The sequence below is a fragment of the Camelus bactrianus genome, chromosome 2 (genome assembly GCF_048773025.1).
Source record: "Camelus bactrianus isolate YW-2024 breed Bactrian camel chromosome 2, ASM4877302v1, whole genome shotgun sequence".
In the NCBI taxonomy this organism is placed as follows: domain Eukaryota; kingdom Metazoa; phylum Chordata; class Mammalia; order Artiodactyla; family Camelidae; genus Camelus; species Camelus bactrianus.
This window is the reverse complement of record NC_133540.1, coordinates 63,360,436-63,504,614: the sequence shown is the minus strand read 5'-3', so window position 1 is coordinate 63,504,614 and position 144,179 is coordinate 63,360,436. Positions and strand designations below refer to the sequence as shown.

The following is a 144,179-nucleotide window of genomic DNA, read 5'->3' as shown; positions in this document are numbered from 1 at the left end:
AAAGCAGCCAGTATGAGGCAAATGTTCAGCTTCTCTCATTAAAAAACAGGATTATGCAACAATATAGACTTTGCAAGAATATTGTTTTAAGAAGGAATTAAGCAGAATTTGTTTATCTACCTTATTTTCATACTAGAAATCCAGCCTGGAGGACTCAGGTCCTAGATGTCTCTGGATATGTGGAAGAAATATCCTGGCTTATCCAGAGATTGGAGTCTGACAGAGGGAGAGGAGAAAAGAAATAGAAGGAATGACTCTAGGAGGTAATTAATGCCATAGGGCTTCTGAATTCTGATTTCTACTGTTTAGTTTTGGTTTCCAAGAGGATGATGCAAGGCATAGGGAACTTAGATAAGTGAGTAGGAGGGAAAGAGCAGGGTCTTTTTACCTGCTTTCCCATTTGTAGGGTGACAATCCAACTTACCATTCAGAGTGCAACATTTTTTTTTAGAGTGAAGACATTCTAAAATCCACACTGAGGCGAATAGCAAAATCCAGGATTTTTTTCCCCCTTTGGACAATTGGTAGATATAGTTAATCTACTCTGTGCCAAGAAGGTGTGCATAACCAACCTTCTTCAGAGAATATGGTGTGGCGTGCTAGAGTGAGTGCCCAGATGACTCTTCTGTGTGTAATGCACCCTGAGTAAGAATCAGTCAGCCTGTCATCAGGAAGCTTCTGGTGAGTTTTGGTGACTCCACAGCAGAGACAGGTGAAAACTTCATCCGGAGGCTGGATGACGTAAATGGTAATCACCAAGGGCCAGTGGTCTATGAAGACAGCATAAGTCAACGAGCCTACTGTGATCCAGGGGCAGCCTGGATTATCAGAGGCCATTAGACTGTAGTGACCAGAAGACGGAGGACATTGCTCCAAGAAACAGGGTCCACATGAAATGAGGGGTGCCCTTGCTTGCTGTGGCACAAGGACACATAAGCCATATTCCTTCCCTTATATCCCTGGAGGTCAATTAGGAAGAGAAACAGGGGATGGGGTAGCTGTACGGGAGGTTAAATATTTTTATTAAATAAAATATTAATAGAGAGATGTGTGACCTCTTAAGTTATAGGGTAGGAGTAAATTTAAACTAGATATAAATTTATTTGAATTTGTATTTGTGGAAAGATTAGTTATAAATAAAATAAAGGAGCTATGTCTCTGCAAATCTAAGTTGTACTGAATTATGTGATCCTCCTTGCTACATTTAAATAATTATATATTTACTGATAGAGGCCAGAGATCCCTTCCCTATGTATTTCTTCTAAAAAACCTTAGTAATATTATCATTTTTTTTGAATCATTCCCTGGGATCAGTACTTCATATGACCTCTCTAATCTGAATAGTCCTAAGAGACAGTTATTATTTTATTTTATAGCTAAGTTAGTCAAGGCTAAAAGAAATCAGAGGGCTTGATCTAGTTCATCTAATTCATAAGTGATAGAGCTAGATTTACCCCAAGCTAAAATATTTACATTGCTTACATAGTACATTTCATTCTAAGCTTCTTTATTTTATCGCAAATATATTAACGATCAGTGCATTGGACTCTTGACTTTTCAATCTCTCTTCTATGTGGTTTTAAACCAAATTAGTAATTTGGTTAATTACTGAACTTTTCACAGGCTAATAATAAATTTTCTCAGCTAGATTTAAAATTTCTTTGTGTTTTCTTCTTGATTGTCCTATGTCTGTTTCTTGCATCACTGTCATCTTTATAATTTTCCATTCATTCAATAAGTGTTTATTGAGTACCTATTATATTTCAGGAGCTGTTTTAAGTTGAGATATATGAGTAAATGAAACTGATAATGATCCTTATCCCCTTGGAACTTTATTCTACTGGTGGGGACCAAAAATAAAATGAGTGAGTAAGTTGTAAGATATAGTAGAGGGTGATAATTGCAGCACACATAAATGTAATTCTGGGTACTTGGAGTTGGTAATGGGCATGGTTTGCTATTTTAGGGAGAGGATAAGAATAGGTCCATTGAGAAAATTCCATTTGAGAAGAGCATGAGGAAGTTACTTTGCACATGTCCAGAGGAAGAGCAGCTCATGTGGAACAAAACAGACAGTGCAAGTGCCCTGAGGTTGTGTGGCCAGAGGACAATAAGTAAGATAAAGTCAGAGAGAGATACAGCTGGGGGTGTTATGTGGAGAGATTTTATAGGAACTTGAAAAGTCATTGCAAGACATTTTAGAAGACTGCAATAAGACATCTGAATAATTTCATACTCTTTTTTAACACCTTGTAGGGCTATAAGCATGTACTTCTTTTTACGGGCAGATGACGACTTTACTCTTTAAATTTCTTTACCAGCAGATAGTGACATCAGGACACATTATGTTTACATTTTTGTTGAGGGACCATAATCTATCATAGATTATTCTATTAGAAAATTAGTGGTTTCTCTACCCAGAAAGTGATTTTTAGTTCCTACATTACTAAAAGTCACAGAGTTCTCCCTACCATCTTCGACTAGTTTGTGGGCATCAACTGTTTTTTAAAGCCACCATAAACCTCAAGATCAGGTGACACCATGGACACATAGGATTTCAAGAGTTGTTGTTCCTTTTCTTTTCTGTCTTCCTGCTCTTTATATTTTGCTCAGTGATTTGCAGGAAGGAGTTAAAAACAGCTGTAATCTTTTATCCACTAGACTAGACCCCAGAGTAAAAAGAGTAAAAATTATATTTAGTAGGAGGAAAGCCTTATCTTGACAATGCCATCAGCGTGATGTCCAGTCTAAGTATACCTGGCAAATAAACCTTGGAACCCTGGAAAATGTCCCCTAAGCTACGGAACCCTCTTGGGTATACCATGAAGATGTTTTATGATTGAATGCTCTCACTGTGTGAGGATGCTGTGAACCTTTCTTAGAAACCTCATCCATTCTTGGTCAGAAGGGCGGGTCTGACCCAACAAGGAAGAACTGGGGAGCCACCTTTGATGCCCCAGATCTTCCTCTTGTTTGTCTAATCCTTTAAATTGAAATTATTCACTAGAATGTAACACTGGTTAAAATCATCTCTGATTCATGTTAGTCTGAACTGAGAATTTAATCCTGTGCTAGTTCAGTGATAGAAAGTGAATCTTCAAAAATTATTACTTATAAGAAAGGACCAAATTTACCACAGGTTCATGGACTGTTGTTTGTAAACCCAGGGGAAGAAGCATCTCTGAATGATATTATTTTGGGGAAACTGGGCTCAAATATTCTGAGTGGAATCTAAAGATAAGTGGCATGTTAGTAAGAGGCAAGAAAAATTTTAAGCAAACTTGGAGTAAGAAACATGTTCTTTCAAATTTGATAGTTAGGAACTATTAGCTCCTTAAAGAAATTCTGCTATTGTTTGGTGCTTCTGAAATTCCTTTTCTAAGAATTGTTTCAGGAAATGTATCTTTAAAAATATTTCTGAATATAGCATATATTTATTCTTTTGGTGGTGTATTTCATTTTTAGGAGAAATTAGAAGCTACTTAGAAATGAGTGCTATGAATAAGGTAGATATTTGAGGATTTTTAAATGTGTAAATGTATAGTAATGTGACTTATTTTCTTGAATGGTTTATAAGTTAAATGTTTTGATAATTCTCAAAATGAAGTACAAGACTATCTGATCAAATAGCTTTATTGTAATAAATTATATTTTCCCAAGATGACTGCACTGTAGGGCAGTACTCATTTGGCTGTTTTTCTTCTGACCACCTACCCTGATCATCCTACTTAAGATACCTACTTTTATCATTTTATTTAAAATATGTTTTTGATCAAGAACTTCGTTCAGTGGATGTTTTCCCCTATGATATTGGTAATAATTGCTTTATGGAGACCAGAACTGTCTTTATATTATGTATTTTAGTTTTCTCCTAATATCAGTGGAATGGCTCAGAGCAAAAGAGTATAATTTTCCTAATATGCATAGGAAGGAATAATTGCTTTTTTTTATTAGCAGCCTAATTAAAATCTATTGCATTGTGTTTATCCACAAAAACCTACATTTTGCAAATGACTAATGATTACAAGAAATAACACTCTGTAGACTTTCTCCTATGTAAAACAAGGAATTTGCTTACTATGCTTTCTTTATCTATATCTGAGCACTATGATTTAGTTTCTGTTGAAGTGATATGATTTCTTTCCTAACAAAAAAGATGATAAATTTAGGAGTAACTTACAAAAAATTGAGATCAGCTAAATAGTCCTAAAAACTGAAAAGTACTTGTTCTGCTTCATGCTCTGTATGGTTATTGTATGTGCATTATGTGTCTGTGTATCTGTGCATATACATTGATATGACACACATTATTTTTAAAATAAAAATATTTCTAATAATATATGAATATCTCAAATATTATAAGGTAAAATAAATATTGGTGTGTGTATGTCATTTAGGATCCTCTGAGGACAAGACACTGAGAATTAGCAGTCTGAGAGGTTTAATGGATGGTAATGCCTGTGAGAGATAAAGAGGGGAGGAAACAGATTTGACAGCAGCAAAAGAAAAGGGGACTGGAGCAGGATTGGGTACGGGACTCTCAGACTGTGATGCACATATGACAAAGCCTTGAACAAACCAACAGGGAGGTGTAGACCAGAGATGCCTGATAGAAGAGTCTGGCATTTGGCAGAAATGATCATGTCCTAGTGCCCACACCATGCTCAGTTGTTAGCTATTATGGGCTGTTGGGGAAGAGGGTGACTACTACTCAAAAAGAGGTGGGTACTGAAAGCACTGATTTTTGGGAGCTGTCATAACTGCACTCCTTGTAGCTGAATGGCAAGTTCCTTTTTGAAGATAGATCCACAGCTGCCACAGCATGCATGATGTGTGTGCATACGTGCATGTGTGTGTGCGTGCATGCGTGTTTGCATGCGCATGTGTACACTATTATGGTCAAATTAGAGTAGACACAAGAAAGTCCTCTATCATTTAGAGTCTACAATTTTGTAAGACATTCTGATGTTACAACCCATATAAACAGGTTTAATAAACTTGCCTGTCTTACCTTGGAAAATTAATACACTCATTTTCCTTTTCATATTTGGTGTAGAAGGCACGAAGAAAGGAAACTGAGAGAGAGTTAGTAGTGGATTCTATGGAATGGTTGGTTTATCCTTGCTCAGAGGTAGGAAAATAGAAAGAAAGCCTCTGAAAGAAGAACTGGATTGTGATCTTTATTTCTCTGATCATTGACTTACCCACATCAGGTATACCTGACACATTAAATGGAATCAGAAAACAGCTCTACAAGAAACATTGGTAGCATGTATCACTAAAGTTTATTTTATTAATATTAAGTTATTTTTATTTTATTGGTATTTTAAGAAGAATTTAGTATGTTAAGAACTCTGTAGTACCAAGGATAGTATCAATGGTGGGTAAGTATAACAAAAAGGCAGATATATAGCTGGTAGAGAGTTTTATAAGTCAGAAATTCTTTTTAATTGATTTTCAAACACTGATGCTGATTTTTTTTTGTGCCTGAGGAAAAAGCAAAAGTCATATATAATACATTTTGACACAAAACACAGAAATATATTGGATTTATAGATTTTTTTCCTTCAGAGAAATTTTCATCTATGCTCTTTGTTCTTATCAAAGGGATGTTGATGTCATTTTACATATCATTTTTGAAAATGCATAGCTGTTGCCCAGTTAAATAGGTATTTCACATGACCTAAAGTGGTTTATGAACCTGTAATGTTCAGAACATCTTCTCAATCAACAGATACTTATGACTCAGACTTTGGAATGGCATTGTGTAGCATACATAAGACAAATAAGATAAGGCTTTTTACCTTTATGAACATCTAAAGTACTTGGAGAGGTAAGAAAAATGTACAAAATACAAAGAGATACTGACACAAGGCAATATATATTCAAGAATGTAACTAATTTTAACCACAGTAGTGATTTAGAGATGGATGAGTTGGTTGGGGTTGGTTATAGAAAACATATGGAGGAGGTTGACTTTAATCTGGACATTGGAAAATAGATAGATTTTGAATAGAAAAAGGAGAAACAGCAGAAATAGCTTAAGCATGATTGGAGACATCAATTGGCATCATTGTGTTATACAGACATTGTGCTAGAGAGACTGATCTGATTTGGATGAATGACTTATGCTGGGAATGAGAGGGGAAGTAATGTGCAATAATTTGACTCTGGAGCCCAGATTATAATGATCCTGGGGTTATATATGGCATAAAAGGCAATAAAGAATTATTGTAATAATAAAATGCAATCAGAGTGGGTTTCAGTATTAGCCCAGGCATAATTGTTGAGGTCTTCCTTTCTATTCCACCACTTCTCTGAGGATTTAACCCTTTGTTTGGGGAAGCTTATGAATGTTCTAGTCTGTTGAAAAAGGTTAGATCACAAGGGAGAATCTGGATGGGACTCAGCAAGCTCCTAGCTGTTGGAGAATATCATTTCTGCCGAGAGTTCTGTGAGAGACATGCAGACAAACCACTGTTGATGGAAGGTTCACACCAGGCAGCTACAAAGAGCACACCTAACAGGGCTCCTTGTCATAGAAATGGACAGGCTTGCCTTGGCTCCCTATACCTAACCTTTGTTACTAGTGCCAGACAATGCTTGGCAGGCTCGAGATGCAATTTCACTCCTCTCCCGGGAGTCCCTAGGTCTTGTCTTTGGCATCTCACTCCAAGCTCTGTAGACATCCTACAAGTTCCTATGCCATCGACTCCTCTTTCCTCCTGAGTCTGGTTGATTCTCATTTAGTCTTGCCTGAGTGGGATGGTCAGGATCACCCTATAGTCTTTTATGAATCTCTTTTTTATGCCATGAACGCTGTGCTCTGCTTTCTGAGCCTTCCTTTCTGGTTCTTGAGAGTTTTTAATTCCCTTAATACTCTTGGCTCCTACAAATCAAAAACACTGTTTGCTTTTTAAAAATATTTTTGATATGAGTTCAAGAGCTTGTTTGAAATTCAAAAAACAAGTACAAAAATTGAATATTGGCAGTTTCTTTTAATTTTTATTTTTGCTTCACAATTCTAATCTCCTTTATTCAAAGCAGATGCCTCTGACTGGCTGGAGAATTACACATAAGGAAATATGATCAAAAATAATATTTAAAGCTATTTTCTCACTATGTAATAATGATAGTAACATTTATTGCCCTCTTATTCTGTGCCAGAATCTGGGACAGTACACATGGATGATCTCATTTTGATTAAATAATTAAGGATTTGATTAATCAGTACAGTTTTAAGTGTTATATACCGTTACATATTTTACAAGGAAGGATAGTAGAACTCTGAGAAGTTAAATAACTAGTTAAGCTTGTGGAGCTAGTAAGTCAATGGTCAGGCTAAAGTTCAAACCCGGGAAGTCTACGCAGAGCCTGTACTTACTGGCTGTGCTCTCGAAATGTGTTCTGTATCAAGAAATTAACGTATTTACAGAAGTAGTTTTGGAAGATTAGTTTGGCATCTGCACAAGAGCCTAGAAAGAGGGTTATTGTTTTGAAGATTATTTTAGTCTTTCAATATGTCAAGTGCTATAGGCACAAATTCAAGTGAAGGTCCTAGATGTGTAGCCCCATGGACCAGGGAACTGTGAGCAACATGAAGACACAGAATTTAAGATTAGGAACTTTAGAAAGTGATAAGAAAATATAAAATATCCTCTAGAAGTGTTTTCCAAACTTCTTTAGCCACAAAATCATCTGGGACACATGTTATAAACAAAACATCCTGAGCCCAACCCAACCAGTCTCTCAGGAGCGGATTTTGCAAGGGAATCTCCTTTTCTAAATGAGGATGCCAGTGATTTCTGTGATCAGATAAACTGAACAAGACTTTATAGAATAAGCCTTTTAATTTTTTTCTCTATAGAAGCTATGCATTGCTTAATTATAGTGGCTTTTCTTAACTCACTCGCACAATTTACTTTTCTTATAATTGGTGCTTAATGTATAGAGTGGTTAACAAGTTAGGCCAAGACAGGTAAAGGCTTTCAGTTCCACTAGTAAATCATCCAGATATGTTGAGGTTTATGCCATTGCCTCATTTTCACAGCAGCACACTGTGTTGATTTTGTGCCATCAGACATGTGGCACTTTCAGCTCTTTAACAGTGTCTATAAGAATAATGATTTGGCATGAGGCATATTTTCACAGATTTCACAATACATCTGATTTATAAGGATACACATAATTTTTACAGAGGAAAATGTCTTGAGATATATAATTACCCAGGGGCATTAAATATAATAGCATACCAAGAATATCTAATCATATGGTAAAAAGATACCAAGAATATATCAACAATATCAAGTAAAAAGATTTGGAAAGTCTGGAGTAGGTCTTTAAAGAAATCTCTATTTTAATAGAATTAAGTAAGTAAGTAAGTCTGATGTGCACTCCATATTCAGAAGCACTATCCTAGACAGTGCTAGCTTCAAATTAAAGAAGAAAATGACCAAGCTAACATTTTAAATAATAACTTAAATTATGACTGAAAACTATACTGTTGTTGCCTAAATCAGGCAAAGCACCACCAAGACTCAGAAAAATGGAAACATATCAAGGCCAAGGAGGGTACTGACAAGTCTCTAGTTGTTTCCCCTATAGAGTTTGGTTTCTGAAATATTGAAGCATTTTATCTACATGTATTTAACTTAGAGAAGGCTTTTTTTCTAACTGAATATTTCTTTCCATGAAACTCATATCTTTTTTCTAACTGAGTATTTCTTTCCATGAAACTCATATCAAATAATCTTCATTATTTCTGATACCTCCCTTTTTACAGTGAATGAGTCTGTATAACTTTTCAAGGACCCTCTGAGAAATTCTAAAGACATTTTAAAAACAAAAGATATCCTGAAAGTTATTTTATTTCACTTTATATTTAGGATTCAATCTTAAGAAGGAAAAAAAATAAGTTGTCAGGAGATTTGAATAATTAAGATGGAAATGTGAATGATTGAGAAACATTTGATTACTCAGTTGAAAGTAACAATAAAACATTTAAAAATAAATGTAGGAAGCAACATGGTTATCAAGAACTGTAGCTCTTTCTTAAGTGAGGACGTTTTGTTTCCTTAAATGAACAAGGATGTAATAAAACTAAAAGAAAGCACAGAAAATTATTCTGGTAACACACAGAATCTTTGCCATCTAGACAGATTACACAGAAAAAAAAACCTTTATATTTTAGAGGAAAGCAGTAAACAGTAGACTTGGGACATAAAACCATAAAAAATTGAGCAAAATTTGATACGATTTTAACACATTTCTTTGCTTCTCAGACTCATTATTTATATATAGTAGAATCTGAGGAACATGAAATTCATTTTCTGCATTTATTCCACTTTCTGTATCCATCAGGTTTTCTTTTGTCTTTCTTTTCCACTCTGGAACAATCAGTCACTTTACTTTAGGACAGAGCTGTTCTCTTTTTTCCTTAACAAAACCACATCTTACTACTTTGCACATAAGATTGTGCCTCTCTGCCAAGAATGCTTATGGTAGAGTCTTATTCAAGTATATTAATTATAACTTTTAACCAAAGTGATTTCTATTTTACAGAGAAAACTCAGGGGATAGATAGTTGTCAACTGTCACAGACTAGCATTTTCAATGAGCAAGAGTGAATTGAAAACACATCAAACAACTTTCTGCAGACACAGACATTTCTTATACAACTTCTCAAAAAACTAAAAAATATAGCCTCTCTGTACAATATAACCATAAGAAGCAAAAGCACATGAACTTAAAACTGTGCTTAGTAATCATCTTTAGTATTCTGTCTTAGAAATGATCTCAGTGTCCAATTAATACCCATTAAGTATCTCAGCTTCATAGTAGTCCTAAGATCTTGCAAATTAATCTTCTAGCTTACATACTATAAAATATAATTACTGTTGAAACAAAAATTTTAGAATAATGAATCAATTTGGTTAAATGTCAATTTATATTTTTCAAAGCTTTACACAGTAAGTAGAAGTAACAGCAGCTTATTTGGTCACTACTTCTGTGTAAGTTTAGAAAGAACATGCTCAAATACACTAAAAATGAAAGCTCATATTATACTTTCTGCTGATAAATTAGATAAGACATAGCTATTTTTATTAAATAGAAATAATAGATGCCTTGTATGTGTTGTCTTTCAAGACAACCGGTGGTCGTCTCCATCGCTTTTTGGGAATATAAGACATTTGGTGTGGAATGAGAGGGTCAGGAAAGAATGATTGGTATTGTATTGCTGATTTAAGTTACACTGAGTTATCAAATGGTTAGGAAGCGATGGTAATAAAGTAATCTCATACACAAATATACTTTCTGGCTTCCTACTCAAGTATACATCATTTAGGCATATTGACAGAGATAAACAAAACCAAAACCAATATAGTGTGGGACTAACTCATAAATAAAATATGTCTATGGTATACTTTTTATGAATTCATTTTCTGTAACAAAAGATTCAGCTTTTTAAAAGAACAAAAGCTAAACAAACCCCCAAACACTCAGTACTTTAAATACAAGAGAATTTTAATATAGATAACCCTCTTGTGTGTGGTATTTCAGAATCCTGTGTTTCTATTGAACTTAGAAACATTTTTTTTCTCGTTATACATGGTTTGATGTCAACCCTTTAAGATACTGAGTATATCTCAGCAATGACCTTAGTTGCCATATGTGTGTTAATGATGTCAGAAGAGATCTTGAATATTCTTTTAGTCTGTCCTTTTGTGGGGAATTGGAGATGGAAAGCGTTTGATCATTTTATTTTATAATGTGTCTGAAAGTTATTGCACAATTAACTTTAATAAAATATTTTCAGCCTTGTCCTTAAACATTTCCTGAGGACATCAGTTAGAAATGTGCTCTAGGACTTCATAATGATCATACCCTAACCTGTCTAAATAGAGGTGGTTTTTATTTCCTTACCTAATATCTGATTTAGAATACATATGGAAAATAGGATTATGCTTTTCATAAAGTTTTCTCTTATAGACTTTTCTCTTTATGTAAAGTAAAAAATATTTAAGCAAAGAATAAGGTTTAGCATTTAAGGTATTCACTTACTATAAAGAGATAGAACCATGAAATCTTTTGAATGATAACCCACTCAAAAGATAATGTACTTTTATTGTATTGGATTGGGTATTGAGAGTTACCATATTTTAATCTCATCTAATCTTCAGCCTGTGTTCAAATTTCTGTTTGTCCTGAAAATGCTTTTTTTACTCAGTTTATTTGCACCAGAATTCAATCATATATCACATATTATATTGAGTTGTTATGTATCTTAGATTTCTGAATCTAAAATATTTTCTTTTTTTCTTCCAGTTTTATTGAGATATAATTGACATACAGCACTGAATAAGTTTAGGCAGTACAGCATAATGATTTGACTTATATCATGAAATGATTTTTACAAAAGGTTTATAGAACATCTGTCATCTTGTATAGATATAAAATTAAAGAAATAGAAAAAAAAATTTTTCCCTTGTAATGAGAACTCTTAGGATTTACTCTCTCTTAACAACTTTAATATATAACATACCCATCGTGTTAATAATATTTACCATGTTGTACATTACATTCCTAGTACCTTTTTGTCATATAACTAGAAGTTTGTACCTTTTGGTTACCTTCCTCCAGTTCTCCTCCCCGCAACCCCCTCCTCCCATAACCACAAATATTATCTCTTTTTCTATGAGTTTGTTTCATTTTGAAGTATAACTGACCTACAACACTATGCTAGTTCCTCTTGCACAACATAGTGATTTCTATACATTTCAAAATGATCACCATAAGTCTCTTACCATTTGTCACCATACAACAGTATTACATAATTATTGACTATATTCCCCCACACTGTACATTTCATACCTGTGATTCATTTATTTTGTAGTTGAAAGCTTGTACCTCTTAATCTCCCTCACCTATATCTCTCCTTCCTGCATTCCCCTCCACTCTGTCAATGACCTGTTCATTCTTTGTATTTATGACTGTTTTTGTTTAGTTATGTTTGTTCATTTGTTGTTTCTTAGATCCCAGTATGAGTGAAATTATACAGTATGTGTCTTTGTTTGACTTATTTCACCTAGCATAGTATCCTTTACTTCTATCCATGTTGTTGCAAATGTCAAGGTTTCATTCTTTTCCGTGGCTGAGTAGTACTCCATTGTATGTATACCACATCTTTATTCATTCATCTGTTGGTGGGCACTTAGGTTGCTTCCATATCTTGGCTATCATAAATAATGCTTCAGTTAGTATAGGGGTGCATATATCTTTTTGAATTAGAGTTTTTGTTTTCTTTGGATTAATACCCAGGAGTGGAATTAATGGATCATATGGTCATTTTAAATTTTTCTTGTAAGGGATCTTGTTTTCTATAGTGGTTGTGTCAATTTACAGTCCCACCAATCACTTGTCTTCACATCCTTGTCAACACTTGTCACTTTTTGTCTTTTGATAATAGCCATTCTGACAGGTTGAGGTGGTACCTCATTGTGGTTTTGATTTGCAATTTCCTGATGATTAGTGATGTTGATCAACTTTTCATATGCCTGTTGGCCATCTGTGTATCTTCTTTGGAAAAATGTATATTCAGGTCCTCTGCCCATTTTTAAGCAGATTACTTCTTGTTTTGATATTGAGTTGTGTCTCTTATGTACCAAATCAGCAAATTAAAGAGATACAAAATTATTTCACCTATGCTAGACTTTTTTTTTAATAACGAAAATAGTAACATACAGTGTCAACCTTACCCTCATTCCCTTCCCCTTCCTCTCTTTCAACAGGCAACAGTTCTTTTGAGTATTTTTAAAACATTCTCCTTCTCTTATGGAAGGAATGAAAACAACAGTTATCCATAATCCTATCATGTTTTCCTTTAATCATATTATAAGAAAATGTAAACATTTCTCTCCTTGTCCATCTAACTTAATGATTTCCAAATATCAATTTCAGAACTGTTCCTTCTAATATCTAAGGCCAATCTAATAGATTCTAAACAGAGGTTACAAATGCAAAGGCCCCCAGGTACCAGCAGGAGATTAGAGAGCCACCACATTAGAGTGGACATTCTGTCTGGATTGAGTTCATGTCCTGTTTATAGAAGGTAAATCCTCGCTACCATCTGGGAATGGCAACAAGTGACCGTCCAATATTAAGTAGTCTGATTTTTGAAAGAAAACACGGAAATGTTGGTATCTTTATTTCTAGTTGTTAAATTTCGTCTACTTACAATTTATAAAAGCACCTTTTGAGTTAAATTAAACTGGTCGGTAGGCCAGAGATAGCTCGTGGTCTGCCACTTTGCAGCTATAGTAAAATGGAGCAGCTGTAGCTATTTTTCTGATTGAGTGCACTCTCTTCTTCCCCTGCCCTGGATTCTCTTATTTTTTTAACCACATTTTTAGTTCAGGTCTGGGCTTCCTGTCTGAGAAGCCCTCTGTGACTTGGCCTCACTCTGCCATCCCAGCTTCAAGCCTGCTTCTCCCATTAAAGTTACTTACTTGCAGTCCACTGAACAGCGTTGGCATTGTTTTCCCCACAGTTTTGCTCCTGAAGTTGTGTCTACAGATGTGTCACATAGTGCAAAGAGACTGAATTTGGATTTAGATAAACCTGTGTTTTCATTCTAGCTCAGTCACATTCTCTTTTTGAGCTTCCAGATAGGATACTTAACCCCTCTGGATGCTAGAGTCCTGACTGTACAATAGTATTATCATTCTGAAGTCTCAATAAAATGATGTAATGAAATACCTAACAAAGTGCTTAACACATAATGCATGTGTAATAAAATATGCTCCTGCATCTGTAGATCCAAACTCTCATTTCTAATTATCTCACTCACGTTCTGTCTTCATCTTAATGTCTTCTCTCAAGTCCACTCCCTCCTCTCCTCTGAACTCCTGTAGAATTTATTTTCTCCATGGTATATTTGCCATCTTGAACAATTATGTAACTTCTGTGCCAACTTTTCACATACTTGTCATCACTCTAACCACAATGTAAACTTGTATGGACAGAGATAACAATAAACAATTTTGAGTTGCTTGGAATAGCCCACAGTCTTTTACACATTCTTAATGTCTAGATGCCAACTAGTTTCTCTAGGTTTTTAGAGCCTCCAAATTGTAGGATAGAAAGAAATCTTAGAGATTATTACTTCAATTGATCATTTTATAGATGAGGAAATTGGCTTCCTTGAAGTAGTTATCAGGGTGCCATGGATGGTGAGGGACAGAACTGGGGAACTGGAGTTAAACATGAAAAAATTTCAATTTGTCTACTCTTACAGTGTTCTTAGTGTGATAGCATTAGCTCTGCAGTGAAATATTTCACTCTAACTCTTCCTCTTACCAGCTATGTGAACTTATGCAAGTTATATAATATTTATGAGCTTTAATTTCTTAATTTCTCAAAAGGGGATGTTAAAACCTAAGAGTTCTTTGAGCATAAATGAAGTAATATATATGGATATGTAAAAAAAGGTAATTTTTAACCTTTTTATCATTTTTTATAAAAATGAGAACTTATTCACATTTTTTATCATCACCTTTGATGATACAAATTCTACTAATGTATTTATACGTTTGCTGACTCTGTCATTTCGGAAATTGGACAATGATGGTTGCCATCCTTTGTTTTAAGGACTGGATACTTTAAAACACAATTATTTTTCAACCTTTGGTTCTTCAGGTCAAAAAATTTCAGCTCACCTAATCTTTCTTAAGACGTAGGATTTTGAAACTCATATCTTTATAACTCTCCTGTAAACTTTCTTTATAATTTTTCCTCATTCTTTAATATGAAGTACATTATATATACATATATTTACTGCACATATTTTAAAAATTTACATATATGTACTATTCATTGTTTCTAAGAATGTTTACAGCTTTAGGTTTTTAAACTTACATAGTTATCAAAGGAATAAAGCCAACCACAAAATAAGGATTGATTCAAAAAGATACATACACCCTGCTATTACAGCAACATTATTTATAATAGCCAAGATACGGAAGCATCCTAAGTGCACATCACTAGATGAATGGATAAAGAAGATGCAGCATGTATATGAAATGGATTACAACTCACCCATAAGAAAGAAGGATATTTTGCCATTTGCAGCCCTTTATTCACTTTTTTTTCTCCAAAGTACACTATATTGTAAAGCAGGGTTATTGCACTCATTATTTCTATGTTCTAATTCATTGTTTATCATGACTGTTTTAACTATCTGTGAATCTGAGTTTTATTTTTTCAATTTTTTAAAATCTTTTATTTCTTCACAAGGAAAACAGAAAAGGACACTAAAACTGGGAGAAAATATTTGCAACAAAAAGATCAGAGAATAGATTTGGAATCTGAGTTTTTGAGTTGTAATTATTTGGATTTGTTATTATTATGCCATTTTGGTGGTTGTGTTATACCGTCTTGCTTAAGAAATATTAAGTAATCATTAGTCTGTATTCCCATTTTTAAAGTGTTACTAGTATAAACCTTTCTTGATACTCTGGAATACTGAAGATGCTTTCAGCCAAACATAAATAGATTTTCGGAAAGCCAGACTGAGCTGTACAAAAAAACACTCTGTGTCATTCAGAATAGAGAACTACTTAGTTCAGAAGTAGCTTTTATTGTCACATAAATATTGTCAAGTAAACAATTTATCAGTAACTTCAAGCATGTCCTTGCTGTGTAAAAGGCTGAGATTTTTGGGCTTCCTTCTCAGTGTTGTTCCCTTACGCTTTTTTTCTACTTGTCCCATTAATAATCCATAGCATTTAGTGCTGGCTATTAAAAACCTCAAAACATATTTTTTAAATAAATAAATCAATAAATGCATGATAGCCCCTAACAAGTTCTTCACTTCTCTCTCAACTCTGTCCTTTCTATTTTAGACATAAAGAATATTTACACATATTACTAATGTACAAAATGCTGTATTTTTCTGGTAAATGAACACATACTCTTAATTCTTTAGCCCTTTGAGATGCTTGAAAAAAAACATAGCTTTTCTGGTCTAGACTTTTGTGAAAAATGTGTATTAGCTGGACACCAAGAAATCTGGCATATTTTGAATGGAGAGTGCTCACAGAGAAGAAATGCCTCAAATCCCTAAAGCACTCGAAGTACTGTCATTAACTTGTGATTTCCTCGCAGAGGAAGGCAGAGGGAACAGCAGCATGGCATACAGAAAATAGAAATGGAGTGGACTGTTTTCATACAGAAAATAGAGATGGAGTAGACCAGCAAAGTCTAGGGAAGTCTGGAAATTAAAGTGATCAATTGGATGGATTTAGAGCATAATTTAAGGGCACAAGCTTTAGAATCAGAATGCCTGAACTTGTACTCTCTTTTACTACTTGCTAGCAATGTACTAGCTATGTGCAAACTTCTCCTGTTTTAATTTCTTGATCGATATGGTGGGAATAATAGTTCCTGCCTCATATAATTGTTGTAAGGATTAAGAAGGCACTTTATAAAGTACATAATAGAATACCTGGCACGTGCTACAGATTGTTATTTTTAAAGGAGCTATAAATCAGAGGATTCTCATGTTTGAGATTTGTAAGTCTTTTCTGGTGTACTCACATATATAGAGCAAGATAATTGGAAGCATCTTTGCATATAATTTTGTGAAATGAATGTATTTTTGATTATAGTTTTCAGGATCACATGGCTATCAAGTCTCAACTAAATTATTCTTACTTTCTTTCCTTTCTCCTCTCCTCCTTCCCTCTCCCTCTCTCCCTCCTTTCCACCCTTCCTATCTTCTTCTTTCCTTCCTGTCTTTTCTTCCTACCTTCCCCATTCCTTTTCCCCTTTCTTTCTGCTTTCTTCTCTTCCTTTCTACCAGTATTTACTACTTAACAAATGTGTTTCAGATCATCCTAGGTACTGACAATATTTTCTTTCTTCTATCTATCTATCTATCTATCTATCTATCTATCTATCTATCTATCTATCTATCTATTAAAAGGAAGTAGCTATTCCTAACTGAGTCATTAAAGGACTTCATGAAAGAAAAATGTTTAAACTGAGCCTTGATTTTGTGTTCTCCAGGTGGTTAGGTAGACTGCAGAGTGGAACGGGGAAAGAGAAAAAAGGTGGAAGGTGCAGAATTACAAGGGACAGAGGCATGAAATAACACAATGGTATTTATTGGTATGGTTAGAAAAAAATGACTTCATCGACAATTTTGGACATTATCACGATTATCATAATGTTTTCATTTGGGGAGTGATGTGATCATGTTCACCTTCTGGCAACATTATAAAAAATGGATTAGAAGTGGTGGGAAGATTTAAGGATATTACTGTAATATTTCCAATGAAATACTCTCTGGCTAGAAGTATTCAGCGTGATGAGAGTGAACAGGTACTAGAAAGGGAGAATAGGCAGGATTTGATAACCAGTTAAGCCTACAATAATTATATACCATTTCCTAGATTATGTTTGCCCATGGAAAGTCAAGAGCTGATTCCCATGTGCAAATACTTGACTGTCCTTGACTTGGGGGTGATTCAAGGTCTCTGCCTCCACATAGTACTGAATACCCCCGCTTCCCACATTGTTGCTGTAATCAGTATTACCAGCACCGCTGAGCTTCATTTCTGGCTTTAGCTGCTCTTGCCTCCTCCCTTGGTCTCATTTTTGTGGCTGTTCCTGCTGGTTCTAGTCCAATGTCATTATCGTTATTGCTGTTTTGCTGGCTCCATTGCTACTGTGGTTGTGAGCAACCCCAAGATTATCCAGGACTGCTGCCCCAATCATGTTTAAAGGATCCAGTTCATCTGCAGTTGGTATCATAGCTGACCCTGATCTTGTTTTACTATGAACATGGAATATAGAAAAAGTAATGTGCTTTTCAACCAGTAAAGTTGAGATTTCGTTTTTAGCTCTGCCACTTACTAATTCCGTGACACTTTGGGTAAGTTACTCAAACTCTAAGTCTTAGTTTCTTTATCCTTAAAAATAGGATAGTACTAATTATCATATAGGATTTTTCTGAGGACTCAATGACTACATGTAGTTAAACTTCCTAACATGCTGTTGGCATATAGTGTGGCATAGGTAATTACTTTTTTATTACTATCTTAATACTTTCATGGACATACTTGAGTTCCACTGCCACTTTCACTCTGTTCTGCCTACCAAAGCTGGCTGCAATTTTGTTTCCCCAAAGCTCTCATTTTCCCAAAGTTCTACTTGTGGATAACAGGTTAAAGAGATAATTTACACAACTCCAGCTAGAACAGTGTCTGCAACATATGGTTGCTTGATACATGTTAACCTCACTCCCATTACTGTTGCAGCACACTCTCATTGGGTTGCTTTTCCACAGATTCTGTCCTTTGGTGCTGTAATTCCTCTATTTGCGTTCTCTTGTGGAAGTCTGAATCTCAGTGTATAAATTCACCCTGTTATGTAACTCAAATGACCAAATAGTCATTGATTACAGTTGATTATAGTTAGTTATAAAGTGGAACACGATGGAAGCCAGACTGAGCAGAACTGTGGTTGGAGAAATTAAATGGATTATACCAGTTGAATCTTGAGGCAGCTGAAGTCAGTACACTAATCCAAAGAGAGTGGCAAGCTCAACTGAGATCTGGACATTTGTTCTAAGCATGAGGATTAATATGCAGCCATAGCGGATTCCCCAAATCAAGTAGGCATTGAAGTTTTGAGCCAATACTATACTCATAACAGAACCCTAGACTATGATAGCCAACATAGAAACTGCTTATGGGATATCCCTCTCTATTCCATGTGACTGACAGTTATTGAGAGGAAATATGGCCTTGGACACCCAAAAAGGCAAGAAGAGTTCAAGGAAAAGGTCATTCCTAATAAGGCATGACATAATGGTTAGGAGCATGGTCCGTGGGGCCAGATTACCTGGGTTCAAATCTTAGTTGTACTACTTATAGTGACTTTGGGAAACTTGTTTAACTTCTCTCTGATTAGATATCCTCGTCTGTGAGATAGGGATGGTAATGTTATCTACTTCATAACGTTGTGGCAAGAATTTAATAAGATTAATAAGTATTAAGTGCTGTGAAAAATGCCCTGCATATAGTTGACACTCAACAAATATTTGCTATATTATTATTACTTCCACTAGGTAGGGAAACCAAGATAAATAAGAGTCCCAAAGATGGATTCAGTAGATTCTTTAGGTGAAAGAAGAAGAAAATTCAGGAGAAATTTGCAGCCTGAAAAACAACTCAGGAGGACTTATGTGGCACAGTGACAATCACATTAAGTTAGTGGGGCTGAGGTTGTACAGTTGACCTTTGAGCAACATGGGTTTGAACTTAATGGGTCCATTTATACACATTTTTTTCCGATAAATATATTGGAGATTTGTGACAATTTGAAAAAGCTTGTAGTCAAATCATATAGCCTGGAAGTATTGAACAAATTGAGAAAATGTTAGGTATCATGAATGCATAAAATATAAGTAGGCATATGTAATCTCTCATTACATAGGCATAAGGTGAGTGATAGTTAATATAAAATTAATAATGCGTTAGTTTTCTTACTGTTTTATAACTTTGCTTTAAAATTACATTGCTGTATAGTATGCCTCACTCATAATTGGGGAAACTCCATTATCAGCCTATTATCACATTTTAAAAAGTAACAATATTTCCAATACTGTATTATGAATATGACTGTAATACTCTATGCCATAAAATTTGTAAAACGATTCATTTGTTAGCGTATTCGCTAGGCCACCCTGAGGCAATAGTATCAGTAGCCCTAGGCTACCATAAACAATCTGTATTGCTGCTTTTTCATTATCAATGCATGCATGATTCCTCATACCTGTAAATACATATAAATTTCTCTTCATATTATCTTTTCATTTTTGAAGTTTAGTGTTAGTAATACATATAACATCTACAGTGCTTTGTATCATATGAGATAATATTGATGTTGGTACTGACAGGAAGACTATTCATCTTGTAAACAGACTTTGTAAACTTATGGTATTGATAAATACAATACTGTAAATGTCTTTTCTCCTCCTTATGATTTTCTTAATAACATTTTCTTTTCTCTAGCTTACTTTATTGTAAGAATACAGTATATAATACATATAATATACAAAATATGTATTAACTGACTCTGTTATTGATAAGGCTTCTGTCAACAGGAGGCTATTAGTAAAGTTTACGGGGAGTCAAAAGTTACACATGGATTTTCGCTGCACAGGGGTTAGTGCTCCTGACCCCCGTGTTGTTCAAAGGTCAACTGTACATCTATTCCTGAGTCAGGACTGGCTGAGGAACAGGGTAGATATGATTCAGCATACAGACCATAGTGATGCTCCCTGGAGAGGCTGAAGAAGGCAGGAGTTTGTACCTTGCAGTATTCTTGCTACCATCCTGCAGACTCTTCCAGGGAGCCAAGGAAACACTTTTGTCCATTCTGTGACCTCAAATCACACATAATCTCATGCAGCCTTCTTTAGTTCTACTTTAAATTAATCTGCAGGATCAGTCAGCTCCTTTGAATTATTATAAGCCTAAATTTAAAAGAAGAGAAAACATTTTACTTAGATGGATTTGTAGTATTTTGTTTCTTGGGAGTATTTTTGGATTTTGCAACAAGTGAACATTATGTTCTACATAAAAGGGCAATGCTGAACAGTCTAAATTAGGTAATGCTAAGTAAACAGCTTTTGTACAGTCTCAATACAGATATAATATGTAAATTTCAGAAAATTTTTATTATTATGAATATAGTTGAGATTCTAGTGTTTATGAACCACCATTGATGATATCATTAAGGTACAGCATTACTTTCTCAGGTGGTTTGACTATAAAAAGTGTTTAAGTTACATTATAAGTTGGCAACTGTTGTCATACACATTGTTAAAAAAGTCTAATATTTTCAGATTTCACAGGAGAACTGGAACTGTAATATCAAGCATTCCACATTTTAGATTTAATTTGGTAGTTCTTTGTAACATTTGCTTTGCTAATCTTTGGTATTTATCTCCTTTTTTAAAAATTTTGCTTTGGGTAAAACTTAAAAAAAATCTTTTATTTTGTATAAAATCCATAGTTTGCCTTTGAGACACAGAATTTCTTCTTTGGCTTCTCTGTTCTATATGTGTATCAGATCACTGAGGTTTTCAAGCCTGAATTGTACATAGAATAAATTTATCTGAAATAAATTTATTGGATCAAGTCAGCTGATATGGTCCAATGGTGTGATTTACACTTTCACATATACATCACTGTATTTCTAATGATCCGAATGTCTAACACAGATACCTAATAGAGTATAAAGAAAATTTTAGATTCCTTGATCATTTAAGGCTTCTTTCCTTTCTTGCGCTAGTGTGCCCATACTCTAACACAAGTTATGTACTTTTTTTCAGAAAAATTTTAAGAAGAAACTTGAATATTTTGGGCTACAGATTTTAATTTCCTCAGGAAGTACTATCCTCACAGACACCTCAAATATTTTTGAGTTATGACTGTAATATTGATTTATAATATTTAAGCAATGATAAAATATTTTCAAATCTCTGTGATGGCATTTTGAAAATTATCCTGTTCTTTGGTACCTATACATAGATTTTTTGGGGGAGAATACTTTATTGAAAAATCTTTTCACTTTTAAAGTTCAAATATTATTACATAATATTATATTTACATAATATTATATTTGCATAATACTATATTTGAAGCCACAACGCCTAGATTAGAATTTGAGCTCCACCACTGGTGTGATCCATCTTGGTACTGTTACTTCATCTTTCTAAACTTCAGTTTTATATTGTAAAGTGAGTGTAATAATAGTACTTATTTCACAATATTGTTTTGATGATTATATGATTTAATATATGTAAGATAATTAGGATAGTGCTCAGAGCACATAAGGGCTACAGAATTTTTTTTTCATTATTATTATTTGGGAAGGCTTAGGGGAAAAGGATATGAATTATAAACCTGTGGAAGGAATTTCCTACAGAACAGTGTTACAATAATCTCCTCTAGGAAAAGGGTACTACGAGTCTCACTATGATTAGATTTAATATTGATGTACAGTGAATCAGAGAAGAATTTGCATTCATCAGTATGAGATGGTGAGAAGAATGTTTTAGTATCTAAATAATAACTGGTATATTAAATTCTGCTCCTTAATAAGGCAAAATACTGGAGAAGTTATAATTCTGTGCTATTCTCATTAGTAGGTCTTAGGTAAAATAAGCCAATGAGAGCTAAGCTCCTAATTCTGCTGCAGCAGAGGGAAATGGATAGACTACTCAGGGAAGTGCCTACTCCTGATGAGCACCAATCAGGAACGTGGGGAGAAATGTAAGATACTGGGCCCTATCAGGACTGGGACTCCTGCAGTACACAGCACCATTATGTGCTCTGAGATCTAGCTTGCCTTTGATCACTTCCTCCATAAGAAACAGATGTGAGTACAGGAGGAGTGACACAGGGTCCAAAAGGGGGCATTTACATTATAAACATGTCTAGTTATTTCCATCCCAACGAAGAATGCACAAAAGTTGAAATCGTCTGTTATCTTGGAGTCAGAGATGGAAGAATAGAGGGATGATGTATCCCACTTTTCTTTTTTCTTTTAAAAAAAACACTGTACCCAATGTACTGCACTTCAAGGTTATTAACTGGGTTGCACCATGCTAGGGTGCTGGGGGAGTTAGACAGCCTAGTTCAGAAGTCATTTCTTCAGGTACGTTTTATTTTGTAAAGCATGTCAAAATGTGATACACGTTTGTCTCGAACAGGTATCTCAAAACCTACTCATATGCCCTACCCACCAAAATATTTCCTTTGTTCTTGATTGATATTATCACTATCCATCCATCTGCTTTGAAGGCTGTAAATCTCTGAAATTCTATTCAAGTTCTTTCTGCTTCATTCTCTGTATCAAATGCATAATTCAGTCTACTATGTGCCAGACACTATTCTGGGAAGTAGGGGATGCATCAGTGAAAAGAAGTCGACAGCAACAACAAAAACAGTATCTGTCCACATAGTGCTTATTTCAAGTGGGAGAAGACAGATAAATTTACAAATAAATACATACTTTAACATGGTGGAATATGATTATGTATTGTTATGTTATACTATGTTATTATGATTTGTCTCAAATTTTATTGTCGTGAATAACTCTTTAGAAGTAAAAGTAAAAAAAATCTGGAGTCGAAACTGAAAGAGTGTTGAAAATGAGTAGTATCAGCATAATACACTACAGTGGACTGAAAAGGGCCAGAAAAAAACAAAAACATGATTTTGTCATTTATAGAAAAAATCTTAAGCCTTGGGAAATTTAATTACAAAAACATTTATCAGAAGCTTACTAGTTATGTAGTCGTTTTTCCCAGATATTTCTTGAGAATATCCTGGACACTGGGACAAAATAGTAAACAAAATAATGTCCCTGCCCTTAATAGAGTTTTACATTCTGGTGGAGGAGACAGATAAATAGCCACCCCTCCTCGTTTCCAAACCATTCTGTTTCCTTGTTCAACCACAGATTATTGTGTTTTAACTGGTCTCAAGTTTATCATCACATTGCCACCAGTTATCTTTCTAAAATAATACTCCCAATGCTCGTAATGTAGTTAATAATTACATTCCTCTGCTTATAAGTATTTGGATACCCTATCATCTGCCATATGATTTCATTCACATTCTGGCCCCTATTTATTTTTCAGCCTTATAACCTGTGTAACACCTCCTTCCAGCTGACACTCCAGCTTTCAGCTGAAGAATTGCTCATATTTCATTAGGAAAATGAGAACAACCACTCAGAAGTGCTTTCATCTTCTAAGCTCCATAGCTGTAACCCCATCTCTGTATAAGACCATGTGTCATATTCTATATCTTCCTTTAAAGCCTATAAATGGCCAGTACTTCTGCTTGTGGTACAATCCCAGCTTCTCTCATTTTTTCAAGACCTTTTGAAGTAATTACATCATAATTTACTCCTTTTCTAGTGGATTATTTCCAACTGTATTTGATACGCTCTTATGACATTCACTTAAAAACTGTATTCATTGATTCCACGTTCCCCTAAATATTTTATCCATTTTTCAATACATTGTTGTCTTAACTGGCTCTCTCCATTCTTCACCCACCATTTGCTTATCAACCCACTCCATTCTGGATTCTATTTCTTCCACTTCATGGAAGCCTCCTCCTGTCCCTTCCTTCTCTTCCCCATCTCTTCTATTTATTTTGCCAAGAATGCCAGAAACAACCAAACTGCCAAATTCAGTGGACCTTATCTGTACTCATCTTGGTCAACTACTCTATAGCATTCAATATGATTCACCACTCATTAAAAACTTGACTCCTGAGGCTAGTTCTCTTTTTTGGTCTCCTTGTGCTGATGGCCATTCTCTTCTGTCTGAGATCACTGTTATTCACCCCTTTTAGCTGGGCGATTTCATTTAGTCGCGGTGATTTTAATGCTAATAATTTTGAAAATAAATAAACATATATATATATTTGCCTGTCCACACTCTGAGTTCCAGGTTTATATATCCAACTGCTTATATATCCGGCAGCTCACACTCTCTATTTGTCTATGAGCACACACTGAGGAGAGGTCATGTGAAGGCAGAGTGAGAAGGCAGCCATCTGCAAGCCAGGAGGAGAGTCCAGAAACTGAATCAGTCAGAACCTTGATGTTAGATTTCTACTTTCCAAAACTGTGAGAAAATAAATTTCTGTTGCTTAAATTCTAGTCTGTAGTCTAGTGGTATTTTGTTATGGCAGTCTGAGCAGACTAATACACCAATATATTGGTCTGTTACAATAATGAATATATAATATCAACAGTTTTTGTTATTGAATCTTAAAGTTTGCAAATTTGTCAATAGATTTATGAAAATTGACTTTCTTTGTATATTTCTACTTAATATACTGTGTTGCCAGATTTATCAGTTTGCTCATAATAACTGAAGAACACTTTTTGTTCATTTTAATTTAAAAGTTTTGTCACCAAAAGCAACAAATACAAAGCTAGAAAACTACCCTGTCCAAGATTTTCTTTCTGGTCTGGAGGACTTGGGGATGACTGTTCAATCCCTTTAAAAATATTAGCTCAACAAATTGAGTTGGGATTGTATGTGATTCAGGGGAAGAATGCATAGGGGTAAAGGGAAGTCTTCCTGGCTTATTTCTCTTTCTTTCTTTCTATTTTTAATTACTATGATTTATTTTCCCCCTTTTTTATTGAAGTATAGTTAGTTTACAATGTTGTATCAATTTCTGGTGTACAGCATCTATTTATTTAAATCATGAGATTGTGAAGCTCCATTTCACTCTCTTCATAATGAATTGCCTCTCCTGTATTCTATAAATTATTAATATGGAAGCATACTTACAGTTTACTTTTTGTTTCTTTACATTTATCACTTTGGAGAATGTTTCTGCTGTGAATATAATAGTTAAATTTATTTTACTTCTTATATAAATACTATAGAGGGAAATTGTTTTCATTTTTTCCTTTCCAACCTTATTTTTATTATGAGGGAGAAGATATTTAAACTTTCCCCTTATTTTCTGTTATTTTATTTGTTAAATATATAACCTTGGTAAACATTTAGTAATTCTGTTGCTCCCCATATCATATTACTCAAAGAAACCCTGCCTGTGAATATGAAAGAACACCAGTATCAGCCCATATTTTTCTAGCTTAATAACTTGTCTGCTCTACTCAGCCTTCTCTATCCTACAGGGCCCCATCTGCAGTCTAACAATATTGATGATCAAATCTACAAGGGGTGGTTTAAACTGCAAAGCAGAACCTGGAACTGAGCCAGAGAGTAGCCAATATGCTCTGAGACATCTCCACGACATAGAAAAGAATGTTTTCCGAAGAACATTTCTATTACCTTGCTGAAAGATAGTCTAGAAGCTCCTGCTCTAAGTGGTTCTGGAGGGCCATAGTAATAAGTTAGATGATTGTAAACTTGCAATAAAAATGACCTAGTTTAGGCCCTCATAGTGACTGCATGTTAGATATCAGGAAAGTGGAATATTTCTTACACTCAAAAAAGGAGACCATTTGCTCTCTGTATAATTTGTTAACTTTTTCATCTGGAACTCCTTTCCCCCTTAATTTTTGCTGTTACCATATCACTGTGCATGGCAATATGAGTATTTGCATTGATATCTTATCAATATAGGATGGTACCAAACTTGAAATCATTGTTTTCAACATTTATGAATCGTGATCTGAGAAATAGTTCATTTTTTAGAAATTTCAGTTTCTTCTTTTGTAAAATCCTCCTTCTCAGGATTGTTGTGGAGATTAAACAAGACAGTGCATGTGAAAGTATCTGACACAAAGCATCAAATAGTATGGAATTGGAAAGGCAATGTTAGGTTAGAAGAATTCCCTAAATTTGTAGAATATCTATATTCATAGTTGTCTGATGTATTATTCTTGAATTACTTGGCATTTAAAAATCAAAGGGTAATAGCTTACATCTTTGATAAAATAAGGAGTAGCATGTATATTTTAAACTTTAAAAGACAAATTTACCTAAATCAGTTAAAGCAAGATAATTAAATTTAAGGTGTTTCTTTAACATGGACAAAGTTATTTATTTAGTGTTAAATTTATTGAAGACATTTAGAGATAATTAATCTCAGTGACAGTTTTTATTGCTAATGAATTATCTGTAAAATATAAGAGGAAAAGAGAGGCTTGATTTGATTATATAGAATAATTAAAAACAGAATATAATAGTAATATTGGTGATTATACTCTTAATTCTCCCCAAACAGCTGTCTCTTACCTGAAAGCATCTTTACTCTTGGTTTTATGTATTCTCTATTGTGATAGATTATTAATTGTAGAAATAAAGTAGACATTGCTAACCCCCCTCCATTGAATCCATTAATATGATTCTCATAGTTTTGATTTAAAATATTTTTAAAATTATAATAGTTACTGGTGTATGGTTATAAAATTCTTAGTAAAATTGTTTTAATTCAATGGGATTAAGAAGTCCTTTTATCAGTTTTACATTGGGAATTAAGAAAAAAATTGCTGTGATAAATACTGGAGAGGATGTGGAGAAAAAGGAACCCTCCTACACTGCTGGTGGGAATGTAGTTTGGTGCAGGAATTAGGGAAAACAATATGGTGATTCCTTAAAAAACTAAAAATGGTTTTACCATATGACCCAGCAATCCCACTCCTGGACGTTAATTAACTTTAATTTAAAAAGATATGTGCACCCCAATGTTCATAGCAGCACTGTTTACAATAGCCAAGACATGAAAATAACCTAAACATCCATTGACAAGTGACTGGACAAAGAAGTTGTGGTATATTCATACAATGGAGTACTACTCAGCCATAAAAAATAATAAAATAATACCATTTGCAGCAACATGGATGGACCCGGAGATTGTCATTCTAAGTGAAGTAAACCTGAAAGAGAAAGAAAAATATCATATCACTTATATGTGGAATCTAAAAAAAAAGACACAAATGAACTTATTTATAAAACGAAACTCACAGGCATAGAAAACAAGCTTATGGTTACGGGGGTTGGGGGAAGAGGGTGGGAAGGGATAAATTGGAAGTTTGAAATTTGCAGATACTAACTACTATATATAAAATAGAAAACAACAAGTTTCTTCTGTATAGAACAGGGAATTATATTCAATATCTTGTAGTAACCTATAATGAAAAAGAATATGAAAACAAATATATGTATGTATATGTATGACTGAAACATTGCACTGTACACCAGAAATTGACACAACATTTAAACTGACTATACTTCAATAAAAAAATTAAAAAATAAAAATTTTGCCAATATGCCCAAACCCCTATCATTTAATCATGCAGTTTTGTTTACTGCACCTTTTAGACATCTCTCAACTCTGATTCCACTACCATCATTGTTTACTCTTCTCATTGATCCTTTACCTTAACTATATAAATTGTAACTTTACTATTTTGTCTTCCTATAATCTTTTCTGCTCCAATCCCTGCTCCACAATGTAACCAGTCATTTAAGAAATGAGATCATATACATTCTTTCTTTAATACCAATTAATGGTTCCTAATATCTAGAAGAAAAAGCCTAAACTTCCTAGCACTGTGTAAAAAAAGCCTTTACACTGTCCCCAGCTTTCATTATTGATGTGTCCCCAACACCCAGTACCTAGTGCATTTTCAATGACTGAATGAATGGACCTCCCATCTTAGGCTTCTTCTGCCTCCACACCCTCTGACCCATTCCCACACTTGATGGACATTTAGGTTGCTTCTGTGTCTTGGCTATTGTCAACAGTGCTGCTATGAACATTGGGGTACATATGTCTTTTCGAATTAGAGTTTTTGTCTTTTCCGAATATATGCCCAGGAGTTAGATTGCTGGATCATATGGTAACTACTTTTAATTTTTTAAGGAACTTCTATTCTGTTTTCCATAGTGGCTGCACAAATTTACATTCCCACCAATAATGTAGGTTTCTCTTTTCTCCATACCCTTTCGAAACAGCATTTATTATTTGTACTTTTGTGTGATGGCCATTCTGACTGGTGTGAGGTGATACCTCACTGTAGTTTTGATTTGCATTTCTCTAATAATTAGCAATGTTGAACATATTTTTACTTTTCTTTTTGTTCTTGTGGATATAAAGGCTACATGTAGAACAGGTTTTAGAATTCACTTGAAAGTGAAAACTGAGGGAGCTTGATTTCTGATTAAATTTCAGGTAGTTAGCTTTGTGTGATAAAAGGTTTAGAAACTGTCAGTTTTTTATCCATTTCTACCTTTTCTGATATATTTAGTGACTATAGAACAATTCAAGTAGATAGTGAAAATGTAGTGGTATTTTGATAAACACCTCACTAGCAAAACACTTAGGGAAGTAAAATAATTTAAGTTTCTTATATAACTTTGCAGTGGCAGGCAGAATGATGCCTACCCCCTAGTCCCGCAGTGTTCTCATCTTAATCTGTGGACTGTGAGTATGTTATGTTACACGGCAAAGGGGAATTGATGCTGCAGGTAAGAATTACACTTGGGTTGCTAATCAACTGACCTGAAAGAGGTTTTCCTGGATTTTATCTGGGTGAACCCAATTGTAATCACAAGGGTCCTTTAAATGTGGAGGAGGGAGACAGAAGAGTCAGTGTCAGAGTGATGTGATGTGAGAAATACTGAACTGGTCATTCCTGACTTTGAAGGAAGAGGGCCACAACCAAGAAATTCAGGCTGACCTCTATCAACTGGAAAAGGCAAGGAAATGGATTCTTTTCCAGATGCTCTGGAAGCCACTCCAACATCTTAATTTTTAGCTGAGTCCTATTTTTGATATATAACTTCTAGAAATGTAAGATAATAAATCTGTGTTCTTTAAAGCTGCTAAGTTCTAAGTTTGTGGTTATTTCTTATTATAGCAATAGGAAGTCAATACACTTGGCTAAGAGACTTTGTTTAATTCTTGGCTAAACAACTTGAATTCTTTATACCTGAAATACTGATATAAATTCATATCTTCAGAGTCTGTACGGCTGGTCTTTTTGCTTTCTGCACTAATATAAAAACATTGCTTGTATTACAGGAAACCCTACCCTCTGCCCCATTAACTTTTTAATGAGAAGCATATTTTACTTTCTTCTCAATTTCTTTGAAATTTCGTAGCTAGTTCTCAGGAGTTCTTATATTTTTTCCCTTCAACTCAGAACAGAAAGTCTTGCATTGGGATTGTTCTTTGTTCCATCTCCCCTTCATACCTCCATTTCTACTTAGCAAAGCTTTTGCCATGTTAATGAAATTCAACTAAAATGTACTGCCTCCTGTAAGAATTTTTAAAATTGTGGTAAAAATATGTAACATGAGATTTACCGTCTTACCCATTTTTAAGTGTTAAAACACTGTTCATAGTGTTAACTTCATCCACGTTGTTGTGCAACCTATCTCCAGAACTCTTTTCATCCTGCAAAACTGAAACTGTATCCAGTAAACAGGTCCCCTCTCCTTCCCCTGGCCCTGACCACTGGCAGCCACCATTCTATTTTCTGACTCTGGAGTACTGCCTCGTTTTTGAAATATTCCCCAATTACTCCAATCAGAAGAGGTATCTTCCTCTCTGTGTAATTCTAGCAGTGGACTTCACTAGGTTCTCATGTATTGCCACATTTTAATACACCTTGTGTTGTTTTCCTTCTGTTCTATGCACCAGATCCACTCTCCCTTCTTCAGCCTGTCTGCATCCTAGGCAACTGACTTGTATGCACTGCCTCTATGGGCTCCTCTGTTTTCTGGCCTCCAATGGCGGCATGAGTAGGAGATTAGGAGAGGGGAAAGTGAGTGAAGTATTTGCTTCGGAGAACCCTTGCTCAGCCACAGTGGGCTGGCTGCCTCTCTCCACTCTTGGCTTGTGTCGTGTAGCCTACTACATAATCTCTCTCCTCTGCTTGCTTCCTTTGCCCCTTAGGACTGAGGTTGATGGTAATAGCCCTCTGCTATTACCATCACTAGAGGTACTATACCATCTCTTCTGATTTTCCTATACCCCGTACAAACTTTTGTAAATAGTTCTTTGTTACCCAACTGTAGTGAGCTGTTGATTCTCTGCTGGGACCATGACTTTTAAAGCTTTCAAGTAATGTCCTTATCATACTTGTTTTGTTCTATCTCTGTTCCTGTCCTCAGTCTACTGTTCCTGTTTTGAATCAGGAAGACTTGCCAATAAAGAAAGGAAAGGGTATTGAAAAAGTCCCCAAAGTAGACTCTTTCCTTGGGTAAAATAACAAATTAAAAAGATGAAGGGCTCACAGTTGGGATTAAGCCATAGGTAATGGCATTATATTTTACCCCTCAAAGTCTTTAGAAGAATTTAGTAAATTCTGTCTATAAGAAAATATACAGCTCCTTACCATCCTCTTTTTAAAATGACTTGTCATATAGTCTCTCTATATTTTTTTTTGATAAAATTTATTTTCCATTTTCTAGCTATTTTCCTCAATAGAATTTTCACAGAAAATTCAAGTTTGCCTTTCAGGGAAGACATTACTACATAAGTTTTTCTTTTCTAGGAGATGTAGTTTTCAGGAAATGACATTCTTAAGAATCACATATTCATGTAATTTAATCATAAAATTTTATTTAGTTAAACATGACACAGAATCACTCTCTGACAACTTTTCTAAGAATTTTATGACTCTCATTTCAAATTTCTTTTTTCTGAAAGATATAAGCTTTCTCCAACAACGTGGTCTATCTTCCTAACAGTATTCCACTTCTGCTCTTGGACTTGCTGAAAAGGCACAAAAGACTTTCCATCAAGAACTGGTTCCTCTTTGGGCTTTGCCAATTGCAGGGCTGCCATCTCTGTTATCACCAAGAGGATCCTAAGACACTTGGGATAGAGGAAAGGTTTTCAGTTGGTTCAAAATCTTCCAGTTTCTAATTAGGATCTTCCTTGCCATTAATCCTCAACGCCTGGATGGAATCCCAGTTCCTCTTGTTCATAAACTCTTCAGATGTTCCTCTGATTTTACTCTTGGCAGTGAGGTCAATGAGCCTGCCTGCCTGCCTTCCCTCCTTCCTTCCCTCCTTTTGAGACTTTACATGTTCTGATTTTATTCTTGGCAGTGAAGCCAATGAGGCTCATCAGTTACCCAGGACTAATGAAGCCCGATAATGAAGAGGACTGGTTAGTCATATGAGTGGCTTGACTAGGGACTGGTCAAGCAGGGGATGTACAAAGAGCAAGAGAACAGCCATCATGAGTGGCCTGACCATACATTCCACCCCTCCGTACCTTGTACAACCCTTACAATCTTGGTCCACAGTTCTTCTGCAATATCCCTGGGGTCAGGTATGTAGAGGTGCATTGCAATCAAGTACCACATATGCAATACAGACACTAGAAGCTAAAGAGTATCAAGAGTCCAAGAGGTGGGCAAACTTTTGTCACAAAAGGACTTCTTTTTATTATACACATGGGGGCTGATAAGAGGATTGTAGGTTTACTTGTAAACTACCATGGTCAGCTTTTCACCCTAAATAGCCACTTAAACATATAGCATCTCTAATAAAAAATTACACTTTTCAGTCACCCCCATTTTCAGACAGTATCTGGAATGACAAGATAAAAAATAACCCCAAAGAAAAGGTCTTCTAAGGTGATATTTAAAACATTTTCTTTATGATGATATTATGATTTATATACATTTAAAACATGATACTTAAAATATTTAAAACTTAGAGGAAAAAATTCAAGTTTCCCAAACTGTTTTTCAAGATAAGATAATGATTTCTTTAACAAAATATTTAACAAAACATTGTCTTTTTATCCTCATTACTCAGAAAGAAAACCAAAAAGCCTGAAGGCTTCTATTAGAAGAATATTAGGTTGGGAAAGATGCTACATCTCCCTGAAAGATGCATCCAAATCCACAGCCTTATGAGCTAAGCATAATTATTAGTTGTGAATGAAATCTGATCTTTAAACATGGGTAGTTTTTACTTCTCACCTGTCCTTGCATTATTTTCTAAATTTGTTTTATTTTATTTATTTTTTAATAAAAGGTTTGATCAGTGCACATTTGGCAGTACTAAATGGGAGATTAGTAAGTTGGCCTATTAGAGGGTTTAAAATTTTTTTATTCAGATATAGCGACAGAATAAAATTCACCTAAGTGTACAATTCAGTGAGTTTTAAAAAAGATACAAAGCACATATATCCTAAGCATACAGTTCAATAAATTTAAAAAATATGTATATGATATATAGTCACTAATCAAGATATGAAAGATTCCTGGCACTTCAGAGACTTTCTCATGCCACTGTCAAATCAGTAAGAATATCAACAAGGAAACCATTTTTCTGACTTTTATCACCTTTGGTTAGTTTTGCCAATCCTTGAACTTCAAATAAATGAAATCATACCATATGAACTCTTTTATGTCTGGTTTCTTTGACTAAACATGACTTCTGTGGGATTTATTTATGTTATTACATGTAGTAATACATTGGGAGAAGGCAGAAATAAAGTTGGGTACTTGCTCCAAGAAAAAAAAAAAATCACATTGATAAAATCCACAGCTTTTTACTGTTTTTACAGAGAATGAAAGGGACCACACATACTTGGAGAAGATGACAAGGGATCAACACAGGATGTGATTAAACAGCTGCTGAACAGTTCTGATTGTTCTAAAAGCAGTGATGAAAATTAATAGCTTGTACATTGAGAAGTCCAGTAGGCATTTTCATTTCTAATATTGATGAGATTTTGAATTGGAGTCTTGACTTCAGTACTTAAATTTCCCTTGTCTAGCGCTATAGAAAATGTATTTCTTTCCATAAAATTACCCCAGATATTAAATTTAATTATTTTTTGTTTGAGTTCTCATAAGAACTCCATATTTATTTCAAAACGGAGTGTTGTTACTTCAGCCAACACCTACTAAGTGTATTGTTTTTGAGCAACATAATGATGACAAACCAGGCAACTTAATGGTCTCATAATTCAGACTTGAAGTATCCCAGAGTGAACATTATATGATACCACATCCTCAGACTAAAGAAGACCATAAGTAAATTGTCAATTCTAGGTTTATTTTCTTTCTCTAGGTATATAGCTCAGAAAATAATTGCAATTTTGACTTTCATAGGGGTTTTGATTGCTCTGTATCTATTGGAAAGCATTTTCAGCTTTTCACAGCTCCATTATAGATAAAGGGGAGAATGCAGGACAGCAATTTGAGAACAATATGCATGACTGGATGGAGCTAGTGGCAAGATGTGCTAACACTGTACAGTATAAAAGGCTAGTATAAAAATATATAGTGTAGAGATCATTGAGTCTAACTCCCTTCTTTTGAAGCTCTTTGTAATGCTTGTAACGGAACTGCAGAAACAAACTAGAAAAACTAAAAGAAAAAGAGAAAATGATCACTTTAAATTCTTTTTTCTTTGTCATTAATCAAAATATCAGGGCATATAAAACCAAAAATATTTCTTGAGCACTTCTGAGTTTTCAACTGTTATTTCTGTTAATTAATGATGATGATTGGAATGTATTGAATAATCATTAATTGTCAGACACTGTTTTAAGTACTTTATGTAGATTTTCTCATTTGAAATTTCTGTTGTTAGCAGAAGCTTCCATAGACATTCCTGTAAGAATAATAATGTTATGATCAAACAGACAACATCTGAGTTGCCCCACAAAATTTTGAGTAATCATTAATTTTTTCAACAAATATTTATTGAGTGTTAGCTATATAGGACATCCTGTTTAAATTCTAGGTAGATAGGAAAAAGTAAACTTCTGTCCTTATGTACCATATATTCTGGAAAGTGAGTCAGGAAATAAATAAGTATATAACATGATAGGTAGCAATAAATGCTGTAAAAGAAAGTAAAATAGAGTGATGGCATAGTGAGCGTTGGGGTTGCTGTTTCAGGTAAGTTCATGAAGAACTTTTTTTTTTTTTTCTGCGAGGTGCCTTTTGAGTAGAGGTGTAGATGAAGCAGAGGAATGAATATTTAGGGTGAGAGGTTCAGAGGAGAAGGCACAGCAAGTCCAAAGACTCTGAGATTGGAATGTACAATGAGGCCAGGATGGCTGGACGGGAGTGGTCAGGGAGAAAGTGGTAGGAAGTGAAGTCAGAGAGGCAATCAGGGGTCAGCTGATCAAAGGCTTTGTGGGTCAGGATCACATAGACACATGCACCTTCAACTGCCTTTCCCCTCTTTTGTTTCTTTGTAATTGTTTGGGAAAATCACATTCTAGTTAAATATAAATCTCAATTTGCTTCAAACCTGAACTGCTTCTGCTGAAACTTGGAGAAAAACAAAAAATATTATTCTAACTGATCTCACTTTAAATCCATGGTCACCAGCCTCAGGTGAATGGGATCAAGAATTCTGACATGCACTTGTGAAGTATGAGGTGTTTATTACAAATTTAGGGGGAGGTGTAGAGTTGGATAAAAAGTAAGGAGTGTGGGGTGGGACATGTGGGTTGGTGGTAAAAATTTGGCAGTCATGTCTGTGCAAATGGCATGTGAGTGAATAACATGGCTAGAAAGTAGTCTAAAGACCAGTCCTCAGACCAAAATTTAGTCTAAACAGAAGATGCAGCAAAAGAGGCTAACAGAGTAATGAGCAAATCAGCGGTTTGTGATGACCTAGAAGTCAAGTGAAGACAGTGTTTCAAGTAGGATGAAGTGATCAATTATGTCAAATAGTGCCAAGAGTTGAGTAAGAAGGGATTGATCATTAGATTTGGCAATATGGATGGCTCTGAAGGGGAATGTGTAATTGGGACAAGTTCGAGAGGGTGTGGGAAGTGGAGAGGTGGAGTGTGCAGGTTTGGACAACCCTTTCAAGGAATGTTGTTATAAAGGGGGTCAACAGTAGAATTATAGTTAGAACAACATATGGAATCTAGGGAGGGATGTTTGTTAAATGGGAAATATTATAGCATGTACATATGATGATTATAATAAGCCAATAAACTACAGGAAAAAAGTGATGATGAGAGAGAGGATATAACTTCAGAACCAAATTCTTTGAGTAGGCGAGAGGAGGTGTGATCCTGTGCTCAAGTGGAGAAGTTGGCCTTAGAATCCCTGAGAGTTTGCCTTTGTAATTGGAGAGAAAGTAGAATAAAAATGAATACAGATGAGGGTGGGTAGATAGATGAGGTAGTGGACATTTGTGGAAGTTCTCGTCTGATTGCTTCTTTTCTCTGTTACAAAGAGGTAACTCTTGAAATGTCATGAAGGAGGAGAGGTTTGGAGGTGGAAGGCATGGCATGGTCAATGGCCTGGGTCATTGAGCTATGTATGCTCAAGTAATTAGGAAATATTAGGTATGGAGAGAGCAAGATGATCATACGGCTGTGTCAGAAGATGAGGCTGGTATTCTTTGGTCTCCCAATAAAATGAGCAACACACAAAAGAAAAATAATACTTAATGCTACTAATACTTAATACTATTTCATGACATAGGATTAGTTTTTATCATTCAAAGAATTAATGATTACAACAAAGATAGTCTCAACTCCAAACCATTGACCATCAGCTGGGCACTGTGAAAAGAAATCTGATGTTATAGATAGAATATACCAACATTCATTAAATATGCACTCTTATTTTTAGTATTAGTGAATATGGGCCTATATGAGAGAAGATGCTAAGAGATGATTCATAACGTCTTAGGTCCTGGGTGTGGTGATGTCTCTAAAAGTAAGTGCTGCACTTCTGAAAGATTTCTTCCTCTTCTTCTTCTTTTTTTTTTTTTAGTTTAGAGCAGTAAGATCTGAGGCATAAAAGGGCTCTGGAAATACGGTAATACTTCTGAAGAGACTTAGCTCTACACAACAGAAACCACAACATGGCTGAGGACGTAAACGGGGAGGGACCCTGTCACCAGCACACCATTGCTATCATCTTTAGTGTAAAATTCCACCGAAGGAGGATAAACAGCATCACTAGATTCAGCACGAGGAGAGTGGGATTTAAGGAGCTTCTCTAAATTTGACCTCCTAAATTCTGAAAAGCAAAGTGACTCATGCCCCTAGGAAAAAGACAAAAGAAATTTGGGAGTAGGACGTTCCTGGCAGCAAAACTACAAAACAGAAATATAATTGTGAACCTTTCCAGGCAGCTCACTCTTTCCTGGGCCAGTTCCACCTTTGTGGAAATAGCCAAACAGATGGCCAGATGGAGCAGGCCCTGTTCAAAGCAGAAAGATGAAAAATAAACAGGAGAGAACCCACATAGGATCTATAAAAACAAAAGGGGAAGTAAAATGAAGAAACATACATAAGCAGAAGGCATATTGAAATTTAAAGGTGATGATTTTATTGTTTAGTCATATATTGTAGTCAGGCCTCATTAACAGTGCTTGGGGGTATATGCTGAGAGTGGGCTTTAGAGCAGGGACATTTTTTTGCTAATTGTTCTCGGGTATTAACTAATCGTCCATTTTTTATATATTAAAAAGACAAGTCCTATCTAAATCTCTTCATTTCAAACCCCTGCTGTGTCCCCAAATCAGCTCAGGCCAGACCTTGTAGTCTGCAAGGGAAAGGGGTATGATCTGTCCTTCCCCCCTTTTCTACCTGTTCTTCCATTCCCTCCTCACCTCACTCCACCTTTCACCTCCAGCGTCAGGCTGGGGAGCAGCCCAGGAGGAAATGGTACGTTATTTGACTGTAGGCCTTCTGCCGGCCAGCTGCATGGAAGTGCGCTTCTCTCTGTGGGGCCGTTTTGTGGGTCCTGGAGAGCTGCACCTGCCCTGCTTGGACCTGTGGTCCTCTGGTTTCTGCTGCACTGACCTCCACCAGCTTCTCATGGCTTTTGTCCAACAGCTGTGGAGGTGGCATGTGCCATGCTGCTTCTTTCTGCAGGTTATCCACAGCAGGTTATTATCCTGGGAGGGTGTCCTTGATCAAGCCTGGCTGTATTCCAGAGCATCTGTTTTGGTCTGTAGAAATTATGCATTTTTATGCTTCTCTACCAAGCTCTGGAAGTTCAAGCCTCTCCCCTGTGTAAGGAGAGGATATTATTAGGCCTGGGACCTTGAAAGTTGCAATATACTAAAGTGGTCATGTCTGTTATACTTAATAATTATATCTTTGTTATGATTCAAGAAATATTTTCTCTTCGTTTGTGAGATGTACGATTAGCCCACTCAAAGCATCCACTACAGAAAGTAAATAACTTCAAATGAGGGCAATACTGTGAAACAAAACCCTTCTTTCACACACATGGGAGAAGAAAATGCAATTTAGGAACAGACATGGAAGCTTGCAATTCTTATTAAAACTCAATTTCAATATGTACTAAATTGCAGAGCAGAGGATATGAAAAGCAGAGTAGGAAAACATTTTCTGTCAGTGTACTTAGCTAAACTTAAGGAGAAAGATAGAATCTTCTATTGGTGAACAATGGAAGAGAGCAATCTTGATCTATAGGAGTGCATATTGGGCCACATATATTAATTATCAAGCCAACAAATGTGTAGATAAGTGGCAGTCTCAATTATGGTCCACTTAGGAACAATTAATGATAAAAAGAGAGAATTAACTAAACTACATATTTCTATAATTACATGGTAGGCTTAATTCTCTGTTGTATCTTTGGAGATATGTGCTTGCAGCAGGCTTTGTATATTTTGGAAGTCAATTGGAAGGTGCCAGAGAGACATCACCAGAATATCTCAAACTCCCAGATCCTATGATGCCTAGAATTTCACTATTGTGTAGTTGCTTTTTCTGGATTGAAGGCTTGCTGTCTCTAGTGAGAGGCAGTGGAATTCTTTAAAAATAAACATTAAATCACAATATCTTTAGCTAGATTTTAGCATATTTCTGACTTCTTTCATGAGGACTACAGATATTAAAAGACTACGGTAAATTCACAGGGGAAGGATATAAAATTCAATTCAAAGGGAAATGATATAAAAAGGAAAGCTGTAATTTACTCACAACTTTGCCTTCTTTCTTACAAGTCAGGGGACAGTGCCCTGCTTTCCTAGCCATCAGATTTTGTCATCACTCAAGACTCAGAGCCACGAGTAAAACTCCAGGGTGTGTAGAGTTTAACAGTCTTCATATTCTTTCCTAAAACCAGAAAAGTACTGGGGTGTGGTGCATTGTACTGGACTGGAAAGTATATTCAAATATAGGCTGATAGAGAATATGAATAGAGGTAGAGAATTTATAACATGACATTTATTTTTCCAACTATTTAAAATATGAGTGCATATAGGCAAGGACAAGATCATTATGAGAAAAAGAAAGGTATTAAGATAGAGGTAATAATTTTACTTTTTGGAAACTGCTTAATTTTAATTTTTTTTAACAAGAAAACAAGAAAAATATCTGGGGATGATGCATAAGGAAAACTGAAATTCTCAACAGGCTCAGTTTACAGAGCAAAAAAAATCACTATATTAAATTCACTTGTATAAAGGAAAGGGCAGGACAACTAAATATTTCCCAATAAAATTTGATTCCGTTTTTTTTAATTTTTTGAACTGTAAGAGCATAGATAGGAAAAATCAAAAAGGCTGTTTCAGCATGGGTCATGATTTCTTATAGAAGTGTTTAGAAAAATAAATATTTTGAGATATCTGCTCCTGGAGTTCAGTTTTATTTTGTAGTTTTGTTCCAACTCAGATATTAAGGTATAAAATAATTTAAATTCTGATTTCCAATATATGAGTTGCTATGGTAACATGTAAGAAAGCATCTTAAAAACAGTCTGCATAGGAGAAGTGGATTCAAATCTTCTTCTAAAACATTTCCTCCAACAATGAATGAGAGTCCTCTTGCTCTGCATCTTCACCAGCGATTGTATTGTCAGTTTGGGGATCATAGTCATTTTAATAGATGTGTGTGTAGTTGTATCTCGTTGTTTTCATTTGCAGTTTCCAGTTAGAAATGATAGTGAGCATCTTTTCATGTATTTGTTGTATGTATATCTTCTTTGGTGAGCTGTCTGCTCAGATCTTTTCCCTATTTTTAGATTCAGTTGTTTTTGTATTGAGTTTTAAGATTTTTTTGTGTGTATATTTTGAATACAAGAGTCTTTTTTTTTTTTTTGTAATTTTGGATGTAAGTTCTTTATCAGATATGTGTTCTGCAAGTATTTTCTCCCAGGTTTTGACTTGTCTTCCCATTCTCTTTACAGAGTCCTTTGCAGAGTAGAGTTTTAAACTTGATAAAGCCTAATGTCAATTTTTTCTTTCATGGATCATGTTTTTGGTGTATGTAAAACTCATTACCAAACTCTGGGTCATGTAGATTTTCTCCTGTGCTTTCTTCTAGAAGTTTTGTCGTTGTGCATTTAACATTTAGACCTAAGATAGATTTGGGGTTAATTTTGGTGCACAGTGTAGACTTGTAAGTTTTTGACTTGAGCAACTAGCTGCATAATGGTAACAGTCACTAAGATGAAGAAGACCGAGAGAAAATCAGTTTGGAGGTTGGAGGTTAGAATCAAGAAGTTCAGGTATGGACACATTATATGATCCTAATTGACAAATATATGGCTATGTCAAGTAGGAAGATGAATAGAGAAGAGTCTAATTCTAGATTTCCACATTCTAATAATATCAGAAAGTTCAAGAATCTGATTTAGATCTAACTAGCACCTTGAACTCAGTTCTTTCTCACCTCTTCTCTTTCCTAATGTATATTGAAACAAGGTTTCAACTTTCTATTTTCACAAATTTTGTTACTTATATAAAGTATGCACAAGTTAGTGTCTCTCCCATCTGAGTCCTATTTTGGTGCTTAGGATGTGATAGAGAATCACTGACTGGTTGGTGAAATTTGACCTTGATGAAACTTGAACTGTGGGATAAAATCAAAGCTTCCAGATACTGGAACATGTTTAACCCAGAAGCATAAATCATAAATAGTTTTGCTGTTCCATCTCCTGGTGAGGAAACAAAAGTGGAAGGATACCCAGTCAAACTGGCCAGGTGCTTTTGGATCAAAATTCTTTCAGCTCATGAGATTTGCTCTGAGGAATAAAATGTGTAAAGCATATGATAAGCACTCACTAAATAGTTGGTTCTCTCTTCTTCCCCACACATGCAACAAAGTGTACTCAACATCTGAAGAGCAGTTGCTCAAGTGGAAAAGAATGGCATAATAGATTTCAGGTCAATCTCATTAGTACAGTGCAAAATATGAGAAGTGCTAAAAGCTTAGCTGCAAAGATACAATGAAAGAAGTTTGCTGTTGGCAGCAACTGAATATATGAGGAGAATATTTTGGTACAATCATGGGATTCCTGCAGCTCAGTTATGAGTTCAAAGTAAAGGATAATTTGTGTTGCCATTTATATATTAAAGTACAGGGGTACTATTATTTAATTAATAAAATTGTAACAGATACTTGTATAGTTGTACCAATGATCTGATTTGTCACAGCTTCTATTTTTGAGGGGTCACTAGAACAACACAGGTTCTTTAACTACAACTTAGGTTGCTCCAGAGATACCCACTAGTAGAAGTAGTTTGAGAATGAAAAGATAAACTTCTATTTACCACATCAGTGAAAGAGCATTTTACAGTAAGAGCTCATCTTGTGTATCCCTGGGGCCTCAATTTTCTTCTGTATCTACCATACTCAAAATTTTATTTCCAGCTGAAGTCTCTTTTCTGAGCTCCATACCTGTATAGCTATGTACCCACTAAACTTCTCCACTTGAATTATTCACAGCCATCTTAAACTTAATCTGTATAAAATGGAGCTCGTGTTCTTGCTGTTTAAATTGCTCTTCAGTGTTCCCTATCTCGGCAAATTGCATGACCATTTCTATTCAGTTGCTCCAGCTGGAAGTTTATGATATAGCACCAATTTTCCTCTCTTCTTTACATCTATCTACTGCTTCCAGTTCTTATTATGACCAACAAGGCTTTGCATAAAATATCCCTCTCTCACTTTTTCAGTTAAAGTAGACTAAACTACTGCAACAAATAGACCTCCAAAAGTCAGGTTTCAAACAGTGGGAATTTATTTCTCACTCTTATAGCAGTACAGTATCCATATTCCAGGTGAGCAGGTGTTCTGCTCCACACTGGGTCCCAGGCTGATGAACTCAGCAGTCTCCAACACTTGACTTTGAAGGTTGTTCTGGACGTTGCTTTGCATTGATGACTCCTGAAAGAGGAATACAGAGCATGAAGAAGCACACATGGGGTGTTTTATGGGGAAGGCATGGAAGTGGAACACCAATGGATAACACAGTTCATTCCTGTGGAGGCCAGGAAATGTAGTGCAGCTGGGCATTCATATATCCAGTAACTATGGAGACAAAGTGAGGAAGATCTTTGGTGAGTCACTAGCAGTCTCATCTCCATTTGTTGTCCTCTCCTTCTTCCTTCTCTGTTATCCAGAGACGTTGAGTTTTAGTTCCTTGATTGTTCCTTCTTTCCCTGAGGGTTTTGCACATGCCATTCTTTCTGCTTCATATGCCTTTCATCCCTTCTTTACAAGCTAAAAATTATTATACTGAATTAGGAATATTTTATGTTCCTGCTGAAAGTTGTTGTCTCCTTTGTAACACTAGGATAACTTATAATAATCCCTTCAATCGCTGTCTGCCGTGCTAGAGTGTAAGATACAGGAGTAAGGGAACTCTCAGTATTGTTCTCTGCTGAATCCCCAGTATCTGGCGCATAGCAGATGCTTAGTAATATTTCTTGAATGAATATATGGAGGATGAATAGATGGTTGGGTCAGTGGAAACATAGATATATTAAGGGATGAATGGGAGATAAGCTGACACAACTGCACTGTGACACTGTTGGTTTTTCTCTATGAATGTTTTCTGCAAAAGTAGTGTAGGTGGTTGCAGAAAGAAAAATTGAGAAGATTGGTACAATTTGGGATAGTTAAAAAAGAAAAATGATAAAGGAAGGTTAATGAGTAAAAGAAAAAAGTTGTCCAACAATGTTGAGTATTTAATTAAACCACAACTCTGTAGTGCTAACTAACCATTATGATTTTCTCTAGCCTCAGTCATATAGTGTCAGAGAAAATGCATTTTGAAGACGATAATGGTTAATAATGGCTACAATATATTGATTCAGGTATGAGCTTAGTACTTTACATGTAATATTTCATGTAATATTTTCAACATTTTCCTTATTTTATAGATGAGGAAACTGAAGGTCCGAAAATTTATGTCCTAAGGATATGCAGTTATCAATCAGAGAAGCTTTGACTTGTGCTCCAGTCTGTCAGACTTCCAGCATGGAGATTTACAAAGCAGGCTGGCAGAGGTGTGACTGTCTCAGGAAATTAACAATAGTGCTGTGAAGATGTCCTTAAAGTGCTGGTTCCTAGGGTGTTTGAGCAAAGAAGGTATGCGGCTTCATGGATGCTTAGTGGGAAGAGACAGCGGTAGAGGTGTAAATATAGGTGTGTGAATTATGTTTTCAAATCTCAGACCAGAAAGTGAATTTAGGAAGAAGACAAGGCCCCAAATATGGACCTGAATAGTGTTTTGTCTGAGGGGAATGGGAGTGAAGTTTATTAGGTGGCTCTCTATGTGGACATTGTCTTTCAGAATAATGACAGGAATTGATTGCAGTCTTTTACCAAAGTCCTCACTAACGGTGGCATAAGAAAGTGGAGGGTAGTTGATGATAGTGATGAAGATGAGAAACATAGGATATAGTTGAATTTTTAGGGGCTCAAATAAGGAGCGATTTTCAGATGAATATCAAATGTAATGAGAATGAAATTGCAGTGGGTAAACAGGAGATAGATGAACATATCTTCTTTCTGTAAAGTATGGGAGAATTAACAGCTTCTTTTGAGGGCCTTTATGTCATTAGAGGAGAGACAGGTTATAGCAGGGCCAAAAGATGGAGGGGATGGATCATCAAGATGTTGTGTATTATAGAGAAGTTTCTTTGAAATGGAATGGGATTCTATGTAGTTCCAGTAAAAAGAGGTAGAAGTAGAATCAGCAAGGTAATGATAGCTCTGGGAGGGAGAAAATATAAATTAGATGGACGGGGGTGCAGTGTGGATTACAGATCAAGGGCACTAGACAGGCAAGAATACAGAGGAAGATGGGACATACTTGAAACTAACTAACTAGCCTCAGGTTTCCAGCTGGGGCTTTGATGGAACGTTGTTTTGTTACTGCTGAAAATTCAGATCCAAGCATTCTGGGGGAGCTAGAGAACACGAGGCGAATTGCAAAAAAATAAAATAGTAAGGGCTACTAGAGTGAGAAGAAACTTGGATAAAAATAGAAATTAAACTTTATCTAGATGGGAACACATTTTAAAAGAGGGTGGTAATTTGAGGGAAACACGAGAAAAATAACACAACCTCTTTATTTTATAAATTTATCATTTGTTACTCTTTAGTGACCAAGACAATCTTAATGTTCTCCTCAGCTTGGCTAAACTTTAGACAGCTTATTCCTGACTCTAGGCTCCACTCTCTCACCATTTCCTTAAAGACTGACTTTTTAAAAGTAGACTGTTTCCTAACTGAAAATAGGGGAATAATAACTTGAAATAGCTTAGGAGATTTGATTGTTCAGAGAAAAGTTTCCAAGCCAGCTAAAATTTCCAGAGACACTTTTCACAGAAAAATCAGAGAAGTATATATTCAAGTATTCTTCTTTTGCTGGGCATATAAGAATGCCACGGAGTATTTACAAAGTTAAGAGGAATAGAAGTGTGCCTTTGCCATTACCAGTATTGACCTCCCACCTTTCAATGAGTTATCTAAAGAGATGATTAAACCTTCCCCCAAGTGGGTCTCTGAGCACTTCTGTTGTGTTTGCCAAAGGGCACCACTGACTGTGCATTGTTTCCTCTAAAAGTCACCCTCTCCTTGATTCTTTGTCATAAGGGACAAATCAGGCGTTTAGCCAGTGCTAGACTGTGATAGTCTTCACCCTGTTTATAAAAGCAAATGTTGGGGTGATATATGTTAGAAAATTAACTAAAAGTGTGCTCAGTGAGACTGGAGATGGTCATTAGGAAGCTTCTTGGAATCCTTGTCTTGGAACACATGCTTCAAAGCGTGCGTTAGATATTTTATGGACTGTGTCACTGAGACAATCTTTATCAATAGACATTAATTCCCTTTCCAAATATTTTATTCTATTGAGAGAATGTGTATATGTACTAGATATTAATTTGAAAAAATAATTTAAGCATCAAGTATTTGTGAACATGTGAATAGATACTATAATGCTGATAAGAACCCTGTCCTTAAAGAAATGGTAACAGCGGCAACAGCAGCAATACCAAGAGAGTAACTGTGCATTCTCTTCTGCTGAGTGCTTTACACGTAGTAACTTGTACAACTTTCTGTTTAAGTTATGTATAATTTAACATATTCACATTTTGTAAATGAGTAAATTGAAGTTTACAGAGTTCTTATTAGCCATCTAAGTTTATGTAACTAGTAAGAGAAGGATGAAAACACAGGTGTGGTTGGTGAAAAAGTTTGGGCTCTAATTCACTACATAATGCTGCCTCCCTGATAGCACGTTTAAGATACAATGAACAGATTGAAGTGAAAAAATATGTTTCTACTTTAGAAGTGTATGCTTTGGGTTTCTCAGAGGGATTCAACTTTGGATCACTAATGCTCCATCACTCAGCTGCCACACCATGATCAGCTGACGTCAAAGAGGAGCTTGAGATAAGAGCATCATTCACCGGGTTTCCATGATTTCACTGGTATGAATGAAGAGGAGACCTCATAAATCTGAAATTCTGGTCTCTTCTATTGCAGATAGACATGCAAATTCCATGAGTTTTCTTTTCCCTCCTCCAACTCAGCTTGAGGAGGAAAGTTAAGCACCACTTAACTTCCACTCCACTCTCCCTCAGGAAGGGTAACTACCATAATGCTCTCTACTTATATGGGTTTCCTTAATTTTTGTGTCGTCTGAATTGGTTGAAGGACTAATTTTGGTAGCTCTTATTAAGTCCAATGAGCTTCTCATAATGCATCAGCGATTTTCTCCAGCTTTGAAGCACTGGCTAAAATTTTGAGAAAGCAAGAAAAGATCTATTTTATATTCTTTAATTGCAAATTTGATCATAAATTTGTTCCTCCTTATCTTCTAAATATACAAACATGCTTAATTTTCATTGACGTGTAGATAACTCACAAAGGGAAAAACTGGAAAAGATAAAAGAAGTTAGAAGACAAACTCACATTAAAGCAAAACAAACCAAACTTAAAACTAAGTCTGTCACTCTGCATGAATAAAATGTTACAGAACTGGATAAATGTCAAAGAATCAAGGATTAGGTTATATAATTTCTAAAAGGATACTATTTTAATTATCTTTAAGACCCTTCTATCTTTATTTACAATAGTTGAGTTTTACAGAATTCTCTTGCAAACCAGAGAGATAAATGTACTCAGGCTAAAAAAATTAAAACTCTGGGTTTGATCTCTCTAGGAAACCGTCTGGAGCAAGCTATTGGTCTGTTCTGCTCTGAGAGTTTGTTTTTCAGGGAAACGCTTCACTAGGCTCAATTTCTAAAGCAAATCTGATTTAAAACCTATTTGAGAACATTAGCTGCTTTTTGAGTCTCTTAGGACTCAAACAAACGAGAAAAGCCACATTTATAATCTCTGTAACTACCAATAAGCTTATGATAGTTCTGTTCTGGTCTTCCCAGTGTCCTGTGAGATGACCACATTGGGCAGTGGACCCCAAATAGGACTTCATGAAACTGCTGTCTAGGATGAGATCTTGACGTTTGTGTGTATGTGTGTGTGTGTTGTGTTTGTGTGTGTGTGAGCAGAAGTTTATTTCTCTTGCACAAACAACCAGGAGTGGGATTTTTGAGTCATATAATAAGTGTGTTTTAACTTTATAAGAAACTGCCAACTGTTTTCCAGAGTGCCTGTGCCTCATGCATATTCTCCTTGACTTGAATTTTTTTCTCTATACCAATCATATGCTGATAATAAGAAGAATAAGAGAATTAAAATAATGAGGACTATGCTGGCTGTGGGATAGGATTAGAAGGAAGAGCAGAGTTCCAAGGGTGGGTTCCATGAGCTGCAAGCAGTATAGCTATGGGAAATATATGCCCCTGATTTCCAGGTTAGTACAGACTTCAAGCATGGACACAGGCACTGGTTTTGGCACCCAAAAGAATGCTGCAAAATTTTCTTTTATAATCATAAGGAGTGTGAAGATTTTCATCAAGTTATGTATATTGGATTTTTTGTTGTGGAGACTATATTATTTTTCACCTTAATGTCTTGAGGCCTGGTTCAAGACCCTGCAGTACACGTTTAGTCATAATGAGGGCTTATCTTGGGACTTATTTAACTCAAAGTACTCAAAATTTATAATAATATAAGCCTGCTTCATTTTTATTCAAGTTCCATTGCATGGAGCTCCTTAAATTAGAATTAGTGAAATTATATAATGCTTAACAGTTTTAGCCTTGAAAATAGCTATTTTGTTATTATCTCTTCTTGTAGGAAAAGTAACATTTTGGCTCAGGATAACTTCTACTTGGGAAGTCTTTAGCTGCAGGGGTCCAAGAAGGGCCAAAAAGAGGCCCTGTCTGACAAATGAGAGCAAAAGTGTCAGTTGCTCACATTGTGCTCTAATTTGTTCTTTCAGGGAAAAAGGATGAAAATGATTTCTGCTAGATTCAGCCAAAGTCAACCATGTAAGACATCAGATTAGGGTTTAAGGCTCAAAATCAAGGCTGTTCCCATGTTTAAATCCTTTACTCAAAGAAAACAAACTCTAATTGCAGTTTTCTCCAAATTCTCCATGCTTATTCTTGCTGTCGTCCCCTCTTCTCTGGCAAATTCGTTATTTACCACATTTGTGGTCAGAACCCAAGTTAAGCTTCACCATGAAGCCTTAGCTCCTCAGCAGCCTGACCATCTGCTGACTCATAATGTGATTTAACTTTGATTTCCACTTGATGGGATTAAGATACTTACTATGTAGTATTGAGTACATAAAAGCTAACCATACACCCCTCTAGAACTCAAGAAAAAAAAATGACTTTCAAGACAGTCTTCAGCCCTTCCTCCTTTTCTGAATAGTAGCAACTTCAAGTTACCAAAACAAAACTATATATATATATATATATACACACACACATACACACTAATTGGGGATAGAGTCTATGTCAGTCCTAGTTTCAAGCTTTGGTGAATGATATGGATATTTAAGTTTAGTGGCTTTCTATAACTTGACTCATTATACTTCATAAATATCCCTGCTGTATCCTTGAATATCTAAAATTAATCCAGAAAAGCTCTGACTAGGCATCAAATAGTATTTGAAACTTTATTCCAACTCTAGGTTTTCCATGGCACCTCAACTGCCTAGTTTTTATCTCTCCCAAAGGCTGTTGGTAAACTACATCTTTCCCCCAATCTCTTTAGATTTACACTAAGTTGAAAGTGACAAAAAGCTATTTTTCCTAGCAATCATCTTCTCATATCACAATTATACCTTTTGTGGAATAAAGTTATCTAGGGAAGCACATGGTAATCTGTATCAGCTCAGATCAATATGTAGGCTTTTAAGTTACTTTCTTAAAAGTTATAATTACCTAAAGTAATAACTTTTAACTTTCTGTGAAGAAAATAATTACTGAATTAACTTGATTAAATACAATGAAATAATTATATTTGCAGTTATTAAAAGTTTAATTTTAGAACATTAATCTCTGTATAGTAAAACTATAATTGACCACATCTGCTTAAGAGGCTGTCATATAAGCCATTTAGTAAAAATTGCTTTAGTATATATTTAATGTAATACTGATCTGAGTGAAAAGCGATAAATTAATCTACAAAGAACAGAAAGTCTTAATTCAGATTGGGGCATCCTCAGATGACTTTGATTAATTAGTATCAGTTCATTGGAGTTAGGAGCTCTGGAATTTAGTGCTCTGAATTTTACATGCCTATAATTTTGTGATTTTTGATACATCCGTTTTCTCTGAAACCACCTACTGTAACTTTTATTTAGATATTTTTCTGGAGGATAAATTAATTGATATGTTGACAATCTTTAAATTTTATTTTCCTCCAATAAAACTGCTCTCTAGCATTGAAAAGTGAGATTGATGTTATAATTTTTCCTATTTCAGACATAGATTTCTATCAGAGTTTTCAAAATTTAATGCCCAGATCTCTCAGAAAAGAAAAATGGTTGTGTATCAGGTATGATACACAGTTATGCATTTGGCTTCAAGTAATAGAGAACCTGATTAATGTTGTCTTAAAGCATAATGATCATTTTAAGTCTCTTTAATCAGAAGCTCGTATGTAGATGGTCCTAAAGTTGGTTCACAGGTGTATTTGTCTTTCTCTGTCTAACTTATTTTCACTAAGCATAATAATACTCTCTAGGTCCATCCATGTTGTTGCAAATGGCAAAATTTTATTTTTTTATGGTTGAGTTATACACACACACACACACATGCATATATTTATATATCACATCTTCTTTATCCATTCATTGGTTAATGGCCACTTTAGGCAGCTTCCACATCTTGACTATTGTAAATGATGCTGCTATGAACATTGGGGTTCATTTATCTTTTCAAATTAATGTTTTCATTTTATTTGGATGTATACTCAGGTGTGGAATTGCTGAATCATATGATAGTTCTATTTTTAGTTTTTGAGGGAACTCCATGCTGATTTTCATAATAGCTGCCCTAATTTACACTCACCAACAGTATACTAAGGTTCCTTTTCTCCACATCCTTGCCAACATTTGTTATCTGTGTTCTTTTTCATTTGTTCTCTTACCCATATAGAGAACAAATGAAAGAAGCAAAGAAATGCAGTTGTTAAAGCATAAAGTTTGGATTAATAGAGGCCATTCTTGAAATCCCACTTGTTATTTCTTGTCTATTTGATAATAGCCATTTTGACAGGTAGAGGGTGATATCTCATTGTGGTTTTAATTTACATTTGTCTGATTTTTAGTGATGTTACACATCTTTTCATTTGCCTCTTGGCCATCTGTATATCTTCTTTGATAAAATATCTGTTTAGGCCTTCTGCCCATTTTTTAATTGGGTTCTTTGTTTTTGATATTGACATATGTGAGCTGTTTATATGTTTTGAATATTAACCCCTTATCAGTCATATCAGTTGCAAAGATTTTCTCCCACTCTGTAGGTTGTCTTTTTGTTTTGTCAATGGTTTCCTTTGCTATGCAAAAGCTTTTAAGTTTAATTAGGTCCTGTTTGTTTATTGTTGCTTTTGTTTCCTTTGTTTTAGGAGACAGAGCTAAAAAAATATTGCTGTGATTTAATGTTAAAGAGCATTGTGCCTTTGTTTTCTTCTAGGAGTTGGGCAAAAGACTCAAGCCAGCTTTTGATAAAGTAATAGGTCTCTATGACCAATACATTTTTTAAAAGGTACTCAACTTCATTAGTCATCACTAAAATACGAATTAAAACAGTAATATAGCTTATTTCACTCCTGACAGGACAGCTAATGTGAAAAACACAGACAGTCCAAAAGTGGTTGAGGACCTGGAGCATCATGAAGTTTTGTAGACTGCCAGTGGGAGTATAAATTAATGCAACCACTTTTGAAAACTGTTTGGCAGTACCTTTTAAAGCTGAACTTACCTATGCCTTACAACTTTATGATAAAGGCACCTAGATACAAATATAAGAATATTTTGTAGCATTACTCTTTGTAATGGCTTAACACTGGAAATACCCCAGTGTTCAACCATAGAACAATGGAGTACTATACAGAACTTGAAATAACAAATTTCAAACCTCATATGGCAAAAGAAGATCCATGGGTGCTTTCAAATGTTACTTAAAGTCTTGGGTCCAATGTTGGGATTTTATTTTTGGTGGTGAGCTATTGGACTTGACATAATCTTATCACCTAATATAGAGTTCCTTCTAGAATCATACAGTACATCATATGTTATATGTTGGAGATGTTGTGAAGGGGGATGATTTGGGGAAAAATGCTCAATTCCTGTTTCTAACAACTGTTTGGTTTCAGAGTTATACACAAATCTGTAGAGAGAATCATGTTTCATGATAAAATTAGTTTCCTCTTGTTAACAACTTTTGTTAGATACATATTATGATCATTTCTCAATAATGTAGAACATATAGCATTTGTAGCTCAAAAAGGTAAGGCAAGTTAAATTGTGTTTCAGCTTTTTAAAAGTGCATTTTAATTTGCTTTACTGTTGTGATACCAGCATCTATATAAATTTTCGATGTGGCACTATGGCACTATGACTTTTGTATATTTCTACACAATTTTACTGAGGTTAAACATATTTTGAGAGATATTATTTCAGATACACAATAAACTTACAACTCGGTCAACTAAAGTGTAAAGGGAAGGCTTTCTCTCTTACGTGCTTCTTATTTATAGCTTGCTTACTTTGCTATAATTTGATGAATGGATTTTGGCTAGACGCTGACAAGGAAGTTATACAATTTCTTTTCAGTCTTTAAAAAACTGTCTCTAAGTGAATTGGAATTTTATAATTCTGATTTTCTTTCCTTTGTCTGTGTGTTGTCTCAAGACTTATTAGAAGCTGACTGAAGCAGACCATGTCTGTTTAATAATTTTTTTTATTATTATATAGGTACTGCATTTAAAAATTATTTAGAATCATAAAACTCGTGACATCTAATTTAATTCCTGGGAAACCCCTGTGGAACAGTTACTATTCCCATTCTACAGAGGAAAACTAAGATTCAGAAAGATCACACAGCTAGTGGGATTTGAAGAATGGCCTATGTTAATACTTAATGCTTTAACAACTGCATTCCTTTGCTTCATTAATTTCTTCTTTTAACCATTATACATTATATCAGGCGTGGCCCTGGATACTGAGATAGCATTGGTGAATAAGCCAGCCCAGGTACTTGCTCTTATCAGCTTCCAGTCTGGGAGGGGAAACAGACATCAAGTAAATGAACAAATAAACTAGAAAGATGTCAGATAGTAGTAAATATATGAAGAAAATTAAAAGAAGGTGATATGATAGAGATTGAGAGATCAGGGAATATATCTAAGAAGCGATATCATTTTAACTGAGATCTGGTTAACAATAATTAGCCAGCCATGACAAAAGCAGAAAGAAGCTCTTTCCAGGAAGAAAGAACAACTCATTTAAAAGCCCGAAGGCAAGAATTCTAGGGTCAGACGAAGAATTTAATTCTGTGGTTGAAACAGGGTGGGTGATGTGAAGCATAAGGCAAGATGAATCAGGGAGGCAGGCAGAAATAAATCATTTAAGAGTTCGTAAACCAGAAAAAGAATTTATATTTTGAGTGTGATGGAAACGACTGGAGTTTTTAAAAACTGGATTCTGTGTGAATAATGAATTTTTCACAGTAAGATTAAAGGCTGAGGGTCCAGCTAAGGGATCACTGTGGAGATATAGGTGAGAGATAATGTTAGCTAAATACTGGAGGTAATGCAGTTGGAAAGAAACAGATAGTTTTGGGTTACATTTTTGGGGCAGAGTTGATGGGACTTTCAAACTGATTAAATGTGGATAAGAGGGAAAGAAAAGAAAAGACAGCTTATTGGCTTAAGCAACTTGTTGGATGATAGCACTAAATATTGAAATATTGATCAGAAGAATATGACCACCTCCTATTCATCCCGTAGGTGATAGAGAGATTCTGTGCCCTAAATTATAGGAGATGATCAAACATACAACACCTGACAGTGGACGGATGAGATCGACAGCAGTTAATTAATCATATATTCTTACAGCCCAGGGGAAGAGGGTACCACATGCTACTCTAGGCCTAACAGGTATTGCACAGCACAGTGAAGAAGAAGAAGCTGTGGAAGGCAGGCCTTGTAGTAACAGAAGGGTGAGCTGCTCTCTGGTTCCTGCAGGATAGTATGCTTACATTGCTTAAATAATTTTATGGGTTGGCAGTGAGGTGAATTTGTTAGGTTGAGGACCAGGTGGGGTGCAGCTGGTTCATCTGATAAGGAACTAATCAGATGGGAAACATTTCCTGCTGGGTGGGGCATTTCTGGCAAGAACAGGGAACTCACAGCTAGACCTCTGAGGCCCTGTGAAGCTCAAAGATGTCAAGGCAGCACTTGAAATTTTAGATCTTATAATACAGGGGGAAAATCAAGTTCCCTGTGATCATATTATGTTTGAGATCTTTGTGTGAAGATTCCATACAAGTGGAGATGTCAGGTTGAATATACACACCTAGAATTGTGAGATGGCTAATTTGGAGGTAGTAATTTAGGAGATACAGATATTTAAAGTGATAGGTCTGGATGGGAGAGTATATTGATAGAGAAGAGAAAGGGGCCCAGGACTTAGCTTTGGATACATTTCCACGTTGAAAGGAGTGTCAGTCAAGTAGACTAGAAAGAGTTGCTGGTGAGATAGGAAGAAAACCAGGAGGTTGAAGTGTCTTGATCCAAGAGAAGTATTCCAAGAAGAAAGTGATCACTTATGACAAATGCTCTTGAGTTGTCTTGTAAGATAAATTATCATTGGATTTACAACATGATAAACATGACAAGAGAGTCCCTGTGGAGTTGTGAGAGATGGAGAGAACATTGGAAATCCTTTGTTGCTCCGCATTTAAATTTCATTGAAACAAGTAGTGTCTCCTGGTCTCTAGCCTCTAATTATTATTTAGGTTAACAACAACAAAAACAAATCTCCTATAGAATCTAAGGCACATGGATACAGTAAATAATCATGGAGTCTCCTTCCACAGGATGTTAGTCTCATCTCTCTTTCAGAGGCCAATATAAGAATTTGTGGGGTGGGTCCTATAAGGTAAGTACTTAGTCACCTGAGAAGTCACAGCAGGCAGAGGTATAGCGACCAGCACATGGCCCTGCCTTCCTCTCCTGTCATACTCCCTCAATGTTTACTCTGGAGGCTTGATAACTTTCTTTTAGTTTCACAAGCAAGACAAGTTCCTGCTTCAGAGCATTTGCATACACTTTTATCTCTGCCTGAAAAAAGAATCTCCCATTTTCTTCTGGAAAATCTCAATCAGGATCACCTTAGATTTTGTTTAAATGTCTCTTTTTCAGGAAATCCTCCTTGTCCTCTCAGATGAGGTCATATTTCTCTGCTAAAAATTCTCATTGTGAATTTTTCCTTCAAAACTCTTCCATGGTAATAATTAAATGCATATCTATGTAATTACTATCTCCATCACTTGACTCTAAGTTTTATGACGTTTTGGTCTCTATTTTGTTCTTAATGATATTTCAAGTGCCTGGCACAACTGCTGGTACAATGTGAGGAAACAATGAATATTTTTATTGTTCTCTTCTCAGTCTTAAGTGGAAATGGAAGGATTTCACTTAGCAGTAAATATAAGGACAAAATCCATTCCAAATTTTTTTTTTCATTTTTCCTTATGCCTAGGACAGATTATTGGGATGATTTTGTTCAAAATATTAGTGTGTATTGCTAAACTTCTGTGTTGTATTTCACCCTTTAAAAAAAATCTACTTGGTTTGAACTGTAATATTGACTTAAAGATAGTAATTCCAAGGAGGACTCCCCTAGTTAATGTACAGTTCTGTATCAAAGTTATTTTATCTATCTGTCTGTCTGTCTGTCAATCATCTATCATCTCTATCTTTGTAATTATTTTAAAATTGCATATATATGTTAAATATTAATAAATTGCAAATATGGGAAAATTTTGTTGGTGATGGAGTAGTGCTTCAGAGTTTTTTTTTTTTTTTCTTTCTTTCTTTCTGTTATTCCATGGACACGAGTATTAGTAATCTACTCATGAAAAGTAGAAAAGCTTCTGAGACAAGGCATTTTGACTTGGGTCCATTGCCTTTACTCCATACATGATCCTCATTCCAACTTTAACTCCCTCTGAACTTGATGTCACTCCATTAGTGATTTCTATACATTTCTTCCCTGTACCCTGAACCCTTCATCTTTCCATTAACACTGGACCCTCATCTTTTTCTTTATTTCATCCCTAAACTTAAGAAATTAGTCTCTGACATGGAGTAAACACATCTGTCTTAAACATTAAATGATAATAAAACCAAGCTAAATATTTTATATTTTAGTCTTCCTAAAATAAAAATGACTGCATTAGTGTTGGTCAAAATAAAATGTTATGTACCCAATAGCTTCAACAGTTTGTACAAATAGTGTAAAATAATAAAAAAATTATTTTCACTGCCTTTAATGATTCAGGGAACACACTGTACATTGAGTTTCTTTTGAAATGTTACAGACAGGAAAGGCTTTGATCATTTGTAATCAGATTAGTGTCTTATGACTTTGATGTATGGCTGGAAGAAAAGGAGACTGTGAAGAGGGTGTGAGCACTTTGTTTGTGTGAATCGAAATTGATATTATAAAAGGTAACTGGCTCTGTCTGGCAGAAGTAGTTTATTATTTGGCATTGTCACACCTCAAGATAATTTTAGAGTTCCCTGATGATGTACCATTAGTTTGTTTTTTTCTTTTTACTTGGAAAATAATTCAGCAATTAGTGAGAGAAATTTGTGGATCATTTAGGCCTCCTTGGCCATGTATACTCTGTTTTCTATCTTTGACTTTTTCTTCTCTTTGGAGAATCCCTATTTATCCTTCAGGATTCAACCCAAGCATCATCTCTTCTATGAAAGTTATTCTCTATATATCTCTTCTTTCCTCCCAATTTTTCCAGGTAGACACAGGTACTCTCCCTAGACTGTTCCCAAAGTACTTTATAAATATATTCTTTAATCATTTATTATATTGTAGTGAAATGATCTTTTGGCAAATGTAACTGGGGCTTAGCATTATGAGAATTCAACAAGATACATTCAAAATTATTGATGCTGTATTAATCAATGGCGTCTTAGTCATAAATAAGAATTGTCCAAGTAAAAATAGAGAAAACCTGTAAAAAAAAAAAGTGACTGTATTATAACCCCTGTTCTGATTCTATGTTCATCAATAATTGTTTTTCCATGTAGGAAGTTAATATGCTAGTTGGTCAATATTCTGATATATTTGCAAGTTTTCTGTGAGCTTTGCTAACATTACTTTGCTGTTCTGATTTGGAGTCAGTCCTGGGATACTCCAGACTTAGAGTAAGAACTAGGACTGACATTTATACATCAGGATAACTAGACCTCATAAAACATCTTAGCACCTAACTGGTCAGGAACTTCTCTGAAATACTGCATGTTTTGAAATGTTTGGAGGTAGTAGTTCATCCTCTTCAGAACCACCAAATGAAATGTATACTATCCACATTTTAAAGATTAAAATATCAGAATGTGTCAGGATTGTTTGTTTCCTAAGGTTATTATCAGAGTCAGAGACAGACCTCTATAGCCTTTACTTCACCAAGTTCATGTGGCTGGATCTCACAATCTACTAGTCAAAGGCATAGGTAACTTCTGGAGTCAGACCTCCTGAGTTCAAACCTTACTTTCGCCAGTAGCAAGCTGTGTAATTTGGGCAAGATGCTTGAAATATCTGTGTCCTAATTTCTTTATTAAATTAATTTAATTAACTTATTAATAAATACATTTAGGGATAATACCCCATAAGTTTGTGTAAAAATTAATGTACTATATGTGACTTAAAAATATAGACTAAGTGCTATCTATAGGTAATAAAGAGCATGAGGCTGATTGAAGATGATGATGAATTTTATTTGCTGAAAGCATTAACTTTAAAAAATTTCTTACTAAATTGGACATAGTTTCCTCTTGCCTTCACGCAAATGTTTTCTGTTGAAAACAGACAAAATAAGAGGAATAAGTTAAGCAATCTCTACGTCTACATGGAAGGGAAATCTTATGTCCTTGGAATAAAATTATGGACTATTGTGAATGTTCTATGCCCTAACAGTCATATGCACACTCACATTTTCTGAGGATGATCATAATAATAAATCAAAACATTACAGTTGTCTCAACCCCATTTTGAACAATGAAATTTCATGTGATCACTGAAGAGTATTAGCAAAGCAAGTATATGATGATTAGGTATTTTTTAGTTGCTTTCACTTTTATCCATACAGGGCTATCCTTAATATTCTGCTCTTCTGTTATCATATGAGATACATGGACCACATTTTATACTTGACCACGATCTCCGTGGACTCTGATGGGCATAAAAGGGAAATGGCTGATTCAGATTTGCAGAAGTTCCTTTGATTCCTGAGAAAAGTCAGGAGGTGAAATCTAAGAGAAGTTAAGCCATGGAGAAGAAGCAGCCATCTCTTTAAACTTGAGATGGGGTGATAGATTTTGCAGCCTGGAGAGAACAGCTAGCATGTGTACTTTAGTTTTCATACTCGGGGTCAAAAGAACTTTCAAAGCGGTTGCTTGATTTTGGTTCACTATGAATTTGGAGCCCCAAGACTGAAAGAAGGTTTCCCATAACCCAAAGACAAAGAAGGCTACTTTCTATACAATCTTTCTTATATGCATACTTACAAAATCTAAAAATAAAATTTTCTGAAATATTTTAATCTTCTATAATAGAAGTTTTATTCTTCAATGTTTACAGGAAATATTAAAATATTTGTTAATAACCTAAGAAAGTACAGTACCTTTCAGTATGTAAGCATAAATGATTGAATTGCAGACCAGAATATTAAAGGAAAACTTCTGCATAATTGGTGAAAAATAAATGTAATTATTAATTATTTTGTATGCTTGTACTCATAAGGAGTATTTTTTTCTGATTTTGTATTTTAACATCTATAGTTCATTTGATTCTATACATATGTTTGTGATGCATGTGTTTTCAGATATGATGTTCATTAAAATCAGATACTGACATACTCCACTGCCAGGTACACACAATACTTTTCCTCTAGGATTTTATCATTACTAAAAACCAATGCCTGCTCTGTGTGTCCCATTCTTCCTTTTTCTGAATTTGTTTGTAATTATGATTATTCTGTCCCTTCTCCATCATTATACATTAGATGGAGGATAGGACAGATGGCTTGTCATTTTAGATTGTAGATTACAGTACCAAGAGTAACCCAAGAGTAACCCCATCCAGGTCAGATGGAGAGGGCTGCGCACTACCTGGATGTCCTGTTCTTTGAGCTGGATGCAGTAACTGCATGCCATTTTGTGATGTGTACAGTGGTGTGTGTGGGGAGGGGTATATTCTGTGTTCAACACAAATGGTGCACATAGATATTTGGTGGTGAGATGGGTCATCTGTGGTAGGGGCTAGACTTCCACTAAAGGGTTATGCTGTCCTCCCATAGTGCAGTTATTGCTGAGTGGTAGCTACTTAACCAAGGTCTATTTCTCTGGCTCCTTTGCATTTAGGTCTAGCTCTTGTCTGTGGAATATAATTAGGAATCAGACATACCCAAACTTGTTTCCTTCATATCTTCCTTGATTCAAGATAACACACTCACTTGGAAGCTGAGTTTTGAAGGTACCAATGCCACAGAAGTAAAGAGCTGTTTATTGACTCAGAGCTTGGAGGAGAACCACATCTTCTAAAGCACGAATTCTGTCTTCATACTTTGTGTGAAAAATAAACTGTTTAAGATATTATACTTTTGGTATTATACATTTAATTGATCATTACTTAAGCAAATACCAATATGTGTTTAGTATTTAAAAGTCAAATTTGTAAAAGAAATACATTATTTAACTTTTGTTTTTTGGTGACTTTGAATTGACTATATATTTTATGAGGACTATTTTCAGTTTTTTTCTTTAAATGAATAGTAAACCTGATTTTTAAAACTATTATTCATTCTCTAATTGAGGTAGTTAAGCTTCCAACTTTAGCAAATTCATAACAGACTTATGTTTCCATACTATCACTTTGTTCCTTAAATTTTGGAGGACTAAGTCATTTGTCCCTCATGTTCTTTCTAGAGCTTTTGAGTTTGCAGACCACTACTCTTTGCCATTCCCACTATTAGTAGTGCAGACCCCACCTTGGGATAATAAAGGTAGGAATAAAAGCAGAGCAGTGACTTGCGCAGAGGTGATATGGGATAGATGGCTGGATGAGATGCAACATGACAGGATGAAGTAGGATGAGATGGAATTCCTGTGTAGCAGCAAGTCTGCTATGGTGAGTAGGGAGATAAATTTCACAAGTTTTTGGGTCACGTTAGCCTGGATGACTGTTCCTAAGCAGAGAAACAGTGTTATTCTGACTGTTTTTGCAAAACCTTGAAATGAAAGGATAAGGAGCGTTGGCTGGGGGAATTTATGCCCCTCTTCTCATGCCTTTATTGTGTATGCAGAAAAAGTTTAATTTCAGATAGATCCCTCCATTCTTCAATAATTACCTATATTTTTCAAGATTTGCATTTTAGTGTCAATTCTTTGAATACATAAAGTATTTTTAAGTATGAAAAACTGTCTTTGAGATGCCTGGATTCTTTCCCTGATACTCAACCTTTTTGAGTCGTTTTCTCTTGCTTAAAACCCTCATACTGTTTCTCTGATCCTAGGACCCACTGGACCCCCATGAAGTCTGTTGCACTTGGTTTCAACTTGCCTAATTCAGGTTCTCAGTGGCTTCTTAGGTGCTCAGAATTTGTTGCTATCATCAGTGCGTATTTTGAGATCAATTCATTCATCCGTGCATCTTGCAGATTGTTTCTACCCACTACACTTGTGCATCCAAGACTTAATGGTGCTCTGCTAAATACAGGGTCATGTGCTTTTGGGGTCTGCCTTTTAGGAACACAAAGCTGAGGCTTTACATGTTTTAGTGCTTTCCTTAGTCTGGTGCCTAAACATATACTCAAGGGTTGAATTCATTTAAAATGTGTTTATCCTCTCAGGCTAACTAGGACTGTCTACAGAAATCCACTCTTAGCATATTTGGAGGTTGGAGGAAAAGGGAACTCCACATTTGAGACCCCTGGTACAGATGGCATTTCTGATTTAGAACGTAGAACAATATTCTGATGCCTTTTGATTTATACAGTAGAATTCTCTTCAACATCCTTTCCAATACATTTTAAAATGAACTGTGGGCATCTTGCTATAAACTGAAAAGAACATTTCATTGGTAATAAAATATCAAGTTAATTAAAAGAGATCTTCAACTTGTCCTCTGAAGTCTCAGACCAGGCAGTGGTTCAAATTCTTGAGTGGGAGACTGGGCCATTCATCACTGCTTGTTTGGCATGTCAGAGTCACAGGAGTTCCTTTGTAATTTATGCACTGCCTTTATGAATGTGGCATTATATCTAGAAAGTAACTATGTTAATTTCCCCTAATTGTGATATCATCTATCTATCAACAGCCAAATATTGTAACCTTTAAAAACCTGTAGCGATTGTTTTTCAAAAGCGATTGCAAGGCATGGTAACAACTAACCTTGAGAAAATGGAGACATTTCCTGTGAATTCATTTAAAATAGAAGTTTCACTCTTTTCCTCAGAATAATATTTAAAAACATTTTATTACTTATGCGGTACATGGTTGTTAAGGAAAATATGGTTAACACAGAGAAATAAAAGGAAAATTGTACTTTGTGCTTCTAGTAATCATCTACATAACATTTAGATTTTTTTTTCACTCAAGGCAGTTATAACAGATATGTGCTATTCTTATTGAACACCTATCTATGTTTGGGGAGTATCCACCTTATGAAGCAGAACCTGCCTCTATTTTAGTAGCACAAAATCCAGTACTCATTTTCTGGTGGCTTTGGAGCTAAGGGCAAGCACATAGCTTAGGCTACACCAATCTGATGCAGCCACCCTAGGCTTTGGATTGAAAGCTATTGAAGCAAAGCAGCATAGATGCAAGAGAACCCATTCCAGTGAGGGCGGTGCCACGGTGGCACCAACATCCAGTTTCCAGAGGCTGAAGCAGCAGTAGTACTAGTGGCAGCACAAGGTGCCTGGTTTTGGTGCTGAAAGTTTTGCAAGTAACAGTGATTGTGCCCCGCAGTTCTGGTGGCTATGTGGCTGCTTTAATGGTTCTGGGATGCTGTTTTCTATATTGCCAGTGGCTACATGGCCCCAGGCTTATTCTTCCAGCTCTCAGAAGAGAGTTTTTGAGTTACTTAATATAATAAAATTTGTTTTGACTAAGGTTATCTGAATTTCTTGCAACTAAATACTCTGAATCAGTGGATTATTCTTTGTCATATGATTGGAATTATATTTCAACATGATTCTGACCCTAAGGTATATTCTACCTATGGACCAAGATTTTCTGAAGGAAAGTCTTATGTTTAATTTCAGAGTCTTTTGGGTTCCTGGACCCATTTCCAACGTGTGTATGTGGGGTCGAGTTGGGGCAATATTTTCCACACAATACCAAACAATTCTCAGACACCAGCAGGGTGTCTGAAAATTCAACTTAATTCAATTCTGATGCCGTCTACCCAAAGATAGCATCAGATTCCACAGGTAAAGGGCTCAGTCGTACAAGACTGATCCCCCTTTGCCCACCCAACCACCCCCACATACACTTCAGGTGCCACTCACAAGCCCAGAATGTCACCTGTGATTCTGACCCACTGTCTAAAGATTGGAGGTTCCAATGAACCCCTCCATGTTCTAGTTAAACATGCATTGTACATCTGCTTTAACCATTAAAGAAAATAATGCATTTAAAAAAATAAAAATAAAAATGGAGTAAAGCATTCAAATGATTCAAGCTTAGAAATGGAGCTGGCTGGCCATTTGTAGATGTGGTTTCAGACATGCTCCTGCATCACTGAGAACTTGAATTTTTTAAACTGTATCAAACTCAAGGACACAATTAACCATTTTTCTTGTTACAGGTATTTTGAGATTTCCTATTTATTTTTAAATATTTATGTAATTTGTGTATTTCTAGGAATTTTTCATTTTAACTAGAGTATCAAATTTGTTGGTGTGCAATTGTTGATAGTATTCTGTTATAATCCATTTTATTTCTGTAAGGTTAGTAGCAGTGTTCTCACTTGCATTCTAATCTTATTTGCATCTTCTCTCTTTTTTTCCCTTAACAGTCTGGATAAAAGTTTGTCAAATTTATTGATTATTTCAAAGAATGAATTTTTGGTTTTGTTGATTCTCTTTGTTGTTTCTCTATTCTTCATTTCATTTATCTCCACTCTAATCTTTATCATTTTTTTCCTCTTAGTAGTTTTGGATTTAGTTTACTCTTATTTTTCTAGTTCCTCAATGTGTAAAGTTGTGTAATTCATTCGAAATATTTCTTCTTTTTTAATGTAGGTGTTTACAGCTATAAATTTCCCTTTGAACACTACTTCACTATAGCCCATAAGTTTGGAAATTTGTTTTTGTTTTCATTCATCTGAAGAATTTTCTAATTTTCTTGTAATTTCTTCTTAATCTTTTGATTATTTAAAAATGTATTGTTTAATTTTCACGTATTTGTGAATTGTACAGCTTTCCTTTTGCTATTGATTTCTAGTTTCATTCCATTATGATTGGAGAAGATATTTTGTGTGATTTCAATCCTTTAAAATTTTGAGACTTATTTTGTGGTATAACATATGACCTTTCCTGGAGAATATTTTATGTAAACTTGAGAAGAATATATGTTCTGCTGCTGTTGTGTGAAGTTTCTGTACATGTATGTTAGGTCTAGTTGGTTTATAGTATTTTTCAAGTTCTATATTTCTTTATTATCTGTCTAAATATTCTATTATTGAAAGTGGGGTATTGAAGTCTCCAGCTATTACTGTAGAGCTTCATTTCTCCCTTCATTTCTGTCAATTTTTAGTTCATATATCTTTGGGACCTGTTGTTGGGTGCTTATATGTTTATAATTGTTAAATCTTCTTGAAGAGTTGAGCCTTTTGTCAATATATAAAAACCTTCTTTTTCTCGTGTAACAATTTTTGACATAAAGTCTATTTTGTTTATTATATATGACATTTTTCCATATTGAGTCATTGCTTGTTGTTTTCAATTTTTTTCTCTTTATCTTTGCCTTTCAGTATTTTCACTTTGAGGTGTCTGGATATAGATTTTCTTTGTTTATATTACTTGTTCTCTAATTAATTTGTTTTTCAGTAAGTCTGGGAAGTTTTAAAACATATTTCTTCACGAAAATTTTTTGAACCTATTTATTTCTCTTCTTTCCTTCCAGTATTCCCATTATGTGTATGTAGGTGTGCTTCATGTTAACTCACTTTTTTCTAAGCCTTTGTTTTCCTTCATTTTATGTTCTTTAGCTTGCTCAATCTCTATTGCTCTCTCATTAAGTTCACTAATTCTTTGTCTACAAGCTTCAATTTAGTTTTTAATTTCATTTATTTTACTTTTTAACTTTTGAATGTCTATTTGGTTCATAATTTTTACCTCTTTATTGATTTTATCTATATTCTTCCTATTATAATCATCATTACTCATTCAGTATTGTAATTCTCAGAATATTTGGAATTTTCTCTTTTGATAGTGCACATTCTTTTTAGTGAAAGGCCACAGGTCCTTTGGGGAAAGGCTTGGAGGAATACTTACACTGTATACTTGTGCTAGTGTTACAAAGTTCTTCCTCAGGGGAAACTGTCTTCCTCTTTAGTCAATGAACTATGAATGCAGCCTATGTTGTAATTCTGCAACTCACACAGTTAAATTTTAGAAGTAATTTTTAGTCATATCTGCTCTGTGGTTGCCTGAAAGAAGAGGTTATTTTAGGGCCCTCTTATAATTCTGGTGGTCTTCCAATAATTACTTGTGGTAAAAGTTTAAAGCCCTAAGCTCATCCTTTTCATTCTGTAAGTTTTCTAGTGTAGGTATTATTAGAAATACTACTACCTCCCCTGCTCAGTCATTGTAATTAAAATTCCACAATGAATAAGTGTAATTGCTATTCAGTTTTTCAAAGTCTTGCTTTCAGTAGGTCTTTCATCCTATGTAAACATAGGCAATAATTTAACTGATCATGATGGCACTGCATGCCATTGATTATTAATGCCCAATTTTCCATTGATTGGGGGTTCAGATGGTATTCAAGATCAAATACATAGTTAAACTAAACCAGAATCCTCTGTGACCACTCCTGGTATCAAGTACTGTATCAGTTAAGAGGTCCAGTAAGGGAAAGGTAAATCACATGAAATATTTCAAGCAGAGATTTTGATTCCACACATGTTAGAAGTCTAAAAGTGCAAAAAAGCAGATGTTTATGTAATGCAGAAATTCATACTTGCTAAGGAATCCTGGTATGTAAAAAAGAAAGAGGAAATATTACTAGACTCAGAACTCAGAAGAGGGACCTCAGTGGGCTGGTGTTTGGGACTCTGTGAAGATGTCGTAAGTCTTCAGGTGAGGGAATGTGATGTGGTTGGTATCTGGTTGTTTAAGGGGCACAGCACAGTTGCTACTGCTGTCTTGAAGGGTACATGGAAAGCTCATGCTGGGAGTGTTAGAAAAAAGTAGAGGTAGGTGTCAACTGTTTGCTGCTGCTGGAATATCACTGGCCAGAATTTCTCTTCTACATTCTGATTTCCTTCTCATGGCTCCCATTACAGAACCTAACAGAAGGTCAGGCTACAAGGAAGTCTGGGGAGTGTATTTTACAAAGTCCTTGCTCTGATGTCACAGCAAACAGTATACAAGGGGGCTTGGTGGTGAGAGACAGTGGAATATGTTATCTGATATACTCCACTATACCTTGCACCAAAACTTACTTATTCTTTCTTTATTTATTCATTCATTTATTTAATAAAACTTATTTATTCATTCATTTATTTCCTAATAGAGCTTGTTTATCAATTCAGGGGAGTAGATAATAAATATAATGTTTGAGTAAATTATATGATATTGTGGAAAATAATAAATGCTATGACGAAATAAAGAGCAGGATGGAGAATTGCAAAGAATAGTTTGGGGTGGGGTTGAGGATTTGCTGTTTTAAATGAGGTAATCAGCACTGGGCAAAGATTTGAAGAAAATGATGGGGTTTCTCATGCAGTTATCTTGGTAGACAACATTCTAGACAAAAGGAATAGCCAGTTCCAAAGTCCTGAGGTTGTGGCACACTTGGCACATGCTAGGAAAGAAGTTAATACATTGGATCCTAGTGCGTGTGGGACAGAAAAACAGAAGAAAGTAATAAGGGCCACATCATGAAGGTGCTTCTAGGGCATTGTAAGAATTTTGGCTTTTATTCTGAGTGATATGGGAAGCCATGAGGTTTTAAGCAAAAGAGTGAGATGATGCGATGCAGTTTTAAAAGAATCATTCTAGTTGCTTTATTGAGAATCAGCTTTAAGGAGGGTGTGAGATGGAGGCTATTGCTATAATCTAGGCAGATGAAGGTAGCTTGGACCAGGTTTGTAGCCATTGCTATAGTGTGAATCAGTGGAACACTGGATATCTTTTAAGAACTTAGAGGATTTCCGGATGCTTTGAATGTGTAGTGGGCTGTTGACGATATCTCACTTCCTTCTCTCTTTCCCCCTTCATGATGAGTTGGTGGGACAGGGTAGGGTATGCTTGTATCTAAGTGGGGTTAAGGGGCTGAATCAGAGAAGATGTCCTTGCAGCTGGAGGAAATGGAGAGGTGGTGTGGGTCATTGCTGCCTCCTAACATGGAATTGTCCTGGGTATTCTTCCTCAGAGCACAGGGGAGGAGGCGGTGAGAGAGCAGTCAGTGATGCTGCCAAGGAAACCTGAAAAGAAACATTTCTGCTTTTTCTCCCTCATCTATTATCTTCTGAAGTTGAACATTTTTATTCTTCAACCTAAAATGGCTGCATCTTTCCTAAGAAATGAGTTTAGTTGAACATGTCTGAAGCCACTCCTTCTATTAATTGGCCATTTCTAAGCCCCTTTACAATTTTCCCTACCCAGGGCCCAGGGACAAATGGCACATTTCCAGAACACGCATAAAATCCATGAGAGCTTGTGCAGACTCTGAAAACAGCCCAGGGATATGGGATAGGAGGCTATAAGGCTAGTTATGCCCATCAGAGAGCTTTGGATGGGAACAGGATAATACAGGCAACAAGGGTTTCTTTAATCCCTCCAGTCACACAATAATAAGGTGATGTTTTTGAATATTTATTTAATGTTTGACTCTGCCTTATTCATGCACCAGCTCATTCAATCCTCACATTAGCACTTTGAAGAAATTTTCTCTTTTTTGCTGATGAGTTAAATGAGGCTCAGAGCAGAGAATCACTTGCCCCAGGTCCTGCAGCTACCAGATGGTGGGGCTTAGATTTAAACTTGTCTGTCGATTGTTAAAGCTCTGATGCCATGGCTCTGAAATGCTATGCTCCATACTCAACTACGTGTACTTCTGAGTCTACGTCCCAGTTCATCTGTTCCTGCTTTCTACTCAGAATATTTCTCTTCATTTTGATACCTTTGCTCCCCATAGATGCTTTTTCTGAATCAAGGTATTTTAGGAAAACTAGACATTTTTATAAGGAAAAATAAGGGAGGAAGCACAATATAGTTTTGAAGGATGGTTAGGTGAGTGTGTTTAGATAAGATACGACCTTCCAAAACATATGATATGTTAACCAGTAGGAAAATATTAGGGCTGCTTTTATTTTTAATATTATTTTTAATGTTCTTACAGGGAAAAGAAGAGAAATCAAATCTGTTATGTATTACCACATATATAAAGGATAATGAATGTATTAAACTTACTCTATAATTACCACAACTTAAAAATACTTTATCCACTAACTACAACTTTATATACATTTATTTTTTATGTACACAGGATTTTTGCCAAGCTATTTTACAACACAATTACTGACTTTGTTCACAACTATTAGATGTCATTCTCCATTTCTGCTTGGCGCTAAGGGAAATTATTACAACCTGGTGAGTGTCATTCTTGAATTTTCTTAACTTTTGGCATACTATCAACAATAAGTGGGAACTCAAATTGTTACTGGTAAAAGTGTTAAGAAATTGTTGTAATTCTTCTGCCTTTGTATTTGATGGGGTAATTTACCAGATACTAATCAGAAGTTTTCTGATGAAATTCTGCATTAACAAAAATCAAATTCAAATTCTGAGCTGGCCAACATTGATTTTTCAACATTTATTTTGTGCTTCTGAGGTTTGATACTGAGCTGCTTGACATTCTCCTGGGTGCTTTGTAAGAGTGGAGTTCACTTTGAAGTTGATCAGATCTCTGTTTTTAAGAGATTGGCAGGATCTGGAAAAGAATATGAATTTGTCTGATGGGTCAGAAATGTCATCATCATGAAGTTGGGAGATGAAATAATGCAGCAGCATACTGAACTTGCTAAAAAAAGAAAAGATATTAGATTGGATTCCATAGTAATCACATTTGCTTTAATTTTTTCCCATGCAAGTAATTTCAAAAACACTTTGTTTAGATGCAAAATATTGAAAATTCAATGTTTGTGATTTTTTTTTATTTTTGCCTTTTAAGAAAGATTTTTTTGAGTCATTCAGAGTTCTCTCAGAATAGTTTGTGTTTTTCTGCTGCTGATCCAAGTCCAAAATATCTTAGGATGTTTTGACCATCTGCCTGGCATTTCTAATGAGTGTTTGCCTGCAAACACTGAAAAGATTCACAGTGAACTTGAACATCAGTGGATAGAGCGAATTTTTGAGGCAAATCTTTCTGAACTCTGAAAATATGAAAACACAGGCATAGCTTTATTTAAAATGACTCCTACGAAAGCTTATTTCCATGTGTGTTATTCTACAATTCATACTGTCAAAATTCAGATGAAAGGACTAAAATCTTAACTCTTTCATTCTTTCATTTTGTACTCATTTATTCTATTATTATTTCTTTTCAAATTTTTGAACTTAAAATAGTCTGCTTTATAAGATCTTGGTTTATGAGTCATGAGTACTGAGGAAATAATGTCAATTTTCCCTAGAAAAGTATTAAAAGAGATTGGACCTCGGGTATTTCTGTCATGCGGGAAGAATGATACTTAGTGAGCACAGCAACATCAAAAACAAAAACAAAAACAAACAAACAAAGCAGATGATTGGAGCGATATTTTTCCTTAGAAGTTCTAGTAAATCATACTGAATTTCCCTAGCATGTGTGGAGGCCAGGAGTTATGTTTTTCAAATGTATTAGTGTATTTTGGTGATGGCTGACTGCACTGAATTTGAGGGCCAAACTCACACTCCTATTCTACAGCTGAATACAGCCCCATGTACCTAAAACATTCATTGGTGCTAGTCTCACAGTTATTGATAAGCTAAGAAAAAGACATGTTTGCTTTAAAATATTAGGCTTTTTCTTGACTTTCACATTGTATGATAAGCATTTCCGTTTTTTGGAATGAACACTTAAAATCATTATATGCATGATTCGGTACCAAGTGAGAACACATTTGCTTGTCTAAAGCACGCATGCAAGGCGCAGTGACTTTACTGAGCTGTTTGTAGCAACTCAGTAATGACCACTTACTATTTCAGCATTCGGCTTTAAATTTAAATCTTTGAAATGCTTACATACAGTAAACTCTATGTGTCTACGCACTTGTATGTGTCTGTGTTTATGTGTGTCTATTTATTGGTATAATCAGAAGAAATTCAACTTACACATATATGATAGGGGTTGTTTAGACTTTTAATGTTTTAGATATTTCTGGCTTTGGGTCCAAGATAGTGGGGAGGATTGGAAAACTTAACATTGTGGCATCAATAGGCCACGATATTCTCTTGAAATAATTGCTTTTATCTTGTTCTTAAAAAACTAGTGAGTTCTATATTGGTGGAGGCATAACACTCCAGTAGTGTTAGAGATCATTATTTTACCTGGATAGCTTTAAAAATCTAACTGAATATTTTAAAGGAGAAGTTTGTGCTGCACATCTACATTCTCAGAAGGCTTCCTGCACAAGAAGAGCAGGACTGATGGTATCTCTAATTCAAGAAGAAAAGATGATTTACAAGCACTGAAATCTGGAAGATAAATTCAACGCTTAATGGTGTACCTTGTTTTGTCATGGCTCTCAGAAATGTGTTAGTATATTTTTTTCTTGTAATAAAACAGATGCTTCTTTAGGACCATTAGCTCATTTCTTTCTAGGGGAACTTCTAAATTATCTAAGCAGACAAGAGGAACGCTCTCTCTGTGGAAAGGTGTGTGTTGTACTCTGGTTTGCCTGGCATTAGTTGTCATGTATCCAAATATTGCCCTGCTTCCTATTCTAACAGTCGATTCAACTTTCTACATCTTACTTGATTTACCTGTATGTCATACTAGTATATATAAGTAGTACATAGACTTTTTAAGGATTTGCATATGAACATATTTTCTGATACTTTTCCCTGGTCCTTACACTTTTTTTCAGTGGGGAAAGAGGACAGACTAAGGGCACTGTACTGTCGTTAAGTTGATATTCACCTTAAACTTTTTCCTTGAGTTATGGAGGAAAAAAACTTTTTTCTTTAGAACTAGTAGATGCTCTTGTCTGCCATCATAACTGAATTACTGTCTTTAATTCTTGCCTAAAAATTGGTAGCTAGTTTCAGAGATAAATGGGATTCTTCCCTTCTTCCTTAGGAAGCATCTTTAGTGTTTTATAATCTACCTATTTTTTAAAAATTAAAAGTATTTGTGAAAAATAAAGTAAAGAGGATCATAGGGATTTGCTTTGACTATTTCTTAGCTTGACACCCTAAAATATGTAATGGTCAAAAAGCACATGATTACTTCTTGTCTTTTGAAGCCACTTTCCCAGAAAAAAATAGTAAAGAGAATGACATGTACCGCTGCCTAATAATTTGCTTAGGTTTCTTTTTCAGTTATATTTCATGGAGAAAATCTTTAGATCTTTAAAATTTTTTATTCCACAGAATGAGTTCTTCTGTGGAAAGATTTTTATTAAATCTTACTTTTGGAGGTTAATTTTCCATCATTCTAGTGATAAAATTAATCATATAACTTTTTCCTGTTTTACAGCTGAAGATGAAGAAGTTTAATTTTATATAGGCTTCATTTTTATTCACTTTTATTATATTTTAAAGCTTTTAAAACTTGTTTAATCTTTTGGAAAAATTGTGTGTCACTTTAGCGTCACAAATGTATACTGCAATTTTTAAGTGAGAAAAATGGAACACTTTACAAGAATTTTCAGATACATTTTTCTGTTACATATAATAATTTAGAGTTTTCAAAGAGTAAATTTAAAGCCCCCTTTATTTTTGAGGGGGCAAATATCTTAATACTGTCTTTGTTACGTTTATATGCTACCTTTCTCATCTGAAACAGCTACCAAGAAATTGCCCTTCTGTTTCCAGAGAGTATTCAGGACAGAGTAGTAAGCAGTCAGGGGCATGCGGGCCTGTGGTGGCACCGTGGTGGTGTCATACTACTGTTTCAGCTCAGGAATGGATTTAGGAATATTCATCCACAGAGGTGTGGGGTGAGCTTATGAAACTTGAAGTGGTGGAGGCAGATTTGGAATTCCTGCGGGAGCAGCCATGGGAGCTTGGGTCTCTTGGAGTCACTCTCTTCTTCCGACTGGATTTGGCGTTGTCCACCTCACTGGGGTCACACACCACCGTCATGGACTCCATCCTGGTCACAGTGTACAGGCTGCTTTGCCGAGTCGGGTGAAACCTGGTGGTCTTGAGCTCCAGCTCATCATAGCTAGAAACTTTGATGAAAGGACACCAGCGAAATGCTCTCTTGAAGCCAGCTCGAAATCTAAGGAGAAGCAGGCCACGAGGAGAAAAAGTCGTGTTTTCAAGTGGAAATTTCCTTCAGCTGCCACAAAAAAACTCTCCTTAATGCCCTTAAGTGAACTCAGTTTTTTAAATTTAATTTTCTAGTCAAAACTCTTAGAATTTATGCCACAGTATTGGTACTAGTCTTCAAAGTTCTCCTTTGAATTGAAACTTAACTTTGCATCAGTGAGAAGCAAGTCATCAAAGAGTAAGCTCACAGCATCAGTAATCAATATGCCAAAGAAATAGTGTATATTTCTTCAGTAATGTTATATATTTGCATACGTGTAATTTAATTAGGCTTGCTGGTTAAGGCACTTAAAAATGAAAGTAGCTTCTTACAGAAATAATTACACATTTATAAATTAAAGTCTCACTTAATATTAAAATTAATTGCTAATCTAGATGGTTTTTATCTAATCATATATGAAAGTGCAAAATCCTTGGCTTTGTAAACCATTAAATAAAGTTAATTAGAAATAGATGTACTACTTATGGAGTGGCTTGAATTGATATATGGCTTATGCAATTAATGAAAAATAGCAAGAACTAAGTAGTTTTTAACAAACCTAAGACATAGTATGGTAGAAGCCCAACTGGAAAGAGAGCTTTGGATTTAGGTCATGTAGTTACTTACTTGAAGTTCCATTTCTGCTTGTACTAAACCACACTGATCTATTAAACAAATTTACCCTATGAAATTTAACCCTACCCCTCCATGTGCTGACCTTATAAACAAGGTGTTTTTTTAAGTCTGGAAACCACAGTTTTGTGTTTTTTTTTTTTTTTCCTGCAGTCTTAAATTTAACTGTAAATATTTCTGCTTTTTTTTCAACTTCATTTTAAAAGTAGCTTTCCCCCTGACCACCTCAGTTTCCTCACAACCCATTCCCTAAAGGCTGCACCCTCTCTTACCCACTGACCTCGTTATGCAGGAAGGAAGACTGGAATTCTTCCCCTTACTCTTGCTTCTATTACTGTCATAACACCTTCTATTTTGAAGACTACTTATAAAACATCCTCTTTAATAGAGTCTACTCACATATGCCATCATCTCTCCACCTGTGCATTTCTACAAAGCGTCTTCATTTCTTTGAGGATTTGAGCACATTTTCAACTCCCTTCCTTTAATAATAGGTTATTTCTTTTTCTTTGGCAAGTAAAATTCTGAAGAGTTTGGAGGGAGAATTTGGCCTATATAAAAATTGCCTAGTTGTGGGAAGGGTACAGCTCGGTGGTAGATTACATGCTTAGCATGCATGAGGTCCTGAGTTCAATCCCTAGTATGCCCATTAAAGCAAACAAACAAACAAACAAAAAACCTCCTAATTTCTCCCCCTAAAACAAAAAAAAAACAAGCAAAGAAACCCAAAACAGACAAAAATCATCTAGTTAGAACCTCTAAGAGCATTGTTTTGAGGATATAATTGTTAAGGTGAGATATTTCATTAAAAAAGGGAGAGTCTAGAAAAGTATCTCTAGCTCTGTGCTTCTCTCACTGACTTTTTCAATTTTCCCTTCCTTTTGAATTTTAAAAATGCACCAAGAAGCTGGAACAACATTATATGCTTTCAGCAAAGCCAGAAGTGACCACGAACTTGCACTTGGTAATCTGGTTTTTACCTCTTATTCAGACAGCAGTAGATGATGGGGTTGTACATGGTGGAGCTCATTGCCAGCCAAAAGCTAGCCAGGTAGACCTGCTGAATATATTTCCACCTATTTAGTTGCTGATAGATTGCAGTGAGGATGAAGTAAATATGATAGGGCAGCCAGCAGACGGCAAATGTCACCACAACAATAATCATCATTTTTACAACCTGGAAAGAAAGAAAGAAAGAGGTCATTTCTGGCAAATGTAAAAGTTATTACGTATATATTAGTTCTAATAGCTTACTGCAAATCATGTTTTTCTGCCAATACAGTTAAATACATAGCATTCCTGAGGAATAGTCAAAATATTAAAAAAAAATGGTGAGATAATACAGGGACAGTTACCTAAGGTAAATTTCAAGAAAGCATGTTTGTGTCACCTAGTGAATAGGTGGCACTAACTCAAACGGAAACAAATATATTTCAATTGGCCTCAAGAAAATAAGTGTTTACAAAACACCAAAGAACCTGAGGGAGAAGGAAGCAAGAGTTAGGATTGGGCTGTGCTAGCCTACACAGTAAAATAGCGAAGACAATGTATCTAGAGAAACTGAATTTTATATCTAGTCATTACATCTGGAGAAACTGACCCAGCTCTGTGATTGTTGAGTCACAGTGCGGTACATGAGGCCATAATGGCTGGGCAGGTTCCTAAGTATTTATTATAGCCTGAGTATAGCTTATGATTGTTCAGATGTCTTTAATACCATGCTCTCTAGACAAACTTCTGAATTTTAACTTGGTTTCTTTTGTAATCTGATATTGGGAAAGGTTTCTCTGGATAGTGATAAAGAATATTCACATTAGTCTGAGGAAATATCACTAACTTCAAGTTTATAAATAGGCAATTGGCTTATACAACTGATTTATATATCAATTTCTGTGAGTTTGGTTAACATGGCTCATTTCCTCTATTTTCACACTTCTGAACCACAAATCCTGGAAGGCCATAGCCAAAGTAGAATGTCAATCTCTATTTCTTCTCCACTAGTCTTTAAATTTTTTAAAGGCATAGATAATGTCTTAACTGTCTTAATATTCCCAGCATCTAGTGCAATCCTTAGTATATTGCTGAAAGTAGATAATTAGATATAAAGTGAATGAATAATGAACGATGATGTATAATTTGTAACAGGAAGTTGAATAGGAGGATTTTTTTTGTCTCTAATGAGATAAAATTTGTTCCATTGTTTGTATCTATAAGAAAGGTAGACACAAAGATACTGAATACTGAGCAGCTTGACTTTCTAAGTAAAAGGAAATAATAATAATATTCTAGAATAATCTCATTTAATATTTCTCATTACCAGTCTGTCCAGTAAATTTGTTCATACTTCTTTTGGTAATTTGGAAATAGGAAAAAGTTTAGAATAATATGTATTAAACGAAATGATTTTGAGGCTTACGGTCACGTTTGAACACAAATCAGAGTAAGTCCTGGCATAAATGGCCTATGTGGCTTCTGAGAACTGTGAAAATACGTTACTTAAGTCCTGGACTCATCATTTGATTGCAAATTGGGATTTAAATGAAAGTTATGAAGGTTAAAAATCATGAGAGACATGATTTTAGAAATAGACAAAGCATGAAATGGATCAATGTATAAGGCAAAGCTTTCCTAAGGGTCTAATCAAGGTAACATCCAAGTATCTAGTATGAGCTGATGGAAATTGGCTATCAGAGCTGAAAATCCAGGTCAATAGCTCACAGAATGTCATCACTGGCCACATCATGCAAAGTGTTTTGATTTTCTCATTGTTACTTGCATTTTTTTTCTGAAGAACTGTATTCAGAATCCTGCATTTTAGCTCTCCTATTTTTCATCCATATATTTGTAAAATACAATTAAGGGCCATATTTTATTATAATTTACATTAATATTGTGTTTCACACTCCTAACAACTTATTAATTGGTTTTTAATTGCACTTTATGAAACTGAGGCAAAGGCCAAAGAGTTGACCATTACAATTCATGGAATGTAAGTTAGAGTCTTTAAAACTCAGACTCTTAAGTCTGTTTTTCCTGCTTACAACTAATAACATTTATTGAATGTCTGTTGGGTCTAGAAAACAGAATAGAGAAAATTCATGAGTAGAAGACCGATTCTTTATCCTGAAAAGATTGCAATATAATGGAAGAAATGTAGATTAAAAATGCATGGAAATATGGTAAACATACGCATATGTAAATAAAATTGAAAATAATATTTATGAGAACTTACTAGTTTATTATAGGCAGGAATGACTCAATGCATGTTAACTGTAGGCTCACAGAATATTAGACTGAATGACATGGATTTGATTGACATTTTCACATTTGACTATGTGAGCATCATACCATTCCTTGTACATGTTGGACAAACTCCTGTGCAAGATCATCCCCCTCGGCTCCTCCCTCTGGGACACGCCTCCAGCTGTTATTCTTGCTGGCTAACAGCCTCATCTCCTTCCAGCTGTTACACAGTTGTCACTTTTTCTGAGAATCCTATTCTGACCAACCTATTTAAAATTGCAGTCCGTCCTTCTAGCACTCCCCAGACTCCTAGCTTTTTCTTTATTTTCAGTTTATTTGTTATGTCTGTTTTTCACTTTGTGTCTCCTTTTGCTAAAATACAAAAGGGCAAGAATTTCCTGCTTGTTTTGTTTGCTGAGGTATTTCAGACATATAGACTGGATTTCACAATCGGTTTTCAAGTTTTTTAGAAATAAATAAAAGTGAATACAAAAAGAAAGAAACTAAAAGACATGTAGTTGGTTAATCAGTGTTCATAATTTTACTCTGTCATTAATTACTGGGTCATTTGTCCTCCAACTTCAAAATGAGCCTGTGTATGTATAAAATGAGATATTTCCCTTTTCTAGGCGAACAAATTCAGGTAAAGAGAATGAATGTACAATATAACCAGTGTAGTATCTTGGATGCATGAAAGCATTGCATTTTATTCTGAACAAATGTTAAGGGCAAGAAAAAACATTTATGACAATGTGAACATGGTTCAGGCTACTATGTTAAATATAGTATCAGCAAATGTACATAAAAGCTTATTTGAATGCTTTTATACAGACTGATCACAAACTCCCTTTATATGAAATTGTTTTTCAACAATAGCTGAAGAGCTACAAAGGCTATCAGAGTCTTTTAAAGTGACTTGCAACCATCAGTGTGGAAGAATTCCAGAACGTGGGAAAATTAAAGTGCATATGGAGAATTAAATGAAAATGCATCTGAAATGGAGATATCAGATAACTTATAATTCACATATATATCCTTAAAGACCCTATTGCAAAACATTTAGAAACTTGTTTGAAAATTTTTAGGAAGAATCTAAAAGAACCTAAAAGAAAGAATCTTTTGCAGTGAAACAACTGATATAATATATTTTATCTATTTATTGCTATAAAATAGGTTTTAACCATTACCTTGGGTTTCTGCTCACAAAATCTTGTGCAGTGATTTCAGACATCAAATTCTCAGCCCACCAGGTTTGACGTAAATGCAAAAGCAGGCTCTTGGGTGGGCAACATTGCCTTGCTTTGTGAAATGCTGGAATCATGAAATTGTAATCATGCTTTTTTCTCATAAAAAGGCAAGGGAATGAAGCACAAATCTTGAGCAATGATAGATGTGCAGCTGCTCTGTTCCCTTGTGTCTCATGACTGGACCATGGCACTGACACAGAAAGGCTATAAATGCTGAGCAGGAAAATTGGTAGACTTCCTGAAACTCCTGCTATTTTTTAGGCAAGATAAGAGACTGAGATAGAGATGATTCAAATCTTTCACCATGTCTTAACAAACTTTATTGTAAATTGATTGAAGTTGGGTGTTTCTTGAAGCTGAAAGACATATCCAGCTTCTGAAACAATGGGATTTACTTCCCATGACATGGACAGTTGTGGACACCCATTGTCCTTGGCACGGGAAATTACTAGCAGGAGGAAGAAGGGAGGTGGGACAAGGGAGGTAGCTCTTGCACAACATAGTCTCTTTTTAATAGTTTAGAATCCACTTTACTCACGTAGGCAGGATTGAAATGCGTGTCATACATCAGTGAGAATAACCTTTGGGCACGTTTTCTTCATGTATCAAAGGGAAAAAGCCTCCCTGCATAGATGAGACTGGGATGCCTGCTGCAGCCGTTCTTATCTAGCACATTAAATTGATGCAGGATGGGTGCTTTTGAGGTTTTAGGTTGTGAAAGAAAAAGAGTCAGCAGAGGAAATTAAATACTATATTACTGATCCTAAAAAAATCTAGGAATTATATTCTTTAGGGAAACATTTATTCTTTTTAAATGCCTGACCTTGAAATGATTAATTCTAAGTGAGACGAAACTTCTTGTTTTGATTGAAACTTCCTCAGAGCATGTTTTGGAGAACCAACCATGGTCCACACCTTACCACTTCTCTATACCTTTTGTCTACACAAATATTCTTAAAGGACATTGTATCTCTTTAAGTCAGAGTTACAATCCTGCTTATTCTAACTTCCCATTAGCAAATTCAAATAATGGGAAAAAAATTAATGACAAGCATCAGAATCTAAAGTACTACTTTTAGAACTATTTAGATTGGGCTTTTGCTGCTTCAGAAATCATGCTAAAAAATTTCAATCCCAAGTGAGAAAATAAGAACTAAGCAGTAGCACTTGTGAAAAAAGTGCAGGATGGTCCAGAAGATGAGTTGAATTTTGCCAGTAATTTCAGAATTAGATGAAAATATAGGCATATTGTGTTAGTGTCATCCAAGGAGTTTGACACTGTTGCCAAATCCAACTAGCATGTCTATCCAATTAACATTAGCTTAGAGCAATGCCTATAAGAAATTATGTGAAGGCCAAATAAATGAAGAAAACCCTGTGAATGTGCATGCAGATATGGGAAATATTTCTCTCTGTGTATGTACGCAGTATTGCGTTAGTTTTATTGAAGGAAAAGTTGATTTACAATATTGTGTTAGTTTCAGGTATAAAGCAAAGTGAATCAGTTATACATACATATGTATATATATTTTTCAGATTCTTTTCCATTATAGGTTATTACAAGGTGTTGAATATAGTTCCTTGTGCTATACAGTAGGTCCTTGTTGTTCATCAATTTTATGTATAGTAGTGTGTATCTCAAACTCCTGATTCCTCCCTTGGTATTGTGTTTGGATTCTACTTATTTACATTTCATTGCTCATGTTTCATTTTTAATGTGATTTCATTTTTCCATTGGAAACTTAGAATTTGAAAGTATTATAAGAATTCAGGTTTACAGTGATCTGAAGCCAAAAAAAAGAATTCAGCCACAAAAACGAAAGCAAGATAACATTAGAAAAGGAAGCACATTAAGGCAAGAGGAATAAAGACTTATGTTATGGGATCATGATTAGTGATAAAACCTTATAGAGGCTTGTTATGGATTGAATTGGGTTCCCTACACCCATTTTTTTGTTGTTGTTTACAAGTCCTTTTTATTTAATAAGATTTTTTCTAGATTTATTGAGGTATAGTTAGCATATAACATTGTGCAAGTTTACAGTGTACAATATGATGATTTAATACATGTAAATATTGTGAGGTGATTACCACAATAGGGTTAGTTAACATCTCTGTTACGTCACATAATTACTTTGTGTGTGTGTGTGAGAGCATTTAAGATCTATTCTCTTAACAACTTTCAAGTATATGATACAACATCGTTAACTATAGCCATCATACTGTACATTAGATCTCTATGCTGTACTTAACTTATAACTTGGCCAGTTGGGGGACACACAGGTGAGGCACCCCCTGTGGCTTGTGAGCTGACTTCCTGATGGAGCCTAGGATGTGTTAGTAGGATCTGAGTCCCTTTGATATGTTCAGTTTGGAGCCCTGCCTGCTGTTCTCCTAGCTGCTCATTGCCCCCTAGTTGTGCAGCTCACCACAGTCCTCTGGATGGAGGGAGAGAGAGGAGGCCCCATTGGCAGGGCCCCACACCGCTGAGGAACTGGGCACTCACCCCATCACATGCTCTTATTACCCACCAAGGAGAAATCACACATGAGAAGGCCATCCTGGTACTGAGCTGTGTTGCCTTGTGGCGAGGGGTGACGTGTAAAGTCAGTTTGTTCCTCTTACTCTTTCCGGTGCATCCAGTCTCAGATTTATTGGCTCCAGTGATGTGCTACAATTGCTCTGCTGGACTCTTGGACTTCCACAAAGGCCCTCTGGTCTGTGGGTGATTGTCTAAATCAGTTAGTTCACGGGGCTTTGGTTTGTGGCTGAGGGAGGGCGGAGCTGGTTCACGGGTTCACAGCAAGACCAAGGTCTGTGTCTTTCACCTGACTCTGGGTGGGCAAGGCCCTTCCCAGATGTGGTGCTGGTGACATAGCCAAAGCCAGATGAGGCCATAGCCACGTCCTCGGAAGTACGGGGCTGTTTCTGGGTGTATAGCCGGAGCCATGGTAGGCAAGTCACCAGGGAGCAGGCCTGTCTTCTCAAAGTGACTCTCCTCGTTCTTGGACTGTTTCACAGTCTCCTGCCTGCATCCTCCAGCTCCCACAAAGGGACTTTGCCCATGGATGGATGTCAGATTGTTGTTGTTGAGTGGGGATATGACGAGGGACATCTTGTTCCGCCATCCTCCTGATGTCACTCTTCCAAATTCATATTGAAGTCCCCAGTACCTCAGCATTTGACTGTAAGTGGAGATGGAGTCTTTGAAGAGGTTAATTAAGCTGAAATGAGGTTGTTAGAGGGGACTAAACCAAAATGTTTGGTGTTCTTAAATGAAGATGTGATTAGGATAAGACACACAGAGGGACGATCATGTGAATTCAGAGGGTTACAGCCATGTGCAAATGTAGCAGTGAGACCTTCTAAGAAATCAACCCTGCATGACACCTTGAACTCAGACATCCAGCCTCCAGAATTGTGAGAAAATATTTCTGTTGTTTAAATGACCAGTCTATGGTATTTTGTTATGGCCTCCTGAGCAGATTAGTACAATGTTTGAAATGCTGAGGACAGAATATTATATGGTTTCATTCCAGCAAAGTAGGAGACCAAATAGATTTCCAGAAAGGTTTGGATTGCCTGAGAATTACTTTCGGCGATGTCAAGGACAGACCAGGATCTCTTTTTCCATGAGTTGAGCCTCCCTTAGGTTATATGTGGTCTTCCTCACAAGCACTGTTTTCCGTGATAATTCCTTTGCAACAGAAATGACAAGCACACAGAAAGCTCACTTGCTAGGCAAGGTGATAGATTCTTCATGGTTGTATTACAAGTCAGAAATCCAATTGAATCTGTCACTTTAGCTTAGACTGAAGAGTTGTTCCTTTGATTAAGGCAGAAACTTCTTTGTTATCACACTTAGGTATTCACTTCTGAGGAAGCAGAGCTGGCTTGTTAGTATTTAGAGGAAGATAATTAAAATAGAAAATAGCCAGAAAAACTTCTATTGTTTTTAAAACAACAGAAGTAGATTTATTTACCATTATTTCAGGTATTCAAATAAATAAGAGCAATTTCAACAAGAATTAAAAAAAATAGTCACAAATTATGAATATTGGGACCAAGTGATGTTTTTGAGGCTTCTGTTATAGTAGAATAGGGAGGAATGTCAAAATATGGTTAAAAATGTGGTTTACTTTAAAGGTATACATCTAGCAAATAACACAAAAATGTAATAAAGCTATAGTATTTGCAACATATAGACAAAATATATAAAAGTACCATTCATAGTGGACTACAAGATGGTAGTCTGGTAATGGGACTGGAATTTGGAATTTTTTAATCAATATCTTCTGCTCTTACTTGTGGAGATGGGCTGGGCTGTTACACTGTAACTGGAGAGCAATAGAGAACTCATTCCTGACTCTACATTTCAAATTTCTCTCTCATAAATTCTAGAAGGTATAGCAGTGTTTTCAAATTTCTCATTCTGTGCCCTACGTAAGGACTTTCTCATCCTGCTTTTCAAAACTTGTATTTCCTTATCTTCCTCTTTACTACCTTCCTGTGCCAGTTTCTGTTGTTACAGGTTCTTGCTATATAAAGCAGTGCATAGCTTACTGGAGGGACACACTCAGCCAGGTAGTTCTCATAGTCATTTTGAAATCATCAAAGGAAAATCAAGCTGAGAAGTACATTGTCCTTTGAGAGAAGCAAAGCCAGTGGATACATTTGAGGGAAGCACTGGTGGACAAGTCAGTGGAGTTGTATCCATTTTTGATTCTAGTAATAGGCTTAGTGCTTTATATATTCATTAGAAAACCTTTCAAATATATGAATTTATTTAATCTCCATGATAAACCTTTGACCATATAGTTTCTCCATTTCGTCGATGGGAGACTTAAAACAAAGGAGGTTAAGTGGTTTATTAAGATCTCAAAGGCAGGTTCAGAGATAGGATTACTGGACCTCTTAATTCTTCATTAGCTAGGGATCATTTTGTATACATTCTGCTTCTCAAGACCCTGAAAAATAGCCCTTGCTTCTTAGCATTCTCAGGGGATGCTTAAGCAAAACGTAGTCAAAGATATTCCACCAAGGAATGGCCCAATTGAGATTTATGTGAGATAAGATATTTTCCTAAAGCTGGAAGAAGTGAAAGAGTGAGAAAAGAAGTTGGAATGGTGGAGTGGGCTCAAGAACTTGAGGTTGGAGTCTGACTTATCTAATGCTACAAGAATAAGGACAGATTTATCTGCACTAGTACCATGAAATAGGGACTCAGGACTTTACTGTGCTCATATGGTACCACTTACTTCCACATTATTTATTTATATCTAGCACATTTAAAGACAAATGGAAAAAAGCACAAATCTGTGACAATCTCATATGTTCCTTATATCTAGAAACCATAAAGCAGGTCTGCTGAAAGGACTGTCTTAGTCCCAAATAAATAGTTACTATTAGGGCTTAGGATCTTTGACACTCACAGAATGGGAGAGAGTCGAGAAGATTTCTGCCTCAATTACCTTTCTGGGGAAGAGGTTGTAAAAGAGGAAAGAGCTGCCATCAACTGTCAGGTCATTTAATCTTTCTCTGTTCCAGGAGTTGCAGGGAGATATCTGGTATATTGAGTGTACTTGACCCTGTGAAAAGGACTAGGCTGCCACCATTGCCGGAACAACAGATTTTATGTCTCGCTATATATTGACATAACTTGTCCTTTTACAAACACAGTGTTGTTGATATATTGCGGTCTGAAATGTTGAGCCAACCAGTGTCTTTTGCAGTTGGCTTTTTATCTTGAAGGTGTGCATACTTTGTTTTTTGGAAACAGTAAAATCTAGAATATTTAAGATTACTTTTTTCTGTATTTCTATAGAAAATAAGATCAGTCACTGAAAATTAATGTTTTTCTCTGCAGTATATGACAGACTAAGAAAGCATAGTTTATAAATTACATTGTCCTTATTTGTAGTTACTTTGAAGTAAATCTACATGATTTGCACATGCTTACCCCTGTAATGCCCTGATCCAGTTTCTTTCCCTGTAAAATTTTCTAGCCATCCTTTGGGAGGGTAACTCAAGTTCACCTCCCCAAGTAGCCTCCCTCACTTCTTCATGTAGGTAGTGTAGATACTTCCTAATTAACCTTAGGATTTTATAATTATATCTTATAACACAGATATACAATATAGTCATGTGCAATTCTGTTTCCTTCCATCTGGATATGGGCACATGCATTATTCATCTTTGTGTCTCCAGAACTTAGCATAGTTCTTGACATTCAATAAATACCTGTTGACTGAGGGTATCTGATTTTCCCATCCATTTTATGACCACTTTAGCTGCAAGAAATATCATTTATCTTGTGTTTTTCCCTATCATGCACATAATAAGAATTCAAAAATATTAAGTGAGTAAAACAAAAATAATTTTAAATATTTTACACCTAAATTAAAAATTATTATTGCCCTTGGCTTTTGTGTTTAGCACAGGAAAGCACAGATATTTGAACCATGTGATGGAACAGCCTTAAGAAAGAAGATCTATTATGTTATCTTAATTAATCTAGTATATCCTTAGATTACAATTGTTCTTCAACAACACCATTTTTTCTAAAGAAACCAAGGCCCTAAGCTCTAGAGATACTGTGCTAAATTAAAAAAAAAAGTTGTCTAGTTTCACAGCACTCACACCCTATTAAAAATGTCATTAAATAATAAATACACAAATACACATGAAATTACAAATTATGATGAATTCTATAGAGAAAAATAATTATATCTAGGTTGTAGAATACAGTGGAAGTTCTATTTGGGGAAGTAATATTTAAGCTGAAATCTGAAGGATGTGTAGAGAGAAGAATGAAGGGCACATCATTCTGTGCCCTGATAGCAGTGTAAGAGGAGACTGGGAAGTGGGGAAATGTTTGATGTGCTCAAGCAACTGAGATTAAGAATCACTGGAACATAGTGTATGAATAGTACAGTTGTATAGAAGTAGGTTGGCAGAATAAGTGGTAGTAAGATTCCGCAGGACGTTGTAGGTTATTTTCAGGGTTTACAATTTCTTTTATCTATTTTCTTATATATATCGAGGAACCACTGCAAAACTAAGCAGATTGCATGAGTTGATTTAGAATTTAAAAGCATTTTCTTGTACAGCATGGTGACTGTAGTTAATAATACTACATAGTGTATTTGAAGGTTGCAAGTAGAGTAGATCTTAAAAATTCCCATCATAAGAAAAAATTACAACTATATGTGGTGATGTATATTTACCACACATATTGTGGTGATCACTTAGCAATATATACAAATGTGGAATCATTATGTTGTACACCTGAAACTAACATAATGTTTATGTAAATTGTATCTCAATTTTAAAAAACCACATCTTGGATGCTGAATGGAGAATAAATTTGAAGAGAACAAGTGTAGATCTGGGGAAATGAGTTGGAGAGTTAGTTCTAGTGGATCTAGTGGCTGTTATAGTGATAGTCATTTCATGAAAGAGTTATTTCAATGGAAGAGTTATTTCAATGGAAGTGGAGAGATGTACAGAGATGGGAGGTATTTTGAGGGAGGAGAATCATTAGGGTTTAGTGATGAATTAGATGGTGGTGGGAGGGAAAAGGAGGTTTCAAGAATGATTGTTTTCAGAATTTAATACCTGGGTAAATGGAAGTACCAGGTACTAATATTTGGATGACTGTAGGAAGAGTCTACTTTTATGACAGATGTGAAGACTTGAAACTCAAAGATAAGTTGTGTATATTATAATTTAAAAATACCTCGGAAATAACCAGTGCAAAGACATAAAGTATGCAGCTGATTATTATGTAACTTAGAGCTCATAGAGGAAGTAGATTTGGAATATACATTTCAGAGTCAGTGATATATAGATGATATTTAATGTCATGGAAATGAATGAAAATAGTAATGAATATAGAAATATAGGAATGAATATATTCTGTACTTTTGGTTCTGTTTCTCTGGAGAATTCTGACTGATACAGCTACGATATCCATTATACTGCACAGCTCCCTACTATATACTCCGTATTTTTGGCCTTCTTAGAAGGAGTAAAATTTCTGAGCAATTTCATTTTCATTTAAAAATATATTTGATCTAAGGGAGAATACATTTCTTTTCTGATCATCTAATCTCTTCCTCGTCAGTTTAGCTGGTGGCATTATGGCATTGCTTCATACTTTATTAATTCATTGATTCTGCAAATATTTGTTGAGCATTATATGGTATGGTACTGACTCAAACAGTTATGGAGACTGAGAAGTCCCACAACTTGCCTGTAAGCTGGAGACCCAAGAAAGCTGGTGGAGAAAACTGATGTACCAACTTAAGTAGTTAGGCAGAGCAAATTCAAACTTCTGCTTTTTTGTTGTATTCAGGCTCTCAGCAGATTAGATGATGTCCACCTACATTTGGAGAGGGCCATCTGCTTTACTCAGTCCACCAGTTCAAATGCTAATCTCTTCTGGAAACATCCCTCACAGACACACCTGAAATAATACTTAACTACCTATCTGGGTATCCCATGGCCCAGGCAAGTTGACACGTAAAATTAACCATTGCAATAGCAAAGGCTTCATTATGCTATTGAATTGAACTGTAATATGTTACTAGTAGAGAAAGATAGGTACATGTTTGCATCATTCATTGCATTCTGTTTCAATGGTGGCTTAGAAACTATTTCCATACACCAACTTATTTTTATGGAATATGATACTATGTCAGTCTGGATTTATTTATATCCTAATGTAAATATAAGTCAAAATATATATTCTAGAAGCTTGTACTTTCTTCCCTTAATAGCAGCAATGATAAAAAGAAGTTGCTTTTATTGAAAGGAATTTTATTAGGAAGGAATAAAACATGGAGGTACATTTAGTTTTATAAGACTGTTTAGAAAAGAGGAAAATCAATCAATCAATCAATTAATCAGTCCTAAAAAAGTGAAAGTAAGGGACATTTGCCTCCGAGGCAGAAAGGAAACTAAAATTGTTGAGTCCCTGTTAAGCAAGGTACTGTGCTTGCACTGTATGCATTGTATACTCACTTTAACTAATGCTATTGGTACATATTGGAGGTGCCAAGATAACTGTGTTTCAATTACAGTGAAATGTCTAGTAGGTAGGAGTTTCTTTTCTAACAAGGAGTGTTGTCAAGAAGTTGAAGAGGCTGATTCTGGAAATAAAGGTAAATAAAACATTTTTCTGTGCATTAAATTCTATTCAAGTGAATGAATCCGTATCACTGAGCTAGACCTCTCCTTTAACCTTCTGTTATTTGTTTCCCTTGTGATCCTGGTTTTGATATCTGTTTGTGTTTTGAAATATTTCTTCACTTTTCAACATGACATTTTCTTTTTTGACAATTGCAGTTTTAAATTTTAAAAATGTTATATTTTGTCTGATGATTTTCATGCCATAATTAAGAGATTGTATCTTTTGTGTTTTAGTCCATGAAGTATGGCTTATTCTAGGTGCTCTGCTTCTTTGTCTTATTTCCAGCAACTGGGTTCCCTAAGGTCTGTTTTTATTTCCTTTTTCCAATTCTAGGCTCTGTCTATCTTTGCCTGTAAGGATAAACTGAAAGTGTTCTTTTCAGGGCTGCAAATCTGGACATCACAGAGGGAGCGCTGTTTTCTCTCCTGATGGCCAGCTGTGTGTCCTCGGAAGATGGCAAAAAATCAGTCTGCTCCATGTGTCCCTAGTGAGTGTGTTAGCACCCTCATAGTCTCAGGAATAATGCGGTTGATGCATAAAACCCTGTGCCTTTCTCTCCTTGACTGTAGCACCCTCTGGACATCACATACCCCTCTGAACTCTGCCCACTGTCTTATCACAGTTGCTACTTCACTCAGGAGAATTAGCAAGTGGTAGATGAGAAGGCAGAATTCAGGACACCATCTTCCCCAGAGAGGTGATCCATCTGACTATCACAAAGACATCTCAAAATTTTATGTGTTAAAAAACAGCTCCCTCCATTCTCCACTCCTCCTGCCCCCCACATAGTTGTTCTTTCTGTGAACATCCCTATCTCAGTAAGTGACACCACCACACATCTAGTACATGAAGCTAGATACTTAGAAATTGTGCGTGTCTCTTTGTATCCCCTCATTTCCACCACCCTATTCAATATCTAGGCAAGTCCTGTTGGCCAAGTCACCAAAATATGTGGGTAAATCTTACTGTCTTGTCATCTCTATTGCTAAAACTTCTTATAAGGCATCTTTAGTTTTCTCCGGGACTAATCAGTAACCACTTAATTGGACTTTGCTGCCAAAGCAGCAGGTACAGTGATTTTTTAAAAAAATATGCAAACTAGATTACCTCTCTGCGTTAAGTGGTTTCCTCTTTGTATCTGGAATTAAACCAAATTTTCATACTTTTGCTCAGAATTTCCACTGTATTTTGCTTTTTTGCCCTTTTCTCCAGTCTCACCCATTACCTACTCCCATTGGTTCTTTATGTTCTGTACTCTTACTTTCTCATCCTTAAACACATCAATAACTTTCCTTTTCCAGGCATTGTTCCTGTTGTCCTTCCTGCCTGTAGCACTCTTCTCCCAGCTCTTTGGGTACCTGACTCATTCTCACTGATAAGCGCTCAGCTAGTCATCTTCTTCAGTAGGTATTTCCTAACATCCCATTTAAAGAAGACGCTCATTGCAGTTATTTTTTTTCATATTACTTGTTTATTTCCTTCAGCATTCCCAGCAAAATTTCTCCTTATTTTATTTGGGAGGCCTCTCTGCTCTACTTAAATGCAAATGCCATGAGGGCCTTGGACATTTCAGTTTTGTTTATCCTTATATCTCCAGCTTAGAAGACTACAAATAGCCCATGATGACTTCCTTTGAATAAATGAATACATAAATACATGAATGAGGTAGTTCTGGGTAATTCAAGATGGAATGAGTGGCATTCTCATATGTGGTCTTGGCTATGTTATGCTTAATAAAATACACCTTTAATCTCATACAGGCTGCTGAGAGAGCATTATAAAGTTTCTCTTTAGATTCTCTCTATATTGCAAAACTAATTAATAACATATGTATAATTTTGTACCATTCAAAGTGGTTTATAGTATTAGTCATGTTTTTAGCAATTATAGACATCGCTGGTGATACTGAGTCCTCAAATAGGAAAAGTGCTTACTATTTAGTATCACAACATAGGTGTTGTGACAGAAGAATGGATGAGGAGCCAGGAGATGTGAATTCTAGTCACAGCTTTGCTAGTAAATAATCTGTGTAATCTTGTGCAAGTTATTTAATCTCTCTAAGCCTCAGGTTTCTCATAGGTAAAATGGGACTAATCTCATAGGATTGTGATGAAGATTACTTAAAATAATGCTTTCAAGCATCACAGAGCTATTGTTATATTTTAATAGCTAATAGTAATTATCTTAATTAGCTTGGGCTGCTATAGCAAAATAGCATTGACTGAATGGCTTCAATACCAGACATTTATTTTCTCACAGTTCTGGAGGCTGGAAGCCTGAGCTTAGGGTACCAGCATGGTTGGTTTCTGGTGAAGTTCTGCTCCCTGGTTTGTAGGTGGTCACCATATGCCCACGTGACCTCTTTGTGTTTTTGAGGAGAGGGAGAGTGAGTGAGCTCTCTGGTGTTCCTTCTTACAAAGACACTAATTCTGTTGGATCAGGGACCCATCCTTATGACTGCATTTAACTGTAACTATCTCCTTATAGACCCTGTCTTCAAATACAGTCATATTAGAGGTTAGAGCTTTAACATGTGAATTTGGGAGAGACACAATTCAATCTTTAGCAATACTAATTGTAAGATATTCTAATTTCAGATTCTCATTTGTGAATGTGTTTAGTTCTATTATTTTCTAGACTTTCCCTTTGAGTTGGTAATTACCTATTGATGCTTTCCAGAAAATAATGTTTTTCTTCTAATATTAGTTTTAGTATTTACATTAATGTACCATAATTTATTGTTTGGCTTGGGAAGAATAATTCCCAAATTGGGAGAGACACACAGCTTATTTAGGGAGTTGCTGAGATGAATTTTTTCCTGTGATATTTTAAAGTGAAGGTTTTATTAACTTGTTTCTATTTAGTATTAAGGCGGAGAATTTAAATGACTCATCAAATGGCTGATCTGTGGTATCAGTGGAAACACAGAACTTTATGGAATAGAAGCAGACTTTGAAGTCTTCATTGCACAGCAGTGTACAGCAGTGTTAAGAGCACTGGACTCCACGGCTTTGATTTAAATCTAGACTCTGTTTGTAAATAGCTATGTAACATTGGGTGAATTACTTAAATCTTTCTGGACATCAATAGTTTTATTAGCAAAGAAGAGATAAGAACACTCGTCACAGGGGATTGTGAGGATTAGATGGAAATGAGGATGCTGGGCTCATAAACTACTCACGGCATGCTGAGATACTCATTTTTCCTTCATTCCCAAGATCTGACCAACTTATGAGCATTATTTTAAATTACTGATATTATGCCCTAAATTGGTTATGAATGTGCTTTTGTAAAGGCAAAGGAAGGCTATGTTGGTGGGTTGGGGCACAATGGGTAAAATGAAGATTGGGTACTGAAGGGCCAAGGTCTTCTGTCAAATTTTGTGACATGCAGACAGTAAGAGTTTTAAAAACAGTTCTTTTAAAAATTATAATGCCTGCTATCTGTGTATGTGTGTCTGTGTGTGTGATTTGAATGATAGAGACAGAGATACGTGACATCAAATCCATATTTTTCATTACAGCTTAAAAAATAACAAGCCTAATCATTTTAAAGTCACAATGGCTTTGTCACTTCTCCATTATGGCATATTTCTATAAAACAACAAGATAACAGGTATTCCTTGAAAAACTTTCTTATAGAAAAAATTATTTAGATGATTACCAGTAATGTAAATGTTCTGTACTTGGTATATATTTTAGTTTTATAACTGGAAAATCAGGAACTTGAAATGTATTAATAAAATATTAATTGAACAGTAAAAAGACCACAAATTTTTTTTAAAAAGTTAAAAATACTTAGACTCTAATGGACATTTAATTGTTAACTGTAATATTTAGGGCATAAAATTAATCCAAAATATTTAATCTCAGTATCTTTCCTATTGGTATTTAAAATCTCAATTTGTTTGAAAAGTTTTCTGAGAAAAATAAAAATAACCTGTCTATATATTTACTCCTTTAAATGCATGAATAATTTCTGGAAAGGAGAAATATCCTCTACCCTCTCAATTCCAGAAGTAATATTTTAAAACATTAAATTTAAGTCCTCTACACAATATGTCAGGACAATTGGTGCTGTTCCAGAAAATTAAACTTTACGGATTCAGTTAGATCAGTGATGTCAAAATTTAGTGACTTGTGCTAGAGGAAACTCCTAGACAGGATATTGGAGAATACCTAATTATAAGTGCAATGTTAGTACAAATTTGTGCGTGACTACACAGCATGAAAGACACAACAAAGCAAAAGGACAGGATATATTACAAAGATCTTTCTAATATCAGAAATATCAATACAGTGTATAGTTTGTACATACTGTATATATATAATACACTGTATATATATATATACAGAGTATATATTGTGTATAGTATATACAGAATAGCTTGTGTGTATATTTATGTATATCTATATCTATCTACTTATCTATCAAACTTTTTTTCCTGAGAACAACTATTAACTTTGGAAAAAACAAATTACAATAACAACTACAAAACTGTTTCATGGCACTGGAGAGTGATCAAAAGAGTGCTGAAACTGGAGACTATATACCTGAGTGAGATTCACATATATATAACCATCTCCTAAATCCTTGGCTGCTCCTGCACTGAGCATGCACAGGACAAGGGTATGAGCAGCTTAAGAGTGAAAAACAGCTGAAAGGCTGTAGAGTGGAGAGATTTTTAGCAGCCACTCCTCCTAAGGGAGACAGAGTTTAGAGTTTGAATCTCATGAATCTAATAAATAACTTGGGTTTTCCCAGAAGATCTAGGCTTCAGGAGTAAATACTATGCCCAGGATTAAGAGATCAATCTTAAACTAAGGGCAAAACTAAAATAGATTCACCCTAACAAAGTACCAAACCTCTGCAAATTTGAATGATCCACCAGTAATGTAACTGCCTGCTAAGAGAAAGCACAGCATCTTTCAGATGAAGGCATCAAAAGTCTTAACATCGTATCTCACAATATCCAGTATACAATCCAAAATTACCATACATGCAAAGAAATAAATATCATACATGTAAATAAACATTTTAAATGTGACCCATAATCAAGAAAAAATGAGTCAGTAGGTTTTGCAGTTAATAGGTAAGGTCTTTAAAAAACTATGATAAATATGTTAAAGCATTTACAGAAACGGATGGCTATAATGAGTTGAAAGATCATTTCAGGAGATACATGAAAACTGTAAGACTGTAAAAAATTCGTATGGAAATCTTAGAACAGTATCTGAAATCAATATAAAAGCATTAGATATTTTGTTTCAATTCAGACTCTGTAAATATTTGATAAGTGCTTGATAATACTTGATTCATTTTCTCAGTATCTCTTGTCATTTTCCAAGATTATACTCCTAGAATAAGACATTTCTTGTTTCTACTACTACTAGAAGGGAAATAATTTTTTTTAGGACCATTAAATTAGCAAAATCATTGAAGTGCTAAGTTTATATTAATTGCCGCAGTTCCTGGCCAGAATCTATTATTGCTAGCAATTCATAAAACATAAGAATTGGTGTTGAATGTCTTATTAAAAATGAAACCACATTTGGAAAGCCAAAATGAGTCATGATCTTTTAATATTTTATTCGAGTCATAAATTTAGAAGATCATAAATCACTTGAGTCATGGTTTAAGACAAATAAGCAAATAAATATATAGCAAAGTTTTATTCATTTTGAAATATTTTACTCTTTATAATAAATATAAACTTTCACATATAATAATAATTATTTTTAAAGTAATAACTCACTTGAATAGAGGATTGAAAATTTAACTAGCATCTGTCTTCACTTTGAAAGAAACTATATTCATCAGGCATCCAAGAGTAATGGCAGTTAGGAGATAAAATATACCTCAAGACCTCATGAGGCTTGTAGGAAAGAAAAAAATTGAGGGGTGGAAAAGATTGCAGTATACTGAAAATTCAGTGTCTATGAATTTAGAAGAATCAAATTTTCACTGGTTTTCAGTCCTCTTTCAAGGGTATTTGATAACCAGGAAAAAAATCTAAGGAAACAGATTCATTCCTTCATTTTATGAGCATTATAGTGTTCCTGAGTTATGCTAGACACTCTGAGTTGTTGAATATCTAAAGGTGAGTAAGACACAAACCCTTCTCTCAGTTTTGTAAAGTTTGTTGGAAGAGATAGTTGAGCAAATGGATGTTTCGTATATAGTGTTGTTAAGTTCCATGCTAGAGTTTGCCATGTGGTATAATGGGAAATCAGGGACCAACACTGAATACAGCTTGGGGGTGGAGGTTTCAAAGAGGCTTTCTAGAGAAAGAAGTGCCTGTGGTACAACTTGAAAGACAAATAGGAAATATTCAGGTGAGAGGAGCAGAAAAGGGTTGGGAGAGTGGGGAGAAGAGTGTCCTAGTCACAGAAGGAAAATATGCATATCTCACAGTTGGCTCTGGGAATACAAAAAGTTTGACTAACTGGGATGCAGTGCGTAATATAAAATATACTGATGAAGAAAGTGAGAGAGAGAGATGGAAGTGAGATTAGGGAGGGCCAGAGAAGCCATTAAAGAATTTTAAGAAGAGTATTAATAAATTCAGATTTTAGAGAGAATACTTTGAAGGTAGAATCGATTTTATTTGAATCAGATTTAATGGAAGCAGGAGGATCTTTAATTGACAAGTATACTAATCCAGGCAAGAAATTATGTAGATCTAAACAAAAGTAGAGAAGGGGCTTAGGAAAGAAAAAAATGTATTTGAATGCTTTTAGAGTTAATTTGAAGCACTGTCACTGACTGAATTTTGGTTGAGGAAAGAGATAGTTATAGATTATTTTGCTTTTTGTCTGGGCCACTTTATGGGTATTAGTAATATTCTATCAAATGGGAAGAAGACTTTCCAAGAATCAACAAAGATGGCTATTTCATTTTGACAGGCTTATTTTGAAATTTCTGTTGTACATGGGGTACAATGAGAGATGGTCAACAGAATTTTAATCTGGAGCTCAAAGCTTGGACCTCAGAAAAGAAGTCTAGATATGGGCGTATTGTAAATGTAGATTTGGAAATAATTTTCAAAGATGTTGATGTCCTGGGAGTGGATGAAATTATCTAAATAAGACTCTATATGAAAGCTATAAAAATATGAAGAATAGGCTTTTGGGGTAAAGATTAGCATGTAAATAGTAGAGGAAGAAAGGCCAGAGAGAGGAATGGCCTGAGGAGAGGAAGGAGGCAAATACCATGGAAGGAGAGACTTCTCATGGTGGGAGTGATCAGAAGGTATCTATTGTGTCATTCTGGTCAAGGACTGAATATACCCCATGAATTTAGCAACAAAGAAGGCAATGGTAGCTTTGGCAAGGGTAATTTGTGCAGAATGGCTTGTTGGAAGCCACAAAGCATTAACCAGAGAGGCGGAAAAGATTGGTAAACAAAAGGAGAGAGCAAATGTAAATAACACAAGATGGAAGGAGATGTGAGTGTGCTTAAATTTTGAGGGAGAATCACAGTGAAGTGAAAGAGGTCATGGTTTAGAAGACAGATGGTTTAATTGATTGATGACTACTCTTGAGAAGGAGGTGCCAAGGATCTAGAACACAGGTAATGAATGGATCAAGAATGTGAGGAGACAGTGACCAGAGAAGGCTGCAGCAGCTTGATGAGGTGTGCTGACAGTGAGCCTAGTCAGCAGTCTGGTGGCCACTTGAACACCCAACCCCACAGTGAAATGAATCCAAGTATGATACAGAAGAGCTGTGTTGTTGTGAAGACGTGGAGCTCAGTTGCAAGGAGCAATCAGAACCAGAAAAGAGCAGTGTCAAGGTAATTAGGCAAGGGTATTCATCAGCTTTAAGGAATTACACTTCCAAAAATAAAAGGAAATGCGTATTAAAGTTTTAAACAAAATGAATTGTAGGGCAGAGTAATAAGTAGGAATGTCGTAAGGTCATTTGCTTGATCTACCTGCTGTCAAATCGGAGTTATACCTACAACTCTCTTGGGTAAGGAATTCAAAATGAATAGATTAATTCTTTCTTCTAATACTTAAAATTAATATAAATAAAGCTCTAAGCTTTTTTTTTCCTACTCAACTATATAACCTGGTACTTTGGTGGGATGAAAAACATGATTGTGTGCAAAGCAACTGACTTCAGAGAAATGAGAATCTGATCTGTGCTGTCTCATTACCCAAAGACAGGGACTCTGTGACTTTCCCCTAAGACTTTAAAAAACCATTAACAAATTCATGTGCTGGAAACTAGTTCCTTTTGCCTATGACAAATTTTGGGGGGGTTTGGTTTGTTACCACAAAATATAATAGAACAGTGATTGATATGCCTTCTATGTATTAAGAAATGAGATTATTATGGCAAAATGCCTCTGAACTATGCCTCCCATTTCAGGTTATGGGACTCAAGGAAGGTATGGGTAAACACCTTCATGTTTGACTCATTTGTTCAAAGCTGCCTAAATTCTCAAATGTCTTATAGGAAGATAGGAGAGCAATAGAAACAGAATTATAAGGTGTAGGGTCCTATTCATTGTGTTACAGGTGATCATTAAATAAATGTAAATTTATTTATTTATTGCCTCAAAGCACTAGAGTTTGTGCCACTGTAGAGTCCTTCCTGGTCAAAATAAGTGGTCTGGTAATGAAATGTTGCAGGAGAGGCTCATGAAATCTTATGTCCAGGAGGGAGACAGGTATTGTAATGATGGAGAACTGGCTTGTATTTTCAGTCAAGTGAATGAAAAAGTGTCTTCTAGTTCTCCATAAAGCCTTGTTTAAAATAAAATAATCTCCCTTGTTCAAGCTGGATTAACTGTGACACACAAGCTTATGGTCACCAATTATTAGTTTTCAGGCACTGTGTATGAAGGGAATTATTATCCCATACTTGATCTACCTGCTTTTTAATCAGCATGGGTAGCATTTGAAGGACCTGTTGTTTATTCTAATTAATACTGGAGTTTCTATTCCCTTTGGTATGCAACTACTATTGTGTCTATTGTTTTCAGTTCTTTTAGAATGCTCTTTTCCTTTACAGATTTAATATGCGAATCATGTATATATTTCTTTGAGTTGTCAGTGAAAACCATTCTTCTCATCTGGGCTTAGATGGCTGCGGCAAAAGGCTTTAGAAATCCCTGTTTCAGAGATTTGTATAATTTGTATTTCAGATCATGCTGGAGAATGATGAAATAGTGAGGCAGAAATAATCTGAGGATAAGACCTGAGAATCCAAATGTAAGAAGTATTCACAATGTATTATTTCACCCGTTCTAAATATTTCCAAATAAAACACAGGTTTTGGAGAAATACAAATGATTTGAAAAAAAAATCATAAGTTTGGAAATACAGTGAATGAAGTATACAGAAGTACGGATTATCATAGTCCTTTTGGAATCTACTACTTAAGCAAAGTAATAGTTTCTCTGAAATCTTTTCAAAAAGACATCTGAAAAGACTTGGAACAAGTAATTAGCATCACATGCATAAAGGGTTCACATACGACCTGGTGTGACAGAAAACAACTTCTGTTTATGATCCTCTCCTGACTTGAAGGAGAGTGAAATTGGGTCTATGTCGAACATTTTGTTTGCTGAGAAGGATAATGGAAATAGATGGAGATTTGCACGTTTGGAATTATTTGAATCATAGGAACTGTGCTGCAGTTTGAATTGTAGGAACAGTGCTAAATTTGTCTTGAAAAATGATGGGTGAATGGTCTTTCTGCGGCTGAGAAATAGACCAAGGAGAGGCTGCAAGGAGGAAAGGTGAAGAGGGAGAAGGAAAGTGGGGGAGGGAGGTGAGGAGGGAGAGAGGGACACACGATTGCCTAGGGGCTGACTCGAGAGGATGTGCCAAAGGAGTTTTGTGTCCTGAGAGGCAAGTTCTCCCATTGGACAAATGTACAAAATTTACACTTGTCATTGAGGACACATAAAAATAAAAAATGTGATACACATGAAGTTAGTTAAAATATAGGTCATATAAATAATGGTAAATGAAAATAGTAGGTTACTGGGAACTGGCTATCATACAAAGCCAGAGTACGAATTCCTTCCAGAGCACTCTGGGGCGGTGGACGGGTATCGTTCTAGGCACTTTAAAAGGCTGCACTGTCTCTTGCTGCAAAGATTATGAAAAGATGGAAAGTCAAAATAATTTCCAAAGGAACTGTCTCCTCTAAGGTAGGAATGAAGAAAGAGGAGTAGAGGACAAAGGGGAAACAGAAGGGCTCTGAAAAGCAAACTGCCACCTGGGGATGAGATAAAGGAGTAAAATGTTCAAATAAAACAAGCAGAAAAACAGTTTCCTCACCTTTCTGCTTAAGGATAAGCCTGTTAGAAGGAAGGAGAGGCATGTGACCCACCCTAGTCCTTCATTAACAAGCACTCTCACTTGCTAAGGAGCCTGTAACTTCATAGCAGGGCAGAAATCCTCCTTGGTGCCAGGAAGCCCTTGACTATATCAACCCCTGTGTCCTAGCTGTCAACCAAAGAGATACTAAGAAAGAAATGTATTCATGTATTCTTTGGGTTTTAGAAAGAATTTTTGTTTTTAGGAAAAAAGATTTATAACTGATGACAGCCTGGGGCAGAATGGGAGGCATGTGGAAATATTTGCTAGGCTAGTAAATCTGTTGTGGAGTTATGCACCATTTAAGCCTAAGAGTATACCCTGACTAGCCATCATTCTGTTAACAGAACCTCTCTATTAATTATTTTACTTGGCCAGGAAGTTTATATTTGATGTTAATAAAGTTAGTCCGGCAAAACACTGAGGTGATTTTTCCCTCTATGAAAGAAAGAAGACTTTTTGTTTGTTTGTTTTTCAGCACAGTTCAATGTTAAGGGAATTTGGAATTTTGCAGTGAGAAATAAATGCATGGTATAAATTCTTTTTACTAACATCAATTTTTGGTTTATTGGAATACTACATCAAGAATCTATACAACGGGGAAAATCCTATTTATTATTTTACTTGTGGCAGAGTAAGAAATATTTTTATTTAATGAAATATGGAAAAGTTTCAAGAACAGTTTAATTTATTCAAGAATAGATAAGTAGACCTCATTTTTAGTTCTGAGGCTATTAAGATAGTCCTGGAGACATTGACTTTGTCCTGAAGATTCAGACTAAAATCTTTCCTTTGTGTGCTGGGTCTCTGGGCATAGTATCAGGTTGGAACTCAGGAAGCCTAAAGTCTAGAACTGGTTCTCCTTTGAATGATTTCTGACCTTTTGAAAGTCACATCACATGACTGCACATTTTCTCATGTATAAATTGAGAAGGTAGCTGACTCACGAAACTTTACGTTTTCAGTTGTTTATTAATTCACTATCCATCCATCCATCCATCCATCCATCCAGAAAGCATCATGCTAGGCACTGAGGATACAGTGGTGAATAAAGCACATCTCTTGCTCAGTTGTCTACAGTAGATCTAAGAATTTACCTGTGATAAAATGCCCACATTTCTTAGGGAAATTACCGAGCACCATTTAAATTTAACCTAATTTTAAAGCACCTTATTCTTTCCTCCTCTATTTTTTGTATACTTTTGAACTTATTTTTAAATGAGGTTTAATTGTAAACTAGAGAATTGTAAGTGGTTATTAAATGATACACTGTTGTTGACATAAGTGAAATTTCAATTATTCACACATTGTCTAGTTAAAACTATTTAAATTTGCATTAAAAACTACTTGAACAAAGTAAAATAGGATAACATGACTGACATTTAGAAATAGTCATTAGTCTTAGCAGAGGGAAGAGACAACACATTTGTAGAGAGTTACCTTTATCAGATTAGAAATGGAGAACATTAAAATAAATTCTGACAAGAATCTTGCCAGCCTAAAAGCTGCACTGAAAGCTGGATGAAAGCTCATGAATAAAGAAGAAAATAATACATTAAGGACAGAGACCAATCTGTTTCCAGATAAGGGGTGTCATATGGAAAGGGAGAGGAGCACTTTGGCTTTAAATGCAAGATCTAACAATGGATCATTCCATTATAATGGATCATTCATAGATAACTGAAGGAGGTGAGGTGTACTGTGAATTATGTGGACAATAGAATTAGAAGGATTTAGTTTATAGAAGGAATTTTTCTTCTTAAAATTTATGTGTTGAGTATACATTATAGAAAAAGCTAAAGTGTTAGAATGATGGTGTTATGACTTGTTCCCCCTCTTTTTTTAACCTCTTTTATTGACATTACAATGTACTTTAACTATAAAAGGAGGAAGAATGGTAATGGATTAGATCCTTGAGTTTAGTTTTAGCTTGGGTTCCAAGTCAGATTCCTCTGCTTACTTGACACATAATTTTTAGCAAGTTGAACTCTCCAAGCCTTGGTTACATCACCAGTCAGCTAGTATGATAATACCTCAGACTGTTAATGAGGCTACTAAATTAAATAATACATGTAACTGACAGTACTTAGGCATATGGTCTTAGTATGCCTTATAATGAAAAATAATTAACCAGATAAAGAAACATTGAACATCTGGAGGAAAGTATATCTAGATTTTATAATCTTAATGCCCACTTGTTTCTAAATAAATAAACAAAGATCCATGGTAGCTTATTGACTATGAATTTAAATGAAATTATTTCCTTCTTCAGTTGAATCATTTAAAAAATCACCAGGTGGTTTCTTGAACTCATTATCTTAGAGTTTAGGTTAGTTGTATTTGCTCTATTTTTCTGGCCAGAGATTTCCCTAAGTTGACTATTTTTCCAACAAATGGAATCTTTTGAAATAGAAACTGGAGTAAGTCTGTAAATGTCAGTATCAATCAGTCTATCACTTTGAAAATCAAAACCACAACAAGATTTCACCTCACCCATGTAAGAATGGCTATTATCAAAAAGTCAATGTATCCCTAAACTGAATAAACAACTATAAAGTCATCTCTTGCTGGCAAAGGGTCAGAAGCTAAAATACTACTTATTAATATTAACCCAAGCTGGATGATGATGATGGAAAATGAAACAGGGACAGAAGACAAATGGTATCCACTCTCCTGCTTTTGAGAGCAAAAAAATAGTTGTGTGAACTGTCAATTAGCAGCTCATCTTTTTCAAAGGACATTTTGTTAACCTGTTATTAACTGTTAATCTCTAGTAAAGAGGCTATAGTGTTAATCAATGGATTTTTCTGCATTGGTTTAAAATCTTCTTTTAACTAAATTAGAAAGAATAAAAGGTAGAAATGATGAAATAAAGAGAAGCTGAGAGGTCTGGCAAAAGAATTTTTCTCTACTTCTCTGACCTGGGCTTCAGGTGGCTGAGGGTGTGGAGATTTGGAGGGAAAAACAGGAGATGTGAGTAGAGGAATTTGTGCTCACCTATATTCATAGAAGGTGACACAATTATTGTGTCATTCAGAGGGTGTGATAGAATGTTCTTATGAACATTTCTAATCAGGGTACAAAATACCCTGTGCTGATAGATTAGAGATGTATGAAATGTTCTGTAATAGCGTGTTATCTTCATCAGCATACGTAAGCATTCTCTCTGCTGGAGCATACCTCCAGCTGCATACAGGCCATTTCCATCTTGCTGGATTCTCCTAAAATGAATTTATCTGCTTCACCCAAGATTGCTGCATTTTCTCACAGATTCCATATTTCTTGTCAATAATGTCCCAATTTTCTTAGTGATTGAATCTTTAAATAGAATTTTTCCATTTCCTCTCCCTCAGTCTTTAAATCTAATAAGTCACCAAACTGATGATTATTTTGAAAGTTTTCCCACTGATCCCTTTCTATTTCACTGTTAACTTCTCTAGCTTCAATGTTTTCGCTTATGTATCTCTGAAGATAAAACCCTTCCTATCTATCCTAGAATATTCTTGTTAGTGTTAAATAAAATACTGTATAGACTGTGTTCTATGAAAGGTTATAAAATTGGAAAATTTTTTCCCTATAGATTCTGAGCTAGTTTTGGACTCCATTATTGCTCCTTTGCCTTGCCATCTAGTATGCTATGTATAAATACATTATGCATATTTCATATGCATATATACATATATATATCTTTGTATAATATGTATTATATGTATTATACATATATACATATTCATGTAAGTAGTGGACACAGAACTACTACATATAAACAGTATTACAGTGCACTAGAATTTGATACTATTTGTATTAATGCTTCCTGTGATTTTCCTCCCTGTTTTCTGTCCCATTAGTACTCCTACGAAACACTTACTTAAGCATATGTCAAAGCACATAGTTCTTTTCTCCAAATAGATAGGGCTGGGGTAGAAGAAGAAGGAGATGGAGGGGTGGCTGAGACTGGAGAGAATAAAGTGTAGGGACTGAAATCTTACAAATTAGAAGAATAAATTTTATTTTCAAGTGGAGGGGACTCTGTGCTGAACTGACCTTAAGTGTTGGTCTTTCCATCCCAAACACTGCATAATACATCACTTGCAGACACCAGTTTAATATGGGTGACTGGTTACTTGAATGGGGTCAAAATTGTGAGGGAAATCTTTCGCTCTAACTAAAATCTACTATACAGAGCCCATTAGAAAATTTCCTATGACCTGGGCCACTAATATTTCTGACTGAAATACATCTTCTTTTATAGGATTTTGTAAGGTTCAAGTAAAATCATTTGTGCACAATGCCTAGTACATATTAGATTTTAAATAAATATTTGATGAATCTCAATCATGGGTATTTATATTTGGAAGAGAACTCAGAGGTAATCTAGTTCAATCTTCTCATTTTACAAATAAGACAATGAGCCCAGAGAAAAGTGGTGATTTATACAAAATAATGCTGAAATATAATACCAGGTCTGGCATTCATCTGTCCTGAGTCCCAGTTCTCTTTCCACTGAATTACAAAACTTTGCATCTCTTTTGTTTTGTGTCATCATATCTATCACTCTTCTTCCTAGTTTTCTTTCTGTCTTAGGCACATATAAAACATCATGCTCATTTGACTTTACAAACCTAGATTTTCTCCAAATATAAGAAACAATTACATTTATATTTGTCTACTGATATTTGCCAGTGGCAATGTATTTATGGTAGAATTGCTTTAGTTGCAGCAAAACCATCACTATCAGGATGCTTTAGGGTGTTATATTAACTAAGGAGAATTTGTTAGGGGGGATTGTGTATTGCTTTTATTCAATATACATTAAAAGGAGCTTTAGCTATATATTGAGCTGATTTACAGTTTTTAACTATCAAAAACATATTTTAGTGTACATTTTTGCATATCTAAAATAGATGCCTTCTCATTTTCGTTACTGCATGTAGTCCCAGTTTACTGATAAATTGTTTTCTAAGAATTAATTTTTAAGCTGATTACTGCCACTGGAAATAAATTTTAAGTTGACTGTTGGTACTGGGAAATAACTTTTCCTTAAAGACAATGTCATATATTTTGGTTAGTTTGATCTACAAAAGCTTTTAACTCAGAATATGTCAATAAATAATACAATAATATTATTCAGTTGTACTACTGGTAATTAAACAAATAGAAAAATAAGAAAATAATTACTTTGTCTTATTTAGCCCCACCCCCTTTAAGCAAAGTATAGAAATGATCAGTCTAATAGGGAAGTGAAGAACACATTCTCTAGAATCAAGACTTTCTGGGTTCAAATCCTGACTCTATCATTCCATAGACTAGGCAGTTACTTAACTCATCTAATGACTGTTTCTTCATCTGTCAAATGAAAATAACAATAGTGCCTCCCTTCTGCAGTAGTCAGAATTCAATTGGTTAATCTATTTAAAGCACATACATCAAGTCTCTGGCACATAACAAGCATAATAAGTGCTAGATGCTTTTATAGAGCTATCACAAGCATTATTCCTTTTATTAGTGATAATAGTTAGGTTTATTTTGGTCTCATGAATAGATGAATGTAAGTGCAGGTTGGAATCGCATATTCATGAGCATTAGGTACCAGACACTTTAATACATACATTATCTTGATTAGCCCTCATCCAAAAAGATTTCAAGAAAAGAAATAAGACTTCAGTATTTTATAAATGAGAAAATGGGCAGAAGATTGGCCTAGGGTACCTGCCGGTTCTTTGCAGTTCTGTTTAATGGAAGGAACAATGGGTCATCTTGCATTCCACAGGACTGAATGGACTCCACTTGAAATATTACCAGTAGTATGAATTTGGGTACTTTTCACCTTCTCAGAGCTTCAGTTTTCTGATTTATTAAAATGAAAGAAGATAATTTCCAGCAGCCCTACCTTCAGGGGGTATTGTGAAGATTGGTACAGTTAGTGTATGAGAATGCACTTTGTGTAATTCAAAAAAGACTTAAACATGAAGTACCATTCTAAAACTTGGTCCTTTGAGCTAGTTCTCTAAAAGAACACAACTCTAAAAACCTTCATCCAGGATTCAAGTCCAAGTTCTGCTACTTAACTAATGTTAAAAGTTTGAGATTCAGTTTCATTTTTCTATAAAACAAGAAAAATTCACCTAGATATTGTGAGAATTAGTATTTATGTAGAAGTTATTTACAAACTATGAATCACTATAAAAGGTAGGTCAACATTATGTCTAAAAGATAAAAGGCCAGTGTTACAGGCCAGTTTTCTACCTCTGTATTTTTCTACCACCTGATGCTTTCTGAGTGCCATAGTGCTGGCGTGTATATTCACAGTAACGTGCCTAAAGTAACAGGTGCCATTTACTGAGAGCAGTTCTATATGCCAGGCACCTTTTGAAGTACTCAACATTTATTGCCTCATTTAATCCCTATACAACCACATGAGTATGCATTATTATCATTTTCATTTCATCTTACAGGGATTGTAACCTCTCTGAGGCTAAGATAGGTTATATTACCCAATATATTTGCCAGAGTCAGCATTTGAACTTGGCACACTAAGAGTCTTTGTTTCTAGTGATTACATTCACTTGTCTAAGAGTAACAAAAATGTCATTCGTTTATCTGTTCATCAAACCATTCGATATTTCCTTTTCTGAATGTTTAGTGTCTAATTCTCTCAAAGTTAAAAAATATAATCTAATTCCACAAACAAAAATCATTTTTAAGTAAGCAAAATGATTTTTATGTAAAAATAAGCAAGAATGGCTAAGAAAATTTTGGGAAAAAAAAAGAATAAAAAGAGTGGAGAGTTGCCCTTTTAGATATTAAACTATGTTATAAAGCTTCATTAGTTTAACCAGTGAGATGATAATGCATGAACAACCAGATAAAACAGGGTAGAAAGCCAACAGAGCTTTGAACACATCGGAGAATTTAGACTATGATAATTGTAACATTTGAAGTTAATGTTGAAAAATGGGTTACTCAAAAAACGGCAGTAGATACAACAGGAAATTATCTAAAAAATAAAACTGGGGTCTCATTCCACAATTTACCTAAATAAACTTAAGCTAGATCTAAAACAAACACATTCTGAAACCACAAGAAGATTTTGATTCAACCTAATCTATCCATATAAAGAGTGATCTTATAAAATTGACAATAATTGATACTTTTCTCACATGCAAGAGTATGTTCAGAAGTATTGAGAATTTTAAGATAGTAGTTCAGGATCATTCTTTTTGCATGTGGCTCTCCAGATTTCCCAACACCATTTATACAATCCTTTCTCCATTGTGTATTCTTGGCTCCTTTGTTGTAAGTTAGTTGACCATATATGTGTGAGTTTATTTCTGGGCTCTCTATTGTGTTCCATTGATCAATGTGTTTATCTTTAAGCCAATACTGCATGGTTTAATTATTATAGCTTCAGAATGTAGTTTGAAATCAGGAAGCATGGTGCCTTCAGCTTTGTTTTTCTTTCTCAAGAGTGATTTGGCTATTCAGGGTTGTGGTTTGTGTGTGTGTGTGTGTGTGTGTGTGTGTTGTGTGTGTGTGTGTGGTTCTATACAAATTTCAGAATTATTTGTTATACTCTGAAAAATGCTATTACAATTTTGATAAGAATTGTATTGAATCTATAGATTGCTTTATGTAATAATGACATTTTAACAATATTAATTCCTCCAATCCGTGAGCACAAAATATCTTTCCAGTTATTTATGTCTTCTTCAATTTCTTTCATCACTGCCTTACAGTTTTCAGTGTTGGTTAAGTTTCTTCATAGATAATTTATTCTTTTTGACTGAATTGTAAATGGTATTGTTTTCTTAATTTCTCTTAATGATAGTTTACTATTAGTGTATAGAAACACGACAGATTTCTGTATGTTGATGTTATAGCATGTGTTACTGATTTCATATGCTAAGAGAAATCCATGATGCGTAAACATGGCTGCAATCTTGCCTGCACCTGTAACTGCAGCATGAGAAATATTAATGGGTAACTATAGAAGAATCTTTTCAAGTGATTGCCAAGCATTCAAGGGCTGCAGATATTCTTCTTAAAGTGCTATCTTTTCTTACTTTTTTTTCAAGGAATAAACATTTCTACTTCTCAAGTACTAGTAGGAAACCAAAAAGGAACACGCAGAGACTTTTTTAGACTTTTCAAAATAATTTCTATCCATTAGTCACCCATAAAGAGCAGGGAGAAGATTTAATCAAAGCAAGTGGCGTTTGTGATCACTGCAAAGCTGAAGTGTAGGAGGCACTCTTGATTACAGCTTGTATCTCTGTTGGGGTAGACGTTAGAGGGAACAAACAGCTATTAGTTTTCTTTACACTTCACTGTTTCAATATCTGTCATAAATTTAAGGTTTTTTTTTAACTTTGTTTTGATTTTAGTTATTTTCCTTTAAGATAATAGGGTTTTAAAATAGTTGGCTAAATTTTCATCATATCCTGAAGAATTAAAATTTTATATAATTTCAGAAGTATAAAAAGCAGATACATTCTAATGGTGTTCATTGATTCATCAACCAAAATACAAACTTTTATCAAAATATTTGAGTGAAAAACACTTGATAAACAATCATGAACTTCTGTATAAAAGTGCTTACAATATTAATTTTTATTTATTGGGGAGTTACTGTCTTATACATGACAGAAACTTAAAAAGATAATTTTATGGTTCTTGACTTTCATTTCCCTAGAAAATCTACCATTGAAATGTGGGTTTTATACCTGGATGATAATATAGATTTTTAAAAGAAAGCAGAATACACAAGATATATATTTTTAAAATATGGAAATATTTTTAAAGGAATATATGGTTTTATAATTAATAATAATATGACAGAATATGCATGGAAATAACTAGAAATGTGTCATGGAGGTGTAGAAATGAGGGAAGGACACAAAGGTAAATCACATTGCAGTATACACAAGTTTGTACATCTACATAATGTATTACTGTTTGAAGTCTAAGTCATATGGATAATACCAAGTATTTTTTATGGCAACAAAGTAAGCAAAGTACATAAAGAAATTGGTTATGGGGAGAGTCAGACAGAAAAATTCTAGTTTATTCACAAAGCTAGCATTTCAGCAGATTCTCAATTAACGTGAACATTTACCACTGCTGATACTGAACAATAAGTGCTCTTTTAGAAAAATATATACATATTATGTGACTTTATTTGTTTAAGCTGGTTAGCTAAAGGAAGACAACAAGAAAAAGTTCAAATTAATATTACAAAATGTTATATAACTACTAAAACACAGAAAAGGAAATGTAGTATCAAATTCTTGATTCATCTTTAATGGATATTCTCCAAGAGTAAGAAGTTTATAGGCTAAATCTGAAAAAGTTGAAAATAACTCTTTTTTTCCCTTCTATGGTTGAGCTTTGTTTTAACTTCAGTTAAATATCACCATAGGAAATTTTCCGTTTACATTTCTTGTTAACTAAATGCAGAGAAAAAACAAGCAACTTTACGCCACTTGGATACTGATTTTATCCTTAATGTAAATTATTTTAACTGTAAATCTTGATAAAATCTACAGCTGTCATAAATACAAATTCTTGACTAATTAAAAGAAATAGAATAAGAGTCAAATACAAATGTCTTGAAATTAGTTCTGCATTCATTTTAAACTGCATTTGATTTTAATCAAAATTTTTTAAAGAAAAAATAATATTTATCTGCAATATAAACAAAGTCCTGTTGCTGATTTGAGATGTGTATTATATATAATATCATATATAATATTATACACACACATATATATAATATATATACACACATTTATAATATAATACATATATACAGTCACAAATTTTCTTAAGATCATAAAGCAAATCTGTCTTGGCATACCCTCATTTACACAAATCTGATGCATCTTTCTGGGTGTTTCTTTTTAAAAGTAAAAAAAAGACAAAGAACCACATACACCATGGAAGCTTTTTGCCAGTTTCTCAACTGTGGCAAGATTTTAATGTGCTACCATAAAGAATAGCAGTAAGATAAGGGATTAATGAAATTTAAGGTGCTGATCAAATCTATCATTCTAAAATAGATTTTTTTAAGCTACAAATGTATTTTAAATCAGCTTGTGAGTTGAGCACTAGATATTTAAAATTTGGCTTTTCATATGCCAACATATATTAAATAAAGAGATAAGTTTTTAAATTTTGTTGAGTAATTGGTATGGCTTTAATAGATAGCTTTAATAATAATTTTCATTTATAGTACTTTAGCCAAGATTTCAATAGGTAGCCAAAATCTATGACTATATCTACCAATAAGTAGAACAAAATAGACAAAGATCACTTTGTTTTTCTAGACACTAAATTATTCTCACACTGGAATGTAAACATTAATACAATAAGCTCAGCAAATAGGATAATGTTAGAAAAGCATTCCTTCCTAAAAGTTTATAAAAATGTTATAATTTTAATTTTCAATTTTAATTTTATAGCAATGTACTGAATAGTATATATTTCCTAAAGGTGAGCTTTGGCAAGAATATTAACCAATTACCACCAAAAACAATAGAACCAACCTTAGCCAAGGCTTTGGGGATTGTGTGATATTAATATTTTATATTTTGCTACTATCTGAAGATACTGTTATTTAAAGTGCAGGAATCTGTAAGTTAAAGAGATATTATTATTTCAATATACACACTTAACAGACAAATTTAAAGTCAATGGGTACATATCATACAGGATCTTAAAACTCAGAAAACTATAAATTAAGGATACATTTGGTTGAGTTATGAGGCATACTTTGTCCTTTAAAATTGTAAAATACATTATGTAAGAAAGAGTATATTAACGTGCTTGCTAACTCTTTCGGAAAACCTAGTTCTATATTATGTGAATCAAATGTTAGACAATCCTACAGATTGTCTCCTAGGGTTTAAGAAGCTTCATGCAGCCATAGAATTTTAATACTGATTTTCAGGTTCAATACTCCAATTTTAATGGTGAGGAAATAGTTCTAGAAGTATTAACTTTTTTCTCAAGGCTAATATTTTGTCTTTTTACCTGTTACTGGATAGAACCACTGGTATTATTTTCAAACTATGTATGTACTTAGGCAGCACAAATGTCAAGGGCAAGTGGGGGTTATTAATCCTAAATTATCTGAAAGTTTCATATTAGTTTAATTTTTAGACATTGCTAGGTTCTATATAACTTAGACATATAATTTATTTCTACTGGCTGTTCTTCAGAGAATTTAATCTACGAGGCTTGAAACTGAGCACAGTTCCTAAAGATTGTGGGAGAAAGAAAAATGGAATCAATGTTTCTCAGTAGTTGCAAAGATCTTCTCAGTGATTTGACTAAAATTTCTTAAGCTTTTCTTTATTCTTGTTCACGTGTATATGAGAGCTCAATCAACAACCACTATTCTTTTATTAGTATTAGGCTGTCTCAGAGTTGTTTACGGAGTTGTTTTTTCCCAACAGTCGTGATGAATTTGTACTCCTATAACCAATACTCTCTTATCTCTCAAGTACGATCTGTAAAATCAATGATGTATTCTCTAGGAGACAGCATATAATTAAATGGCCCATCCAGGGTACGATTCATATCTTTGATATAGGTAGTCATACTAAAATATGAAAATAGCATGATTACTAGAAATAACTGTATTCCAAATCATAGCAGACAATATTTTAATTCAAATTTAAAAAGAAATTTGAGAAGAGCTATTTATATTTTAAAATTTAAATTTTTTTTGGACAGAATGGGTGTTAATTCTGAGATATTGATGGTCGTACCACTAAGTGACTGTGAAAGAAATCCAAGGACAAGGTGATTTATTGTGAAAGTCCATGCACATGTGTCATTTTATGCCCAGAACACAATCTGAGAAAAAGAAATATGGACTTAATGTCTTAATTTTTGAAAGTTTCTAGGAGAGTCACACTCTCAGTTTGAATTGATATTTGTACTTTGAAATTATACATTAATGAAGTAAAAAGGAATATTTATGCCTTACTCTCATCTGTTATGTGGGGGCAAATATAAAAACAGTTCCTTTTGCTTTTGTTTCTTCTGGGACTCAACTCAAAGGAGAACTCATTAAATTTTCACTTTTTCCTAGAAAAATGTTACATGTATATGAAGGAAAAGGATCTATAATCTATAATTTCTGAACTTAATTTGTCTAGAATTGAACAGGGGAAAATGTTTTTTAAAAAGATGCTTAAACCAGCAGGAAAGAAATAAAAGACAAGAGACTAAGTGGGAAAGATTAAGACAAATTCTTCTGAAATATAATACATCACATCAGTTATTTAATATGATTATGCCTAGAACATAGCTGGTAGAAAATGTTTCTCTAAAAAAGGATGCAATATGAGCAAGATGTTAGAAAGTGAGGGTTGAAATTATAAGGAGAAACTTTTTATACAAGATGACCATGTTATTGAAGTTCTGGTAGTTCTCAGATTCTTTTTTTAATGTTGTAATGTGATAGTTTGGTTGTTTGTGTACTTCATTTTTAAGGTTTTTTTTCATACAGAAATATAATGAAATTATGTATATTATAGGCTGAAATGACTAAACTGATGTGAAAAAATTGTTTTCAAATACTAGACATCATGATAAAATATTAACCAAACATGCTTTGTTTGTCAGTAACAAAGGAAAAACATACTAGTGTTAAGATAGAATCCATTTTCTACATTAGATTGATCTAGTCTTAAAACCTTATTTATCATTGTTAAGTGAGTGTCTGTAGGTAAGTGGTTTTTAAATTGTTGAGTGTGTTTTTTTAAGCAATGTCTAGACCATGCAGAAGAGATGAAATGGTTACTCCATCTGAATTTACGGTGGCTCAACATTGTTTTATCCTGTGCATATAACTACTCATACCATTGAAAGACTATAGCAGCAAATAAATGGAAAGATTAAAAATGCCAAGTGTTTTTTAAGGGAAGTGTCCATGTAGCTGATTGTAGTTCTACATAAATAAATGAATCACAAGTGGAATAAATAGTAAGTGGCATAATCAGTACAATTTGCTTATCCTTGGAAAAACCTCCCTGATTTGTACTAGATACTCACCAACTGGAGAGAGGAAGATAGAATAGATGACTCTAAGATTCTTTTTTAACTGCACACATTTATAAAAAAAAAAAAATCTCACTCATTGAGTCACATAGTGGTAGACAGAAAAAAACTTAATGAAAAAAATAATCCTAGTAAAACATCACTATAATAATTTTGATAGGTTTTCTTGTTTAATGTGTCATTCCTGGGATAAATGAAACTTCTGAAAGATTATATAGTACATCAAAGGCATTCTGTTCAATAAAGGAAAAAGATGACTAGAGCTACAGAAAGCAATCAACTGGGACTCCCAAAGGGAAATTTCAGAAGTTTATGGTGGAGTAATTAAGAATACTCTGCAAAAGGTAATAAAAAGTCTTTCTGTAAGGAAGAGACTGTTCTATCACAAACTGATATTATACATGGACAGTGGCTTATAGAAGACAAAAGGAAAGTAAAATAAAATTTTGATAAAAAGAAATAAAACAATGAAAAAAGAGAAGTAGGAGTAAAGCATCAAAGCTTACTATATTAAATTGCCATAATTAGGTGTTTTCCTTCTCTGATGTGCCACAATTTACACAAACGCTAGGTAAATTATATGGAACAGTACCTTCCTTTTAGCCTTTAGCTGTTCATGATACTTGTCACAGGTGTCTCCAGGGATCTCTCCTCCCCAGAGAGTGATTCCAACAATGGTGTATGTGATACCCATGACGAGCAATGGGAAACAGTACACCAGTATAATGACAATAATATGGTAACTGCAAGAAATAAGAAAAACACATGCTGAAGAGCATAATAGAATAAATAGTGGGACTTTGAATTCATTCCACTTTAAATCTTAATTGAAAATGCCAAAGATTATCTCCACATTTTCTCTAAGTCCTCATTTCACAAATCCATCAAAATACCATACTGTTGTCACCTACAATCGTCCAAATGCTATCAGTTGATCTTCATCAGTCTTTACCTCATGTATGAAAACTATAGCTGAACTGCAGTGCCTGTTTAAACTACACTCGTTCTCCCTTGCCTAGAGGCTCAGGATGGATGCCTTTCCTCTGTTTGGTAATTGTTGATCTAACCTTATTAAATGTATAATCAGAGGAAAAGAGATGGGACAGAATAAACTGATCAACTGACATTTTCTCCTATGTAAAACTATTATATATATCCTGTAATATCAGTCATATTTGAAATAAATTGGTTTTCATCCAAATGAGAAAAAGTAACTAGATACTCTGAGTCACATTGGACCCACAAGCTATTTGACTATGATTTAAAAATCAGATAAAGACATTTACATGCATTTTTCCAAAGTCCTGGCACATGTGATTGCATCATTAATTTGACATATCACATACAGATGTGTTAGTCACACCAAAATCAAGAGACTATAAATTATCAAACTAAATTCTGAGATTTCATAGCTTTCAATCAAAATTATAAGGATGTAATTAGGGAGGAATAGGAGGACAACCAATAACATGATAGTGAATTAGAATTTGTGTAAACTTTTGTGTGACTTCCAGTTTTAGGAAGGCTTTAAAGTGATTAAAGAGTCTGGTATGCTGGTATTCTCAATACCTGTGCTTTTTGTGTAAAGGGACTCAAATCTCCGTGCCTTTCTGTGCTTGTTTGCTTATTAAGTATTAATGTCAATGGGGATTTGATTCAGTCAACAAATAATATTATTATGATGATTAATTTTATTTTGTTATCATACAACTAAGATTTATTAATAATACCTAAGGGAAGGAATGCAGTTTTCAGTTTAATAACTGCTGCCTGCTTTTCCTTCAGTAAATACTTTCTAGTGTTTTTCTTTTAAAATCTGGACTCTGAGTAGAGCAGAGTTTGATTAAATGGGTACTTTAAAAAATGACCATTATATTTGCATCATTTCCTATTTTTAAAGGCAAAACAGATCACTAGGTAAGAATTTTATTGAAATAAAAGTTAAATGGTCAGAATAAGAAACAAAATGCAAACAATCACACAGTTATGTTTTATTTTTCCCTTTGCTTTTCTTAAGGTGGGTCCAAAATATGAAATACTAAATTCTGTTGTATAGCATCCCTATTTCCTTTCCAGTCCAGTGCTTAAGTTTTTTTAATGCTAAAACAAAGGAACACAACCAAGAACCTACCAGGACTCCCTTTCCCTTTAGCCAGGCTTCTTAAAAGATCAGTCCACACCTTTCAGTTCTTCCCTTCTCACTTATTTCTCAATCTATAACAACCTCACTTTCCTTTGCGATTTCATCTCCAGTAATCTCATTGCCTCCTCCAGAAATGCCCCAGAGCTTCCCCATATAGAGGTCGTCACATTTTTCCAATCAGAAACCTTTGTAACTTATACAAACTAATTGGCCATATCATATTGTAGTATAATATTTTTATGTGTCTCTTTTCCCAAGGAATGTGTGAGGTCTTGGAGGAAATGTCTGTGTCTTATCTGCTTAATTGTTGCTCCCAACCTATAGTTCCTCAAGTGATCAATACATTTAATTGAAAATTGTAATAGAGCATTAACTTACGTGAAATGTTGTTTGGGACCTTCTGGCCATTGCACATAGCAAAGAGTACGGCCCGGCAAGACCTTGGTTTTAGAGTAAAGACACTGAGGGAAGGCCAGTAGAAATGCGAGAATCCAAATACCTCCAATGACAATCTTGGTTGCTGTGGCAGAAAGTCTGGGTTTCAAGGGATCAATAATGGCCATATACCTATATAAAAACAAACAAAGCATTTTGTTGGCTCTCTTGTTAACAGAGTTTAAGATGAGTTTCAAAGGAGTTTCAATGGCCAGGGTTCTCTCTTTGGGTAAACAAATTGGTAAAAGATTTTGCTTGTGGAGAGGCAACATAGAATAATTATGGCAAGTCTTAGGAATCAGGCAGATTAAAGTTCAGATCCTATTCTGTCACCTATTTAACCTTTTTGAACCTCAACTTCATTATTTTTGAAATAGAAATAAGAACGTGCACTTCTTGGTGGTAAAATCAAGATCAATAGAAATAATGTAAGTGAAAGGTGTTGATTATTTGGTGCTGTGCCTAGCACATTATCACAACTCATAAATGTCTGCTGAACAGAATTGGAAAGGTGCATATTAAGGGCTTAAAAATATGAATTATGTACCCCAGGACCTCCATTTTTCTTCTGTATGTTTAACTTTTTTTAAAAGAAAATTCTAGAGAGCTAATATAGATAATAGCTATATGATTGACAAAGATAAGGAACCCCTAGGAAGGATATTGTCAATATATCCATTTAAAAGCACCCAGAGACAAGTTCAGGATTTACATAAGGACAAATAAATCAAGTTTAATTGAGGCGGTGCTTTCCTGTTACTTTCAAAATTGAATTCATACTGCATCGTGTAAATATTCGTAGTGTCTATGTAACTATATATATCATAATTGTTATAGGAAAATATATTGAGGCTCTGAAAAAACACACATATATTTTTTTAGAGTGCGACTTTTTGGGACATTGGAAACTCTTTGAACATAATAACAAAAAGCAAATTTTATTCATGTGGTAAAATAGTAACAATATGTCTGGGAGAATCAAATTCCTGCCTTAAATTTGATAATATGGCTAATGGCCAAATTATGGCTAATATTCAGAGTAGACAATAACATGCACTGTAGCATTTCTCTCGTTATATTGAATTGTTGCTTTATGGTGTTCCCAGAGTCAGACACAGCATTTATCAGTAAATTTTACTGTGCTGAACTGAATATTCTTCAGTTCTATCATAATCTTTTACTTGTTTGCTTGCTCTAGATATTTTTGAATGCAATTTGAGTGGGTAGGCAGTTGATTTTTTAAGACTAAAATGAGAAGTTGAGTGACATGAGCAGATTTACAGCCTTGTACACCTACTGTAGCATGGATAATTCAAAATAGACTGCAAACTTCTTATTTTTTTTGTCAATTAGTTTAATGTAAATAAAATTATTTCCTGACAGGTAGAATATTATTTTATTTGAATTGTATAGACACAATCAATTTATGTTCTCATTAACTAACACTTCAGTGAAAGTAGAAATTTTGAAACTTTAAGTTGACATTTTTGTCATTTCTGGTCTGATCTATTATTCATTCATTCAACCAAACATTTATTGGATACCTACTATAGTATTCCAGACACTGTAGTAATACAACAGTGAGAAAAAATGGCCTTCACAGAGTTAATAGCCTAATGAAGTAGATAGATAGTAATCAAATAATCTCACCAATAAATGTAAAATTACAAATGTAATAGATGTCACAAAGGTAATGTTTATGGCCATCTAAGTGCATTTACTGGAAAAAAATATATTTAGATTGTGAATTAGTCTTTCCTAAGAAAAGCATTCTGGGTTGAAACTTGAAAAGGTGACTAGACAAGGCAGTGGAAGGGTGAGGGTTGCCAAGATTTCTGGGAGAACAAACAACATGTGAAAAACTCCTGTGTTAATGGTGGGTTTTTATATGTTGAATTATGTCCCCTCTAAAAAGATATGTTTAAATCCTAATACCCAGTAACACAGAATGTGACCTTATTTGGAAATAGAGTTTTATATAGGTAATCAAGTTAAAATGAGGTCATTAGGGTGGGCCCTAATCCAATATAAGATACAAAGGAGAAATCTGGAAACAGAGAAACACAGAGAGAACGCCGTTTGAAGATGAAAGATCCATCGACAAGCCAAGGAATGCCAAAGACTGCCAGCAGTCCACCAGCGAACAGGAAGAGGCAAGGAAGAATTTCCTTACAGGTTTCAGAGGGAGCATGGCCCTTGCCAACACTGTGATTTCAGACTTCTAGCTTCTGGAAATGTGAGAAAATAAGTTTCTGTTGTTTTGCCGCTCAGGTTGTGCTACTTTGCTACAGTCGCCCTAAGAAACCGATTTGATGGGTAAGAGTGGGAGAAGAATTGCGCACCTGAAGAATTAAGGGCTAATATAACTGAAGCATTGAAAGTGAAGGAGGAAAGTGGTTTGAGAGGAAGTTGTAGGGCAGATCATAGAATTTTGTCGTATAGAAAGTAATTGAGGTGGTTCAGTCAGAGGAGGAGAGTAATCAGATTTTAGTTTGGAGAATGGCTTGAAGGAGAGAAAGAATTAAAATAAGGAAATAAGTTACCTTGTTATTATTTTGGTTTGGGTGAGAGATGATTGCTGCTTGGAATATAGTGTTACCCATGGAGACTGACTTATGTTAATGATTGAGGAAAATAAAGAAATGTTGAACTATGGTAAAAGTGGAGAGCCAGTTGGCCAAAGAAGTAGATAGAATTGCCAGGCACTGCTGAAGACCAATCTGAAATTGGTAATTAGGAATTCACTGCGGCATTTCCTATTCTGTGACTCTCTCCAGGAATAATAATTTGCTCAACAGTATGCATGAAGAAAATGGATCCTTAGGGTCATCCAAATAAACATCCTCTGGACCTTGAGAAGAAATGATACAATACAAGATATAATCTCATGCTAATGATTGTCAGTACTTCATTCTTCCTTTAAAGAAATACACATCTTTGACATGATCACATTATTTTCCTAGGTGTTTGAGCTTCTTACCACCACTTTTTCCCCACAATGAACAGATTATCAAACACATTAGAGTCATTTTAGTATGATTATTTCACAAGGAATAGCTGAGACTGGATTCTTCACTCTTCCAATTAGCATATCACCAAAACAAGTTTTAAAGTCTATTTTTATTATCTTTTATAGAGGCTGAAATTCCCAGAAGTATCCATTGAAAGCTCGTATTTTTAATGCCATCTATTATTAGTTTTCCTTTCCACTCTAGTACTAGACCAGTTTCCTTTACCACTAACTTTTTTTTTTCTGATATAATCGAAGGGGTCTTTTCTATTTACTTTGATGTCTTTTGCAAAATAGAATTTTTTGACATAATTTTTCTTTACTTACTCTCAATAAGTAAGCTTTTCCTTTGAAACAGAGCAGTACCCTGCAGAGCCTTCCCACGGACAGACCTTTTACTTCTCCTCATGTCTCCCACTCTTGTTTATAAAAAAAGCTTTAGCCTCCTAGGCCTTCCCTGAGTTCCAAAGAGCAGATTTAATCAGAGAAGAGAGATAATGTAGAAACAAAGGAAAACAGTCAAGCAAGACAAAATAGTAATAGTTTAGTCATAAAAGAAAGTCAAGGATCTTTAGTTCCTCCTCAAAGGCTACAGATAATATCCTGAGCCATATCCTTGAGTTTTTTTTCAGAAACTAAAACCCCCATCAGATGGAAGAAGCTAACTGCACGCTGACCACTAGCACACAGACCCCAGACTGGTTGGAACCAGAAGATTGACATTGTTAACTTTAGAAATACCACCTTGTTACGTCACCACCAACCAATCAGAGAATTGTGCATGAGATAATCACACAACCTGTGACCTTCACCCTCACACTGTCTTAAAAAACACTTCCCTGAAAGCCATTGGGGAATTTGGGTCTTTTGAGTATGAGTTGCCTGTTCTCCTTGCTGGCCTTGCATTAAATGCTGTGCTTTCCTTCACCACAACCTGGTGTCAGTAGATTGGTGTTGCTGTGCATCAGGTTTGGTAACATCATTTTGCAGTTGTTCTCTGTATCCTGTTTAATTCTTCCTTTTGTTCGCGTTTTATTAAGCTCTATTTCTGGATCCTTATGTGCTTCTATACATTTAAAAATTTTGGTATAAAGACAGTGCAGCCTTCAGCTATTTACTTAATTATATTAACTATGCAAAGAATATTTGCCTGAAGTGACATGGATTTTACTGTTCTCCAGTTTGCTTCTGTCCACAGTGTACACTGCTTTGGTGTAAATCCCAAATATAAAATGCTTTCTGGCTATTATCTGTGCAAAATAAATATTAGTTGCAGTAGCTCATGAGCCAAAAATCTTCAACTTAATGCTAGATCATTTTCTGCTTTGACAGATCACTAGAGAGAAATATAATCTTTTTTGAAATTGCATTTTCTCAAATTTTATTTTGTACCTTTTCATAAATGCTTTAAACATACTTAAGGTTGAGCCAATTAATTGTTTGTGAATATTATCTAAATTTCTAAGTGAATAAGCATTTATTAAAATAAACACATACATATACATATATACATTCATAAGTATGTACACATATAATAGGAACTTCAAAATATTACCCCTCAAGAAACAAATCACTTGTTCATTTACTCTGATTTCTTTATTTATATAAGTAAAATGTATACACTAGCATTTGAGGGAAATTATATTAAAAAATAAAGCATCAGAATAGTAAAACTATTTGATTTTCATTGCATATTCTTTCAGTTTAAATTTAGCAATTAGATTTATCTATTCATTTATTTTCTGAATATCAGCTATTTATTTCCAACTATTTCTTGAATGCTAACTTTTTCCAGGATTGTATTACATTCTTTGATCATATTGATGAACAAAGTAGATATGATTCCTACTCTTGTGGAGTTTAGAGAGTAACACGGAAGAAATACATAATTCAAATAGTTACAAAATACATAAGAAATTATTACCTAAATGTTGCTTGGGATAGCATTGCCTCTTGGATTTGGTTAAACTTTCATTGGATCTTTAGCATAATGGTCTGTGTGAGTTCAGTGCCCTCTCGCATCATTTCTAAAAATTTCCAACCTGACCTAGTTGGTATTCTCTGTTTCCATTTTTGAATCTCTGTAAAATATACTCATTTTACCTAGTGTGAACCTGAATGCAAAGTTGTATTGTTATATGACTTCCACAAAATATCCAATTGTATAAAACATTTCAGATTTCAAAATTTTATTGTGTTTAGGAGTTTACGGGAGGGGAGAATACACCACCATTATTCATCCTGATGGTTCCAAACTCAACTTTCTTCTCTTTGTTATACTCCACTTTATATTCTGCAATTTCCAAAGACCCTATATGCAACATAGGTGACCCTATCATTTATATTCCCTTGAGAAGGTTAGCCCAGTCCCCCATTTCCTCGTTAGACTGGTCTGTCTAGCCCAATCCTGTGGTAATTCTGCTGAATAAAACTGTCCCCACTGTGTACACTGTGATGTTATGAAGTCATGTACTAGTGATTGTAAAACATAAAATAGGGAATTTGACCTAATCTGGGGTATAGGCCAAAATGATGGTAGATATGTTAGGTATGTCTTCCCTGAGGAAGCAACATCAAATCAGAAGGATAAATGGGGGTTAATCAGAGTGAAGGTGGGATGAGAATAGAAAGTAGAACAATGAGTCCTGAGGTTGGAGAAAGCATGAGATACTTGAACTAAGGAAGGCCAGCTTCCCTGTAGCACAGAGAGAGAAAAGCAGAGGTGTTAAATGAAGATGGAGGTGTAGGTATTAAGCATGATTTCACTAATACAATATATTCAATATACATTTAGATTTTCTTTTTAACAATTAAAGCAATAATTGCTAATCCCTGTTAAATATTTATTATATACCAGACACTATTCTGAAAGCTTTGTATATAATATATAATTATATTAGATTGTATAATATAATGATCTTTATATTCTAATTATTTATAGTCATTAAAACTATACCAAACATTTATAAAATGATTATATCAAAATGCTACTTCATTAGTGATCATTACATGAAACAGTTTCTCCTTAAAATTTCAGACACAGATTTAGAAATGATTTTCTGTATCAATATAAAACTTACTGCTAAAAATTATTTTCTGCTACTTATACTATCTCTCGTAATAGATAATTTAAAAATCAGAACATAGTAGATTATTTCATCCATGAAATATAAAATTCTAAATCAATTTTTTGAAGTCTAATTACTAACATTTTGTGTCATCTTTGTATTGTCTCAGAAAATTAATAGGAAAGTATTTTAGATAACCACTTTTAAATAAATCACTTCAAAAGCACCAATTGCACAAAGTCACTCTTATATTATCAACCATGTATTAAAAACAACTTTGTTAAGATCTTAATTTCCTATGAAAATACTTTTGAACTCTTGGCAGGTTACTTTTGTGGAAGAAATGCCTTCATTGAAATATATTTGAAGTTGAATTCATGTATAAATATTTTTAGTATTCAACATTTTATAGAGATGACACAAGATACTATACATAATAGTGTGTAGTATATGTAACTATATATGATCTTCTATTTATACTATAAGGTAACATGCTTCCTAAAATGCATACAGAGACCTTTTTCAGGGTAATAGAAGAGACATTTAATCAGTTTTATTTCATTTTATAAATGGAAGAATTTTTTGATGAGCAGAGAATTCAAACAGTTGTCCAAAAGTGGAGGAGTTAGAAGAGTAAGAGCTAAAGAAACTCCCAAGTGGGAGCAATAGACGTATCACAGAGTAATCAATGGGTAAAGGAGGTAAAAAATTTTAATGAGAAAAGACTCAAGACACTTGCTGGCTCTAGTCAAATATATGAAGAAATGTAGTGTAGAACAGGCATTAGAACAGTTTTAGCTCACCCTAAGGGGTAGAGCTAAGACTATAGTTTCTGGAGAAAGATGAGTTACAACTCGCCAAGGGCATAATGGGTTATCTCCAGTGGTATGGAGGTTTTTGTTTTTCTTTTGGTCTCTGTTGTTGAAAGTACTCAAGAATAGAATGAGTGACCATTTATTGAGAGAATTAAAGGACTATAAACTTCCAGATGAGTAGCTGAAATAGATGAAAGTGAGCTCCCTCACAGCTTTGAGGTTCTAATTTAAATCAGAGGTAGATTGTCAGAAAGCTAATTATAGTTCCAGGCCCTTGTGTTCAGGGTTATGACAAGAAGCAGATTGATGGGGACAAGTAGTGTTGGAAATTGTGTATGTTCAAAGTAACTGTTATTACTTTGCGTAACTTGCGGAGTACTACAAGTATAACTCATACATCAAATTGTATGGAACCAAAACTTCCTTCTATTTATTAGCTGCTTCTTATGATTATTTAGCTTCTCTTTTTATATGCCTTCTAAGCATATGATTGAATAAAGCTACATATTATAATTAGCACTACAAGTCAACAGGCTTTTTTCTTAACCAATAGCAACATTAAGAGTGCTATGGGAATGAATGAAAATGATTTTATATCTACTCTCCTACAGTATGAATGATTACAGAAGAAACATAAATATTTCTATATATATATGAAAATATGTTTATGTTTCATTAATAGTTTTCATTCTTGGTAAAGTAATACTTTTTGCATATGCTCATTGTAAGTATTATTCATATGTACACAGGAGTTATTCTGAATCTCTTCCTTTTGCTCATTTCCTTTGCACAATCATACATCTTATCAGTCTAATTTCCTACATCACCAAATGTGCTCCTTCCCTCCCTTCCCACTTTCAATGCTTGGACTATTGAAACATTATCTTTATGGGCTTCCCTGCTGTTACTTTTTCCCAGCTTTTTCATAATGTCTTCAAAGTGATCTTTCTAAAACTTTTCACTGTTTCTTCACTTCTGACAGGATTAACTGCAATTCTGCAGACCCTTTACTACAGTGACACTGCTTGTCTTATCTCTTCCCCAAATTTACTGTATTGTATCAGTCAGAGCTCCAGGAAAAACAGATAACAGACTGGAATGGGAAAACTGAGGGGAGTTTAATAAAGAGGCCGTTTACAAAATTTAATGAAGAAGCCATTTATAAACCACATTTTATGATTGAGATTAAAGGAAACCAACTTGAAATGAATGTTCCCAGGACTAACAGTAACAAGGAGTAGGTGTCCCCCTTGCTCCAGGCCTGGAGGATGAAAGGATCCCATAGTCTGAAGTGAGGAGATGGAGGCTTAGCAAGGAGCACTTGATAAGAGATGTGTGTACAGCTGGAGACTAAGCAATCCTGAAAGGCAAGGCAGGAGAGGTAGAGATAGCCCCGGAGTCACTCTCCTCTCTTCCTCCCACCCCCTCCAGGGGCTCCCATTAGCTCTGGCTCCAAGAAGAGGCCAGAGAACTAGGGACCCTCTTGATACAGTCAGTCCATAGTTAGCCTAATGGGAAGGGGGCAGAAAAAAGAGTGGATGGAATTGATGGTGAGTAGATCTGAACTGAAAAAAACAGAAATTATCCAGCTCAAATATCTGTTAATGATTTCATGTTTTTTACATGCTAGTTTCCTTGCTGGAATGATTTTTCTCTTGCTCATATGTTATTCTGAAGTTCTATGACTGGAAAACTTTTACCTAATCTTTAAATTCCATTCAGGTTACAGAACGATCACTGTAGGTTCCTTCCCTTCTTTCTGTCCAGAATTAGTTTTTACCTATTCAGTACTGCAACAGCATTATGCTCATACTTTGATTTTAGCTCATTGGAGATTTGATTTATTCTTCTCTGTTCTGTAGCACCTAACAAAGTATCCGTAGTAGTCAACATGATTGTAGAATAGTGACTGCAAATGGTGGTTGAATATTTGGACACGTGGATGAGTGAAGAGTTGTTTATAAATGGAAACTTGAGTGTGTGCACAATTTTTAAAAGAAATTTTTTTCTTAACTTTGCTAAATGGGAATAATAAACATAACATATAAAATGATTATGAGGTAAAAATGACATTAAATAACACAGTGTATTCATGGAGACTTTATGTCAGACACAATATACACATAACCTAGATCATCATAAATTATGTTGAAAAAATGAAACACTTGATACCAAAAAAAAAAAAAAGCTATTGTGGAAAGCTTGAGACAAAAACAAACAAAAATAACTTATTTAAAGTGATTCTTAGGTAGTTATGATTACAGTGGAAAGAAAAATGAGTTCATTCCAAAATTTTGATCTAAGGATTAAAAAACTTGATATCATCCCTAGCTCTTCCACAAAAACCTATTCCATCAGAGTAGTGCATTATAGGTTATTTCTCTTCTAAATCTTTCCTTTTAAAACAATTTCCTCCATGGAAAGTAATGAGGTCTTCGATGCAACATCAATCAGGGCAACTAGTGCTCAATGGTTCAATGATTAAATGGAAATATTCAATGTTATAGTTGTAGATTCTGTAAGTCCTTTGGATGCACTAGGAATCTCCACACTTTATTCACTGCTAAAAAGAAATTTGGTATCAAACCATGAAAAAACATAGAGAAACCCTAAATCCATGTTACTAAATGAAGGAAGTCAATCTGAAAAGGCTACATACTATCTGATTCCAATTATGTGATACTCTGGAAAAGGCAAAACTATGGAGACAGTAAAAAGATAAGTATTTGCTAGAGATTTCAGAGAAGTAGGGTTGAATAGGCAAAGTATGGAGGATTTTTAGGGCAGTAAAAATATGCTGGATGATGTCATAATGATGGATACCTGTCCTACACATTTGCCTAAATACATAAAATGTATGACACTGAGAGTGAAGCCTAATGTAAGCTGTGGACTTTGGGCAATTATGAGCCAGCATAGGTTCATCAGTGGTAACAAATGTACCACTTTGGTGGGAGATGTTGATAATAGATGTGCATATGTAGGCGTAGAGGATATATGGGAAATCTGTACCTTTCCCTCAGTTTTGCTGTTGACAAAATATTTCTCTAAAAGTAAACTCTTAGAAAAAAATATAAAGGTATCATGAGTAGTTTGAATAGTGTTTACCTTCTTCGTTCATATAACTTTAAGAGCCAACATCTCTTCTATGCCTTGGAAGAGTGTCATACTCTTTTGGAAGTTTGAATCATCTTCCAACATTTTATCCTTGAACCTTAAAGTGGTGAGATATCTCTGAGAGTTTTTTTTTTATGTGAATATTTTTGCCAATGTCACCTCCTCTGGGACATCGTCATCATTTGTCACTATCATCTTCCTCATTTATGCTAATAAATTCACCTCTACTCATTTTCCTCTGCCTACATATTTAGAGTCCCTTGTAAAGTGACTGTGAATGTTCCCTTGTTTAGCTCTTCTTCTTTGTCTCCATCTATACTGGATGTGAATTTCACTTTCAGTGTTACCATTTTTTATTTCTTCACTATACTTTCATCTTTGTTGGCAAGTCCTTCTTTTGATTAGAAATTTTTGTAAGATGTCATTTGAGCTTATCACTGAAAGACAATGCGGCAATGCAACTATGTGCTTTGCTGTCTGTGTGTGAACTGACTAACAGATAATCAGTGAGCAATCAGTAACAGATTTTGAAAAATAGGAATATGATTGTCACTGATTATGAAGTACATCTGTTATTGATTCATGGACTGCGGAGCTAGCAGCTAAATTTTTACTTTATGTAAGTATTCACAGTTAATATGACATGGTAACTAAACTTTGAGCCATGCTGTTGAGGGGACTGGTGTTAATAATGTTAGCAACTGAAATTTGTGCAAAACAAGAAGTGCATATATAGAATTGTGCATGTATAGAATTGGTTATTGTGTGTGTGTTCTTTGGCACATGTGTTTTATTTTTGAGCTGCTAAAACTTTAAAACGGTATCCTTTTATATGTTTCTAAGGAAGCCTGTTTCACTCCTGCTTATTAAAGATATTCTCAGCAATGGTTTTGTGACTGGTGAATGGGGACTGTCAGTAATTTCTTACATAGAAGAGCTTTTTAATCTATTGTTAAAAGTAATATCATTACACTAGTTTTGTTTGATTCTGAAATAACATAGTCTTCAACATGAAATTTAGGTTATGTAAATCTTTGTTGCAGAGTTATTGAAATATTTTTATTTAAGGAGTAAACATTTCAAGCTAATGAAAACATGATATAAGTTTAAGAGTTTTGATTTACTTTACACCATGCAGTTATCTTATTGGAAAAAAACTGCCTTCATATCCATATAATTTGAAGATATAAAAAAATCCATACATATGGTACTGTGACATCTTTTAATTCAATAAGTTTATTCACTCAGAAATTCTGAATTGTGACTAATAATACTTAATCAACATAAGCACTCAATTTGTGAGTATTTTAATTTCTTCAAAATTGTTCCCTATACTCATTTGGAAATCTCCAAATCTTTTTCTTGTAATCATCTATAAGGTGATTCAGCTTAATATGATAATCACATATTAGGTTGTATAGAATATTTTAAATGTTTTGTTTTTACTTAAAATAGTAACTACTCATAGCCAATTTATTAGGAGATATTTTCTATTCCTGTGTAAAATAAAGAACTTTTAAAATGCTTCTACATTTCTATGCTTTTCTGCTCTATCACTGTAAATGTGCTTTCCCCTGCTATATGTTCTCATAGTTACCATAGACTCTACTTATTATTCATTTACTCAGTTGAGGCACAGGTCTAGCCTTGTCCTCGTGGAACTTACAGTCCAGTAGCAAAAAACAATAAACATTACAGATGAACTAATTATGTAATATTTTAGAAGGTTATATATGTGATAAAGAAAAAAATTAAAGCAGTTTTAAATAGAGTATTCAGGGTTCAGAGGTAGTACAGGTAATGAACAATGCGGCTTATATGAAGGAAGAGTGTTTCACACAGAGTGCAAAATCCCAAGATGGAAACATACTTAGTATCTGATGGTGGAGCAGAGCAGGTTGGAGCAGGGCGGTGGAGAGGTGAGTAGTAGAAGATAATGTCATAAAGTTAACAAAGGACCAGCTACTATAAATTGTAAGAACTTTGATTTCTATCCTGAGAGAACTGGGGAGCCATTGGAGGATTTGTAGAGGGGTTATAAGATTTGACTCATTACAGGATCACTCTACTTGTTGCACTGAGAACAAACCAAAGGGGAACAAGAGCAGGGGTAGGGAAACCAGTTAGATGAGAAATGATACTGACTTGGATGAGGGAGGCAACAATAGACATCTTAAAGAGTGATTAGATTCTACATATGTTTTGAAAGTAGAGGTGATTAGATTTGCTGATTGATTGGATATAGAGTATGAAAGAAGAGATGAGCTGAGAATAATTCCAAGAGTTCTGACCTAAGGTTCAGATTTTGACCTCAGAAGATAGAAGGAGGAGTAAGTTTTGGAGGAATGGCAGGAACTTAGTTTGGAACGTGTAAATTCTGAGATGCTTATTAGACATTCAAATGGTGAAGTCCAACAGGTTGTTGGATTTGGGACTCTGAAATACAGCTGAGGGGGTTCAAGTGGAGCTATTAATTACAGTTTCTTTAGAGTATGGGACATATTTATTTTGCTTATTCCCATGAATAAAAATAGCTTTACAATGTTTGTTTAGTACTTAGAAGGTACTCAAGAAGTATCTGTGGAGTGAATGACTACAAATATAGTGTAGTACGCTGGTAAATGTCTAATCACAAACACTCTGAAGGGAAAAAAAAATACAGAAACAAAACAAAACTGATTTCTAGCATTTGTACATTTCTGAGGTGTAAATACTCCTGCCATGATTTCAAGCTACCAAAGGTAACATCACTGAATGCAAAGTTGGGAAGAAATGTGCACAGTTAATTCCTTCTAGCCAGTATAAACCAGCTCCAGAACAGAACTGAGCCCTCTTATTGCTTACATAGAATCAGATACACATTTTTCTTACTTACAGGTGTGTGTAAAAGAAGAATTAAATAACCTTGATACTTGGGCAGATTTGAAGGAAAAGAAATTCATTGATGAAAACACAAGCTCAAACTAAGAGACTTAAGCAAATATTTTAAAACCTTTGTCATATACCAGACTAAATAATAGAAACCCTGAGCTAATTTATCCCTGTACCTTTAGGCAGTATTCTAAATTACTCCACACAGGTGAGATAGCTTTATATGGTTCCTGGATAAAAGATTTCACATTTTGCAAAATTATTCATTGTAATATTAACAGTTCTCTCTTGCCAAAGATGTCTTCATGATTTCTAAGTTAGCCTAGATAGTGTGTTTTAAAATGTTGCCATAAAGCATCTATTAAAAAATATCTATACAAATTTAAGCAAGTTGTTCTTTTTTGGAGTCCAAACTCTCTGGCATATATAGCAGAATGATTATTAGGTCTTTAAACAGTATTTGTTTAAGTAATTAATACTTTAAAATTTTTACTGTGGTAAAATATATCAAACATAAAATTTACCATTGTAACTATTTTTAAGTGTGTAGTTAAGTAGTACATTCACATTGTTGTGCAATCATGACCATCATCCCTCTCCGGAATTTTAATTAATTAATAACGTGTTTTGTTTTATGTAAAAGAAATGCATTTTGTTGTAGTTAATTAAAAAAGGAAAAGTATAAAGGAAAACAAAATTACCCAAAGTCTCACCATTCACAGCAAATCAAATTTGTATCTAACTTATTGCACATATAGAATTACATCAAACTGTCCCAATCCATAGTCAAAAAATTCCTCATGTGTTAGAGATCCTGCTGAGTCTAAAATGGGATTCAGGCTCTGACTCTGTCCAATGAAGTGGTGGGCTGCAAACCCCACCATTTTGCAGCATTTATTTAATGTACCAGTGAGAAAGCCTCAATAAATATGATTTATGCTCAAAGCAATGATGCATAGGGAAGAAGAGGTAGGGCCAATTCCTCATCCTGGACATTTGGTTTAGAGCTGAGCCTCAGGGAAAATGTGTTGCAAGTAGGAAATGAAGGAATGCTGGTCATTAAGAAATTGTTAGTGGAGCAAAGATTAGGGACAGGATTTTTGTTCTAAATTCTATTTGGAACACAAATAGACATCACAGGAACTTCAAGCAGAGGGTAAAGTTTGTAATTTATGAGTTTTGCAGATTTGGATGCAGTATGTCCAAAACAGCCATCTGGAGAAAGACGTGGCTTCTTCCAGAGAAACTGTCATGCTCTGTACCGAAGTGTTGACGTTGCTTTCTTTTTTCTCTCTCTCTCTCTTTCTTTTTCTTCTTTTGGGGGATAGGGTGGGCAGAATGGAAGTGCTAAAGAGGACTACTGATAAACTCTCATCAGACCTTCCTAGGGACTCTTTGCAGTAATTGGAGACTAGCAAGAAATAGATTACAAGCAAAGGCTATGGACTGAAAAAATTTAGATATGTATGTTAATGTTAGCGCATTTTCCTAGAGACTTGAGAGAATTGATACTGTATTCAAGTGTGATTTTTAAATTTCTACATAGAATTTTATTCTTAGATGACCCATCATTTATTCGTTCATTTTTTTAAATTGGGATTTTTAGTTGTTTTCAGTTCTTTGAATTTTGTTTTGAAAAATATCTTTGAACATATTGGCAAATTGCACCCCTGAAAGATTTTTGACAATATATACCCAACTGTTAGGTTAAACCACATGAAATGTTAATTGACATTTTAAACTATAAAAATTGGCCATTTCATATAGTTCAATCTAAAAGTGTGTGTAAAAATGCCATTTATTACATACTTAGCAATCTCTGCCAATTTTAACAGAAAAAAGTTATCTCATCACTTTAATTTTTATTTATTTGATGACTTTTATGATTCATTTATTCAGCAGTCTGGATTGTGCACTTACCATGTACAAGCCAGCGTGAGAGGCATAGGATGCAAAGAGGACTAAGAACAGAACTGAACTTGTCTTCATGATGTTTACAAGCTTATTAGGGGAGATTATTAATCACATATTCTTAAGTATAAATGCGAAATTTAATATGTAAAAATGCTATGACTAATATGTACTAAGAGAACCTATAAAGGGACATTTAAATTGGGAGGCTTATGGAAGGTTTCTCTTTGAAAGTGACATTTGAGCTGTTATCTAAATGAGGAGTACATTCAGCTGACGAGGAATTGGTAGAAGGGAATTTGAAATAGAAGGAAAATCGTGTTTAATTAAGGCTTTATGGCAAAAAGATAGCATCATAAATTTTGGGACTTGAAAGAGGATCAGAATGGCTAGAACATAGATTAGGACAGTTGAGTTATGGTATCAGTTGAAGTCGGACAGGTCATGGGATCAGGCTATACAAGGCACTACTGTCTGGGGTAAGAATATTCTTCTCATAAGAACTTGGGAAAACATTACAGCATTCTAAGAAAGGGTGCAGAAACATGTTCTTACGTATGTTTAGATGGATTACATATGCTAGGGTGGATTAAGACTGGATGTGAGGGGGCCAGTTAGGAGACTTTTTCAGTAGGCCAGGAAAGATGTGATGGTAGCTTGTATTAGGGAAGTAGGGGTAGTGATAGAAAGAAAGTAACAGATTTGGGAGCTATTTGCAGTCAAGTGCTCTACCACTGAGCTATACCCCCAGATTTGGGAGCTATTTGAACAACTGGATGGATTCTTGAGAACTTCATTCACTGAGTTCTGCTTTGGCACAAGCCTTTGACCTTCTCAGAGAAATGCTAAACAAACACCTGTGGGAAATCTTCTTTTGCATTTATGACACTGTGGTTGAGGACACTGTCCTCTTAACTAACCATACAAAACATTTCTTGAAATTCATATATCGGAAGTTCCTAAGCCCTCAAGGAATGTGTATATATTGCTTTTATGGGAGTGCAAGCCATATTACTAACTGTATTTTCTTTTTTGTGTGTTCATCAAGAGTCTCAGAGACATGTTTGAAGTCTAACTTCTGTAAACGATTAGGAGTCTTTGACCTGAATGTCCACATTACAAATTCACTCTGGTGTTGCTCTCATTTTCTATTTTCTCCAGTTTTAATTTTTCATTTATTAATATTCATCTATTTTATTGTATGGATTACTATGTATCTTATATAATCCATAAGAAAACCAATTAGATAATAGAAAAAGATGGAAACTCTTCATTCAAAAGTGAAAAATGGAGCCATGGGTTTGAATGAGATCACTTGGGAGAGGAGACTAAGTAAGGACAAAATCAGGGCCAGGATTTGGCACTGAGGAACCTATGCATTTAATCAGTACATAGAGGCAGAGAATCAAAAATACATCCATGCAAAAGAGTCTGAGGAGGGAGGGAGGTGGTCAGGAAAGTTGGAAGCCAAGAGGCAGTAACCTCCTGTGAGGAATTCTACTGATAGGTCAAGGAAATTTAGGACTGAAAAGTGCTCACCAGATTCCTCAGGGAGGCTCTTTGGATAGAGTGTTGGGAAAAGAGTTCAGATTTGAATGCCTTGAGAAGCAAATAGCAGGTGAGGAAATGGAAATACAGAATATAAGCAACCCATAATTTAATGTTTGTTAGACATTTCTATTTCTTCTTTTGTGAATTCTCTACTACTTTTATTCTTTTTATATTAGAGTTATATATTTTTATTAGTGTAAGGATATGTCATATATTCAAGGGTTTTTTTTATGTCTATTAAATAGAATGTAAATTCTTTTTTTTCCCAGTGTGGTTAATGTAACTTTGATATGAAATGGAGTTCTGCTAGTTATGTAAGAGCCACTTCTGATTACATCTTACTCTGTGATGATCTTATATTTCATCCATTCAATTAATATATATTTATTGCTTTCACTATATACTCAGGGTTAATTTTATAAGAATTTGCACTATAATTTTAATAGAACATTCACAGCTCACTACAGCAGTAATTTTAGTGAATGCAAATGAGATATTTCAAAATCCTTGAGTAAGAACTACAGATTGTAAAAAGAGCTAAAGAGTCATAAATTTTCTAAAAATAATCTTTTCCAAAACATAATTTTAGTTACTATTTTGCCAAGAATGCAAACATAAAGCAATTGATCTTAGGCTAATCTCATGCAGTTTATCCTCTGGGCTAAATAATGTCAAGTCTTACTGTCACACTAATAAAGCATAGTAACTGCATGGGCAGTGGCTTTCCCCAAAATAGGGAGGAATGAGGGGATTGGCTCAGGCACTGGAATTAAAGACTGATAAAGGAGTTTTTAAAAACTCACCAGGTGTTTGTATCCATAATATTTAAAGCAATGGTAAAATTTACCACAATACATTTAGATAATTTGTTACCAAATTGACGCCTCATGATTATTTATGACTATATATTTTATTTGTCCATAATAAATTTCAAAAGAAATAGAGGTTCTATCAGTGCTTTGCATAACAGTTAGCTTTATGAAAAAGAAATTAAAAAACAAGGTGTAGCATATAAGATAAATTTTTAATCTACCTCGCTAAAAATAGAACTTAGTTCAGTTGGATTAAATATTTATTTTAATAATTACTTCTGTCAGGTGTCCCTGGGTTTGAAGAATGTAAAGTATTTTTCTGTGTTTGTTAATGCTTTTGGAGTATTAAATAAAACATATTGTATTACTTCCTTAAGATTTCCTGGTAAAATATGGTGACTGTCATTTAAAAAAATTCTTTAAATATTTTAGTCAATACTGGACCCTGTGCCGTGAAATTATCCTTTTCTATATATTAACAAACCTTCCTAGAGTTTCTCACTTAACCTCAAAAATGTGCTTAGAAAATGGAACAAAATATAATCTATTTTCTAATATCCCCATATATCAAGTGGTGTTTGCCATAAATTTAAAAGGATAATGATTTTATTGTACTAACTGTTTTATTAATAATTTTCTAGCATCTACATTTTCAATGAAAACATAGGTTATATATGTAACATGTGTTATACATACATGTAAGATATATAGCATATAAACAAGTGCTAAATTCTAATTTAAATGAAAGTAATAATGTTGTCTAATTAAACCCTGCAGTCATCACAACTCCCCAGGAGCCATAAGAATGGAGAGGCTATGCAACACGTCCTGGAGTGGACTGCAGTGGTTTAAATCTTGGCTTAACTCTGTGATCTTGGGAAAGCTGAGCATCTTTTAGATAAATGTTATGTTTAAATGTTACATTTCAAAATGGCAAATTTGTGAAGGATGGTAGAGAGAAACAGGGACTTTTCATTGGCAAATAATTCCTCTGTGTGTGTGTGTGTGTGTGTGTGTGTGTATGTGTGTATAGGTGTGTGTAGGGATGGTGAAGCAGCCTGTGTAGAACTGAAAGATGATTTATTTGCCAATAAAAACACAGCTTTGCAAGAATTTGTAACAAAGCAAAAGGATAAGATGTTTCAGGATAAGATCAGAACCTGTGAACTCACAATGAAATTTTTAGTAAAGTTACTAATATTATATTAAAAATGTGGAATTAAAAATCAAGCAATTCTCTCAGTGCAGAATGAGTGCAAAACACTTCAAGGAAAACCCAATACCTTTTACTCAGCAAAATTTGTGACTGTTGGCTTGAGGTTCTCCATTTGTAAAATACAAGTGTTGTTTATTAAAGTGATATCTACAGTCCTTTTCAGGTCTAAGATTTCTGAGGTCATAGGAGGTTGCAAGGACTTTGATGAACGAAAGACCTAAGCGCCTGAGTCAAAGCTGAAGTAGTCTTAAAGCTTAGAGGATCTTTTGGTTTTAGGCAGAGGGACAGAATGAGTTGAATACATTTTCCATGTAGGCTGTGAGGACACAATTCAGTTTATATTAAATGGGGATAAAAAACACTCACAATTCGACAAGCCAAGTGTTAACACTGCAGTCTAAATGATGTATTCCTTTATCAGTTGAAACCTAATTAGGGCTTATATAACTTGACTGTTACTTCAATAAAGCATTAATTACATAGGAAAATATAATTTCTCTGAGCACATACTGTTAACTATGTTCTGTATGGGGCAGGAAGCCCATGCAGCCACAACCAAAGGCACCATGACTCACCTGAACTTCCTCAGAGGGGTCAACCTTGCCAACTTGAATCAATGCAATAACTGCAAATACCACAGGACTAGTTTTCTCAGTTCATGTTTTATAAAACACTAATGCAGAAAGATTTTGTGGACTGGTAAACTTGAGAATTCTAATAAATGTTGTATTTGTATAGCCTTTGATTCTAAAATAAATTATCTCTATTTCTGTAATTCTTTTTGTCAATTTTCTGCTCAAATAAAAGTTTTTTTAATTAACAATTTTTAAAAAATTGTCAGTATCCAAATTGGGTATGCTTCAGATTTTGTTGGAAATTGTGTGTTCCTAAATTTTGAAATGTTTTGGTAATTAAATAATATTTTCTAGTAAGGAAATATTAAAGAATAAGTAGTAAAGTATTTATCGATTTCAAACCAGTAAGTGTGGTGAAATACCATTATATTATCTGTTAAAATAACTCCAAGACCATTTCAGATTTTGTGTAAATATTGGCAGAAAAGAATTAGGAAAATGACCTCCCTCGCAGACTTGAAATATCAACTTCACGTACTAAATTTTTATCAAAATTCATAATGCATTATTAGCATTTCAAGAAGATTGTGAGAGTTTTATAACCTACTATCCTAATGTGTCTCCTCTAGATCAGAATGAAGAAAAGTAAATCAAACCAAAACAAAAAAGAAAGATGCTCAAACCAAAGAAACAGTCCTTTCTTGGTGGAGCAAGATTAGAGGCAATTTCACCTGTTCTCCAACTTGGGGCTGATTTTGTTTCTTCTTAGTACTCACTTCAATCCCTACAGAAATGAAAGGGTGAGATACTTGTGGAATATCAGAGACAAAGGGGAAAGGGAAGATTGGCAGTTTCAGAGACTTAAAAAAATGTGGTTTTGTGCTTATTTAGCCCAGTTAGTGGCAACTAACCACAGCTCCTTCAATTTACCCTCTGGACCTGGCATGAGAAAATTGTTTCTAAAGATTTGTGTCATCAATACCTCTGTGCTCACTATTTCAAAACAGTAAACACAGAGAATGGACTTAGGGCAGGAAGTTGTTTTTTTCTTAATTTCTCTCATAGTGGTGGCTTAATGTAGTAAGAATCAGTATTAAGCCTCATTTTACTTTGAAACAACTTGCTAATGTAGAAAAGAAGTGTTCTTTTAGCAGATGAGAATATTGAGACTTGAAGTTAAAGTGACATCACCTCCCACCCCATGCATCCCCCATGCAAGCTGCCAATCACAAAGTGGAGACTGGAATCTACTGGATCTTTTTAACATAACATTTGATTAAAGTGTAACTATTCAGTAACAGGTAAAGATTTACCACTGTTTTAACACAGTATGGGTATTTCATAATGTTCAATATGAGAAAGCAAATGCACCCAGAAATTTAAAAAACTTAAATATGAGAACAAATATTAGAGGTCTATTCAGCTTCGTATAATTGCTTAAGAATCCCAGAATCCCCACTCTAGATGAGGGAACATTCTAAAAATTATCTTAAAAAGTTATAAGGCGGTGTGTCTCATTTGTTAACCATTTATTCTTTGGGTTTTTTGTTGCCCATCATCTGAAAGATTAGGATGCCATCTTCCAGGAGCAGGGTTTACCCAGCTCATGGCCTGCTCAGATTACTGGAAGTTAAATCTAATCTGAAATTCTGCGGAAACTTTTAGCTGACAGCAGTCATTTAGAGGGAGCTTGTTGCCTCTGATAAATCCTGCATAACTGGGAGTCCAAACCAGTGTTGGCTTTGGGGCAAGGATAGAGATTGGAATGGGTGGTGATGAGGACCAGCAAACCAGAAAGAGGAGGGTAACTCATCATTCATTTCTCGTATGCAATAGTGACTGACAGGGAGAAGGAAGACCAGAAAGTACATTTTACAGATAACATCCTTTTTATGGCAGTTGTTTGAAGCCATTTGAGAAAATGTGCTAGTATTGTTTCTAGCTGAGTTTGTCCTGCTTGGGAGGACACATTTTCCCGTCCTTCTCATTTGCTTTCTTCAGTCCCTCAAGATGCCCTTAACGGAGATCAGGGGGTTAGGGTGGGAGTAGGGAGGCGGTAGAAGCAGAAACCGGCTCAATCATTAGACTACAAATGGCTTAGTGACCTCCTTTCCTCAAGAACTGTTTTCTAGTCCCTCTCCTTTTATCAAACCAATTTTGTCACCTTTTCGTTTGTAACGTTCTCCCACTGCCCAGCTCCTCTTTCTCCCTCCACCATCCTCCCAGCCTTCTCCTCACCTGTCCACCGCTATGGCCGTCATAGAGTAGATGCTGGCGAACACCGCTGTGATAGGAAAGAAGTTCTGGAAGCGACAATAGTTGGCGCCGAAGTACCACTCGCTGTGAAGCGCATAGATGAAGTTGACCAAGGTGTTGAAGGCGGCCATGGAGGCATCGGAGAAAGCCAAGTTCACGAGGAAGTAGTTGGTAACGGTCCTCATGCGCTTGTGGGCCAGGATGATCCAGATGACGATAAGATTCCCGAAGACCGCCACGGCCACCACCACGCCGTACGCTAGGGACCAGAGCGCGATGCGCCAGGACGGCTGCACGAACTGGTTGGTGAGGTTGGCCAGGGGCTGCGAAGGCGCCGGGGTGGCGGCGGCCAGTCCCAACGTGGAGGAGGAAGCAGAAAGATTGCCAGCTTGGACTAGCAGTTGCAGCCACCCAGGCTCAGCCACCCCCGTGCCTGCCCCTGGCTGGAACGCAGCGCTCGGGCTCCCGGCGTCCGCTCCCGCTGTTCCTGCACCTTCCGTCCAGTTCGCGGCTGCGGGGAGCGAAGCCATCGCGGTGGGTCTGCAGCCCCGGGTCCCTCGACTCACCCACCGCCAGCCCGGGCCGACTCCCGTGAAGTTCTTTGCCTCTTGCTTGCTTTGCTGCGGAGCGGACCTTAGCCCCTCCCGGAAGCGAAATAGGGACGGTATCACAGCCCTTGCTGGTTAAGCGATGCTCTCAACCTGCAGGTGATGGGGAGCAAGGGCGGCACTTTCTCCGAGGAGTTTGCTAATCTAGCAGGCAGAAAGGATGAAATGGCCGGAAAGAAAGGTGTTAGGGGCAGTCACTAGCGGAGAAGCCCGGCGCGGTCCCTGCGCGAGTTCCGGGCGCCAGCTGGAGCACCGAGGCTCAGGCGCCGCCGCGAGCTTTACGGTCTCTTATAGTCCCTGCTTCGGTGACGCTGTGGGGGCCGCGGCACTGACGAACCCCTTCGTGGGCTACCATTGTGCTGCTTTCTTTCAGCCCGCCCTTCGGATTTCATTCACTAGCTCCTCGTGGGAGCTTGGCGGGTGGATACTCTCTAGGAAGGGCTGCACTTTCTCAGATGCAGTTAAAATCTTTACAAGATTGCTTTCCCTCTTTCAACGTCAAGATATTTTGCTGAGGTCCCTGCTCTCATTTATTGTGAGCTGTTCTTTTCTAAACCAATTAAACCATTCACCTGTAAGTCATGATCCCAGGAGATTTTTCGAAAATAGTGTGAGGACTCTGCGCACCGTGTGCCTCGCGCTTTGTTTAGGTGTCACCGGCTTTTGGAATTTCACTCAACTTACTGCTTGTGTGTTTCTGTCCTCGCTTTTCAGATGTCGTTTCCTCTTGCTCCCACTTCCAGAATCCACCCATCTTCCCCCTTCCTCTAATCTCTGTCACCAGGAAGGAGTCCCCTCGGCTCCGCTTATCCCTAGGTAGAGGGAGACTGGTTTTTCATGGAGAATTCTGCTCAGATTGGAATGACCGAACACACTGAGGGTAAACCAGAAATCCCAAGATGTAGATGTTTCTTAAAACATGGTGACAAGACTTGAATTTCTTCACTTCCCTGGGATAATTGTATTCTGTAAACAATCTAAATACATACACATAGCTATACGGTTTTGGACATTTGGAACCTTGGATTTCAGAGTCTGATCGTGAGGACACACAGATGAAAATAATCTTAATTTCCTGGGCAGACAGGCCGGCCTGACTTGTGAGTTTTGGATTAGAGCAGGTGAGGTAGGGTGTCCAGTGGATTACAAGCTGGATAAAGTAGTCTGTGCTTAGATGGACCTCACCGGCAACATAGCAGGATGTTCTAGAGCCAAGACTTGGTTTTATTAGTCTCTTGGGGGCAGGTGAGAAGGGATTTAGGGTTACACATATGTTAGCAACCCCCCCAAAACACTTGAACGCTCCGAGCCTTGATTTCTTCACTTAAAAATGAAGATTTAAAAAAATCTAGTTTTTATTTTTAAATTTTTTTTAGATTCCACATATGAGTGATCTCATACGGTATTTTTCTTTCTCTCTCTGGCTTACTTCACTAAGCATAAATACAAAACAGAAATAGACTCACAGACATAGAATACAAACTTGTGGTTGCCAAGGAGGTGGGGGGGTGGGAAGAGATAGACTGGGATTTCAAAATTGTAGAATAGATAAACAAGATTATACTGTATAGCATAGGGAAATATATACAAGATCTTATGGTCGCTCACAGAAAAAAAAATGCGACAATGAATATATGTATGTTCATGTATAACTGAAAAATTGTGCTCTACACTGGAATTTGACACAACATTGTAAAATGATTATAAATCAATAAAAAATGTTTAAAAAAATCTAGTTTACAGGGTAATTATGGGGACGAGTAGTTTCAACAGCCTTTCAGCAGCACAAGACAGGAGGGAGACCTCAATAAACGTTAGTGCCCCTTTCCCTTGTTGTCATTGTGTGTTTCATCTAAACATTTTTGGATTAAATGTATCAGAGCAGCAAGTTCTATTTGCTTCAAGAGAAGATAGCTTGTGATTTAAGAGCATTCTGTAATTTATTTCCTGGTTCAGTACCTATTCCTCAAAAACTCTGTTTATTGTACAAATGGACTTAGGGCTACTGGTAATGAATAACATTTTCCTTCTTTAATTTTTTTATGACAAAAAGGTAATATATATAAATAATTTTGAGACAACCTGATAATTATATTGACACAATCCAGCTTCAAAATACCATGCTGAAAATGATAATTATCAAGGGTTACTATTTTCTGTTTCTTCCCAGAAAGGCCTGCAAAAATATGTAATAAATCATAAGTAAAGTTAATAGAGATTCCACACTTCCTGCTTACTAATTTTAAATTAAATCATTTTCTCATGAAAGGCAAATTACTTCTTTCTATCAACTCACCATCTGAAATTACTTGAGTTACAAATGAAAGCCTCTTCTCTAATGAAATCAAAGAAGAATTAAAAAAATCCTTTGTATGACACACCATTTATCAAGATTACAAAATGGACCATGTTGTGGTTTGGTAGTTATGCATATTTTGATCAAATATTTAAAGTTGTAAAATTACTCAGCTGTGTAGGAATCTATTCAGTTTATACTGTTGCTTTACTTATCCATACAGAACATTATAAGTCTGTGATCTTGTCCTTATTAGACTTAACACATGAGTAGAGATGATATGAGAAAAATGAGTGGTGATGGAATTAGAAGAAGTTACAATGAAAGGGGTGTAAAGTGTTGTTTACTTTCAGAGGAAGAGAGGGATGCAGGTCATGGCTTTACTTTTGGACTTGCTTTACATAGAGAGAATCCCCCTGTGTCCCAGTAGGGTAGTCGTTACCCATTCATTCCTTCAGTCATTCCTTTAACATGTATTGAGTGTACTTCCTTCCAGGAGCTATACCAAGTACTAGGGAGGTAGCAATGAAACAACCAAATGTGAATTCTGTCCTCAGGGAGTCTGCAGTCTAGCAGTATTTTTTGACATTAAAACAAGTATTGTGAGTGGTAGAATAGGCAAATTCTGAGAAAAATGAGAATGTGTAGCTAAGTAGGAGGATGTTGTGCCCACTGGATTCTGGACTCTGTCAACTTCTCTTAAAAATTTCTTTGTGAGGATAAAATGAAGTGCCAAAAAGAAAGATAGGCTAAGCAGAAACTTATGCCTTAAAAGATGGGAAGGTTTAGGAGATAATGGTTACGGAGGAGGTTTGCCAACTAAGAGAATTTGATGAATAATATGGCCATTGTAGCTCCAGAGTCTGAATCCTGCCCTTATCTGAGTCACTCTGCTGGTTTTCCAGTTCTTTGTCTTACCATAAGAACGCCAAATGCCTTAGCCTTGGACCACTGAGGAAAGGAGCCGAGAGGCTGAAGATACGGTAGCACACTAGGTGACGTAGAGAAGAATCCTATACTCCCACATTTAAGACCTGGGAGTATTTGTGAGAGTGTCCCTATGCAAATGCATGAGGATACTGGGAGATTAGCCAAGCATGGGACCCCAGGAGACATTAATAGGTTTTAGATAATAGTGTGTAAATCTTGGTTTGACTGCATAAATGTAATACAAATTATGATTATTTATGTGAATGCTTGAAATTTATTCTTGATGCAAGAAATGTTTGCCTATTTTATTATGCACAATAGATTACATTTCTTCCAAATTTTATTTACTCTCCATATTTTCACTTAGAATACATACTTGTTATGTTTCCCAGTGATTTGCTAACAATTTACACTAATAGAATGGATGCTGGTCATATATTAATTATTTTTTCCTGTCTTACAATTCAAGGAGATAATATGGCATATTTCATACTTGTATTATTTTAACAGGCTTCCTAAAAAATACGTATAACAGAGTAGAATTTCAGGTAGTGTTGCTGGCTAGTAAAGGAGTTATTTTTGGAAAAAAAAAAGGTTGTCAAATTTCTAGATGTCTGTCTCCGACAATAATCTTCTGTTTGACAGTTCTCTTACATTTTTTTCAGTATGTTAATTGTTTCCCACTATAATGAAAATTTCTTTTTCACTTTAATCAGTGACAGATTCTGATAGTCCATTCTTTGACTCTTTTTTAAAAAATACATTTTTTAATTGAAGTATAGTCAGTTTATGATGTGTCAGTTTCTGGTGTACAGCACAGTGCTTCGGTCATATAGGAACGTACATATATTCACATTCTTTGACCTTGCTTTATGTTTTTTCCTTCTATTGTTTCATCGTCCTTGCTTTGCAGTTACATTGGATCATTTCTACCCTCTGAATTTTGGACTCCTACAAACAGGCTGCTGAGTATTGCTGACAACCAATCAATCAATCAAAAATCAATACATCTCCACTTAATTGTACTCCTTAGCAATTCTTGCTGTCTACCAGACACCCTTTCCATGTGGGTCTGTGATCAGTTCCCAGCTATTCCTCAGTTCTCTTTCTTTTCCATCTTCCTTTTTATGCTCAACATACTATATTGTTTCCAATTTATCTGACAAAATTAAAACCATCAGCTAAGAATTTCACATTTCTGTTCATTTCATCCATTTTTTAGTCATTTCTTATTGTCTCTGTGGAAGTGGTTTACTTCTTTTATCTGTACTGCCTGTTCTTTCAACAATTCCTCTCTCTTCTTTTCTCTTGAACACCTCTTTAGGACTGAGACATCCAAGGATCTATATAAAAAGCCCTTTCCTGACTGCATTCTGATTTAGTTACCACTTTATCTCTCTTCTTTTATTCCTAGGTGATCTTTTTAAACGAAATATTTATTTGTCAGTGCTCTGTCCTATCAATTACCTGCATGTTAAACCACACTTTCACTTTCCATCCTTAATTTTCTTGACCTCTCTGTAGCATTAGCATTTGACATTTGCGTTAGCTTCCTAGGGCTGTCATAACACGTTACCACAGATGGACTAGCTTAAACAACAGAATTTATCCTCGCACAGTTTGGGAGGTTAGGAATCAGAAAACAGGATGTGAGCAAGGCTGTTGTTGCTGTTGTTGTTGTTGTTGTTGTTGTTTTGTTGTTTTTCTGGAAGCTGTGAGGGAGAATCTGTTCCATGCCTTCTCTCTCCTAGTTTCTGTTGGTTGCTGGCAATCTTCAGTGTTCCTGGATTTATAGATACATTACTCCAATCTCTGCTGTCATCACATGATATTCTCCTTGTGGGTCTTTACATCACTTTCCCTGTGTATTTTTCTGTGTCCACATCACACTTTTCTCTTAAAGTCATCAGTTACTGAATTAAGACCAACCCCAAACTAATAGACCTCGTCTTCTGCAGTCACTTCAGCCTCGACAGTACCCAAGCTGAACTCACCTTCAAGGTCTTAAACCTTTTCTTTCCATTTTTCCCATGGTGATAAGGAAATGAATCTGGCTGAATTTAGTTACCCAAACTAGGAACTGGGGAATTATTCTAGATTTCTTTGCATTTTTCTTTCTTTCCTTGTTCCACAAATCCAGTCACTTACCAACTCTGGTAGAGTCAGCATTCTTGGAAGTTCTTATGTCATCTGTTCTTACTTCTATTCTCACTGATACTTTCCTACTTTAAATTTCTATTAATTCTGTGGATTCTGTGACAGGCTCATGATGGATCACTTTGATGAATGGATCACCGCTGATTTTAGTCAGCATCATACCTGTCAACTATGCTTGGCAATGGTTTAGAGAGATCTTTCTAAACAAAAAATTAGATGGATTATCTTCCTGCCAAAAATCTTTCAGTGGAAATCAAAAAGTCCCTTCGATACTAGGTCCCTGTTTGCTTCTTTAACTTTATCTTTTCCTTCTTCCTTTCCTGGTTCTTCACTTTAGCTATCTAGAACTACGGGCAATTCTTCCAGCGTATCTTATTCTTTTACACATCATGTTTTCACAGTTCTGGTTCCTCTTCCGGGAATACCTTTTCCCTTCCTACAATTTGTCACCTATTCTTTAGATTTTGTTTTGATTATTTCTTTTTTGAAGAAACTTCCTATCATGGGGCAGTCCATTATAGTACCCTGTTTATGTCATTAGCTTGGCTCTTCTTACACCATCCTGTAATTACTGATTTACCTGTATGTCTCCCCAGCTAAGATATAAGACATTTAAGAGCCAAGTATGAACTTTATTCAGCTGGCTACCTGAGAACCTATACCAGGTATATGTAAATGGAACCACTAAATGCTTAACACTAAATTATTTAAAAGCACATTTGATTTATAAAAATAAGACCTTTCAGAAATAAAGTTTATTTTATTGGATTTGTTATTTATAGGTGAAATTTATGTTGTATTGAAAATGGTTATTTTAGAAGTTAATTTGTGTTTTAAATATTAGGAAGAAATAATTTTATGATTTATGTAGGAAAATACACTGATATGTTTTACATAAGAAGTAATATACTGGTCTTTTCCCCTTTCCCTTGCCCTAATGAGATTAATACCGTCTACCATTATCACTAGATTCACAGAAGATCGTATTAGATTTTATTTTGATAGTGAGTTTGTAATTATCTCAAGGTACACATTCTTGTGCACTTAATAGAATGCCATATTTTATGAAATCATTTGATTTACACACATACACACAGAATATTCAAACATCACATTCATTCCCTACAACAAAATACCATATTAAATATTCACAGAACTTCAGTTTTTGTTTCTCTTTTGTATAAAATATATAATAGAAAATGGGGGATTTTCTTCTATTGCTGAGTAACTTCACTAAAAATATTTCTTTCATACCCTCTAATTACATATTAATAGAAATAAATAATAAGTATCCACAATTATTCATTCTATTCACCAGGTTACTGGTAACATCTCCAATTCTTGTGTGTATTTTCCCTGTCAAATTTCAGGCAAAGAAATGTGATACAGATATTTATAGTTCACATTTCAAACAGTGAGTTTGAGAAAGCTTTGTACATTAAATCAGCTGAGAAGGTTTTGTAAAATCTCAGTAAAGAAAAATTGTATAATTCCACTACACTGATTGGTAATGTAAGAAATTAAATTATTTGGAAGTATACTTGGTTTCCCAGAATCTCCAAATGAATCACTTGTGGAAGGGAGACTATAATAGTTTCTGATACATGATACAGAGAGCTATATTAATTTTATATATAATTAACTTTCCCTGAAAATGTGCAATTTTCATAAAAGAGAACCTAAAATTATCTTTCTTGTTTTGCTCATTTTTGTCATTTTTTTTCTTGTGATTTAGTTCTTGTGTTCATATTATGTGGAATGGGTTTTCATCCATATGGTTAACTGCTTCCTCTACTACTTCTATATAAAAAATAATGACCTGTACAGCTTAGGTAAAAAGAATAATAAGATCTTTGAAACACAGTAAAGTATTTTGAATACATAACTCTTATTTCTCTGATGTAATTTTTTTCTTCTTTCTTTTGTTCCTTCTTTTAAAGCAGAATACAACAAATGCTCAAAAATTTGGATATTTATAAACAGATCTTTTTTATAAGCTTTAGTTGAAAAGATGATTTTTTTTCTGGATCTTTAAAAGACTTGAAAACTCCAGTGTTGTGGCAAGAAGCTACTCAGCATTCACTCAGTCAGAAAATATTTATTGAGGTGCTGTTTTAGGTATAGAAATTATACAGGATTTTGCTTTGATGCAACTTGACTATGGAGTTTTTCTAAATATATTATACCTTTTTCTTAGGGACAGATACTATGAAAATATTTTATCAGCTACTTTTTAAAGATTGATTTTACATTTAATTTAATTAAATAGCTGTTATTTATGGAGCATTTATTCTGAAAGGCACTGTACTGACATAAATCTTAACTTTATCCTTAAACACTACTAAAGTACATGAGGTACCTACTTTACAGAAACAAAAGCAGAGACTTCAGGAGGTTAATTTGTCCAAGACACAGAGATGGTAAATGGAGGGAGAAACTTTGCAGTATAAAGAAATGGACTCACTTGCAATGTTTGAAAAAATTTAATGTTGAAGATAATATTTAAAAAGAGCTTTAAATTGCAGAATGACAACTCATCTGTTGTTTATAGCTCTTACAAACCAAGAACTGGGTGGGAAGCAATTAAAAAAAAAGAGCAAATCCCTCTCCCCTTCAAAATAGCAAGCACTCTTAAAATAATAACCCAAAATACTGATGTATAAATTATTAAGGAAGTAGAAATTGGTATCCTATAAAGCAATATAGGATCTTAATTATTACTATCACAGTCTTTGAGTCCAGTAATTTCACTCCTAGTGATTTGATCTAAGGAAATAGTCAGAAATTCAGACAAAAATTTATGTGCAAGAATGTATAGTGGCATGATATTTATGAAGTCAAAATGTAAAGGCATACATGTAAAATAATTTTGGCATGTTTGAACTTGGTATCTTCAAAGAAGAGTTTTATCCTGTCACTTGAAGAGCATATTTTAAATGTTCTAAAATTAGATAGAAATGATGGTTGTACCACACTGTGAATGTACTAAATAACACTGAACTGTATACTTTAAAATGATTTAAATGGTGGATTTTATGTTTTGTGAATTTTGCCTAAAATTTTAAAACATAAAATTTTATGTTATGTGAATCTTACTTAAAACAGGAAACTTTATCAAAGAAAAAAAGAGCTAGAGTCAGAAAAATTCATGTCACAATAAAAATTTATACAAAAGAATCAACTCTAGATGTACTCAATAAAGTTATTCAACCACTTGGTCTCTAGATAAGGAAATAATATTATATGTTGCAGGCAAAAAATAAATCACCCATAGGTTTAATAAATCATTCTGGTCTCAGAATTTAAATGATAACATTGCCTGCTGGAATAGAGTTGAGGAATTCTTTAAAAATTCTTAGGGAAATAAAACTGTGTTTGAAAAAAATTTATCTCATTGATTAAACTCTTTTTCAAATGTTAAGATAATAGAAAGACATTTTTAAATACACAGGGTCTCAGGTATAGCACTGATGAGTGTCTCATAGAAGACAAACAAAACTACAAGAAACCAACAAACAAGCAGACAAAAATGCAAACAGATAATCTGTTTGGAATTAAAACCAAACCTCTTAGAATAAACATAGGCAAAACATTATCTGACATAAATCTTAGCAATGTTCTCTTAGGGCAGTCTACCCAGGCAATAGAAATAAAAGCAAAAATAAACAAGTGGGACCTAGTTAAACTTACAAGCTTTTGTATAGCAAAGGAAACCATAAGCAAAACAAAAAGACAACCTATAGAATGGGAGAAAATATTTGCAAAAGATGAGACTGACAAGGGCTTAATTTCCAGAAAATATAAACAGCTCATACAACTTAATAATAAAAAACAAACAACCCAGTCCAAAAATGGGCAGAGGACCTAAACAATCAGTTCTCCAGTGAAGACATATAAATGGCCAATAGGCATGTGAAAAAATACTCAGTATTGCTAATTGAGAAATGAAAATCCAAACTACAGTGAGGTATCACCTCACACTAGTCAGAATGACCATCATTCAAAAGTCCACAAATGATAAATACTGGACAGGGTGTGGAGAAAAGGAACCCTCCTACACTTTTGGTGGAATGTAGTTTGGTGCAACCATTATGGAAAACAGTATGGCGATTTCCTCAAAAGACAAAAAATAGACTTACTGTATGATCCAGCAATCCCATTTCTGGGCATGTATACAGAAGGAACTCTAATTTGAAGATACATGAACCCCAATGTTCATAGTAGCACTATTTACAATAGCCAAGATGTGGAAACAACGTAAGTATCCATCAATAGATGACTGGATAAAGAAGGTGTGGTATATTTATACAATGAAATACTACTCAACCATAAAAAAGAATAAAATAATGCCATTTGCAGCAACATGGATGGACCTGGAGACTGTCACTCTAAGTGAAGTAAGCCAGAAAGAGAAGGAAAAATACCATATAATATCACTTATATGTGGAATCTGAGAAAAAAAAAAAGACAAATGAACTTATTTACAAAACAGAAATAGACTTAGAGACATAGAAAACAAACTTATGGTTACCTGGGGTGGTGGGGGTGGGAAGGGATAAATTGGGAGTTCGAGGTTTGCAGATACTAACTACTATATATAAAATAGATAAACAACAAGTTTATACTGTATAGCACAGGGAACTATATTCAATATCTTGTAGTAACCTATAATGGAAAAGAATATGAAAATGAATATATGTATGTATATGTATGACTGAACTATTATGCTGTACACCAGAAATTGGCACAACATCTTAATCCTTCAATAAAACAAAACAACATAAACAAACAAACAAAATGCAACCAACAAAAGCAGACTAGAATAGTTATGGTTTAAAGACTGGGACTGTAGACTAGACCATATGGGTATGATCCATAGTGATAACTCCGAAGTGGTTGATATTGTCACTGCCAATGTTTTTAAACATACACATGCATAACATAGTCAGAGATGTGGGGATTAGCTACTACACTCTAAAGAGCAAATAACAATATCAAAGTCACCCTTGAGAATCCTCTGTATCACTTATAAAGTATAGTATGTGTGCACACCATATTTCCTAAGGAATAAAATAGCTAGTCTTCAAACTGGAATATATTGCTGCTGCTTCAGTTTAGCACAAGATAAAGTATTACATTGTATTCAGGGTCTAGCTGGTATAAAATGCACATTTAAACACTAGAATCATAATTATTTGTACAAAACAGTGAGAGCTGAGAATGACTGAATCAAAGGTTCACGTCTCCTACCTCCTCTTCTCCCTCAATAACTAAATGAAGGAGATGAGAAGTGTATTATCTGAACAACGTAGATCACATCTCTCCTTCCTTTCTTTTCTCCCTGCCTCTCATTCCATTTTTTACTTTCTTTGTTTTCCAGGTATATTTATTGAAATTTCAGAAAATTAAATGCATATATGATGTAATTCCATAGTGTTATATGGTGATGATAATTTTGCCGCCTGAAGTCTTACTCTCAAGTAGTTTGGAGACAATTTTCCAGAGAAACAAAAACATATTCATACAAGTTAATTTAAAAAATAATTCTAGTAACCTTGGGATTTGTTTACTTTTTTGTGTAAGAGGAGAAAGGGTTCTTGTCAAGTAAGTATGGGGTGGTAGATCAAACGTGTTGATTGTCTGCAAACTTTGGAATTTCCCATGTTATTGCAAGACATACAGGAGACTAACTTAAGAGAAAAATTAATCTTTCATAACTTATTAAAGTATCTATCCTCGAAATGTAAGGACTGCTGAATTTGAGGGGGAGTGGTTGGGTAATTTAGCTTCTTTTTAGTCCTCAAAATAAGAGCTCCTTGGAGAGCTCCTCTCTGTTAATTGAATCAAAGTTAATCAGTACAATTGTAGGAGTGCATGATTGGTGTATAATTTCTGTGCCACACATTCATTTACTATCATTTAAAGGAGGAATCAGAAAGTAGTGTGTATAGGAGCTGCTGATACCTTTATTTGCATATGCTCCATTTATGGTTGGCATAATTTTTCATTTGAAATATGATCACTGCATAAGCACCACAGAAATGGAAGTATATTAAAGAGAAAATAGGTCAAATTTGTTCGTAAAAGTGTGCAGAATTTTCTGGATGCACATTTATTCCCAAATGTTCTTAGTGGTCTAAGAAGATTTCTAATATAATCTATTATCAAATCAGCATTTGACATGGTTTAATCTAAATATGGTTTAGATTAAAAATTCAAATATAACTAACTCTCAGGTACAAATTACATTCTAATCTTTGTACTATTATATGCTGAGTAGTGTGGTATTCTACAGATTATTAAGAGCTGAAAAGAAAGAACATACTGTCAATTATGTATCCTTATTGATTTATAAATTACACATATCATATGATTGCACTAATGTATTACATACATTTAAAATATTCAAAAATGAAAAGGCAAGATGAGGCCATTGACAATAGTTTTAAAAATATATATGTGTAGCATCTTAGTATGTAATCTCTGTTCATACAATGTAGCTTTGGTCATGGGAATGAAAATTCT

At 35.0% G+C, this 144,179-nt stretch overlaps 1 protein-coding gene and 1 non-coding gene across 2 annotated transcripts; both read right to left on the bottom strand.

Moving 5' to 3' along the window:
- Positions 1-59,967: 59,967 nt before the first annotated feature.
- On the bottom strand, positions 59,968-133,741 carry TACR3 (tachykinin receptor 3). The gene is made up of 5 exons (XM_010953617.3): positions 131,646-133,741; positions 110,405-110,593; positions 108,476-108,626; positions 71,777-71,973; positions 59,968-70,133 (listed from the first exon to the last, which is right to left on the bottom strand). Exons 1-5 carry the CDS (start codon positions 132,191-132,193, stop codon positions 69,821-69,823), a joined length of 1,398 nt encoding a protein of 465 aa, XP_010951919.1. The 5' UTR covers positions 132,194-133,741; the 3' UTR covers positions 59,968-69,820.
- LOC123616506 (small nucleolar RNA SNORA20) lies at positions 107,590-107,719 on the bottom strand. Its single transcript, XR_006724523.1, has one exon. It is a non-coding gene; the product is annotated as a small nucleolar RNA SNORA20 (small nucleolar RNA).
- Positions 133,742-144,179: the final 10,438 nt, after the last annotated feature.

Bases quoted from the DNA above. Each gene is read 5' to 3' on its own strand.
- TACR3 (XM_010953617.3), bottom strand. From the start codon at position 132,193: ATGGCTTCGCTCCCCGCAGCCGCGAACTGGACGGAAGGTGCAGGAACA. The intron at 71,974-108,475 runs GTACTGTTCCAT...CTTTCTTTCCAG, and splicing joins AGCTAAAGGCTAAAAGGAAG to GTTGTAAAAATGATGATTAT. The intron at 70,134-71,776 runs GTAAAAACCAGA...GCTTCTCCTTAG, and splicing joins TACTGCTGTCTGAATAAGAG to ATTTCGAGCTGGCTTCAAGA.